This window comes from Nicotiana tabacum, chromosome 6 (genome assembly GCF_000715075.1).
Source record: "Nicotiana tabacum cultivar K326 chromosome 6, ASM71507v2, whole genome shotgun sequence".
Taxonomy (NCBI): Eukaryota; Viridiplantae; Streptophyta; class Magnoliopsida; order Solanales; family Solanaceae; genus Nicotiana; species Nicotiana tabacum.
Genome location: NC_134085.1, coordinates 2,493,946 through 2,638,124, shown reverse-complemented (window position 1 = coordinate 2,638,124; position 144,179 = coordinate 2,493,946). Strand labels below are relative to the sequence as shown.

Genomic DNA, 144,179 nt, shown 5'->3' with positions numbered 1-144,179 from the left:
GTCACTAGGTGTTCTGTTTACTGGTTGTTGCTGGCTATTACTGTTGCTGACCGCTCCTTCATCTTCTTGTATTTCCGTTATCCAGGTACATATTCTACAACTCTCAAATTTAAAGGAAAGGAAGTAAAGAGTTATTGGAATGGATTTCTGAAAATAACTATTTCTTTGTGTTTAATTTGATGTATAAGCAGTAGTTCATTTGATATTTCATAGTATGTATTAGAATGATTTTGAAATGCATAAACCGGAGTGATTGAATCTATTTCTACAAACATGGAATATAAATTGTAATTAATCTTAGTTGGTGATTACTAGTTATGGAATATACTGTATTTAATTCTTTTGTTCAGTAGTCGTGAAACAGCTTCAAATAGTTTATGTCACAAAACAGGTTCAAATAGCTTATGAAAATCAGCACGTTGGTTTAATAGGTCTAATTCTGAAATCGCGAGTTCACTTGAGTAAATAACATCATTTTAAATAGCAATGTAAATAATGTTAGTAACTAATGTTAGTTCTCGAATGTTAGTGATTAATGTTAGCTTGATGTCAGTTTTAAGCATTGATGCATTTTTCAACAAACCGTAAAAAGAGCTAAAAAATGGCTTTGTATTCCACATAGATTAACTCCAATAATCCAATTCATATAATAAAGCTAAAGTTGAACTGGATCGAAATGGTAGCTGGTTTGTTAATATTAACAACGGCAGGCGGCGGATCTTAAGTTAGGTAGCGGGTTCAAACTAGAAGGTGTTTCCTTTTGTTTGGACCCGGACTTGAATTTGAAGCCTAAACTTTTAATGCTAATTGATTAGGATTTTTCTTTATTCTTAGAGACCATTAAATAGAAAATCATAGTCGCTTTAGGATATCCTTGAATAAAAAATGAGATGAGCCTCGCCGAATAAAAAATACAAAATTGTGGGGCCCTCAATAAATATTTGTTTTAAAACACTTAGACTTAGGGACGGGCCGTTTAGCAAAATTTCATGGCCTTCCCCAAAAGATAACAACGCGCAAGTCACTTCCGGCGCGCTTTAAATAATTTACTCTCTTAAACTCGGGTGCACATTTATGTGACCCAAATCCAAATCTCAACGAAGTCGAAATGTGTCGTTAATCACGGGTACATTGATTGTGACGTGGTTCGAGATGCATTTCCATGACGTTGCAAATTCTTTTAAAAAATAATGAATGAGACGAGCCTCGACAAACAAGAATACACAAACTGCGGGGCCCTCAACGGACAATTATTTCAAATGCTTAGATTTCGAGACAGGTCGCATAGCGAACTTTACGGCTTTTCTCAAAATAACAACGCGTTAGTATCTTTAGGCGCGTATTTAATAATGTTATCTTCCTAAACTCGGGTGCACATTTATGTGACCCAAATCCAAATCTCAACGAAGTTGGAACATATCGAAAATTGCGGGTACATTTATGTGGCGCAATTCGAGATGCATTCTCACGACGTTGCAATTCTTTGAATAAATAATAACAAAAGCGGTAAACAGTTAAATTTGCACATAGGTTCATAATTGTATAAAATCAGATAATCAAGCCGAATATGACAGTTGAGCGACCGTGCTAGAACCACGAAACTCGGGAATGCCTAACACCTTCTCCCGGGTTAACAGAATTCCTTATCCGGATTTCTGGTGCGCAGACTGTTAAACAGAGTCATTATTTTCCTCGATTCGGGATTCAACCGGTGACTTGGGACACCACAAATCTCCCAAGTGGCGACTCTGAATCTTTAAATAAAATCCCGTTTCGATTGTCCTTTAATTGGAAAAACTCCCTTCGGCGCCCCTTTGCGGCGGCGCGGGTGAAAAAGGAGGTGTGACACATGTAACTGGAGATAAATATTGTACGAATCAGCAAATAGTTGATATCGGATACAAACCTGAGCTCGGTGCTTTGTAAATTCCGAAGGCGGGGGAACTAATAACAAAGATTTAAAAAGAAGACATCGGTTGAGAAAAACAACATTCAATGAGCAGCTGTTACAAAGAATCCCTGTATTAATAGCCAACCATTATGTAGTCATCAATGACAGTTTTATTCTCATTCAATAGGAACTTGATTTTGGATCTTGTCTCCCTAAATAGAGTTATAAATAGGAGGGACATGAAAAATCATATGTACACAAAGGCTACAATTTACTCTCATAATATACTCACTTTCTTTTGTTCTTAACATTGTTCATATTATTGCTTCCGGAGAGGCTCATCTTACAACCAGACTTGTATTTCTTTTAAGTTATTTTCATATTCTTGATTTATTTCATATTTTTGGATAAGGTTAATTCACGTATTTATAAATCACGTTACAAATTCAGTTGTAGTGTTTTACGGATAAACATTTAATAGTACTAATTTTTTCGTAAAGGGTAAATGCACGCTCACACCTAAATTTACAAGATAGAGTGGTTTAACTAAAAATCATAATGAAAGATAATCTACAAACAGTGAGAAAACTATTAAAATATTTGTATGGAAGTTCCGTCGTAGAACTTTATATATAACACTACTAAATGAGTCTAGTGGGATCTTGATTGATATCTTGCGTGCATCTTTCTACTACTAAATTAAATAATATTTGACATTTAAAAGTAATTAAAAAACATTTTGAGAAAATTCACGAGCCACATTTTATATATCGATATAAACATCATGAGCTGCCCCGTAATAAAACTAGTTGTTGTTGATACCTTCTTTTATCCATGTCCCCACAAGATTATTTCTACGTAGACAAGTGAAGCCCAGGGTAAACAGAAGCGGAGTCAGAATTTGAAGTTTATGAGTCCGAAATTTTAGTCCTTTTAAGCAGTGGCGAAGCCAGAATTTTTTTTAAAGGTGTTCAAATTTGAAAGAAGTAAAAAAACCCCGAGAGAGGGTGTTCAATACATATTATATACCTTTAAAACCTAATATTTTATCTGTATATGTAGTGTAATTTTCTGATAAAGGGTGATCAAATCATAAAGTAACTTCACCCATGCTTTTAAAATTCTAAATTACGTAATAATTTGTATATATTTATTGAATTTCATAAAATAAATATATGATTTGGAGTTTGGACCAAATGACGCATAACAATTTCATAACTTCACAGAGCGAATGGTTGTATGCGACTGTGAGTCAAAAGATTTTCTTTCTGTACCAAATCTTACAAAAATAATATTTTTTAAAAATACAGCTGGATTAGTACGTAGAATATTTAAAGCATAATATGATATGCTTGACAATATGCAAAGGCTGTACTTTGTGGATTATCCAAAAGTACATTCTTTTTATAGCTGGAATATTAAATTACTCTGGATAAAGAATTCCCTTTTTCTTCTCTCTCTTGCTTTTCTCTATATCCTTTTTCTTATTTATATTATCATTACAGATCACCTGATCCAAGAGCCAGCTCTTAATTAAGGGGTCAAATTAGATAAAATCCGACAGGTTTTTCTATAATTAAAATTTTTAATTATGTATTATCATCGTCAATATGACAAGAGGGGTTGCTCTGATGGTAAGCAACCCCACTTCCAACCGAGAGGTTGTGAGTTCGAGTCTCCCCAAGAGCAAGGTGGGAAGTTCTTGGAGGGAAGGATGTCGGGGTCTATTTGGAAACAGTCTCTCTACCCTAGGGTAGGGGTAAGGTCTGCGTACACACTACCCTCCCCAAACTCCACTAAGTGGGATTATATTGGGTTGTTGTTGTTGTTGTATCATCAATATGATGATGCATTGTGTGATTTCACGTGTTTAATTTTCTATCATGAGTATTTTATTACTGGGAAAGAGAAGGAAGAAAAATTACAATAAGAAAGCAACTAGAAAGTTGTTGAATTGAGTGCAAATCCAATATACATATCATGTATAACAAAGTAGGGAAATTCTTTTTCAGTTTTGATGCATATGTACTAATCTATTTAAGACGTTTTTCACTAAAATATATCCATCTCTGGCAATTAATAAACTTTCTTGACATGTGACAGAAAGTTTAGATACTTTTATGCAATGCTTTAATACACCAAACTAAACAGCGAATACGAAATAATCTCAGCATAACTAATTTTAATATCATTAATACACTATATTTCAATACTATTCTTATGCACCCCATCAACTGATTCCTAAGTGCTTAATACATACTGAAAGTGCAAGAGGGGGAGGGGTGAATTGTAATTTTTTTTCCAAGGTAGTCGACTAATTTGTGTTCTAGCCGATTGGACTTTTCAGGAACGGAATGTAAAAGATAAATTACAGAAATTAAATGACATGGTATGCTTTTATACTGGTTCTGATTCAGAGTGAATCCTACGTCCAGTCCCCTTGGGTTGCAAGGGTGATCTCTTTCAAGTATGAAGTAGCTTAGTACAGATGAGTTGATGTTGTTATACACCATCAGCTTTTGTCACTTTGTTCTTCTCTCTATAATTGATACAATGTCTCACCAGTGTTTTTTTCTTTCTCTTATCTTCTTTGTTACTCTAGAAATCTATAACAGACTATAGTGTTTTGTTTGAAGTAGAACAAAGAGAATGAAGTTGGTTTGATCAAAGTATATCTTTCCAAGGCTAGTGCAGTAAGTATTTATACTTCTCGAGGCCTCCAAGTCTTGTATGTCTTTTTGAGAGATTGTAAACCCAAGGGAGTTGCATTCAGAAGGAATCGTAAATTAATTCTTTTCAAGATTGATTCTTCTGTTGACTTGCCTTGACTCGCGGACTTGAATTATTTCTTCCTTAAAAGAGAGAATATTCATGTTGCCAAATTTCTTGATTGATGCTTCGCTTGACGTCTTTATGTGGGAGAATCATTAGCGGATGATTTCGTCACCTCAATCTCCTTTGATTGAGATCCTTCCTATAATATCTCTTTTAATTGATTTTGCCATCTTCTTTGATTGATTTTTCCGCTTCCCATTCCCTTTTTTGTTTGATTCGTTTTTGCCTCTATATTATTGCTCAGAATATGTTCCTGCACATAAGGAGTAATTGGATATTTTGCATCATTGAAATTAACTGATATCTAGAAATCTCCCCCTTTTTTTATAATGACAAAATAACAATGTAAATACTACCATGTTGATCAGTTGCCTTGAGTGTGTTGCAGTCAACCCTCCTTTAATCTGTATTTCTTGGTAGATGTGTCTAGTCGACTACCCCTCAGTTGGACATTCTGTTGTGCCTCAGTTGTAGTCGACTCCCCCTCAACTGTATACCGTACTATGTACGTGTAAGTTGAAAACAATGCACAAAACACAGAACATAGAAGCAGGGAATACATAGAAACACAGGCGTTAAGCTTGCTTACTATTTCTTCCCCTTTGTTATCAACAAAAACAAAACAAAAGCAGGGAAAATAATGAGTATTTGTCCTAATATTACAACCCATGACTGAATCATCAGTCGCAAAAACAAAGCAAAAAAGAAATTGTCTTAAATAATCAAACATCAACGACGCAGAAAGTAGGTAAGGGTATTGCAAACTGCCTCCTTAAGGTGATCAAAGCTAGCATTCACTGTGACAGAGACCCCATCAATTCTGTCATGCATCTCTTTAAAGGCCCTTACTACTTTTTCTGCAGCCTTGAGAATCTGCACTCAAATCTTGGACACGCCAGGCCCTGTCTCCTTTTCCATTTCATGGATATCTTTAATCTTGCTTTGTATAAAGGTTAAAGAGTTCTTGATGACAGACACATTAATGGAGACAAGCTTTTCTAAGAGGTCAGAATCATTTTTACTAGGGTGAGACACCAGAGCTTCTGCCTTGGAATCGGATGGGACATTCTTGGTTTCACCTTCTTATTTCTTGACCCATGATCACTTTACAGAAATATAACCCATGCTAGCAAATCCCCAAGATTTGTAAGACTTGGTGACAGTGATGTAGGGATGGTCAATAAGGGATATGTTGTTGGCTTCTAGCAGATGGGTGATAACCATATCATACAACACTTTTTATCATGAAATTGATGATCCAAGAAGATAACTTTACCTTGTGTTTAGTCAAAAGACAGTAAACTTGGAAGATATCATGCTGGGAGAAGGTAGAGAAGGATTTTGTTCTTGAAAGATGAGTGGCTGCTGCAATATGTGATAAGACACGAGTTTCGAAATAGACATCATTGGGTCCTAGTTGACTAGGAAGAGAGTCAGAGAGTGATTCAGCTATACACCTTTTAACTTGATCAAAAGATATTTCAAAGTCCTTAGGCCAAACATTCTTAAAGAGCATAGAAAAACCAGAACAAATCCCGATAGCAATACAATCTCGAGCCAATTTAACAATGAGGTTAAATTATTAGTTCGAGGTTAAAAACAATTCCCTTAAAGAATGGAATTGTTAGTCTAAAACTCCTTAAATTATTATTAAGACTAAATTAAGTTATAAAAGCGCAAATTAACTCCCAATAACAATTAACGCATAATTAAGTAATAATTAAGTATAAAATTATATATTTGGACATTAAATGCTAAAAATGCAAAAGATGCCTATTTTTGTAATTTTTAATTTTTTTTTGTAAAACAAACTTAATTACTAACAATTGTAGAATTAAATCCTACATGCAAAATGCGACTTATTTTTTGTATTTTTATTAATTTTAACAAATAAACATGCACAGACAAATATGCAAATAATTACACAAAATACCACAAAAATTCAAAAAATTGCACACCAAGGAAAAATCATTTTATTTTGAATTTTTTGGGAGTAATTCTCATATAGGGCAAAAATCACGTGCTTACAACAACTACATTGAAAAATAGTATCAAACATAGCACAATCCAAAATAATACGTTTGCCAAGAACTAAGGTTTCTAACTTATCAGGTTTGCTAGAGCGAAGATTAGCATAGAACATTATAACAAGGGGTTCCTATACCTTAGAGGAGGTAAGGAGAGAAAAATTTCCAACCTTGGAAGTCGAAGAGTTCCTTCACTTTGCAGTTGAGACTGTCCATGACATTTAAATCAACAACTCTGCCATGAGCGACAAGCTTATCTTTGAAGGCAATGAAAGCATCTCTGTTTGGAGTGTCCCAAAAATTTTGATCAGACTCAAGAGAACTGGAGAGATCAGTTTTGGGCTTTTTGGAAGTAAAGGTTTCAAGGGGGTCTACCATGGGTCATTTTCCTAAGGCCTTTTCATTGAGACTGCGAGCATCATCTGAGAGATCTTGAGTGGAGGAAAAATCCTCAGAGTGGTCTGATCCTAAATTGACTGATTCAGGAGGTTGAGAAGGGGGTTTTGCCCTAGAGCAAGTGCTTTTGCGGGTGGAAGCAGAAGGGTTTTTGGAGTGCTTTGCCATGGTAGTGTTTGGAACAAGGGAGTGGAGATACAAACACTGTGAGAAGTGGCTAAAGAAACTTTGAACTTAAAAGATGATAAACGGCGGTTGAGTACAAATGAAAATGCTTCAGAGATTTGACGCAATGATTTACCGGTCTCTAAAAAAGTGTGAAAAGATGTGAAAAAGGAAAAGTAACAGACACAGAATTAATGAACCTTACACACTTAAGAAAATGTTTAGACTAAGATACAGTAATAACTAAAAATATCACAAAGGCCCTAAAATTATGAGTTTATGAAAATAATGCCAAGAGAGTCTCGTTGTGCACAAAATCTATCTCTAGCAAGGGTTTTATAAATATGTCTGCTAATTGATTGGTGAAACTTACAAATAATAATTCTATGTTGCCTTTAATAACATGATCTCTAATAAAATGGTGCTTAATATCTATATGCTTAGTTCTAGAATGATGCACAGGATTCTTTGATCCACAAATAACACTAGAATTATCACAGAATATTTGAACAAGCTTAAAAAATAATTCATAGTCACACAATTGATGAGACATCCATAGTAATTGAGCACAACATTGTTTAATTGCAATGTACTCTACTTCAGTTGTGGAAAGAGCAACCGATCCTTGTTTCTTATTGTTCTAGGAGATTAGTATTTTTTCCAGTAATTGACAAGTCCCACTTGTGCATTTTCAGGCTTCCTTGTCACCTGCAAGATCAACATCTGAAAAACCCTCAAGTTTAAAATTGTTAGAGCGAGGATACCAAAGTCCGTAAGAGGTGGTTCCAATAAGATAGCGAATAATTCGCTTTACTGTTGTTAAGTGAGACTCTTAGGAGCTGACTGAAACTGGCATATTTACAAACACTGAACGTGATATCTGGTCGACTAGCCATTAGATATAATAGAGATTCAATCATTCTACGATACTTGGTTTTGTCTACTGATTTTCCCTGTTCATCCCTATCTAAACTTGTAGAAGGACTCATAGGAGTTCTAATTGATTTGACATTGCTCATTCCAAATTTTTGAATCAATTCCTTCGTATACTTGGTTTGGCAGATGAATATTCCACTTTTCGGTTGATGGATTTGTAGTCCAAGAAAATATTTCAGCTCTCCCATCGTACTCATTTTGAACTCACTTTGCATAAGATTCGAGAAATCCTTGCACAAAAGAAGATTAGTACTACCAAATATGATATCATCTACATAAATTTGAATAATGAGATTACCTTCAGTAGATCTCTTGATAAATAAAGTAGTATACACCATACCTCTGATGAACCCATGATTAGTTAAAAAGGAACTCAATCTTTCATACCAAGCTCGAGGAGCTTGTTTGAGTCCATAGAAAGCTTTAGCTAGCCTATACACATGATAAGGAGATTGTGAGTTTTCAAAGCCAAGAGGGTGTTTTACATATACCTCCTCATCAATAAAATCGTTTAGAAAAGCACTTTTGACATCCATTTAAAATAGTGTAAAACCTTTGAAAGATGCATAGGCAAGCAATATACGAATTGATTCCAATCGTGCTACTAGTGCAAAGGTTTCATCATAGTCAACTCTTTCCTGTTGTGAGTAGCCTTGAGCTACTAGTTTGGCTTTGTTTCTTACTACCTTACCTCCTTCATTTAGCTTGTTTTGGAATACCCACTTTGTTCCGGCTACAGTAGCATTTGTTGGCTTAGGTAATTCCCAAATTTGATTTTTGTCAAATTGATCAAGTTCATCCTACATGGCTTATATCCAGCTGGAGTCTTTTAGGACTTCATCAACTTTCTTTGGTTATACTAGAGATATGAGTGCAATATTTGCTTTCTTTTTGAGAGACCCTATGGTTTTCATCCCTTCGTTTGGATCCTTTATGATGAAATTTTGAGGATATTTAGGTTCGTTTCTCGATTCATTTGGTCGGGTTCCAACTGCAAAAGTAGTCGAATCCTTTTGTGGTTCAGCAGGATTGATCACAGGTTCATTAGCTGACTCCGTGACTATGACAGGAGTATCATTCGACTTTTGTGGCTTATTTGTCTATGATATTTCTTGGCTGGTATCTTCATCACCTACAATGATTTCTTTCTCGGCCATAGAGTTATTTTCATCGAATATAACATGCACTTATTCTTCTACAGATAATGTATGTTTGTTATGAACTCTAAATGATCTACTATTAATTGAATAACTAAGAAAAATATCTTCATTACTCCTTGGATCAAATTTTCCAAGGTTATCCTTACCATTATTGTGAATGAAGCACTTACTTCTGAATGGGTGAAAGTGGGCAATATTTGGCCTCTTACCTTTCCATAATTCATATGGCGCCTTCTTTAAAATAGGTCTTATGAGGCACCTGTTGAGAATATGACATATTGTACTAACTACTTCAGCCCAGAAGTGATTTGGCAATGAATGTTCTAATATCATTGTTCTTGCCATATCTTGTAGAGTTCTATTCTTGCACTCAGCTACTCCATTCTTTTTGGGTGATCTTGGGACTGAGAAGTTATGGGTATACCCTTGATCATTATAGAATTTTTCAAAGGATCTGCTTTCAAACTCTCCTCCATGGTCGCTTTGGATGGTTGTGATAAGATACTTCTTTTCTCTTTTAATTCTTTTGCAGAAAATCTCAAAAAAATTCAAAGCTTCATCTTTATGAGATAAGAAAATTACCCAAGTAAAATGTGAGTAGTCATCAACAATAACAAAAGCATAATGTTTACCTCCAACGCTGGCAGTTCTAGTGGATCTAAACAAATCTATATGAAGCAATTGTAAGGGCTTGGTAGTGGACACAATGTCCTTGGTTTTGAAAGAGTTTCTAGTTTGTTAACCAATATGACATGCATCACATACATGATTCTAGAAAAGTTGAGTTTTGGAAGACCAATAACTAAATCATGCTTGGACAGTTTTTTTAATTAGATGCATGCTTGCATGACCAAGTTTTTTATGCCAAGGCCATGAATCATAAGAAATGGATGTTGGACAAATATGACTATCCAGATTTTCAATGCCATCAAGAATATAAACATTTCCATACCTTTTTTCCTGGAAGAATGATTTTACCTATTTCATCTTCAATGGTGCATCATGTTTTCTTGAATTTTACTTCATATTCCGAATCACATAGCTGACTTATGCTTAAAAGATTGCAGTTGAGTCCATCTACAAGATATACCTCTGTAATATCACAATTATTTTCAAATGGAATTGTACCGGTACCAACTATCTTTCCTTTTGAATTATCACAAATTTGATATTTCCTCTATTTATTTTTGTGACTTCTTTGAACAGATTTTTGTCACCCGTCATATGACTGGAACACGCACTATCTAAATACTATTTTACTTTGCAGCTCTTTATGCGGTGTTCCTGCAAAATAGAATTGTCACCTTTTTTTAGGTGCACAGGCTTGCTTGGGTCCTTGCTTGTTAGTTTTATTGAAATCAGGATTGTTTTTAGGTTTCTAAATCCATCCTGAAATATTAGATTTACAAAATCGACAAAAAGAATATTTATATCCAACTTTGTTACAGTAATGACACATAGGGGTTAATTTAGTTTTTGATCTACCACTTGTGTTAGTACTTGTGGACTTAGTTCTAACCAGTCCTTTTTCAGTTGACTTGTAAGTCGCCTACTTAGACTTGACTGAACTTTGACTGGTAGATTTGCACATGCCATTAAGTTTCATGTGCAATTCCTGAACTTCATCTTGAAGTATGACTCTTTCAATTTCATAGACTTCAAGCTTAAGTTCTCAGTCTTTCTTTTCCCTATTGAGTCTTCTTAGTTCATTCAATATCTTTTGAGACTCTTTCAGGGCAAGGTCAAGAATATCCTGCAATTAATGAATTGCCTCGCTTGTTATAGGATCTTACCTCGCTTGTTTCACCTCGTGCCATAAAATAGTTTTCAGTATCTTTCTTGCATTCATCGTCTGATGTATCTTCATCAGTCCAGCAACCAAAGTATTTGTTCATGTCATTTTTTAGGATGATCATGAATCATAGATTTACCATTTCTTCGTGTTCTGAACGATCCTCATCATTCTAACTTTCGAAGGATTTTTTTTCTGAACCCTCTTGAGACTTTTCTTTGAAAATCTGGGCATTCAACTTGAACATGCCCATACCTTCCATACTCATAACACTTCCCGTCATACTTGTCTTGTTTATTGTATCGCCCGGTTCGCCTAGATGGCATCCCTCCCCTTCTTGTGTTTTTATACCTTCTCATTAACCCATCCATGTTTCTTGATACCATGGCAATTTTTTCTTCAAGAGTTTCTGGATCATCATCAATATCATTCTCAAGTCCTTCAGTTGTAGATTTGAAGGCAATTGTTTTCTTTTTTTTCTTCCTAACTTGTTTTCTTAAGATGGATTTTCTCGAATTCTATAAGATCTCCTCTTAGTTCATCATATGAAAATTTGTTTAGATCTTGAGATTCGAGTGCAACTACTTTTGTCTGCCAAGTGGTAACTAAGCTCCTTAGGATTTTTCGAACTTGATCACCACTTGAATAGGATTTACCAAAAGGTTTCAAATCGCTTATGATTTTGCTGAATCTTGCGAACATTTCCTCAATGGATTCTCCTTCTTTCATCTGGAAAAATCCATAATCATGAACCAACATGTTTATCCGAGTTTCTTTCACTTTGTTGGTTTCTTCATAGGTGACTTCCAGTATGTCCCATATTTCTTTAGTTGTATCATAGCTTGAAATCTTCTCATACTTTTCTCCACTTATAGCATTACACAACAGGTTCCTTGCCTTAGCATTAACCTGAACAACCGATATTTGTTCGTCCGTGTATTCATCTATATCTTCAGAATCAACGGGTGGTTGAGCTGCTACTAGTAGTGGATAGTTTTCCTTTTTGATAGCGCCATACTTTCACATCATAAAATTTTGCATAAATTTCCATTCACTCTTTCCAGTGAGAAAAGTGTTGTCCATTGAATTATGGTGGTCTGACTTGTGACGTTCCTTCTTGAAAGAGTGCTCCAATAGTTATTTTATTTGCCATAATCTTTTCTAACAAGTTGTTAAGCAAAAAGTGTAAGACCTGCTCTGATACCAATTAAAAGTGCAAGAGAGGGGTGAATTGTAATTTTTCTCTTCTTTTTCGAGGTAGTCAACTAATTTGCGTTCTAGTCGACTAGACTTTTCAGGAACAGAATGTAAAAGATAAATTGCAGAAAGTAGATGATACAGTATGTTTTTATACTTGTTCGAATTAAGAGTGAATCCTAAGTCTAGTCCCCTTGGGTTGCAAGGGTGATCTCTTTCAAGTATGAAGTAGCTTAGTACAGATGAATTGATGTTGTTATACACCAACAGCTTTTGTCACTTTGTTCTTCTCTCTATAATTGATACAATGTTTCACCAGTATTCTTTTCTCTCTCTCATGTCTTCTTTGTTACATAAGAAATCTATAGCAAACTATATTGTTTTGTTTGAAGTAGAACAAAAAGAATGAAGTTGGTTTGATCAAAGTATATCTTTCCAAGGTTGGTGCAGTAGGTATTTATACTTCTCAAGGCCTTCAAGTCTTATGCATCTTTTTGAGAGATTGCGAACCCAAGGGAGTTGTATTCAGAGATTGATTCTTCTGTTGACTTGTCTTGACTCGCTGATTTGAATTATTTCTTCCTTAAATGAGAGAATATTCCCGTTGTCAAATCCCTTGATTGATGCTTCGATTGATGTCTTTATGTGGGAGAATCTTTAGCGAATGATTTCGTACGGTCAATCTCCTTTGATTGAGATCCTTCCTATAATATCTCTTTTAATTGATTTTGCCATCTTCCTTGATTGATTTTTTCTCTTCTCTTTCCTTTTTTTCGTTTGATCGTTTTTGCCTCCATATTATTGCTCAGAATCTGTTCCCGGACATAAGGAGTAATTGGTTATTTTGTATCATTTGAAGTTAACTGAGATCTAACATATACATATCTGCATTTATACCATTCAAATTATAATAATCATCCCCCAAAATATTGCTATTGTATTTGTTCCATTTTATCTGACTATATTCCTACTGAGAAAATCAAATGGTCTTTGAATTGTTTACGGGGTTTTTTCTTCTTTGCTGAAGTTGTTTACTTTTTATCATATAATTAATACTTACATTTTTTCTAAATTTAGAAATTTTTTCTGGTTTTCATATATATATATATATATATATATATATATATATATATATATATATATATATATATATATATATATATTATGGTCACATTGGTTTAATTTATGGAAACATGTAGATTTATATTTGAGGATGAATTGGCTTTTGTAAAATGAATGGAAACAAAGCCAATGACTTCGACGATTATTCTTTAGGTGGATAACAAGCAATTGATAGAAACGCTTCACTTTAACGAAGAAAGAATAGTTTATCTCAGCTTATAATTAAGCCAGTCATGTGGCATTTCGTGTTAATTTTTTGCTTAAATCAATTTCTGTAGTCGTGTCACTTTTATGACATTGGTAGCCAAGATTTTCACATTGAACGCTCAAAAAACAAAAAACAAAAACAAAATTAAATACGCGAAGAAGTCCAGGGGATTCAACATTTTATATATAAATGAAAAAAATTACCTTATATACGCAGTATAATTTTTTAACGAAGATGTTCGAACCCTCTTTTTGTTCCCTTATTAGCTCCGCCACTGCTTGGTAGGAAGATTTTTAATTCATATGTTTGTGAAAAAAAATTACTATCAGTATATTTTAATCCACGTTATGCATGTGTGTTGTATATGTATTTCACGTGATTATGAAGAAATTATCTTATGAAAATTATTATTCAAAATGATCGGATATAATTTGAACTTGTAACTTTAAAAAAGAATATTCAATTAAATATTATATTGAGGGAAAAAAGATTAAACAGTATTGTGATATACTTTTATCACAATTCTTTGAAGAACAATTGAATGTCACAAACACAATGCATAAAATAAACTAAATTTTATCTTTAAAGTTCTGAAAAGACACTAAGAAATAACAACAATATATTTAAAAAAACGATGTATAACAGTATAGAACAATAAATTTACCATAATTGCAAGCATTCAGTAGCTCAAATCCAATGATCTCAGTGCTGCAGGGCAAACCAAAATACGATATTTTCACGGTAAATCTTACAAATATATTTAATACTATTCATCTTTTATAATATTTGCAAGCTTGTCATATGTATAAAATAGTTGGTCTCCTTATAATATTTTATGTTTTGCATGCTATCAGTTTCCTCTAGCAAAAGTGACCTTCAACTGGACAGACCTAAGTTGGCAACTGTCAAATGGTTTACCGTCAAAGGATGTGGTGCAGCGGATGGACTGTTTTTTCCTTAACCAGAGGTGTTTAGTTCAAGCTTAGGGTATGGAAAAATTCTTGGTAGATAGCGTTTCCCCGGAATGGGGCCCTACGCGGTGCGAATACGGATATAATCGAGCTCCAATGCAGGTACCGGACACCGAATGAGAAACAAAAACAATTATCAAATAGCTTTTCATAAGGTAAGATTTTAATAAAATAGTATCAACATGTACTGTGAAATTACAAAAAACAAAGCTAGATTGGATTACGTCAAATTCCTAAACGTTCTAGCAAATCATGCAAATTAAAGGCAGTATTCCCATCCTGATCATAAATAATAAGTGATACAGAAAGTTACAATTTAATCTGGATTTGCTCCTTTGTGCCTCAAACATCTTTTGTTCATTTCCTTCCAAATAGTTCATACTATGCATGAATAAAGACTCAAACTTTACACGACATCCTCTAATGTCCAACAAACATGTTAACAAGTCATGTACAATACATCGAATGGCATATGTAGTTAATATACATGAATGTAGCATGTAAAGTTACATGAATATGCATAAATGATTCACTTTAATAAAATAAAGCTTTCACCTTTATGCCCAAAATTTATTAATCTTATTCCATATCTCAAATGAACTAGAAACTCATCGATTTCTCACAAACCTGCACACGCACGACCCAATGTAACATGGGTAATCAAGTGAATCCGAAGGGATGGATCTAAATCCATGCCCCTCACAGCCCAACTCAACGTGCATAATATAATCTGCACTGACAACTCACGTGTCATAGTATAATTTGCATAGGCAACTCATATGCCATAACCATCTCAATCCGCACGGATAATTTATGTACCATAATCATATCAACCGCACGGACAACTCACGTGCCAAAACTTTAGTCCATATTGGAGAACCATATGTTGGGATGTGTGTATAACAATAACAACAACAACAACAACAACGACCCAGTATAATCCCACAAGTGGGGTCTGGGGAGGGTAATATGTACGCAGACCTTACCCCTACCCCGAAGGGTAGAGAGGCTATTTCCAGGAGACCCTCGGCTCAAAAAAGCAATAGAAGATGATATATTAGTACCATAAAAATGCGTAATAAAAATAACAACAATATATAAGAGATATGAAATATGAAATACAGAATACGAAATACGAAATACGAAATAGATGGCTGGTATAGTACAACTAGAAGGTAAAGCCCTGCATCAATAGACGACCAATGACATTCCTAGTCTAACTCCTAACTAGATAGTCTCCCTCTATTGTGCTGTAGAAATATTCACACTCTCCCCTAACCTACAACCTTAATGCTCGACCTCCATAATTCCCTATCAAGGGTCATGTCCTCAGTAATCCTAAGTCGCGCCATGTCCTGTCTGATCACCTCTCCCCAATACTTCTTAGGTCTTCCTCTACCTCTCCGCGTGCCCACTACAGCCAGTCGCTCACACCTCCTCACCGGTGCATCAGTGCTTCTCCTCTGAATGTGCCCGAACCATCTGAGTCTTACTTCCCGCATCTTGTCCTCCATGGGGGCCACACCCACCTTCTCTCGAGATAAATAACTATGATGCATATGAACAAAAGAGATAAACATGTAGGGATGTATGCATGTACGTAATGTATGACTATGGCTACAACATGTTACCAACATATAAATAGCACATCATATCCAAATAAGGTAACAAAAACCTAGATATGATCTCTAACATGAATGAGAAAGCTCAACTAATCATATAAATAAGTATAGCATATCACAAGCAGAACATGTACCTAACAAGATATAAAGAAGCCTAAAGTCTACCGCGAAATGGTATAACCTCGACCTCGCGTATACACTCGTCATCTTGCATATACGTTATCCCCAAATACGTAGCATGTACCACATAATTCTATTCTTGAAAATAATTTCCTCAAGTTAAGATTAAGCAAGATACTTATCTTTATCTAAGGCTAGCCCTATTTTCAAAATCCGCTTTTTCTAGCTCTAAATTTGTTAAGAGCCCAATCTAACCAAAAAATTAAACAGGGAAGTCAAATAAAATTTTAAAAGTCAGTTTCACATAATAAAGTCTCGATCTTTAATAAAATTTCAAAAGTTAATAAAAATCATTCCTGACCACTTGGTCTAAATCCGAACCCCAGTATATAGATTCCGTCAACCTATTCAACCCTGAGTCCAAATGGGGGTTCAAAATAATAAAATACACTTTCTTAGGTTTCAAGTCAAAAACCCTATTTTTCTAATTTGTTCTTTGTTTTCAAGAGAAAATTCAAGGTAGATTCATAATATATTTATAGATATATGTTAAAATCACTTAGCCAATATTGTTTTTGAAGATCTAGCTCAAAATCCTTCAAATGCGAGCTTTGATTACACTGTCATCCTTCATTAAAACAGTCATAACTCCTTGTCCAGATGAAGAATAGTTTGAACCGCTAGAAACTAGACTCAAAGGGATATAACTTTTATTGTATCTTGTTCTCCAGATTCTTTATAGATTAGGAGAAATACCCTTATACGATCATATTTATTTTATATTAACATTCCTTATCCTCTAACTCTTTTCAAACCACTCCAAGCTATTTGACTGTACAGTTAAGCATCCTTTTTTATAAAGATAACAAGTTATATATATGAGAAAAATAATTACAAGGATTGTGTACCACCACAACCAGAACCCAAAAAAAAAAAAAAAAACATCTAGTCTATCGTTTACATTTCTTCTAGCAGATCAAGCAATGAACGTACATCCACCCTATAGCTCTTCTTACACAAAAAATGAAACAATAAAAAAATAATTTAGCTAATTTTTGGGTAAGACCTTTGCTTGTTTTCAAAAATTCTAGAATTTATTTCCTTTCCATATAGCCCACTATATGCAAGCAGGGATGCCTTTCCATCAATTCTTCTGTTGGATATTTGCCCTTCCATTGTTCCAGCTACTGAGAAGGTTAGCAGGATTGTTTGGTGTTGTCCAGGAAATACCAACTAGGCTTAAAAAGAAATGCCATAGTTGAGTAGTGATTGGGCAGTGTATGAAGAGGTGAAACACTGATTCCCCATCCTTTCCACATAGACAGTATTTAGCATGCAACTGCATTCCTCTCCTTATAAGATTATCCTAAGTTAAGACTACTTCCCTTGGTACTAACCATACAACAACAACAACAACCCAGTATAATCCTACTTAGTGGGGTCTGGGGAGGGTAGTGTATACGCAGACCTTACCCCTACCCTAGGGTAGAGAGACTGTTTCCAAATAGACCCCCGGCATCCTTCCCTCCAAGAACTTCCCACCTTGCTCTTGGAGAGACTCGAACTCATAACCTCTCGGTTGGAAGTGGGGGTTGCTTACCACCAGAGCAACCCTATGAAGCATAAATGTCTAGACACCTTTCTAACCAGCATATTTCTCTTGTATCACCTTTCTGCATAAAGCATTTTCCTCCATATTATACTTCCACAACTATTTTGCTAGTAGGATATGAGCCTTTAAGTTTCAAATGTCTAGACCATCTACCTGTTTAGAGCATAAGAGAGAATCCCATTTGACTAGATGTATATTCTTGTTCTCTCTGCTTCCTTGCCAGATAAAGTTCTTTCTTAAGGCATCCATCCTTTTTCTTACCTTTGTCAGTATTGGAAATAATGACATTCAATAGGGGTAATGCATCTAACACATTATTCAGTACAGTCATCCTTTCACCTAGTGATAAAGTATTGTCTCTTCCACCTTGGCAGTTTTTTCTCACACCTCTCAATCACCTCTTGCTAGATTTCTTGTGACTTATTTTTTGAGCCCAAAGGAAGAACTAGATATGTAGTAGGTAGGGTCTTTACTCCACATTCTAGAATATTTGCAAGGTTCTGGATATTGGGAACTTCATTAACTTGATACAAATTGCTCTTTCCCCACTTAACATAAGTCCCGCAATAGCTTCAAATGTTGTTTAGATTAATCTGAGGTGTAACATCTCTTCTAGTTTAGATCCCACAAAAATGAGAGAGTCATCTGCATACAGGAGATGAGAAATTTCCAAGTTGCAATTTTCTCTATCTGTCACCTTAAATCCCCTGATCCAACCATTCAAACTTGCAGTGTTGATCATCTTTTTTAGCTATTCTATTGGTGTTAGAATAGTTATGTGAATATATGTAATTAGTCCTAGTCTATTATGTAATAGGAGTAGGTTATGTGTTATGTATACGTATAAATGGTTCTCATTGTAACATAGAATATAAAGTAATAATACTTTCTCCCGTGCTTTCTCACATGGTGTCAGAGCACCGGTGAGAAAAGATTGGTGTGCGTCATTCCAGTGACATCCAGGAAGAAAGAACTCAGTCAACGTGTAATTTTTCGATGACGTAAGTGACTATTTGGGTCAAAGTCACTAATTATCAGTGTTGTGCGAAATCCAACACCACCAAAAGGTTATCAAGAGATAGGCGACCAAACCCCAGAAAGATTCACCTGAAAAAGCTCACTCATGTGCCCCCACGCCCCTACCGGAGATATGCCACCGGCGGCACGTCTGTCCCATACGCCGGCATGTGAGGGTTGTTCCGGCCAGAATTTGAAAAAGTTTCTTTTGGACAGTGTCATCGCCTTGTAATTCCAAGCCTACCCATCCAATTTAAACCAAATTTCGACCACTTTTATATTTTTTTCGGCGTGAACAGTGATTTTTAGAAAATTTCTGACTTCTCTAGCATTAATAGTAATTTCCAAAAGAGTTTCCAATTTTTCGGGCGTGAACATTATAATCATTCATATTAGAAGTTGTTGACTCAAAATTCGTTGAATCTAATGCATTGAATCCAATCCAGATGGTTTCTTTACCGAATTATACTGAGTTTCTTCAGTACAATAGATATCTTCAGGGATAGCCTCCATTATTTAAACAGATAGTAGCGTGACTTGTGTCTCCCAATCTTCAACCTCTGAGTCTTGGGTCATTGATTCAGGTGCATCTGATCATATTTCTGGTAACAAATCTCTTTCACTAGTATTTCATATTCTCAATCTCTTCCAACAGTCACAATGGCAAATGGGTCTCAAACCATGGCAACTGCAATAGGTCAAGCAAGTCCACTTTCTTCCTTACTTTTAGATTCAGTTCTTTATGTTTCCGGTAGTCCTTTTAATCTCATAGTCGTTAATCGCTTAGCAAAATCACTTAAATCTACTATTTTATTTCTTGATGACCTTATTTTTATACAGGAACACAATACAGGGCGAATCATTGGTACCAGACGTGAATCAGATGGACTTTATTACCTTATCCTTGCTAAATCACATGGACTCATATCTTGTCTTCCTTCAACTTGTCCCGTTACTGATTCACCAGATTTATTACATAAATTGTTGGGACATTCCAATTTGTCAAAACTTCAGAAAATAGTACCTGGCTTATCTCACTTGTCCACTTTAGAGTGTGACTCATGTCAGCTTGGTAAGTATACTCGCTCCCATTTTCCCCGGCGTCTTGATAATCGAGCAGAGTCACATTTTACTTTAGTCCATTCAGATATTGGGGTCCTAGTCGGGTCAGTTCTACCTTGGGATTTCGCTACTTTGTCAGTTTCATTGATGATTATTCCAGTTGCACCTGGATATTTTTGATGAAAAATCGATCTGAATTGTTTCCAGACCTTCCACACTGAAATTCAAAATCAATTTGGGGTTTCTATCCACACATCTTTTTGTGATAATTCCCTAGAGTATTTGTCTTCCCCATTTCAGCAGTTTATGAACTCCCATGGATTATTCATCAAATATCTTGTCCGTACGCATCCCAACAAAATAGGTTAGCTAAAAGAAAGAATAGACATCTTATTGAAACTGCTTGTACCCTACTCATACAATCTCATGTTCCACTGCGTTTTGGGGGGATGTAGTTCTTACATCTTGCTATCTTATTAATCGTATGCCATCTTCAGCTATCCACTATCAAGTTCCATTCTCTATCCTGTTTCCCCACTTACCTTTGTTCTCTCTTCCATTCTGTGTCTTTGGGAGTACGTGTTTTGTTCATAACCTTATTCCAGGAAAAGATAAGTTAGCTCACCGTGCTCTTAAGTGCATATTTTTGGGTTACTCGAGAATGCAAAAAGGATATCGATGCATTTCTCCTGACCTCCAGCGGTATCTTATGTCTGCTGATGTTACCTTCTTTGAAACTCAATCATACTTCACAAGTCCAGGTAATCACTTAGATATTTCTGAGGTGCTACCAGTTCCGTCTTTTGGAGATTCAATCACTATCTCACATTCATCTTCCTCCATGGATCCAGTTGTAGCTCCACCACCTATAGCTCTAGTTCCACCAACTATAGCTCCAGTGCCACCACCTAGTCCAGTTCAACCTTCTACAGCTCCACCACTCCTAACTTATCATCATCGTCCGCGCCCAGCATCAGGCCCAACTGATTCACGTCCTGCACCTGACCCTGCTAATACTGCAGACTTGTCTCCTCTTAGTCAACCGATTGCATTACGAAAAGGTATACGGTCCACACTTAATCATAATCCCCATTATATAGTTTAAGTTGCCATCGTCTATCATCATCCCATTGTGAATTTATATCATCTTTGTCCTCTGTTTCCATCGCTAAGTCTATAGGTGAAGCATTGTCTCATCTAGGGTGGCGACATGCTATAATTGATGAGATGTCTGCTTTACATACGAGTGGTACTTAGGAGCTTGTTCCTCTTCCTTCCGGTAAATCGAGTGTTGGTTTCCATTGGGTTTATGTAGTCAAAGTTGGTCCAGATGGTCAGGTTGATCGACTTAAGGCTCGTCTTGTTCCCTAAGGGTATGCTCAGATATTTGGACTTGATTATAGTGATAATTTCTCTTCTGTGTCTAAAATAGCATCAGTCCGCCTTTTTCTATCCATGGTTGATGTTCGCCATTGGCCTCTCTATCAATTGGACATTAAGACTTTTTTTCTTCATGGTGACCTTGAGGATGAGGTTTATATGGAGCAACCACCTGTTTTGTTGCTCAGGGGGAGTTTAGCGGCCTTGTATGTTAGTCGTCGGTCCCTCTATGGTCTAAAACAGTCTCCTCAAGCCTGGTTTGGTAAGTTCAGCATAGTTATTCAGGAGTTTGGCATGACTCATAGTGAAGCTGATCACTCTGTGTTTTATCGGCATTCTACTTCAAATCTCTGTATTTATCTAGTCGTTTATGCTGACGATATTATTATTACCGACAATAATCAGGATGGTATTAGTAAGTTGAAGCAACATCTCTTTGAGCACTTTCAGACTAAGGAACTGGACAGATTAAAGTATTTTCTAGGTAATGAGGTCGCTCAGTCTAGCTCAGGTATTGTGATCTTACAACGGAAGTATGCCTTAGATAAAGAATGACAGGTTGTAGACCTGTTGACACTCCGATGGATCCAAATTCTAAACTTCTTCCAGGATAGGGGGAGCCTCTTAGCGATCTTACAAGATATAGGTGGTTGGTTGGTAAATTAAATTATCTCATAGTGACTAGACATGACATTTCCTTTCTTGTGAGTATTGTGAGGTAGTTTATGAATTCTCCCTGTGATAGCCATTGGGATGCAGTTGTCCGCATTCTTCGGTATATAAAATTAGCTCCAAGCAAAGGTTTATTGTTTGAGGATCGAGGCCATGAGCAGATCGTTCGATACTCAGATACTGATTGGGCAGGATCACCTTCTGATAGATGTTCTATGTCCAGATATTGTGTCTTAGTAGGAGGAAATTTGGTGTCTTGGAAGAGCAATGTGGTTGCTTGGTCTAGTGTAGAAGCAGAACATCGAGCAATGGCTATAGCGACATGTGAGCTAATTTGGATCAAACTAGGGTTGTTCATTTGGATCGAATATCCAAAATTCGAACCGATCCATTCAATATCGGATTTCGAATTATGTTTATTAAAATTTCAGATTTCGGATCGAATTCGGATTGGTATATTTTAATCAAATCCGATCCAAAATTCAAAATTATTAGGGCATGTATAAATACTACACTTTAATTTGAGATAATCAGCACTTCCTTTATATCTTCCTCCAAGTTATTACCTTTACAATTGCTAGATTTAGCTATATTAACACCATAGTACTCTCATAATTACATAAACATGAATTTTTCTTAAAGTATTGCCTCTTTTACAAAGAAAATATACATATTAGTTTGCAACTTTGAGCCATAATAATACGATCCGAAATCTGATCCGATCCAAACTTTAAAATCTGATACGATCTGATATATTTCGGATCGGATTTGAATTGCATTTTGTAGAATCCAAAATCCAAATCCAAAATGTGTTAAATCTGATTTGATCTGATCCGTGCACAGCCCAAGATCAAACAGTTGCTCAAGGAGTAGAAATTTGGTGATATTAGTCAGATGTGACTTGTGTGTGATAATCAAGCTGCTCTTCATATTGCGTCAAATCCAGTATTCCATGAGAAACTAAACACATTGAGATTGATTGTCACTTTGTTAGAGAAAAGATACTCTCGGGAGATATTGCTATAAATTTTGTGAAGTCGAATGATCAGCTTGCAGATATTTTTACCAAGTCCCTCACTGGTCCTCGTATTAACTACATATGTAATAAGTTCGGTACATACGATTTATATGCACCAGCTTGAGGGGGAATGTTAGAATAATTATGTGAATATATGTAATTAGTCCTAGTCCCTTATATAATAAGAGTAGGTTATGTGTTATGTATACATATAAATAGGGCTCATTGTAACATAGAATATCAATTAATAATATTTTCTCCCATACATTCTCACATGGTATCAGAACAACTAGTGAGAAGGGATCCTTGTCTTAACCCCCTTTCTGAAGAGAAGAAACCTTGAGGAGATCTATTTATTAGGATTGAGAATTTAATAGTGCTTATATAGGTGCGGATCTAATTTATCCACTTAGAATCGAAGCCCATATCATCCATTGGTCTAAGTAGAAACTTTCAATTAACATGGTCATAAGCCTTCTCTATATACAGCTAGCATAGAACACCTAGCAGCCTGCTTCTGATTCTGTAATTGATCACCTCATTTGCTATTAGTAAGGAATCCATGATCTGTTGACCCTTTATGAAAGCCATTTGGTGACCTCCAATGAGTTTGCTAATAACAGTCTTCAACCTTTCAACTAAAACTTTGGCTATGATTTTGTAAACACTCCCATCAAGCTAATTAGCCTAAAATATTTTAGTGCCTTAGCTTCATTCTTCTTTGGTATGAGAGACACATAGGACTCACTTAGGCTATTTTCAAAGTACTCATTGGTATGAAATGTTTTCAGTGATAGTCTGCCCTTGTACCTTCAACTTGTCTATATAATTATACCTCATGTGAAGATTTTTCATTTTGTAGAAAAATTTTGTAATTTTATTTTCATATTCCATCCATAATATTCTAGACCTTTGTCTTCAAGATGTTTCTTGATGTTTGGCTAGGTCTTGAATTTCTATCATGAGATAAGCTTTTCTAGTAACTCTCCTTCAGAGAGTCTTCTACTTTCTTAAATTTGATCAACCAATATGATTTTATTCAGAACTATCTTCTTTCTCTTTTTTGGAATGCCATAGTTTTCTCTATTCCACTCTTATAGTTTAGATTTGGGAAGCTTCACTTTGTTGGCTAGAAAAAATTAAGTCTACCTACAATCACAATGAAATTTCACTCGGTGTGTACTTTTCTTGTAAATTCTTCAACATCCAACCATTAATTTTCAAACTTGAAGTGTGAGTTTTTTAGGCCTCGTCCCCACATTTCAATAAGATTGGTATATGATCAGAGATCACTTTTGGAAGAAGATACTATTTGATATTACTAAATTCCTCATCTCACTCCATAGAGAAAAGGAATTTGTCTATTCTTAATGCACATGTAGAGTTGTCACCTTGGTACCATGAGCATATACCCTAGTTAAAATTTCATATCACTAGAGATCTTGTCTTTCCACTCTATGAGCATATACCCTAGTTAAAATTTCATATCACAACACTAAAATTGCGGGTAATAAAGAATCTTCCACCTCCACTCGACCCTTCAGCTTCTAGTTTGAGATGGTCAATCCACCTGCTGCTACCCAATTGTTTGGCTATGGCATTACAATCCCCCTCAATGGTTCTTGCAAACAATAGATATTTGCCCTCCACTTTTTGAAAGCTAATTTAATTAACTCCCCCCCCCCCCTCCCCTACATTTAAGCCCCTTACATTCCAGAAAATTATATGTATCTTCATCAAATTTTTGTGTTGAGTAATCTCCCTCTATTTTTAGGAATTCCATCCTTGAAACTCATTACAAACTTCAAGTTCTTCCTCTCGTGAACTCTTTTTAATTTTGGTGAGGTACTAGTATTCTTGTTTTTCGTTCCCATTGAAGCTCTCATCTCCTTCTTCTTACTGTATATCTTCAAAAAAGAGGTCATAGCTTCCCATTTGCAGCCTTTAAAACTCACACATATTCTCTTGCTCATCTTCCTTATGTTTCTTTTGATCCATGCAGGGATATCAAGGTCACAGTTTTATAGAAGTATCTCGATAGGTTCTATCACATCAATTTGTTGATGATGAGCAATTGCATGTTACTATCATCATTATCTTTTTCAGAGAAATATTAAGAACAGTCTGTATTTCTTCTTCATCTGCATTAGCTTGTAAGCAGTTAACTAGAGATAAATGAGATATTATATTATCCCTCGCCGACCTTTCCTGTTGCTCTGTCCCTAAGGTTGACGGAGCACTTTTAGATGGGATTAAAATATTCTTGAGAGAGAGAGAAGCATTTTTTCCTAAGCTAAAAGTTGAACCTCCATTTTCTGCTACTCTTCTTTGACTGTTTGTGCAATTAGTTTTTTGATTTGTGATAGCAGACTCTCGAGATTACCTCATATGGCCTTTAAATTAAGAGCCGCGTCACTATTTTGTTTAAAAGGACTTGGTTTGGGATTAAGAAAGCCTTTACTCTTACACACAACATGTCTCTTTTGGGTCCATACACAGATGGCCCAACAACTTCTCATGCCCCCGCGTGCATCTCACGTACGTCACTTATATGAACACTCACACCCATATCACCCTCAAAAAACCCTCCCTGTTTTAAGTTTAATTTTAAACTGGACTCAGCTCTGGCCCAAACTCCATCGAAAAATCCTGCCCTATTTTTTCTATCTACTCGATCTGTAAGGACCCTTTTGGTCGGCGAAATACTATTAATGAAGCTCTCAATATACCTTGAATTTTCATTCCACACTATATTTATTACGACTTCTGGTAGAATAATTACAACTCCCATGTGACGTTGTACCGAAATTATGCATGTAAATCTACCAAATTTGTTGTGTTTTTAAGGAACCATAAATGTTTGAGATATGGTCCATACTCCTCCAGGTCTTAAAGAACCCTCCCTGAACATTGATGATTCTTTAAGAAATTGGCAGACCCGCAGAGACAGTTTCCTACTTAGCATCAGCTTCCGAATGACATACTTGCTACTTTCCACCTATTTGAACCAGGTCTCGGCACCTTCGCTATAAGCTCGATTACAAAATGATTTTCCCCCTAATCGAAAACAAATTCAATGTTCTGAGCAGTTCAATATTGACCGGAAAAAGGTGAAAACTGAAAAGATGAACTAAAAGAAGTGTCACCCTCCATTGACCGACGGTGGATTTACCCAAAAGCCCATAATGGACATTTGGAGTTTGCCTCGTGAATCGTACCTGAGAGATAAGAGAGTCGGTACACTTAAGCATCCTTATGACCTTCCAAGCTATGTTACAACCATTTTCTCATATACGAATAATATCATTCTAATTCATAGTCATAATCGGCATGCAAACGATGTATCCAACACCCATTAGCGCACATAACGACTTAAAAGCTTGTGAAATTTCAACAATTAAGGCCAACTGACATGGCCATAGCTTTCTTTATATCTAGCCCTCATGCATAAGAGTTGGGCATGTCCAACTTTAATAATGCATAGGGAGTAAGGTCTTATGTCCCCTACCACTTGATATAGTTTATTTTGTTTGTTAATAAAACCACTCGGAATCTAAGTTTGAAACTGGGTGGTTCCGTAAATTTTAGATAAAAAAAATATGTGAAAAAATTTATTTGTTAGGTCAATTCTTTTTTGTAATACTCTTGCATAGATCAACCTGCTCTTATATCCTAAACTAACAGATATTTATACTAGGTAAGGATTATTTTATGCTAAGAACATAACATTAGATCTTTTTATCAAAAACTTTATTTATTAATATGAAAACTTGAGTATTCCAATTCAAAGTCTTAAGATATTAGTCAAAGTTCTACTTTTATAAATTTGGAAAAATTGAAATAAAAAAATTTAAAACTTTGAAAGGGAATTTACTGCATTCTAGTTTTTTTTCCACCCTGTGTCCGATGTTCGGTACCCGCACTAGAACCCGACTATATCTGAATTTGTGCTGCATAAGGCCCCATTCGGAGGGAGGGGGGCGCTCCCCACCAAGGATTTTTCCATACTGCATTCTAGTTATAGTCAAAGTTCTACATAATTTAGAAATTCCATAAATGCAATCCAAAAATATGTACCAAATTTATGCACTAAATAGTATACATCCTTAGATCCCGAGAACTTTACTCCGAGGAAATCTGAATAATAGATTAATGGACTGAAATGAGTAATTTTAAATTTTATTATGATATATAATGATTCTTAAGTCTTCGAGAATTCCAATTCTTTTTCTCCTTTGTTTTTGGGAACAATGGATTGATCTTTCATCCATTATCACAGCTTTAAGTGATGACTAGGGCTGTCAAATTTGGCCCAAGCCCAAATGACCCGCCCAACCCGTTCAAGGTTGGGTTGGTTATTGACTCGCTCATTTATTGAACTTAGCCCATTTTGATCCAACCCATCTCAATCCAATTAAAGTTGGGCTAATTTTTAGCCCAAATTGATCCATGAGTAAGTTTGTCAAAATATCTAAGAAATAATTTTATTTTTTGTTTAATATTTTAAATATGACCATAACAACAACAACAACAACAACAACAACAATATAGACCCAGTATTATCCCACAAGTGGGATCTGGGGAGGGTAATATGTACGCAGACCTTACCCCTACCCCGAAGGGTAGAGAGACTGTTTCCGGGAGACCCTCAGCTCAAAAAGGTAATAGGAGCCGATATATTAGTACCATAAAAATGCATAATAAATAACAGCAATATAAGGGATATGAAATACAAAATACGAAATACGAAATAGATGGCTGGTATAGTAAAACTATCAGGTAAAGCCTGCATCAAAAGACGACCAATGATAAATATGACCATAACAAAAGCAAAAAATCCTCATTTTGTAATTATACAATTTATAAGAAAATAACATATATTAATTAAAGTTTAATAAGAGTTAGGCGGGTTGAGTTATGACCCGATTTTAACCCATTTTGACCCAACTCATCTTAGCCTAAGTAACTTTTGGACGGATCATTTGACCCGCCCAATTATTGACTCAACCCATTTTGACCCGTCCAAAATTGACCCAACCCGCCCATTTGACACCCCTAGTGATGACTATGTTAGCACCAAAGAAAACTGAACCGAACGATACTGGATGGGATCCTAACCTCACATACATAGTTCAAAAGCACTCATAGAGAAGCTATAATTACTTTACGCCATTAAAATAAGAAAAGGATTTATTTTTTTAAAAATATTACTCGAGTACACAGTTCAATAAGGAAGGATTTTAAAGTCAAAACTTTAATTTAATTTCAAAATCCTAAATATTAAGAAAATAGTACAAAAATAACATTTTATTCAATGTAAAATATATTTTAAAGGATAAAAAACCATCAACATTTTGTGTTGGAGTGCCATGCTTTAAAAATAGTATTGATGATTGTACCAAGTTGACTACCTTATTTTTTAGATTAGTAATTCCACTTATCTGTCTCCCGAAAACAGCTTCTCTACCCTCGGGGTAGGGGTAAGGTCTGCGTACATCCTACCCTCCCCAGACCTCACTAGTTGAAAAAAATTAGTAATTCCACTTATCTGTCTCCCGAAAACAGCTTCTCTACCCTCGGGGTAGGGGTAAGGTCTGCGTACATCCTACCCTCCCCAGACCTCACTAATTGAATTTTACTGGGTATGTTGTTGTTGTAGTAATTCCACTTATCTTACAAAAATTCCTTACACTATTGAAATGCATCTCAAATCATGTTTGAAAATGCATCTCATTCTTGTCTTTAGAACTATCATCTTTATCCAGGACCTGAAAGGAATGAAAAATCATCATTTGCTTTCACTTTGGTGAAACATCACCTATCAGCTGAAAGATAAAACTAAAACATAGACGGTGTTATAAAATCCAGATATGACATCAAGTCATTAGGAAAGAAAGATATCAAACTGTACAAATTCCAGTACATGGTAAACAAAACACTCCAATCGAGTTGTTTTGAGTGTTCAGAAAATATTATTTAAGAAACAGGCATAACGCCCATTGTCGCCGTTGAAAAAAGAAAAGCAAGTACCATTGTATATAACTAAGCTAAAATGAAAGCTATTCAAGGCTTTAGAACAATCGGTTTTAGTCTTCACAAGAGCAAGAGCCAGAACTGATGCATTATTGTGGGGGCAGACACAAATAAGAAGATGATCTAGCCAGAAGCAGTTTTCTTTTGCTGGAAGACGACAGCATAAACTGGGACTATAACACCAATGGCGACTGCAGACCAAACACCAAGGGTCATCTTCAGCTTCTGATTAGACATCCTGTCTAAGTTGTACATGTGCTTCGCGTGAAGATAGAATGGCTCATCATGGCCATGTCCACCCATTCTTCTTACAGTAGTTGAGTGGATTCCTCTGTTCACTGTTGAATCAAAAAGTTTCTAAATTTCAGCAAGGTGCGATGTATAAAAGCATGAACCTCTTTGGAACTTGAATGAAAGGTAGTTATAATATAGAAAGTCAGATGCAAACACAATGAGCATTCAAACTTCAACGCTAAACAAAAGGGAGTTGCAAGGGACCAAAACAAATGAAACTACTATTAATACAAGTCTAATGACAGAGTATGGAAAGTTCACATAATGCACGGAATGCAGCAATACACAAAGGCATTTGATGCAGAATATTACATAAAATCACCTTATCAATACGCAAAGGCATTTGACGTAGAATATCACATACAATCATCTTTCTTTTAGCCAAAACCCAACATACTATCATCGTAAAAGAGGTGCGGTAAAAGACACATAAATAGGGAAATGAACTAATTTGCATGAAATCTGAAAGTGATTATTTTGGAGCCTCAACTTATAGACTGTCTGGCCAAGCTTCTTTTCGGCCAAAAGTGCTTTTTTCCAAAGTTAAATGTTTGGCCAAGCTTTTAAAAGGAAAAAAAGTGCTTTAGAGTAGGAGTAGAAGCATTTTTTGAGAAGCGGAAAAAATTAGCTTCTTTCCAAAGAAGCTTTTGTGAAAAATACACCTAGAAGCACTTTTTAAAAGCCTAGCCAAATACTAATTGTCGCTCAAAAGTGTTTTTCAAATTAATTAGCCAAATACAAATTGTTCCTCACCAAAAGTACTATTTAAAGTACTATTTTGATTAGCACTTCTGAGAAAAGCACTTTTCAAAATAAGTTCATTTTAGAAGCTTGATCAAACATGCTATATAGCTCTTTACTTATAGATGTTTATCGATGACATAAGACGGTTAGAATGGCAGTTTTTCAAGCAATTGTTCAGTGGCAACTTAGAAAAACTTCAGCAAATGAGATTCCATCTTATGCTAAAAAAATTGAAATATTCCATTTGATATGAAGTTGCTTAAATAATTTTGAGAAATTTCTTTGTTTCGGCCACCAGATTCCAATGTGATTACAAGTTAATAATGTCCAATGTAACATAACAAAAAAGTCAAAGTTCTAGCATGGGAAAAAGTTATTGTAGGAAAAGTTTACTCAATTCTATCAGCAAATAATCACGTCCAGTCAAAATTACCCCAAGTACAGCTGCTACCAAAGCATGAAAAATCACATTGACTAATACACATATTAGCGTATGTAAACGTTGCCAAACGTTAATGAATGTGTATATGCCCCATCAAGTCATTTAAACGTGTTTCCAAACAAGGCTTTTATATGCTTCAAGGTACGTGATAGAGTGCTATGAAGAATTCCAGAGGATATATTCAAAAGAAAGGCCCATATAATCTATTTTTTCATTTCTCCCCATCATTTTCCTCATACTCTATCCATCTCCGTCATGGATCTTGTTGCACCAGGTTTCCCATGACAGTTGGAAGAGAAACAAGAGGTCTGAGACACAACTTTTCTCACAACCAGGGCACAAATTTAAAGATTTATACTGCAACAACTAATCCACCAATGATGATATTTTCGGATTTAGCTCCTCTCCAATAACCTATCCCTCCATTTCCTCCAGTTTAGTCTCAAAGTCAACACAAGCGTTCCCTTAACAAACTAGTGGTTCAAATTTGCTTGGTAAATCCAAATACTTTAACTGTATCTCTCTTCCTCTCTCTCTGCTCTGTAGCCAGAAAAGAACCCCTTCCACTTCCTCCCAAATCTTTCAAGCAAGAGAAGATGAACAGTGTTGGATCATGAACGCAATTTTGTCAAGAAAGTTTCGAGTCGTCTTCGCTTCTTTTGAGAAGAAGGCTATTCAAGCATAAGGTCATCGTCTCTTTTCTTTCTTGTGTTTAATTGGCTTCTTCAATGGAGGCTTATGGATAGAATTGAAAGGACGGTGAGGATTGTTCCTAGAATCATAGGGGAAATGAATCTCCATTTCGAACTAAACAACCAGCGCGCTTGTTCCTATTTCATTTTCTTCTTCCAAGTCCTTGCCCTGAGTTACTTACAGAATCTCAAATCTTGAGGCGCTTGTTCCTATTTCATTTTCTTCTTCCAAGTCCTTGCCCAGAATCTCAAATCTTGAGGCCGGGCCTCAGATGGATTATTCAAAGATTCAAGAAAAGACCCTATAATATCTTAATGATCAAAAAAATGACCCTATAATGCCGTTCACCCTTTAATAGGCTAAAATGAAAGTAGATACATGTTGAAATTTCACGCGGTACTATCATCTTTACAGATGGAATTGCTCACAGCCTCACAGTACAATCCACAGTTCACCATAAGGATATCCTCCTACAATTTTCTATAAGACTGATTATGTTCTCTTGGAAATAAAAACCTGCTTTTCTCTATTTTAGACTTGAAAAAAAAGAGAGGAAAACGGCAAAATTTGGTTGCCGAAGAAATGAAGACTAATGCAACTTCCACCAACAAGGCTCCATAGTTAAATCTCAATCGAAGTGAAGGAGCCTCAACTTGAATTAAGAACCCAAATAAGCTTTATTTTGCACCCCATTACAGACCTGCCCGCCATGGAAGCAATTTCAGAAGCTCATTTCACCGACACTGCAAAAATCTTTATCGACCTCTTTCTCAAAGGAAGCTCTTTCTCAAAGGAAGCCGCTACTTTTGGTTTGACTTGGTGTTAGATTTGTTTACATGCAATTCTTTTGACACATTTCGGAGGAAAGGAAGGGATACTTTCAGGCAGTGGAAAAGAGAGAGAACTTTGAACTAGGTCAAAACATTGGGCCAAAGAAAATAAATCCGAACCATTAATTTGTTAAGGGGACACGTGTAATGAATCTAAGACCTGACTAGAGGAAACGGAGAGATTAGCTGCTGGAAAAGAGTCGAACTCAATATTTACGAAACCAAAAAGACAAAAGACATGACAGCCCCTTTCATCATCATATTTATTTTTATGAATGGTTAAGAGATCAACTCCTTTCACCTTCATATTATGTGCAGAACAAACTGTACACATCATATATTTATGATCGTGCGAAGGTTAATCACTAAATCGGGGATTTCAAGTCAAAAAATTTGTACATGTGTGCTGAATTAAAAGAGAAAGCTATTTACAAAACCTTATAGTATTGCCAAATACATCACTTTATGTTTAATAATCCGAACCACCTCATCTAAAAGTTTAACATATAAGAGATAAGATACTGTCTTTAATTAGTCATTACTTTATTAATTTCTTCTAGGTGACAGTGACGGAACACAGCTCTAGTACCATGTTGAATCGTGTGAATCACATCATTGACAAGTTTAAGCTATCAGAGAGGTGACGCTTTTAATTAGTTATACTAGGCCAACAGCACTTTTTAAAAATGACATTTTACGGTTTACTGCAAGTACCAGAAGTATGTAACTTGCTATGTGAAAATGTACTAAGGCCACCAATCCTCAGAAATAGGAAAAAGGGAAAAAGAAAAAGGTGTCATTAAACCATGGCACTTCCATTATAGTAATAAACTAAGCTTAGCTTCAGACCAGTGTTGTGAAAAGCGCTCGCTTCAGCGCTTTAAGCGTGACGCGAAGCGAGGCAGCCACTGTTTCGCTTCTGTAGGGTGAAGCGTAATAGGTAGGTTGAAGCATCCGCTTTTGCCAAAAAGGCGAGAAGCGATGGAAGCGCTCGCTTCTGTTTTTTAAGTCACTGACAAATAAAAAAACTCAAAATCGGCGATAAGCAGAGCAAGCAGCGACTAGGGTTTCAATTTTCAAGCCCAGGTATATTTTCTTCTTCTTTTCAGTGCTTAAAATAGCAGCGAAATGCTGCCAAATTTTTTTCCCCCCTTCAGTTCTTCTTATTTTTCTCATTCTCTTCTTCTTCTTTCTTATTTTCGTTTCAGACCTTAAAATTGCAGCGAAATGCTGCCAAATTTTGTTTCTTCAGTTCTCCATCTTTTGTCCTTAGTCTCATTGCCAATTGTATTGGCATTTACATTTGTTGTATGTGGTTGCATGTGTAACATGTGTTGTCTATGCAGTAATTATTTTAGTATTTTTTTTAATTCTGCTTCACTTCAAAAAGGCGAGCGCTTCGCTTCTCGCTTCATGCTTTAAGCGAAAAGAGGCTTATCACTTTTCCTCGCTTCACGGAAAAGCAAGGAAAACAAATTTGTATAAAGTGAACTAAATTTGACCAACAGCTCCCTTAATCCAATTTGTATAAATTCATTATAACAACATTATGCTGGAGTAAACATATACATATTGGTCAAAACAAATTATTTTCTTTCGCTTGCGAGAAGGGGCAGCCGAGTGCACTAAGCTCCAGCTATACGCAGATTCAGGAAAGGATCGGACCACATTGGTTCTTATGTAATATATATGCAGCATTAACTTGCACTTTTGCAAAAGACTGCTTCCATGGCTTGAACCCGCGACCTCCTGGTCACACTGAACCAACTTTTACTGTTGGCCAAGAAATGTAGTTGGCCAAGATACCTAATAAGCCTAACCAGTTGAGTTAAACCTCATTGGCCTGAGATTTTCTTTTGATCCCTGGTTCGCAAACACATGTCAATAGAAATGATAGGTGCGATGCATAAAAAGAATTCATTTTCCTCTTTTGGGTGGGTTCGGGTGGGGGGTTCACAATACAATCAAACAGATCTAGAAGAAAATAAAACCATGAAAATAACCGATTCGATTCAAGGGGCTACAATAAAACCGATAGATTTACAGAAAACACCCATCAAAGTACATCCAATAAAAATCAAAATAGATTAAAAAGAACACAAATTGATAATAAAATGGAAAAAATGAAGGAAAAAAACACAAATTGAGAATAAATGGAAAAAATTGAAGAAAAAAACCATGAATGAGTAAGCAGAGGTAGGAACTGACCGGCGTTGGAAAGGAGGGATTGGGAGGAGTTGATAAGCTTGGATGCACTCGACCTCAAAGCCATCGCCGCTCTGTGTGTGTGTGTGTGTGTGTGTGTGTGTGAGAGAGAGAGAGAGAGAGAGAGAGAAGAGTTCTATGGGTTTTTTTTACGGGGTGGTCAAAATCTGAGCTTTTGCATGTTCAAATTTATATAGTGAAAAAAAAAAAATCGATTTTATTGGGAAGTTTTATCTTTTTCCTTTTCCTTTTTCTTCTTTTTTGGTTCTTATTTGATTTATTAATTAAATGTATAAAACAACAACAACCCAGTATAATCCCACAAGTGGGGTTTGGGAAGGGTAATATATACGCAGACCTTACCCCTACCCCGAGGGGCAGAGAGGCTGTTTCCAGGAGACCCTCGGCTCAAGAGAGCAACAAGAGACAATATATTAGTATTATCAATAGACTCATAATAAATAACATAAAATATATAACATAAAATAACAAAATAACAACAATATAAGAAATACGAAAAGGATGGAAAAAGGATGTAAGGTATACTAATATCCAACAGATACAACCCTGCATCAGTAGCTGATCAGTAGCATCCTAAGAGTAACTCCTAAATGGCTAGTCTCACTCTAGTGCGCTGTAGTAATATTCACAAAATTCCCCCTAACCTACAACGTTAATGCTCGACCTCCACAATTCCATGTCAAGGGTCATGTCCTCAGTAATTGTGTGTGTATATATATATATATATATATATATATATATATATATATATATATATATATATATATATATATATATATATATATATATATACACACACACACACACACACACACACATATAAATAAAAGAAAAGAAAATATTAAAGGTTTTATATCTTGTTGGAAAACATATATATTTATGTACTGACACAATAACAAATAAAAAACTAGATATAATTCTTTTGAAAGAATCGTCATTTAGTAGTAGTTATAAGTTTATTCCATGTGACACTAGAGTTAAATAAGTTTTTTTTTTTGCCGCTATTTTCCATATTTTTTTATATTTTTTATTATTTTAACTTATAATTTTTTTTATGTAGTCTCTAGATACATTAAAATTTTAAAAATATTGAAGATTCCATATCTGAATTCACCAAATCGTATCATATAAATTAAGACGAATGGAGTATACATTATATATTTTTTCTTTAAAAAAAATTACTGTCTATGTTCAGAGTACACTTTCCCTATTGTGATTCACATTATTTATTTTGGTGATATAATAATAACATATCAATCAAAACATACATAATACTAGAATCATATTTACCAACAACAACAATAACAACGACCCAGTATAATTTCATAATTGGGGTCTGGAGAGGGTAATATGTACGCAGACCTTACCCCTACCCCGAAGGGTAGAGAGACTGTTTCCAGGAGACCCTCGGCTCAAAAAAAAAAGCAACAGGAGACGATATATTAGTACCATAAAAATGCATAATACAATAACAGCAATATAAGAGATATGAAATACAGAATACGAAATACGAAATAGATGGCTGGTATAGTAAAAACTAGCAGGTAAAGCCCTGCATCAATAGACGACCAATGGCATTCTTAGTCTAACTCCTAACTGGCTAGTCTCACTCTATTGTGCTGTAGAAATATTCACAACTTTCCCCTAACCTACAACCTTAATGCTCGACCTCCATAATTCCCTGTCAAGGGTCATGTCCTCAGTAATCCTAAGTTGCGTCATGTCCTGTCTGATCACCTCTCCCCGATACTTCTTAGGTCGCTCTCTACCTCTCCGCGTGCCCACTACAGTCAGTCGCTCACACCTCCTCACCGGTGCATCAGTGCTCCTCCTCTGAATATGCCTGAACCATCTGAGTCTTACTTCCCGCATCTTGTCCTCCATGGGGGTCACGCCCACCTTCTCTCGAATATCTTCATTCCTAATCTTATCCATCCTTGTATGCCCGCACATCCACCTCAACATCCTCATCTCGAATTGAATCATATTTACCAAAAAACCAAAAAAGATATGAACAATATCTAAAGCCACAAGTTTCAAAATCAAATGTTACAAGAAACCACGTAAGATAACCTTCGGTAACAACAGCACTTGTGTTTACAATCTTTCTAAGGAAGATGATATGGTAAAATAGTGACATTAATATATAAAATAAAATAAAGGAGAGGACTAATCCTGGAATTCTATACTTTTGGAGTTTTGGTGATGGTGTCATTGGAACTTGTCTTCCAACTTGGGCCTTTGAGATCCTTTGGGCTACTATGTTTGGGCTTTATGTGTATAGATTAGGGGAATTTTTTCGTTCTTATACAATATTTGAAATGTTATTATTAAAAATGTTTACGTTTAATTATTTATCCGATTTAAACAAGTTTTAGCTATAAAATATATATATTTGTTTAAACTAGAATCCTTTATGCGGTAGTCTTCCTTATTTAGACGCTGGATTTTGGGATCGTGTATATTTCAATCAGAGATTTTACTAACGTAATCATCGCACCTTAATAAGCCAATGTATTTGTAGAATCCTGCTATTACGGTGATTTTCTCTGATTATCATCGCATCATAATCAAGTTTTATTCTCTGGTTTTCTCTGTTTCCTTTGGTTTTCCATAAACGAATGTTTTGAAAAAAAAATAATTGCAAATAATTAGCTACAATTGTATTAAATTTCGTGACATAATGTCAAAATTAGCGATTATGCGTCAGCTAAATGGTCACTGGGATAGCGTTGGGAGATACAAAGATTTTGATGTTAATAAAATTGTAGTCAAAAGATTCAAATTATAGTCAATTGAAATCCGCAATTACAGAGCATCTAATGATCGATACCTACGCAAAAATCATCGAAATCAAATACACTATCAATGAACGTTGTTCTCCAATTGAAATTCGGGACGATATGGGAGTTCGAGTGTATATGGAGACGAAAAAGGAAAATAAAAACTTAGGAGTATATCCGTTATGTATAACAGCGCGTGATTTCGATTTGGAATGCATTATCTCTAATTCGAGCACAATTGGAGGTTTGTTTTTTAAGTGCTGATATTTTGTCAATTTCATGTGTTCTACAATTTTACTATAACTTATCTACAATAATACTACAGAACAAATGTAGTTCAATTGTTATGTCTCTTCAAGTATTCTGTCAAATACTAAACACTTGAATATACAAAGGTCTGAATTACTATACTTTTAATTGAGTGCAGGTTCATCTGATTATCGTATGTCTAACGTGGTACAATTGTGAAGTTGGTTGATAGGCCAACATCTCCGAAAATTGTAGAATATAAAGTATCATCATAACAGAACATATACCAAATGTTATTGAAGCAGGCCAAGTTTACCAATACAAGCAAACTATTGTCAGTGCAATGAAACACTATTCTATCATGAATAAGTTTTAATTTAGGGTAAAAAGGTCTAGTGCAAGAAGACAGGAATATTTTATTTGTCAAATTCATATTTTGTATAAGTTGTAGTTTTTTTTGTATACAAATTGTTTAATATAAGATTTTGTGCTTAAAACAACCTCGGATTTTGTAGCTACAATTTTCATAACATTTTTTGAATTGTTTTTATTCTGTAGTTACAGCCTCGTATGTGTTGGGGTTAATTGTACGTGTCACTTCAAGTCCACCAGCATAAACAAATCAGCATTGTTCAAGGTCCAAAAATTCAACAACACGCATGCTCTTTGATGGACAACACATACATACAACCGCAAACCTACTGCTATGGTAGTTGGCAGCATGGTGATGCCAAAATATACGGATCCTAAAATAATATACACACCAAAAGACATACAAACTGATGTGTTGTCGAATCATGGTGTGAACTTAACATACATGCAAGCTCGGAGAGCAAAGGAAAAGGCTTTGGAATTTTTGAGAGGTCATCATGCTGATTCCTACAGTTGTTTGCCGAGTTATTTGTATATTTTGGAGAAGACTTATCCGAAGTCGGTAGTAAAATTGCAGAAGACTAAAGATGACTGCTTCTTGTACGCATTTGTCGCAATTAGTACGTCCATCAAGGGTTGGGAGCATTGTAGGCCAGTTGTAGTAGTTGATGGCACCTTCTTGAAACCGGCATATAGGAAAGTCAAAGATGAACAGATCGACATGCATGTTAAATCACACTTATACGATATTGGCTATCACAGATGGTCTCGGGTACATGCTACGGTGAACAAAACGTAGACGATGACATCAAACATTGTAGAGTCATTAAATCTGGTAACCAAACATGCAAGAGAGCTACCGGTAGTATAACTATTAGAGTACACGAGGACTCTTCTTGAACGTTGAACTAATGAAAAGTTATTGAATGCAAAGGGTACGTTCACATACCTTGGTAAAAAAATATAACAAAGAGTTGGAGGATAACAGGAAATTATCGTAGAAGATAAGAGTAAGATATAGCCAATAACATCATATCATTAATTCCATCAAACTAAATACATGTTGTTAATTGTAGAAAAGTTATTGTATAATTGTATTTATTTTGTCTTGTATCTGTTGCTGACAACTTGTTGTGTGTTTGTAATGAAATTGTAGGTGATGTCTTCAACATATCACATCCATATTGTGATAAATGGTGTGAAGCGCTTCATTATTTGCCTTCAAAACAAGAGATGTAGTTGTGGACAATTTCAGCTTGATGAACTTCATTATGCACATGCTTTGGCAGTTTTGAGGCACAAGACAAATCTTATGAAAATTATTGTTCTCCTTATTACACGAGGGATAGCCTTTTGCAGAATTATGAAATACCAATAGACTCGCTGCCTGACAAAAGCAAATGGAATGTACCACAACATATAGTTGAAGAAGTTGTAATGTCACCTACCGAGAAAAGATAGTCGGGGAGACCTCAAAAATAAAAATACAAACCATATGATGAAGTAAATGTAAAAAAAAGTACAAGGTTTCATGTGGCAATTGCGGACTAGAAGGGCGTAACAAAAGATCTTGTAGGAATGCTCCCAAAAGAAAATAAAAATTGATACAGCTTAAAGACTTTTTTTTCATGCGTATTGTTGATGATAATCTGTCCTTTTAGACATATGAAGTTGTATTTGTTCTATTCTGGAGAATTAAGCTGTGTTATAATTGTGTTTCTAATTTGAATAAAGATTGTCTCCTATAATGAATGTTTGATAAACAGATTTCAACTCCTGTTGCAATTGGTTTGTAGTTGTTTTGTTCAAATATTATATTTGTTTATTACTTTTCAGCCTTTCCTAACAACGTTGCTTAAATTGAATAGATTATGTATTTTTTGTATAGTAGTTGTAGACATAATTATAGTTAAGTTGTAAAGAAATTATATAGTAACAATATCGAGATCAAGTGCTAATAACTTTCAACCAAAAAAGCCACAGATATTTTCTATTCTAAGGAGTAGATTTCTCGACAAAATAACAAAACAAAAGGTAAAACAACTATAGCACAAATCTGCTATAAATAAAGTACAGCTGACTTGTTCTTAATAATAATTTGTCTACAACTTTAGTACAATCCAGCTACAACTAAACACTTTAATTACAAACTTTCTACTGAAAAGGGCAACTCGTTCTTCTTTTTTCGGACATGTATTCTCTCTTTCACAGCTGGTGCACATTTTCTTCTTGCTAGTCTTTCAGTCACCTCACTTTCACTAATTGCACCAAGATCTTGCTTTTTTATAGCATAATCCCAAAGTAGTGTTCCATAGCGTTTACAGTGTTGATCAATATCAGAAATGTCTTTCTTTGAAATCAATAGTTTTCCAATGCTGACATATTCTGCAAATGTCGCCACATATACACCACAATCACTGCAAAAAATAATAGGGGAAAAGACTTAGCATTCAATTTAAAATACAATTGGTTAAATGGATAGAAGGAAAAGCAGCACATATAGTGACTCCTCTTTTTATTGGGGTATCTCGCCGACCAACCATTGAATGTCAAGAGGGTCAGTAATATCTTTTTCAATGTATGCCTCTGTGTTCTTGTATTTGATGTCTGGACGCTTGCCATAGAAGTCGGTGCATGACAAGTAGAGAGGGATCACAACAGCAAACTTGTCGACAACAGATTCAACAAGTTTGTGATTGTGTGAAGAGACAATAGAATCATAAACATATAGAACCCTATCGGTAATGTCAAACACAACCAACAGCCAATGAAATTTCTTCACAATATTTATGGGCATAATCACAAAATTAACTTTGTCCCATGCAACATTTGCAAGTAATCGGTACCCCAATATGTATTCTGATATGACGTCCTGAGGTTTGACAACAACAAGCTTCTTATTGGCATGAGCATTAATGTACCTCTCATAAATTTGTTCAATTCTAGTATTGAACATACAATCAGTGGTTGTAAATCGTGTTTTGTTTTGAAGACCATACTTTCCTCTCTTCCTCAAATAGTATAAAATAACATCAATGCGTTGAAAAAAAAATAGATTTCATTATTTCTCAATGCCTCATATAATTTAACTACAATTTTCAAACAAAAAATCTACAGATTTCTAAAATAACAGAACATTACAACTAATCACTAGATTCTGCCAGGGTATGTGTGTACCATGTTGTCGAGGACATGCCCGGAATGTGCCAAAGTATAAACCACTCCTTTTTATCAACTTTTTCCACTTCAAGATCAAACCACGACTTGAGTTGGTTATCATTTAAAGAATAAGGCGTCTTCCTCCTATTTAAACACATAGCAAGCACAATTGTTATGTAGTTTCAATTGGAAATCCATAAATTATATGCCCTCGATAATATAAAAAAAGTATAGAATCTAACCTCTTTCAAACATTGTCAATACCTAAATAAAATCACTTATTTATTTTTTCCAACAAGTCAGGATCAACACTCTTGCCAATAACCCACTAAATGTATGCTTAATGATGAAAATTGGAGGAAGTCCAGCAGAAGTGCTTCCCCCAGAACTGTAATAAAGGAGAAAGAGAGATCTGGCATGCTTTCTAGGCTTCCTTGTTCTTCCTTGATGCACAGGGATTGTTTCATCTTCATTAACCTCGTCGTACTTAATAATTTGTAAGAAGTTATCTGGCAACTCAAAATCATCAAGTGTTACTTTTCTTTTTCCAGACCTGGAGTCATTGTCCGAATCACCTACATTGATGTAGTCGACTGGTTCACCTACAAAATTTAACACAAAAGAACAACATTGTAAGTTTGTTGCGTCAGTTCTTTTGGGAAAACTGAAACTTATATGAAACCTGTTGTTTTTTTCCTACAATTATATTGTAACATATAATACCACTGAAATCTTCACATCAATCGTCTCCTTATTATATAATGTTTGCTTGTTGAATGGGAGATTGCAAATACATAGTCTCCTTCTCCTCATTTAAATGTTCTCCTTCTGTGCCAACTTTTGCATCATGTTTTGGAGAGTCCACATGTAGCAACACCTTTGGAAGGGTGCTACTTAGGAAACAAATCCAATTTACTACTGATAAAATAGGTTAAAAAGATATTAGTTAAAAATATTAAGAATAATTTAGTAGCGGAAATAGCCCCATGCGAAAAGGTTCAAAGTGCAATATTTCTTTTTTTTGAAAATACACTTCATAATTTTATTTTAAATTAAATACAATGTCAAAATATCAACATAAGTGATATAACCCTTCTTGAACAATCAACAAATTAAAGCAACTTCCTAACAAATTTATATTTTCATTCAACATCACTGCAAGTTTGTATTGTACATAAATTTCAAACTATCGGGTATAAAAAATGAAACTAGTTTTCTCCTTTGTATATATTTACAGACAAAGTGTAAATTCATCATATTACAAGACTTGAGTTTTTAACACACCCTAAAACAGCAAAACAAGTTACCAAATTTAAGTTACAAGATTTTGGTCTTAAAATCCAACAAGCCTCCAAATAACATACATAAATATGATATAAATATATCATGTACATGTCCCAAAACTATGCAAAACCAAGGTGCGTATGCAAATGTGATCTCCATAAGTGCTCCCAAAAGACTACTTCATAATGGTCATCTTCAGATTTCATCCTGTACATTACCTACGATAGAAAACAACTATCGCTAAGCATAAAGCTTAGTGGCGTATAAACTTTGGGCTTGGAGTCATTAAATTCTTCAATTCCCCTTCTTTATCATAGTTAGCTCAATTTAACATAATTTAAAATAATTAACAAATATATCAAATATATCAAATATCAAACTTTAAAGTGTTTCCAAATATTAATAACAATATTCAAGAGTCGAGAAAGCATATACTATCAATCCAAGAGAGTTTACCAAATATTCATTTTTCGCCCAATATGTGCGTCATGCCATCACACTAAGCATAATCAAATATCATGATGGACCGAATCCCCAAATCAAGTAGGGTCAAAACCCAATAGTCAAGAGAATCAAGAACCATATTAAAAATGGCTTCTCAGTTCGTACTTAACACGGATAAGTTCCATAATTTAAGACGAACTACAAATCCAAAGTCAAGATAGCAAAAGATCAAAATCAAGAGGCATGCCAACAGGAGTGACAAAGTCACTGCCACAAGAAGGATATAGTCCCAACAAGAATGCAAAATGATTAAATAATCCGTACAAATGGGCGATTTAGTAAATATTTAACAATACTTGATATAATACGAATATAACAATATAAATTGAAGACAAGAAAAATAAATTTTAGGTTATTTCAAAATATTTCAGCAAGCAAAAAGAGTACAAAGTTTATACACAAACCTTGGTGTTTTACCACAAAACAGTTCAATCACAACTTGGGGACATTCGAATAGTCTACGCCGTAAACAAACCAAAACCATCCACTTCCTCAAACACTTTCCCTTTGATTTTTCAAGGGTTTATATACCTTAAATACATAATCAAATATCTAAATAAGTTCAGTGATTTAACATGTCAAACTAAACATGATATTGGTGAAAATTACCCAAAAATGTTTGAAACAGAAATTCTGGATAGTATCATTGTTTCGTGTTGTGGCTCAGTTTTGAAGATCTAAACGGACAAACTAGATTGTATAGTCTTCATAAAAGTTATAGATCTATGTCTTAGAGTTTCATAACATCTTGAAGTACCCTCATATCTATTTTGTTCAGAAAGTTGTGCTAAAAGTACTAACAGTAGTACATGGAGTATTTCCAAAACTGAAAATCTGGGCAGCACCTGCCCTGTACTTTTTGATTCTTTTCAGGTAAATACCAGCAAAACTAGATTTTGGTACCTTTATAAGAGTTATATATATATATGAAACACCTTTCCAAAAAGTCCCGGATCACTTAAATCGGAGCTTTGTACAAAAACATATGTAGAAATCACTGATAGCTATCTAGTGTAAAAACGAGTTTAGAAACTTACCACAAAAGAGAGGAGCAACTTAATCTTCACCAAAAAATAAATTTTGTTGGTTGATTTAGTAGAAATTTATGGTGGTTTCATAAAGTTTTCAGAGGCTAAGAAGGAGAGAGGGTAGGTGATTTTGTTTCTTTGTCTTGCAAGAATGAAACAAGAAAGAAGGATATAGAAAGGCAAGTCTTCCAAAGTAATATTTAAACTTTGGATAAGTATGAAAAATGTGGCTGCCCAAATTACTAATATCTTTAGATAAATACAAAAGGTTGGCAGCCCAAAAACTTAATTATATAATGTATTTAATAACAATTCATCAAAATAATATTAAGTGTTACACATAGCAACACCATGGAGCTTCTTTGTCAATATTAACACAACCTAAAGTAAGAAATTTTCATATATTGTCAATTTCACGTTTAGGAAGTTATAAAAATATCTCCTCGTTATAAAAATGCTCAATCAAGAATGCAAATATTATTAAAATTTTGAGGTGTTACAACTCTCTCCTCCTTAAATAAATTTCGGCCCGAAATTTCCCTTGTACTAGTCCCGAAACAAATGTGGATATTGAACTCGCATATCCTCTTCTCGCTCCCAGGTAGCTTCCTTGCCTGAATGATTTTTCCAAAGAACCTTCACTAAGGGGATTCTCTTATTTCTAAGCTCTTTTATCTCATGCGCTAAGATTCGGATTGGTTCTTCTTCATATGTCAAATCAGGATTAACCTCAATAGACTCAATAGGAAGAACATGAGATGGATCTGGGAGGTATCTTCGAAGCATAGAAACATGAAAAACATTGTCGATCTTGCCTAATTCAGGTGGCAAAGCTAGCTTATATGCAACTGGACCAATTCTCTCAAGTATTTCATAAGGTCCAATGAATCGAGGACTAAGTTTACCTTTTTGGGCAAATCTCATAATCTTCTTCCATAGAGACACTTTTAAAAATACCTTATCGCCCACCTGATGCTCAATTTCACGCCTTTTAAGATCAGCATAAGACTTTTATCTATCTGAAGAAATTTTCAAACGATCCTTGATAATTTTCACCTTATCTTCAGTTTGTTGCACAATCTCCGGACCCACCAATTTTCTTTCACCAACCTCGTTCCAACAAATAGGTGTTCTACATTTTCTCCCATATAAAGATTCATAAGGAGGCACGCCTATACTTAATTGATAGTTATTATTGTAAGCAATTCTATCAGGGCTAAGCGTTTGTCCCAACTACCCTCAAACTCGATAATGCAGGCTCGAAGCATATCCTCCAAGATTTGTATTACCCTCTCAGATTGGCCATCTGTTTGTGGATGGAAAACGGTACTAAAATTCAACCTGGAACCCAAGGCTTCTTGCAAGCTAGACCAAAATCTGGATGCAAACCTTGGATCTCTGTCAGACACAATAGAAATAGGGATTCCATGCATCCTCACAATCTCATTAATGTATAATTCTGCCAAACGTTCCAATGAGTAGTCCATTCCGATTGCCAAGAAATGAGCACTCTTAATTAGTCTATTTATAATGACCCAAATTATATCATGATTTCTTTGAGTGCGTGGAAGTCCAGAAACAAAGTCCATCGTTATCCTTTCCCATTTCCATTCAAGTATTGACAAGGGTTGCAGTAAACCAGCTGAGACTTGATGTTCACCTTTTATTTGTTGACATACCAAGCATTTATAAATAAACTCTGCAATGTCTTTCTTCATACCACTCCACCAGTAGTGCTCCTTGATGGTCTGATACATTTTAGTACCTCCAAGATACATTGCATAAGGTGAACTATGTGCTTCAATTAAGATTTGCTTCCTCAATTCATCATCATTAGGAACACACAACCTATTTTTATAGAATAAGGTACCATCTTTCTTTAATGAAAAATCTTATTCTTTTCCATTTTGGACTTCTTCAATCCATTTCACAAGCTTCTCATATAACTTTTGCGCTTCTTGGACCTGCTCAAGTAATGCTGGCTTGACTTGCAAATTAGCAATGATAGAACCATTAGAATTAAATGAAAGGCAAACATTCATGGCTCTTAATTCAAGAAGCAAAGGCAAAGGACTTAGAATTAAACTTGCAAGGGAATTGCGACTCAATGCATCTGCAACCACATTGGCGGCTTTACCAGGATGATAATTAATCGTGCAATCATAATCTTTGATGAGTTCAAGCCATCTAAGATGTCTCAAGTTTAACTCTTTTTGTGTACCTTCAAACTCTTGTGATCAGTAAATATGTGACACTTCTCTCCGTACAAGTAATGCCTCTAAATATTTAAGGCAAAAACAATGGCAGCAAGTTCAAGATCATGACTGGGATAATTCAACTCATGCGATTTCAACTTTCGAGAGGCATAAGCAATTACTTTACCTTCTTGCATCAAAACACAACCCAAGCCATGGTGAGATGTATCACTGTATATCACATAATCTTTCCCTTCAGCTGGCAAAGAAAGTATTGGAGCTTGTGTCAACAAGGATTTGAGATTTTCAAAGCTCTCTTGACACTTGTCATCCCATAAAAACTTGGTATCTTTTCCCAAAAGTTTGGTCAAAGGAGAAGCTATAATAGAGAAGCCCTTCACAAACCTTCTATAGTATCCTGCTAAACCTAAGAAACTTCTTATCTCAGTTGAAGTTTTAGAGAGTTTCCAATCAACGATAGTTTGAATCTTACTAGGATCAACCTTCACACCTTCAGTTGATACAATATGCCCCAAAAAAGTCACTTCACTCAGCCAAAATCACATTTGGAAAGCTTCGTGTAGAGTTGCCTCTCTTTCAGAATTTGCATGACAATTCGGATATGCTTATCATGATCTTCTCTATCCTTGGAATAGATTAAAATGTCATCAATAAATACCACCACAAATTGATCAAGATAAGGTTTGAACATACGGGTCATTAGATCCATAAATGCAATAAGAGCATTTGTCAAACCAAATAGCATTACCAAAAATTCATAATAGCCATACCTGGTCCTAAAAGCAGTTTTAGGAACATCTTGCTCCCTCACGTGCAATTGGTAATATCCAGACCTCAAGTCAATTTTTGAGAATAAGTTGGCACCCTTCAATTGGTCAAACAAGTCATCGATTCTAAGTAGTGGGTATTTATTCTTTATTGTTACCTTGTTCAGTTGTCGGTAATCAATGCAAAGCCTAAGAGTGTCATCTTTCTTTTTCACAAATAAAATAGGAGCTCCCCAAGGCGAAATACTGGGACGGATAAAACCTTTCTCAAGAAGTTCTTGCAATTGAGCCTTCAACTCTTTTAATTCAGCTGGATCCATCCTATACAAAGCGATAGAAATAGTAGTAGTTCCAGGGACAAGATCTATATGAAATTCAATCTCTCTTTCTGGAGGCAACCCAGGAAGATCATCAGGAAATACATCAGGAAAGTCGCACACGGTTGGTATGTCCTTAAGACTTGGACTCCCTAACCGTGTATCGACTATATGAGCAAGATAGGCATCACAACCTTGACAAATCATCTTCCTTGCCAAGACCGCAAAAATAATATTAGATGTCAATGATCTTTCTCCTTGAATTACTATGTATGAATATGTATGAGTTCTAAAAGTCACTTGCTTCAACCTACAATCAACTAATGCATGGTGCCTATGGAGCCAATCCATACCAACAATAACATCATAGTATTGGAAGGGCATTTCAAGCAAATTCGCAGGGAAGACCAGATTTTGAATCATGAAGGGGTAATCTTGGTAAATCCTATTAACAACAGCCTGATGACCTATTGCTCATGGATTACTGTCCACTTCATTTTTACTAATACGAGGATGATTTAGGTCAGGCAAGGGTTCCTAATATGAAGGTGAGGTGGAGCATCATAATAGGCGTGACTTTCATCAACGGATTCACTAGCTCTATTCGAAGAGGAGGCCATATTAAAATTCCTTTAAAAGATAAGATCACACTGTATTAGGGACATGTACATGATGCATATGCACAAGTAATACAACAAATTACATTACACAAGTATGCAAAAATTTATAATCTCTAATGTATTTTCAAGAAAGAATATAACAACAATTACTAGGTACGATCACAACAACAAAAAATCCTTGAAACACAAACCTAGGCTCTGATACCAAAACTTGTAGCAACCCCTTTGGAAGGGTGCTACTTAGGAAACAAATCTAGTTTACTACTTATAAAATAGTTTAAAAAGATATTAGTTAAAAATATTCAGAATAATTTAGTAGCGGAAATAGGCCTATACGAAAAGGTTCAAAATGCAATATTTTTTTTTTTAAAATACACTTCATCATTTTATTTTAAATTAAATACAATGTCAAAATATCAACATAAGTGATAAAACCCTTCTTGAACAATCAACAGATTAAAGCAACTTCCTAACAAATTTATACTTTCATTCAACATCACTGCAAGTTTGTATTGTACATAAATTTCAAACTATCGGGTATAAAAAAGGAAACTAGTTTTCTCCTTTGTACATATTTACAAGACAAAGTGTAAATTCATCATATTAAAATACTTAAGTTATTAACACACCCTAAAACAGTGAAACAAGTTACCAAATTTAAGTTTCAAGATATTGTCTTAAAATCGAACAAGCCTCCAAATAACATACATAAATATGACATATATATATCATGTACATGTCCCAAAACTATGCAAAACTAAGGTGCATATGCAAATGTGATCTACGTAAGTGCTCCCAAAAGACTACTTCATAATGGTTGTCTTCAGATTTCATCCTGTACATTACCTACGATAGAAAACAATTATCGCTAAGCATAAAGCTTAGTGGCGTATAAACTTTGGGCTTGGAGTCATTAAATTCTCCAATTCCTCTTTTCTGTCATAGTTAGCTTAATTTAGCATAATTTAAAATAAGTTAACAAATATATCAAACATATCAAATATCAAACTTTAAAGTATTTCCAAATATTAATAACAATATTCAAGAGTCGAGAAAGCGTATATTATCAATCCAAGAGAGTTTACCAAATATCTATTTTTCGCCCAATATGTACGTCATGCCATCACACTAAGCATAATCAACTATCACGATGGACCGAAGCCCCAAATCAAGTAGGGTCAAAACCCAATAGTCTAGAGAATCAAGAACCATATTAAAAATGGCTTCCCAGTTCGTACTTAAAACGGACAAGTTTCAAAATTTAAGACGAACTACAAATCCAAAGTCAAGATGGCAAAAGATCCAAATCAAGAGGCATGGCAAGAAGAGTGACAAAGTTACTTCCACAAGAAGGACATAGTCCCAACAAGAATGCAAAATGATCAAACAATCCGTACAAATGGGCGATTTAGCAAATATGTGACAATACTTGATATAATACGAATATAACAATATAAATTGAAGACAAGAAAAATAAATTTTAGGTTATTTCAAAATATTTCAGCAAGCAAAAAGAGTACCAAATTTATACACAATCCTTGATGTTTTACCACAAAACAGTTCAATCACAACTTGGGGACATTCGAATAGTCTATGCCGTAAACAAACCAAATCCGTCCACTTCCTCAAACACTTTTCCTTTGAGTTTTCAAGGGTTTATATACCTTAAATACATAATAAAATATCTAAATAAGTTCAGTGATTTAACATGTCAAACTAAACATGATATTGGTGAAAATTACCCAAAAATGTTTGAAACAGAAAATCTGGACAGTATCATTGTTTCGTGTTGTGGCTCAGTTTTGAAGATCTAAACGGACAAACTAGATTGTATAGTCTTCATAAAAGTTATAGATCTATGTCTTAGAGTTTCATAACATCTTGAAGTACCCTCATATCTATTTTGTTCAGAAAGTTGTGCTAAAAGTACTAACAGTAGTACATGGAGTATTTCCAAAACTGAAAATCTGGGCAGCACCTGCCCTGTACCTTTTTATTCCTTTTCGGGTAAATACCAGCAAAACTAAATTTTGTTACCTTCAGAAGAGTCATAGATCTATGAAATACCTTTCCAAAAAGTCTTGGATCACTTAAATCGGAGCTTTGTATAAAAAATATATGTAGAAAACACTAATAGCTATCCAGTGTAAAACGAGTTTAGAAACTTACCACAAAAGAGATGAGGAACTTAATCTTCACCAAAAAAACGAAGTTGTTGGTTGATTTAGTAGAAATATATGGTGGTTTCATGAAGTTTTCAGAGTCTAAGAAGAAGAGAGGGTAGGTGATTTTGTTTCTTTGTCCTCCAAAAATGAAACAAGAGAGAAGGATATGAAAAAGCAAGTCTTCCAAAGTAATATCTAAACTTTGGATAAGTATGAAAATTGTGGCTGCCCAAATTACTATTATCTTTAGATAAATACAAAAGGTTGGCATCCCAAAAACTTAATTATATAATGTATTTAATAACAATTCATCAAAATAATATTAAGTGTTACGCATAGCAACACCATAGAGCTTCTTTGTCAATATTAACACAACCTAAAGTAAGAAATTTTCATATATTGTCAATTTCACGTTTAGGAAGTGCAAAGTAAAATATCTCCCGGTTATAAGAATGCTCAATCAAGAATACAAATATTATTAAAATTTTGAGGTGTTACACCACATGCATAATTTCCTTAATCTGTTACAATAAATGTGTACAACTTAATAACATCGTAGATAATTTATAGTAAACAGGAACAACACTGTAGATAAATTGCATTTTAATTATAGTAAATCTATTGAAATGATGTCATGTTGATGATATGCAATAGTTATTTGAAATATGTTGATAAAATGTACTAAATCATACCTGCAGTTTCTTCATCCAATGCCCATTGAAATTGGGAAGAAATCAACACCTCTAGAAACATTCTCCTCATTTTGAATGTCATTCGTGTGTCATGTATCTAAGAAAATATTTGAAAATATAATGTAGATTATTGTTGGTAATGTAGGCTATATGTAGCTATAATGTAAATATAATGTAGATTATAATTTTAACAATTGTGTTAAAATTGTTTAAATACTTGTTTTACTGCTGCTGCCCAGCACTGGTTTAGCACTACTGCCAAGATTGTGTTGATTGTTTTTTTCTTTGTAATGCTCATCATTTTGGTAGAACTGCCAGTAAATGCAAGCATAATTTGTTAAGCTATATACTTTATAAATGCTAATAGAAACATAAGCATGGTAAAAATTGTTGTCCAATATGAATATATTTCGAATAAAACCTTCGCATCAATATTAGTATCCTTTTGACTATTTATTGCTTGTAACACACACTTGATGGAATCATTGAGTAGCAGTCGAATGGTACCCCGTTCTTCAAAAACCTAAAGAACAAAAAATTGTTATAACGTAACACACACACACACACACACACACACACACACACACACACACACACACACACACACACACACACACACACACATATATATATATATATATATATATATATATATATATATATATATATATATATATATATATATATATTTTCTTAACTTTTTTTTAGTTTTTTCACAATATCTTTGTTGTCATCTATTCCCATTCCTGCTTATGTCCAGATGGAGATGGAGCATTTGTCGGATGCTCGACCGTTGTTTCAGCTTCTTCAAAGATGTATTCAACTTTGTCTGGTAAAGTCATTCTTGAAAGCTCTCCTGGGGCTTCAAGCATGCTGGTGAACTGAGTGGGAAAAAATGTGAGTAACCTGATCATAATATGTATAAAATATGTATATAATTGTATTAAATTGTCTGTCCAAAAGTGAATAATATTTACCTTGATCCATGATGGTTTGATCATTCTATCTTTCAATGCAGATATCCATATGTTATCCTTACCAGTTGTCCAATTAAGTATGCGGGAGATCGCATTACCAACCCTTGTAGCTACATCAATGTTGACTGTAGATCAACACTCATACAACCATATTTGCATAGAGAGTGCAAATCTCAAATGAGATAAAAATGCACATAAGGGTTGAACTTATGCCTAACAGATAGAAGCAATTGTGCATAAGCTTCGATACCCCATGCGAAATTCGCATATTGTCCCGAGTCCACCAAATAGAACCTAAAATGGTCTATCAAACCATTTTCTTTCTCTGAAGGACAGAGGAAGAATTCCATCACATAGAGAGTATACAACTTGATTGCATCCTCATCATTTACCCAACTAAAGCTGGTTACAATTTGTTTCAAGTATGACTTCTCAAATTTTTTCTTGTTCGAAAAATAGCTCCTCATTATTTTACTATCATACTTAGTTGTGTAACCAAAGTTAGTCACTTCTCTAAAAAATCTAAAGCCAGTGATAAGGGCAAACTCCCTCAACCCAAAGTTTAGCCTCTCACCCTTTATCTCTGCCGTAGAAAAACCAGAACCGTATGCGTTCAATTCATACTTCATGAGAAGGTGAATTGCCTAATTTTGGATACATATTTTTGACAGGGAAAGAAAATGCCCAAAATATGTCTTCTTAAAAAACTTTAACCCATTTTCAAACAATAACATCTTGATTTGGCCAGGAACAACAGGGTCGGATAATGTCTGGAACCTAGTGATGCCATAATCAACATCATGTGGTGCAAAAAATATTCGATTCTGCACCAAAAGAAACTGTAAGTTAATAAAACCTGCTTGAAGAAAAAAAAATACACTTCTACTACAATTTAGCTACAATCTAGAAGACATTAATACATTGCATACAAGTAAGTTACAAAATTAGTAAACATATATAAAAACTGACTACATTAACGCTACAAATACACTGATAAAATTATGTTTAAAGCAAGAAATTAGAAAGTAACAACTAGACATAAAGTATACAATTTCTTTACAGAAAATGAAACTAACATCTACAAAATAGAGCAAATAATAACCAATGATATTCCCTAATAAAATGATGTCGAATAATATACAAGAAATTTACAATTCCATGAGAAATGTAAAAAAGTTGACAACCAACAACAAATATACAAAATGTAGACAAATACACACACACACATACACACACACACACATATATATATATATATATATGTGTGTGTGTGTGTGTGTGTGTGTGTGTGTGTGTGTGTGGTCATGAGAATGAGAACAAGTTTTGTAACTTAAAAATAAAAAAAATTATAACTACTAAAATTTTACCTTCTCCAATGACTGTTGGGTATAGTTTTAGGTGATTTTTGAACCTTCTTCTTTGTTGAAGGTTTGACAGTAGGAGAAACTTTGATTTTTTTTTGCATGTTTCGGGGTAACTTCTTCTTCGATGAAATCATAATCACGAGCAATTTCATTGCCCTCCTAATTTTCTAATTTAGCAGATGTCGAAGCTTCACCAACATTTCCGTCATGCTTAAGTTTCTTCGAGCTTCTGCCCTAGCTTCACGAGGGGAAAGCTTGAACTTTGTCTCTGATTTTGCATGTGCCGATTTCACTAATTTTTTGAGTGAATCCAGTGAGAAAACATCCAAATCAAAAGTAGAAATATCACAAACATTAGCTTTTTTAGGGATATTCTTCAAAACTCCTTTCTTCTTCATTGTAAAAGAAGAAGAAATTTAAGCTGCTTAGAGCGAGAACTCAGAAAGATTCAGAGATTATAAAAGATTTTTGAAGAAAAATGGAAGAGAGCGTTAATGTAGGGAGAGAGTACAGAATTGTGGGGATATGAAAAGAGAAACGTGGGGGGGAGGGGAGTGAGATATGTAAGTTAGAGAGATTATAGGAGTTAATTGATTCTCATTAAATTCCTAAAATATAAATAATTGGTGAATTGTATATGCCTATGTAATTAAATTGAAACTTGAGTAGGGAGAGTAATAAAGTTTCAATTAGTGTATAGGAAAGTAAAATCCCATAATAATATGCATATTATTGATGTTCATAATTACTAGGTACTTGGATTATTTGAGACTCAATTTTTGGTTCTTTAATTTTAGGGATCCTTACACATAGTTGGTCATATTCATTGTTTACTTTTTCTAGTCATATATATAGATTATACGCAATTATACGTCTATAATACATAAATTGTGTATGTAATATATATTCACTGGCTATTTAATTTAAATGGTTAGGTGAGCGCCTATTTAGGTTAGTTCTTCTTAATTTTTTATCTTCTTATCAAAAACTTTATTACTTGCATGTTACAATGAAGGGATCAAGAGCAAGAATAAATTTTTTTATCCAACTTAATGTCACGACCCAAAAATCAACCCGGTCGTGATGACACCTATCGTGAAACTAGGCCAGCCGACACAACTCCCGAATCAACCATTATTCAATAACAATTATTTTTATACCATTTATTAATCAATAATCTCGATGTAAGTTTAAATGAAAGGTGCAGAATAAATACACAAGTCGGACATCGGGGTGTCACTAGTCATGAGCATCTACTATAACTGTCTAACAACATAAAGACCAATATGGCCGAGAAAAATTACAAGAATATATAAGGAAGAATAAGGAGGGAGAAAAGCAGGGTTGCGATCGCCAAATAGCTACCTTGCTAACTCCGATGAACCTGCCACCGAGCTCAGAAATACTTGAATCTGCACACAAGTGCGAGGAATAATGTGAGTACGCCAACTTAGTAAGTAATAAAAGTAAATGAAGATTGAGCAGTAAGAAATCACGTAGACCACGTCACAACACCACAATGATTACGGTATGTTCCCAAAACAGGATACCATTCAAATCATTTCGTTAAACTTCCAACTTCACTAAAATCCTTTGGAAAATATCTTTCTAACCTTTTCAATAAAGGTTTAATAAAATATATGTAGTGAAAGTGATAAAAATCATAATCGGCCCCTCGGGCAAAACATAATTTGTATACAGCCCCTTGGCAAAACATAAATTCATAACCATTTCATTACTTAAAAACTTCAATTTAAATGAAAGTTGTTTAAAGCATTTGTTCAACATTTTCAATAGAGGTCGTGTCTAAAGATGAGTGAAAGCAGTAATTAAATCAACATATTTAGAAGAAACTCACTTTAAGGAGGAGTGAAATCAGGAAATTCATAAATAGGCCCCTCAAGAAAAACATCACTCGTATACATGTATATATAGCCCCTCGGGCAAGCCTCTCAGTCACTCATGACTCAACTTTTATCAATCAACACTCACTCTCAATAGGTACTATATAATAACCGTTGTGGTGTGCAGCCCGATTCATATATCGCTATGACGTGCAACCCGATCCATATATATAGTCGACTACGCTCACAAGGAGTTTGCAAGCTCCGGAGGGGCTTCTACAGGCCAAGCGTTATATTGATGTGGCACGTAGCCCGATCCAACATATCGTTGCGGCGTGTATCCGATCCATATATCGCTGCGACGTGCAGCCGATTCATATATATATATATATATATATATATATATATATATATATATATATATATATATATTGTTGCGGCGTGCAGCCCGATCCATAAATATATAATCCTCACAGCCAGTCCCCCGGCCTTTCTCAGACATCAACCTCACAAGTCGCTCGAACTATCAGTAAAACAGGGTGTTCAGCTCAAATATCATTTATAGTGCCAAATTTTAGTAAATAAGGTTGAGTTAGGAAATTACAAAAATGCAGCATGACTGAGTACAATTATTAAGTCAAAACAGTGATGAAAAGTAGTAAAAGTCTCACAAGGGTCCAAAACAGTCGACACGGGGCCCAAACATAGCATTTAGCCCAAAACATGTTAATAACAAATAGTTTTCAATCAAATACGCAGTTAAATAGTCATACGGGACGGACTAAGTCACAATCCCCAATGGTGCACGATCCTACACTCGTCTTGTAGCATGTGAGTCACCTTAAAATAGCACAACGATGTGAAATATGGGGTTTCAAACCCCCAGGACAGTATTTACAATCATTACTTACCTCTATCCGGAACTCTAGCCTGCGATGCTTTTGCCTCTCGAATCAGTCTCCAATTGCTCCGAATCTAACCAAAATCGGTTCCACATCATTAATACATGCTAAAGGAACAAAGCCCAAGCGAAAATAATCGAATTAACTCAAAAATCCCAAAATTGATCAAACTCGACCACCTGACCCACGTCTCGGAATCCGACAAAAATCACATCAATAGAATCCTCATCCTCTCACGAGTCTATAAATATCAAGAAATCAAAATCGGACCTCAAATGAACCCTCAAATCCCCACTCAAAGGTCTCTAAATCATAAGGCCTAATTCCCCAAATTTTGGGTTTAAATCACACTAATTTCAGGTTTAATTACTTAGAAATCAACATAGAATCGAGTATTGAGTCTAAAAATCCTACCTCCAAGTGTTTACCCTTTGATTCCCTCTTTAATCTCTCTCAAAAGCTTCAAATCCGTCAAAAAATGGCTAAAAGTCGCGAAGGTGGCTTTTTAAACTTTCTGCCCAGGTGCCCCTTTACCTCAGTGCGTTCGCGTGAAACACCACGCGTTGGCGAAGCACTGACCAAACTCCCTCTACGCGATCGCGTCCATGACCCACGCATTCGCACAGAACCACCACGCTGCTCTCTCACGCGCCTCAGACCCCTACGCGATCACGCACCTCATCCACTCGATCGCACTGCACATATGCCCTACCTTCACGTGATCGCGACCACTCTAAGGCGATCACATAGAACAAAATTATGCTGACCCCAAATAGCCCTATGTGATCGCATTCATACCCACGCGACCGCATAGAAGGACACCAGAACTGAACACCAGCAACATTTCTGCAATCTTTCCAAGTCCGAAATGGTCTGTTTACCTCCTGAAACTCACCCGAGGCCCTCGGTACCTCAACCAAACATGCCAACATATCCCATATCATCATTCAAACTTGTTCCAACCTTCGGAACTCTCAAAACAACATCAAAACACCAAATCATCACCTAATTCAAGCCTAAGAATTCCAAAAACTTCCAAATTTCGCTTTCGATCAAAAAGTCTATCAAACCTCGTCCGAATGACCTGATATTTTGCACACACGTCACAAAATGACACAACAGACCTACTCAAACTTTTGGAATTTCATTCCGACCCCTATATCAAAATCTCACCTATCAACCGAAAACGCCAAAATTCTAATTTTGCCAATTCAAGCCTAAACCTTCTACTGACCTCCAAAATACATTCCAATCATGCTCCTAAGTCCAAAATCACCTAACGGAGCTAACCAAATCATAAAAATTCCAATCTGAGATCATATAATAACAAGTCAAACTTGATCAAACCTTTCAGATTTTAAGCTTCAAACTAAGAATTGTTCTTCCAAATTCATTCTGATTGCCCTGAAAACCAAAACCAACGATTTACATAAGTCATAATACATCACACGGGGCTATTCATGCCCGAGAACTAGTGAGCGAAGTGCATAAGCTCAAAATGACCGGTCAGGTCGTTACATCCTCCCCCACTTAAACATACCTTCGTCCTCGAACGTGCCCAGAGTTGTTCCGAAAACCATCAATCGCTGAGTAACCTTACCATGCACATAACCGAGGGTGATCCCACATCACCCTATCTCATATAGGTCCGATAACACAATTTAACTAAAATTTCACAATCCAACCTAGCCCATAAATCTTAGAACCACATTTCCACTTTTGAAACCATCTACAAGATCAGAATCTCACATCCATACTCTGAATAAGCCTGAACCAGCTGTAATAACCCATTCCTGGAACCCCGGGTGCAATTACATGACATACCACATAACTTAAGTACTTGTAGCGATAACTTCTAATCACAGCAGTTGCTCAAAACATCCGAATTTCGATAATAAGCCTTTTATCAAATAAAGCCTCATTCCAACACTTCTGTATACTATAAATGATAAATGAAACACGTAAAAAGTCATAACCATTCCTCAGATCAATCATCCGTGAAGCACTACTCCTTTGGCAAGGACCATAGCAAATTTCTGAGCCAAACATCGATATTATCCTTCCAACACGCTGAAACTGAATCCGTTTGTATTCACTATAGATCCCCAACGATCTCATCTAATCCAACACAACTACACTGGTGACATGACACATCAATACCATCTAAAACCACAACTCGTGCAATCCGCGCACCAATAAGCAACAACCCGAACATACTCAAATAATGAGAATGACTCAAATGAGAGAGCTATATCGCAAGCTCGACAATACCACCACAACACAATGTTGAGAACCCATCACACGTCGTAGAACCAGAATACACGAATCTAACTCAAAGGATCATACCTTTATATAACTTCACTGCAATGTGCGACCCTATCCAAACACTGGTTCGCATGAGATGCCTCAAATCACCATGCTCAAAATCATCAACCAAGCGCAATTTGATGCCTAGCACCCAAAAGTGAATCACCATAACCATGGAGAAGAAAATGACGCAATGTCATATCAGTCCGAAAGAACATACACAATGCGCAACAAATTATGCAACTCCCAATTACCCGTCTCGCTCAAATTCCACTATAAAGCTCAAATGGAATCGCACCATACACGCACATAACCCACAAATCACAACTCCTCATAACATAGAAGAGTAACTCATAGATTACTCCAGAACACAGATAATCTTAACAACAACCGAATGACACATCTCTCAATAATAACAGTTTGGAGTCAACAATTCTGACCCGATCCAGAACACACATCCATGTTGGGCCTACGAATGAACCACACATCAACTCTGGTCACCCACAATAGATAAATAACCCTCTGAAGGTTCACAATGACTGAATCATAGCATATATTATCATCTATCTAGCTTACCCACATCTTTACAGTCCACAACCCAAAATAACCTATTTACGAGAACTCCCAGTCTCCGAATTCCAGTTGCACAATACCAAAACGTCAGAACTAAATCCCTCTAATTCAACCCAGCTACGTAGGCCACAAAACCTAAGAGCATTGCCACGAAACACCTGTAGAAACCTAGTGCATCATAAGCACCCAAGAACCGATCATATATGTTACCATGCCGATTCAACCTACTACCAAGCTGTCCAAATTCTCTGAGTTCCTTCCGATTTACCTTCAAATTGATAAGTTTCCTTGCTAGTACACCACTGTCCTTAACTAAAACTTGCCCACGAACTTTAGCTTAAAATCACATCACCCTAAGGCTCATAAACCCTCGTATTCCTCTAAAGCACACCCAAAAGTACCACAACCGAGATACCTGACCTAAGAAGACCTTCTACGAATCTAAATTCATTACCTTCACCTTCCTGATACTGATGTGTAGAATCCATAATAATACAGAAATACCACGAGTCTTGACACCCTCCAATGCAAACCTCAGATCTAGCTAAATATACAACTTGAAAAAAAATCTCCAATTATTACATGCAACATCTTGAGCCCATTAGAACCATTCTCGAGAGTTATCCACTCTATTCAAACCACAATTAGACCGATCAAATGGATTGGATGACCTGTGCTCCAATAACACTCCAACACCACAAAATATAACCTCACCTTAATGCAACCAAGCAAATTCCTATCCTATGCACCGTACATCCCTTACCAATAACAACTTAAGTCATTCTATAAATTCTTATACGCCCATGAAGCATCACACAACCCTTATCCAAAATTTTCTTTATTTAGGTCATCCTCGATCTCCACCTCTATAAGCCATCACTGGTTCACCATTATGCCCCAAACTAGAACCAACACAGCACATAACCGTGCAATCAACGGATCAATAGCAGACTCCCCCACTCGGCTCAAAGTCGTAGATCAAAACACACAATAACCCATAATGCATATACTTTATTACTGTCATAATACCATAGTGAGATTAAACTCAATCCTTCATAAGCTCGTGCAGCACAGACCATCTAGTACTTCAAATCTTTTAAAAATCTCGCGTTCACCCTCGTAACAGTCAAGCCCACTCTCTTAAGCAACCCAAATTCAAATTGTAACACATATCTTTCACTGGTAACAGAGATCTTCCAAAAACGATATAAGAATCACGCAAACTTCAGAACAATCTTAATCCACCTGCTTCGCCTCAAACTACAATCTCTTTATACCCTTCCATCGGCATAAACATTATACAGTCGTTTAATCTTCCTAAGTCTGGACTCGTATCACAACGTGAAATTTACCTCACTTCCCAACTAAGCAACATGAAAAGGTCATTCAACCCGCTTTCAACTTAGGCTATACATCAAATCACGATGGAAATCAAGCACCGGATGGTTCTTGTTACTCCCAAGCAGACCTTCCTCGTCTTATTCAATTCATATGAATACAACTCGCAATCACATCATACTCATCACATAGCTAGTCATCACTCCCACTAATAGGGACATTATCGGACATACAAATCCAAAATTACGTGCTCACACAATCAACACCTCAGTGCTCAATCTATAGGCAAGACCTGGCCTCAAGTCCTCCAGACTGGCCCAACATCAACACACAAAGATCACACCTTGTCCCTCGATCAGGAAATCACAAGCCATTGATGCATATTTGATACTGAGCGCTCATGCGCGCATACGAACACATGGAAGGAATCCAAAGAGTTACGTTTCAAGCTGAATCAAGGACTCACGATAAGAATTCAAGAATGTGAAGTTTTTCCTAAAGGTTATGCAGCCTCCCGAGGATAAGTACAAACGTCTCCGTACCGATCCGCGAGACTCTACTAAACCTGCTCATAACTCGTGAGACCTATGTAACCTAGGCTCTGATACCAACTTGTCACGACCCAAAAATCAACCCGGTCATGGTGGCGCCTATCGTGAAACTAAGCCAGCCGACACAACTCCCGAATCAACCATTATTCAATAAGAGTTATTTTTATACCATTTATTAACCAATAATCTCGATGTAAGTTTAAATGAAAGGATAAATACACAAGCCCGACATCGTGGTGTCACTAGTCATGAGCATCTACTACAACTATCTAACAACATAAAGACCAATATGGCCGGGAAAAATCACAAGAATACATAGGGAAGAATAAGGAGGGAGAAAAGCAGGGTTGCGATCGCCAAGCAGCTACCTTGCTAACTCCGATGAACCTGCCACCGAGCTAAGAAATACCTGAATCTGCACACAAGGTGCAGGGAGTAATGTGAGTACGAAAACTCAGTAAGTAATAAAAGTAAATGAAGATTGAGCAGTAAGAAATCACGTAAACCACGTCATAGCACCACAATGATTACAGTATGTTCCCAAAATAGGATACCATTCAAATCATTTCGTTAAAATTCCAACTTCAGTAAAATGCTTTGGAAAAATATCTTTCTAACCTTTTCAATAGAGGTTTAATGAAATATATGTAGTGAAAGTGATGAAAATAATAATCGGCCCCTCGGGCAAAACATAATTCGTATACAGCCCCTCGGCAAAACAATAATTCATAACCATTTCATAACTTAAAAACTTCAATTTAAATGAAAGTTGTTTAAAGCATTTGTTCAACATTTTCAATAGAGGCTCGGTCTAAAGATGAGTGAAAGCAGTAATTAAATCAACATATTCAATAGAAACTCACTTTAAGGAGGAGTGAAACCAGGAAGTTCATAAACAGGCCTCTCAGGCAAAGCATCACTCGTATACATGTATATATAGCCCCTCGGAAAAGCCTCTCAATCACTCATGACTCAACTTTTATCAATCAGCGCTCACGCTCAATAGGTACCATATAATAACCGTTGCGGTGTGCAACCCGATCCATACATATAGTCGACTGAGATTACTGGGGGTGTACATACTCTATATCGCTGCGGCGCGCATCCCGATCCAACATATACATACTCTATATATATACATATACATATATATATATATGTACATATACATATATATATATATATATATATGTATATATACATATATATATACATATACATATACATATACATATATATATATATATTGTTGCGGCGTGCAGCCCGATCCATAAATATATAATCCTCGCAACCAGGTCCTCGGCCTCTCTCAGTCATTAATCTCACAATCAGACCCTCGATCTATCTCAGTCATCAATCTCACAATCAGGCCTTCGGCCTCTCTCAGCCATCAACCTCACAAGTCACTCGAACTATCATTAAAACAGGGCGTTTAACTCAAATATCATTTATAGTGCCAAAATTTAGTAAATAAGACTGAGTTAGGAAATTACAAAAATGCAGCATGACTGAGTACAATTATTAAGTCAAAACAATGAGGAAAAGTAGTAAAAGTCCCATAAGGGTCCAAAACAGTCGGCACGAGCCCCAAACATAGCATTTAGCCCAAAACATGATAATAACAAACAATTTTCAATCAAATACACAGTTAAACAGTCATACTGGACGGACTAAGTCACAATCTCCAACAGTGCACGACCCCACTCTCGTCATCTAGCGTGTGCGTCACCTCAAAATAGCGCAACGATGTGAAATCCGGGGTTTCAAACCCTTAGGACACCATTTACAATCATTACTTACCTCTATCCGGTCCAAACTCTAGCCGGCGATGCCTTTACCTCTCGAATCAGTCTCCAATTGCTCCGAATCTAACCAAAATTGGTTCCACATCATTAATACATGCTAAAGGAACAAAGCCCAAGCGAAAATAATCGAATTAACTCAAAAATCCCGAAATTGGCCACACCCGACCCCCGGGCCTACGTCTCAAAATCTGATAAAAATCACTTCAATAGAATCTTCATCCTCCCACGAGTCTATACATATCAAGAACATCAAAATCGGACCTCAAATGGCCCCTCAAATCCCCACTCAAAGGTCTCCAAATCATAAGCCCTAATTCCCCAAGTTTTGGGTTTAAATCACACTAATTTCAGGTTTAATTACTTAGAAATCAACATAGAATCGAGTATTGAGTCCAAAAATCCTACCTCCAAGTGTTTACCCTTTGATTCCCCCTTTAATCTCTCTCAAAAGCTTCAAATCCATCCAAAAATGGTGGAAAAATGGCTAAAAGTCACGAAGGTGGCTTTTTAAACTTTCTGCCCAAGTGCCCCTTTACCTCAGTGCGTTCGCGTGAAACACCACGCGTTCGTGAAGCACTGACCAAACTCCCTCTATGCGATTGCATCCATGCCCCACGCGTTCGCACAGAACCACCACACAACCTCTCACGCGCCTCATACCCCTACACGATCGCGGACCTCACCCACTCGATCGCACTGCACACATGCCCTACCTTCACGAGATCACGACCACTCTAAGGGAATCGCATAGAACAAAATTAATCTGCCCCCAAATAGCCCTATGTGATCGCATTCATAGCCACACGACCGCATAGAAGGACACCAGAGTTGAACACCAGCAGCATTTCTGCAATCTTTCCAAGTCCGAAATGGTCCGTTTACCTCCCGAAACTCACCCGAGGCCCTCGAGATCTCAACCAAACATGCCAACATATCCCATATCATCATTCAAACTTGTTCCAACCTTCGGAACGCTCAAAACAACATCAAAACATCAAATCATCACCTAATTGTAGCCTAAGAATTCCAAAAACTTCCAAATTTCGCTTTCGATCAAAAAGTCTATCAAACCTCGTCCGAATGACCTGAAATTTTGCGCACACGTTACAAATGACACAACAGACCTACTCAAACTTTCGGAATTCCATTCCAACCCCTATATCAAAATCTCACCTATCAACCGGAAAACGCCAAAATTCCAATTTCGCCAATTCAAGCCTAAACCTTCCACGGACCTCCAAAATACATTTCGATCACGCTTTTAAGTCCCAAATCACCTAACGGAGCTAACCAAATCATAAAAATTCCAATCCGAGATCATATACTAACAAGTCAAAACTTGGTCAAACCTTTCAAATTTTAAGCTTCAAACTGAGAATTGTTCTTCCAAATTCATTCTGATTGCCCTGAAAACCAAAACCAATGATTTACATAAGTCATAATATATCACGCGGGGTTAGTCATGCCCGAGAACTGGTGAGCGAAGTGCAAAAGCTCAAAAAGACCTGTCGAGTCGTTATATTAAAGAAAATAAAGTGCCAAAATTTTACATAAATGATCAAAAAAAGGGAAAGAAACTTGGCTCTAGTTTTTCATATTAAAATGATATTTCACTCGCTCGTTTAAAATGCAAATGTCATCTATGAAAACCCATTAAAACGTTCTGTTTTATCCGAGAGTTTTAAGTCGCGTTTAGAACCAGCGGGCTATAGTGAGATTTCTACGACCAACTTATCTCATTCCCCATTTGCGACTTATAAATCGTATTTACGACCGTTTGGTTTCTGTTATCCTAAAAATCACTGTATTTTTACAAGACTGTTCGCTGCCTTCCAAGATCTAACTTGGTAGTTGGTAACAATCAAAATCCTCAATTACACCAATTCATATGTCGAGCAGAGAAACCTCAACTGCAGGTAACTGCGATCGGCTGTACAATGCCCTGACCGGCTGCCACCGGCGGTTCGCGGCGGGCAGGGAAAGGGAATTAGCATGCCGCCACATAAACCGGTCATTGGCAGAATGTATGGTGGCAATTATATGTCCAGCCGAATCGGACGCCGTTCGCAGCCTCTGCTCCAGCGGCGGCACCGCCCTCAAACGCCAACAGTGTCGGGAGGCCCAGCTCTCTCTTTCCGTTTGCCTTGCCTCCCATCAGGACCCTTCCTGAATTGAGAAGAGGAATCACAAGGCTTTTTCAATTATTTTTTTTTTTTTTTTTTGTGGTGTTTCATTGTATTTTCCATTTTTTTTTTTTTTGTATATCTTAGACATAAATAGTCTTACATAAATATCTGATGATGTTAAATTAAATGGAAAAAAAGAGAGATTACATTGCTAGAGCAAAAAAGAATTAAAAATCCACGTTTTAATAATGCAAAAAATAATGGAGTAATAAATAAGTTCTGTGAGTGATTAAATTTGAGCTATTTTTTCTTTCAGAAAAATCATTATGTCTATTTGCACAATATATAAATAATTAAACCAGATATATAATCTTTCGATTGCAATATCTGAGTTTTTGAGTTTTTTCTCCTCCGTATGTCTTTTCTTTGCACTAATGCGATTATTTACTTGTTATTCTGCAAATGATTTTTTGGAGACGATATGTGTTAATGTATTTTGAAAACCTATAACTTTTAAAGTTTTTAAACTATAACTTGTAAAATTATACATTTGTCTGTAAGCTAATTACTCTGCAAACAACTCTTATGTTATCATTTATCATATGATAATACATTTGCTGCAATTTTTTCCAAAATAACACGTGAACCAAAACTTATGAAAAAAATATGTAAACATTATTTATGTCACGACTCAAAACCCACTATAGATCGTGATGGCAACTAACGTCGTTGTTAGATAAGCCAATAGTGAACTACCAACTTATTTATTTATTTTTTAAATTTTGAAATCACGAATTTAATAAATAAAAATATATTGCGTGTTTAGAATCATGGATACATGCAACATATGTCAGCAATATGTAGTAGACAAGATAAGTTAAACGAATATGATGAAGACTTCGTGGGCTGTGACACGTAGCATGACATGCAGCTCACTGTAAAGTCCCCTCTGCAACTGCGCCTACGCACTAAGATGACCACCAAATGAACCTGTCAGATATTGCACATTTAGTGCAGAAGTGTAGCATGAGTACTTAAGTCAACGCATACCCAGGAAGTACTAACCTAACCCTGAAGAAATAGTGACGGAGAGTCGACATCGACACTTACTAGTGGTCCAATAAATAAAATGCAGGAATCATAAGTAGGCATAAAATACAATAGGATCAATAGAATAAGGAACAACAGATAACGAAATCAGTTAACAAATATTATCAGTTTAACTGCCCCCAAGTGCCACATACTATCTCAACAAATAGGAACCATCAATTAGATATTTGATCTCAGGTTATAAAGAGAATATTACGTAATTCCTAAGTCTAATTAAGAGGGTAATCTCATGGTTATTCGGAATCCTAGCGATTTTACGCACGAATTATGTCGAGGTCATTTGGCCCAATTCATATAGTTGTGTACATACATTGCCGAGGTCGTACGGTCTGATCCGTAGATACATCTCATATTGCTATTTCATAGCATTATCGAGGCGTTCTTATCGAATTATGGGCTACATATTTGTATTATAAAAACGGGAACGTAAAGTAATTATGACTTTACCAATTTTCAAATATCCTGCCAACAACTCAAGGCAATGAGGTTTGATCAAACATGATCTCTAATCACATTTCATTTATAAGTCTTAGGTAATTGAACTAACAAGTTGAATTCAGATAATACAAATGTTGCATGATAAAGTCCTAAATCTATCTGAACATAACATGATAATAGCTACGTACGCACTTTCGTCACCTCGTGCGTACATGGCCCCCACAACAAGTAGCATGTAATAATTTCATACCTACGGGGTAGTTTCCCCCTCACAAGGTTAGACAAGAGACTTACCTTGCTCCGAAGTTCCTTAACCGGTTCCAACACCCTTCTAACACCTCAACTGAAGCGCATCGATCGAAAACTAGTCAAACAACGTCCAAATCAATCAAAATATACTCAAACGCTTATAATTTAACAATTCATAACAAGTCCTCAATGTCACGCCCCGAACCTGGAAGGCGAGACCGACACTCGGTGCTTCACTTAACCTAGTCAACTTGCGACTGAGGGATTCTGGACATACAATGTCATACTTTGGCCATGGGGCCACATTGCAAGATAATTTGCGAAGCAAAATATAAAACTGAACGGAAACTAGCTCTGACTAAACATCAATATAAAGTAGGCCCGACAAGGCGCTCATAACTACTACAACTAACAAATAAACAAAATATACATACAAGGCCTACAAGCCCAACATACTGCATAACTAACATGATATGTCTACAAGCCTCTACTAATGGATGTACTGTGATCGGAACAGGGCCCTGACCTACCCATAACATATATACGTATATACACAAGATGTACATAAAACTCTAGACCCGGTAACTCCAAAGGACGTGGAGCTTACCGATCAAGCTGAACTCGGGCAACACCTACTGAGGAGGTTTACCCATTTATCTGTCTGAACCTGCACACTGAAATGCAACATCCCCAGAAAAAAGGGACGTCGGTACAAAATAATGTACCGAGTATGTAAGGCAATAAAATAACTGAAAGCTAAAAATGAACTGATAACATAATAACTGAAAGTAACTGGGAGTCAAAAATAATCTGGAGATATACTTACCTGCTGATACTGACTCAACTCTCTCAATATAATAAGTAAAATAAATGTCCGCCCCGATAAGGTTCGAAATGTGTAAGTACTCTGCCGTAGTAGACTCGCACATAGACGCTCGGCCATACTAGGCTCTGTGTCTCGGCCATTCTAGGCTCGCTCATAGGCGCTCGGCCACAGTAGGCTCGGTATATAACTTACCATTTGATCAAAGGTTGCCCAATAGGGGCCTGCCCATCGATTATAGCTCGATGGTGGTGAAATACTATAATATTGTATATATATATAGACTCTCTGCTCTCTTGGTTGACAGAAGACAAAACTAAACTGAATATGAAGTCCCGATAAGGGAGCATATTGTAACTAATGAGACTAGGATAATGTACATAAGTTCAGGATTACAAACTTCTCTTTATGTCTCGTTATCAAACACATGTAGTTATAGGACCATGCCAAAATGAAGGAAATATTTAGCCTTAACATACCTTATCACAATCTTTCAAATCACCAAGTTGAACTTGCTTTTTCACACCTTAATCTACAATAAAGATAATAATACTATCATTAAATTACGAATGTACAACTATCGCACAACGAACGACGAGCTTATTTTGTATAAAAACGGACAACATCTCCCCTATAATCCCTACTTCCTCCAAATTCAAGATAAAACCAACAACAAAAGAACACAACAATATCAACATATATACATTATTTTCCAACCTTATATATACCACAAAATACTACAAAATATCCCAACACCCCAATCTCTTCATACACAAAACGACCACCGTAGTAGTGTCAAACAACCTGAAAATATTATGACGAACGACCAGCCCTCCACCCTGCATTTATGTGGTATTTCTCCACATCTTTCCTCCTCCAAAACTCCAGAAAACAGTAGTAAAACACGCAACCTAAAAGAACAACAAAATAGTCCACAAAACAGTCCGCTACAAGGGAATAACTCGAACTCACGACTTCTGATCACCATCCCGTGAGTTCTTACAACTATAGAATGACTTACCATGAATTTACAGCAGAAAAAATGGATGAAAGAGAGCAGTAAAATTATCTTATTTGTTGGATAACTTAGCTCCTATTTTGGTTCTTCACACTCTAGGTTTTACCTCCAATTAGAACTTGAAGGGGAGAGAAAATCAATTAGAGTTTGTGGGTAATTTTTGGGAGGAAGCTTGCCGGGGTTTAGGTCTGGTTATTTGTGATGTATAATGTTGGTTATATTGCAGGAGATAAGCCCTTAAATGGGCTATTTAGCTGACCCGAAATAGCCTCTTTTGGGCTCTCATTTAACCAAGTAGGTGACACACCTACTTGTCACTTAGCAGCCCGCGCAGTCTTGCAAAAATGCATATATCTCTATACTCCAATGCCGTATTGACAAATGACGTTAGAAAATAGACTCATAGAGCTTCAATTTGATGGGTGGAACACCCCATAAATCTAAGTATGTTGGGAGAAAACCGCAGTTACATTTGACCCAAACTTTCAGTAAAACTTATGAATGCAACTCGTGATGACTTTCATCGACTTTTGTTCCACAACTCGCTTGACTTCAAAAGATAATACACGACTATCATACGACTAACATAACTCATAATATAACCTTCTTATCATGCTGAGAACCCTAGTCTCACCCCAAAAGTATATGTTATAACATTCCAAACTTGTTGACTTGCGACGAAATATTATTTTCTTCAATTCCTTAGCTTCTAAACCTTCCAACCCTCTTTGTACTTGTTGTTCGTGATCCTCAATATATGTAACATCCGAGGTACCATGATAAATTACTTTATATACTTCCAAAGATGATCTCATTTTCGGTCTTACATTAGTTTACTTACGACACACTTTTACATAAGAAAATATGGAGTGTAACACTCAACTCCGCTCGAAAGTCAACAAAGTCAACCTTCGAGCCCACGTGTCGGGATTCCAAAAATTCTTGAAGACAATCATTACTCATAATACCACAAACTCAAATATATAATTTATTCCTAATTCCATGTCCACTTTTGTGGTCAAAATTCAAATATACAAAATCTAGGTTTTCTTCAAAATCTCATAATTTTCACCAATTTTCATATTTGTAATCCATGTATAATTCATGTGTTTAACTCTTAATGTGTATAAATCACTTGCCTAGTGATGGATGATGAATAAACTCCTTCAATAATCGCCCCAAGCTCGGCTTGAGATAAAATGAGCTAAAACTCCTTTTTTGCAATCTTATACATTGCCCAGACGACCTTCATCGCGAACGCGGAAATTCCCTCACTTTCGCGAAGCACAACCAACTTCTGCTCCCAAACTCCTCTACGCGAATACGAGAAAGGATACACGAACGCAAAGCTTTACCAGCCTACCCATCGCGAACGCGTTTGCCCTTCCGCGAACACGATGACCAAATCAGCCATTATACCAGCTTTTTCATCGCTAACGCGAACATTGAATCGCGAATGCAGAGCCTTGCCCCCCAAACATTCGCAAACGCGAAGCACAAAATCCCAGCAACCAATTCTTTCTTCGCGAACGCGATAACCGCTACACGTTCGCGATAAACAACACCAGAACCAACAACAGCATCAACAAAACATGGAGAAATGATCCGAAACCACCGCGGAACTCACCCGAGGCCCCGTCCGATCACACCAACATGTCCCAATACCTTATCCATAGGCTCGAAACACCACAAATAATATCAAAATCATGAATCGACGATCAAAATCCTTCTTTCAACTTTCAAACATTGCAACTTCTACGAACGCGTCCGAATCATACTTAAACATTCCGAAATGATGCCAAAGTTTACATACAAGTCACAAATCAAGATATGAACTTATTCCAAGGCCCGGAACCCCAAACGAATATCGATAATACCAAAGTCCACTTCAAAACAAACTTAGGAAATTCTAAAACTTTCAAAATGCCAACTTTCCATAATAAGCGCCGAAATGCTCCTGGACCACCCGATACTCAACTAGAACATATGCCCAAGTCCGAAATCATCGTACGAACCTATTGGAACCTTCAAATATGGATTCCGAGGTAGCTTACTCCAAAGTCAAAAGCTTCGTCAACTCTTCCAACTTAAAGCTTCCGAATTGAGAATTTTCCTTTTGAATCTACTCCGAACTTCCCGAAATTCAATTCCAACTATGCGTACAAGTCATAAAACATGAAGTGAAGCTACTCAAGGCCTCAGAACGTTGAACGACGGTCTAGAGCTCAAAACATCGGTCGAGTCGTTACAATTTAAAATAGAGTATGGCTCTCGAGGTCATAATTTACAAATTTGAAACATTTTCAAAAATTATTTTGACAACTTTACAAGTTTAAAATTTGAACCAATGTTGAAATCCAATTTTACACGTTGATTTAATATTTTAATACCTTAATGTTGTTTTCTCGAAATATAATATGCAATACAAAATAGAAGGAATTTTTCTAAGTAATGAAAAATTGGGGAAAATTCCCTGGCGCTATTTTCCAGTTTCCCACATTCAAAGTGCCCTTATAAGTTTCCCTCCGTTGCTTCCTTCTCCATTACACTATTCTCCATTCCCCAATGCCTTCTTCATCCACAGTTATCCACACAATCGACGACGACGACGACGTGCTCTCTCTCTCTCTCTCTGTGTGTGTGTGTGTGTGTTTCCTTTGTTTTCAACTACTAACCCTCATGCTATTTTCCTACAGGAATTTGATTGGGACTTAGCTGTGAAAGAAATCGATGGGGCTTTAGAAGCAACAGCAATTTCCAACAGACCATTTTCTTCTAATTTTGCTTCTACTTCTCATTCAAATCACCAAGTTAAGGAAACCCATAAGTACCCTTTTGCTCCTTCTTCTTCAAGACAATCCACACTTGATAAATTTTTCCAAAATTCCACCAAACAGGACAATCGAAACGGGCTCGGACAAAAGAACGAAGATGATTTTGAATCTTGTGGGCCCAGTGAATCATCTCAGGGCCCTAATGATGTGAAGATTGATCCGGAGGCTGCAAAAACTTGGATTTTCCCAGGTTCTTTTTTTTTTCACTGTTTTTTTTTGGTTATAGTTCATCAATATCTTGTTTTAATTTATATTTTTACATATTTATGTTCTCTAGAAGTCAAAAAGTGCCAGCATTTTTGAGTGTTTTACTTTATGTTTCGCGGATTCTTCATTTGACTTGATGTACATGTCCCAAATGAGATACTGTAATATTTATCATTCCAATTAAAATAAACTTAGGTAAAAGCTGAATGTGTTTGTTCTCATCGTAGACGTAGGTTTGGCAGTTAGTTGTTGATTGGGCTTTTTAAGAATTAGTAAATACTCTCTATGTTCCAATTTATGTAAAGAAAGAAGATTTTTGAAACTTGTGGTCTAAATTAAACCATAAATATCTGTGCGGCTAAAAATCATCTCATTAAGGATAAAATGAGAAGTGTATTGTTAGATTGTCTCTAAATATAGAATCGTGTCATTCTTTTAGGACAAACTAAAAAGGAAATACCATCACATACATTGGGACTGCGGGAGTACCATTTGTTGTGACCCAAGGGGACGACTGAGTGGTTTAGGTGTACGAGTAACAACTTGGAGATCCCATGTTTGAATCTTAACTATAATACTCAGTAGTATCTTTTCATCCATGTTGAGCAGGTTGACCTGCCAACTGTGCATGTGGGCTGTAGTAGGCTGCCAAGTGAATTAGTCGAGGCCCATATATGTTGGTCGAGCCCTACGATTATCAAAAGAAAGGAAAAAAGAGAAAAACCATGTATTATATTTGATCTTGGTTAATCTATTGTTATCCTTATACCAAAACTAGCAATGTGGGAGAAGGTGAAAATTATTGTATGTTGCTTTTGAGAAATAATTATAATTTTGTTAGTGATGTGCAACTGCATTTTTCTTCTTCTTTCCTTTTAAGACCTTTTTGTTAAATTTTAAGCATGCTATCTCTGTTCTCTAACATGATATTTAAGCAAATTGCCAATATTGACGAGTTATGCTGCTTGAATGAAACTTTTGCATGGATAGTCATAAGCTCTATGATGTAACTGTCACTATCTTTTAGATAAAGCATTGTAGTAGTTTCTTGGAATGAAGACTCATGTTCAGTTAACTTTATTTTTCCTGCAGTCAATTTCGATCGTCGTGATTATCAATTTTCTATCATCCAGACTGCTCTTTTTAGCAATACCTTAGTGGCATTACCCACAGGTCTTGGGAAGACATTTATTGCTGCTGTTGTAATGTATAATTATTTCAGATGGTTTCCAGAAGGTAATGCAGTGCTACATCTATCGTATTTCTTATTCTTTTAAACTTGTCACACACTATTTCCGGTAACTACTCTCGTCATGTCTCCACATTGAAGAGCTAGTTTTTGAGAAGCAAGATTAATCTCAGCTGAATCTGCTGAAATTTTGAGCTATAAAAAAGTGACAAGTAGGTGCTTTGAACATAAGAATTTACTCCCCCCATCCCAATAAACTCAACCTAAATTAACCTCTACATTTATGTAGAGTAAAATGTTGAATAAACTGGGAAGTTTAAATAATGGTTTAAATCGTGAAATGGTTAGTAGCGTGTCATTGGTACTTTGCTTTTCTCTTATACTCATTGGGCAGTTCAGATGGACTTCAACCTTCTATCCCAACCAATCTCAAAAGGGGCGAGATGGAGATTCATTTTCTGCCCCCAGTGAGATGGGATGTAGTGAGCCCCTAGTCTGTTGCTGGTAGATCTAATGGGATACTGGACATGAAAGATCCCAAGCCGGAGAAATGCATGGCTCCCTGGCGGTTCATGGGATGGATGTTCGCATTCCTCCGCATGATCTAACACTACCTCGTTCATCCAGATGCCAAATGAAGTTGAACAAGTGTGATATGAGTAGTTCTATAGCAGACTTAGGTCTCCATGCTCTCTCTTCACTCTGTCCTCTTTCTCTTGATGACATCTTTTACAATTTCAACTCTCTTGCACCCTGTATAACAAAGAACAAAAAGATTTGTTTTGAAATAAGTGTTAAGAACTTAGTCATGATATATATACATCACAATGAACTTCGAGCATTTTGATTCATAGACTTCAATTGTTAAGCTCTTACCATTGCCAATGATCATTTTGATTTAAATGGACCTCTGTCAGCAGCTAATTCTACTTGTTATATTTTGCTTTGACTTTTCATTGTACTGTTCATAGTTCTTGTATTTTGAGTGCACATCTTGTGCTAACAACTGTGAAATATTATGCAGCAACATTATTAGGCTAGATACTTCATTTTATGCATTTTCAAGTTTGTGAACAAAGGAAATTTTGTTTTGAGTTTTAAGATGCCTGAATCCCGATGAGCCCTTCACTTACTAATGATGGTCCTGTTTTTTTTTTATATATATATATATATATATATATATATCGGCTGAGAAGATATTTTAATCCAAACCTTTGGATTAACTGTTCTGGATGGTGTCCCAATGGCAGGGAAAATTGTTTTTGCAGCTCCTTCACGCCCACTTGTTTTGCAGCAGGTGGAAGCATTGCATAAGTTTGTAGATATTCCACAAGTAAGCTAGAAGTTTGTTCTGTTTTCTATTATTTCTATGTTGTTTTTCTAATCCTGTGTCCTAAAAGAGCAAATGTACTGTTATTTATATTTTAAGACATTTGTTGCTAAATTGATTACAGGAGTGCACAATTGATCTGACAGGTCAAACAAATCCGTCGAGAAGAGCGAGCTTATGGAAAGAGAGACGAGTTTTCTTTGTTACTCCACAAGTGCTGGAGAAGGATATACATTCTGGTGACGTTCTTCACTCTGGTGCTGATACAATTTTAAAAGTGTTATATAGTTTTCGCGTATTCAAGGTTTACCCCTTCCACATGATTTGTGCTTTCATGAGAGGAAATAGAACTTAACTGCGGTGACTTATTTGAATTTCTGGATGTGAATGTACATGCTAGAGGAAAGTGTCACTTATATTGTATAATTGGATCACTTTCGGGTCAACAACCGTAATCACTCTTAACAGAGGTGTTGAAAGCACGTCTAAAACTGAATTTATATAATTTGTATTTTTTGACATACTTTTGGAGGTATTTTCACTTAATAACTCTACACTTTCTGTAGATAATAGCTATTTAACTAACACCGTGATTACGCCTTTCTTGTTTTGAAGAAAAATCAGATGTAATTATTTACCAGAAGCTTGAGGACACTATTATATTAAGCATTCTAGGTTCGAACAAGAATGAATATAGGTTAATGCTTGGCCCAAACAGAATTATTCTGCTTAGATACTATCTAAATATGCAAAAAGAAAACGTAGAAGAGGCATCAGACATTGAAGTTGTTAAGCTGTAATAAGTTTAAGTATGTTTACTTGACAATGACCACTTTGAGCATATCTCGTTCAGGTTTGATAACACACAAAAATTTGTTATTTGCTTCACGGCTTTTAACAGTTTAATAACTGCTTGAATGACCCTGGCAAGAGGGGCATGAATGACCCTAGCAACAATGATCATAACGGTATGTCTTAGGGAATGTGGGATGGATATTGTTTGTGTTTTGGAGAAAAAATGGAAAACGTGACAAATGGTGTTGTGAGGAGTATTTGGGGTGGAAAGTGGGTGAAACATGATGCTATCCCATCTAGGGTGTTCGCAGGGGGATACTTTTATTATGGGATGAGAAAAAAAATGAAGTTATGGAAACTAAGAAGGGTGAGTTATGTATATCAGTGAGATTTCAAAATTATTGGAATGTGGTGAAGTGGGATTTCAGGGGAGTGTGCTCCTAGGGAGGGCTTGAAGGCGGTATTTTGGGAAGAGATGACTAATATATGGGAGAGTGGGACATTCCATGGTTGGTGGGAGGGGATCTCAATACTATCTGATAGTCGGGGGAGGGAAGGGGACCATAGCCGGGAGAGGGAGGGGAGCAGGGGGTTTACGAGGGCTATGGAGGAGTTTTTGGAGTTTATCGATAACCAGTTTCTTGTTTACCTTCCTTTAACAGTTGCTAGATTCTCTCAGTCTAGATCGGAAGACTCTTTTTCTAGATCAAGACTTGACAGATTCTTGGTGTCCAATTTTTGGGATGAGATGAATCTAGGGCTGGGTATATATCGGGTATAACCGATAGCCCGAATCGATAAAATGCTATTGGGTTATCGATATCGGGTTATTAGGTAAATAATTTGATAACAGTTTAATATTATTTGACTATTGGGTTATTGGTTCGAGTCTCAGTTTGCCCAATTTTGTTAAGGTTTAATCGATAACCGAATAAGCTTTAACAAAAATATAATTTTACCCACTGTATATAAAGCCACCTTATTACTTCATTCTCTCATTCTCTTAATTCTCTCGGCAGTTACTCTTAATCTTCTCACCTTAATCCTTAGAATAAGTTTTAAACTTTTCTGAATTTCTCATCTTAATTCTTCAGTTAAAATTTTTAGTTGTAAACTTTAAATAATTAATTGTTTAGATTTTTAGTTTTGCTATTTGTTTCTTTTGTTGCAGTGATTCTTTAGTATTTACAAGATTAGCATTTTATTATTTTTCTGTGAGTTATGCCTGCCCGCAGTGAGATAGTTAGTAAGATTAGATTGTTGAATGTCTTATTCCTTACTCCTACTAACTTATAACTTTGAAAATTGAGATCATTCATTGGGATTTTCATATGCAAGAAGTTGAAATTTAATCCCTCTTTTCTTAAGAGCAAAAATTCAGTTTCTTTCTCTTAACATTATGATCACGATTTCTGTAATAAAAACATGAAATTTTTGGATATATTTTATTCTTATCGGGTAAACCAATAACCGAACCAGTAAGGATCGTTAAACGATACCCGATAATCGATATCTTATCGGTTCGGTTATCGGTTTAGTATATTTATAAACCGATAACCTATATGCCGAACCGATAACATTCACAACAGAACCGAACCGAACCAACCGATGCCCACCCCTAAATGAATCTGAATGTAATTCTGGTTCCTTTCCCTAGATTGACATTAGACCATTCACCTATTATGCTAGATGGGAGGGGGGGGGAGGAAGGAGGGCGAGAGATCCTTTTAGATTTGAAAATATATGGTTGAAGGCGTCGGACATAGGGAAAGAGTGGCAGGGTGGTGGAGTAGTTATGTAGTGATAGGGAACTCGTCTTTCCGACTTGCAAGGAAACTAAAGATGCTTAAGAGATTTGGCAGGGTAGAGGTGAAGATAAAAAAGGTCATTCACGAGGTCAGGGAGTTAGAGATGGTAGAAAGGAAGACAAGGTTGGTGAATAGGGAAAAGGTGAGGGAGGAGTTAAAAAGAGCTAGCTTCTTTGGCTATAGCTCATAAGATTAGTTGGAGGCAAAAATCGAGGGTGTTATGTTTGGAGGAGGGGACTTGAATACAAATGTTTCCACAAGGTTGCGGTGGCTAATGGGAGGAGAAACTCATAGACTCAGTAGAGATAAATAGGGTGGTGCATGAGGGTCTGGAGGTAGGTGAGCTATCGTGGTTTCTAATGAACAATTATTTATGGAGGAGGCAGATTGGAGGGCTATTCTAAGGGGTTTTGAGTTTAAACATATAGGGGAATAGAAAAGTGGATGGTTAAAGAAGACTATTAGAGAATACTAGGTGAAGAAGACAGTTGAAAGTTGTGTAGGGGATAAAGCTCTAGGACCAGACAGTTTCACCTTAGTATTTTTCTAGTAGTGTTAGAAACTATTGCAGCTTTCTAGAGTACGGGGGAGTTCGAAAAAAGTTTCAATGCCTCTTTCGTTGTCATCATTCCGAAAAGATAGGAAGCATCGAGTATAAAGGTTTATAGACCTATTGTTCTAGTAGGGAGCATTTATAAGATAGGTATTGGATGAGACAATATCTACTTCGCAAAATGCTTTTATGGAAGGTAAACAAATTCTAGATGCAACATTGGTGGCTAATGAACTGGTTGATTCGAGAAGAAAGAAAGGGGAACCGAGGATTTTGTGTAAATTGGATTTTGAGAAAGCCTATGATCATGTTAATTGGGAGTTCCTTGATTTCATTATGTTGAGGATGGGATTTGGGGCAACATGGAAATAAATCAAGTTTTGCATTTCAACTGCCAAGTTCTCTGTCCTCATGAATGGTAATCCATGCGGGTTCTTTGGTTGCATGAGAAGAATGAGACAGAACGACCTACTTCGTATATATTTTTCATTTTAATGATGGAAGCATTGAGTAGAATGATGGATAAAGCTGTAGTAGGGGGTTACTTAAGTGGTTTTTCTGCAGCGACGAGTGGTCAAAGTATTGTAAGGATATCTCATCTATTATTTGCAGATGATACTTTAGTGTTTTGTGATGTTGATAGAGCCTAGTTGTCTTATATGAGACAAGTGCTGATACAGTTCCCATTGGTGTCGAGCCTAAAGATCAACCTTAGAGAATGCGAGATTATTTCAGTGGGGTGCAGAGAATATGGAGGTCCTAGCACATGTCAGGAATTGTATGACCGGGGTTCTTCAACTACTTGCTTGGGCTTACCGCTAGGTGCATCTAACAAAAACCTAGCGGTTTGGAACCCGGTAATAGAGAGGGTAGACAAAAGGCTCGCAGGTTGGCAAAAGAGGTACTTATCCAAAAGGAAAAATGAATTGTTAACTAAGAGTACACTATTGGGTATTCTTACTTATTTCATGTCCGTGTTACAGGCTCCGATTGGCGTTACTAGGAAGTTAGAAAACTTCAGAGAGATTTTCTATGGCATGGCTCAAGTGGGGAGAGGAACTCACTTGGTTAATTGAGAGATTGTTACCACACCGCAGTGTTGTAAATAGCGCTCGCCTCAGCGCTAATAGCATGAGGCGAGGCGAGCTGCCATCACTATTTTACAGTGTGGCGTAGCGTTTTCAACACTATCAGTACACTATTGTTACCATGCCTCTGCCTTTGTAGCGTGTGGCGACCTGTAGCGTCGCTTTTTGCAAAAAAGTAAAGAAGAAGGCAGTAGCAGCGGTCTGTTAAAACAAAAAATTAGGGCTCGCGATTTCTTTACTCTTTCTCCTTCAAGTCGACAACAAACCTATAACAGACCAGCTCTTTTCTTTCTTCTTTCTTCATCAGGTATGCTTCTCTTCATCTCTTTTCTTCTTTCTTCTTCTCATTTCTTCTTTCTTCGAGTTTCAGTTCTGTGACTCTGTCCAATTTTTTTTTCCTTCTTTCTTCTCTGTTCTCTCTTCTTTCTTTTAGTTTTGGGCTCTGTTTTTAATCGCTGTTACTCTGTTTTTTCTTCCTTTTGCTTGTTAGTATGAATCTACTATAGCTATATATTGAGTTTTTAATTTTTGAAAATTGATATATTTATTAATATATTGTTGCTATTTGAGTTTTTAGTTATATATAGAATATTTTATTTTTTTGTATAAATTGTCGCTTCACAGCAAAAAGGCAAGCGCTTCGCTGCTCGCCTCTCGCCTCAGTGAAGCGGACCCTCGTTGCTATTTATCGCCGCACGCTATCCAAAACACTGCTACACCGAAGTGTTGTGTAGACTTGGGATAAAAAATCTAAGAGTTTTCAACAAGGCGTTAGTGACAAAGTGACTACGGAGATTTGGGGTAGAGGTGGAGGCTTTTTGGAAGGGGTAATTGCAGAGAAGTATGAGGTGTTGGAAGGGGGGTGGAGGACTTAAAATGTCACTTCCTTTTGGGTGCAGGTTATGAAGAAATATTATAAAAGGGTGGAAATTTTTTAATTGAAATATATCATTCAGGGTGGGTGATGGGAAGAAGATAAGTTTTTGAGATCACAGGTGGTGCGAGAGCAACACATTGAGAGTCACGTATCTGAACATACAATATTTCAAGCCAAAAGAAGATGCCAGTCTTACGATTGTGGAGCTTATAAGGGGGAGAAATGCAATGGGACTTGAGATTTAGGAGGAACTTGCAAGACTGGGAGGTAGAGGAATATCAAACTTGCTCGTATTGTTTCACAATAAAAAAATGTCACAGGATAGACATGATGCATGGAGATTGGAGGCGGGAAAAATAACGTTTTTTCCATTAAGTCCTATTATGAGTAGCTTCTGATGAGAGAGGAGCCATCCTTTCCACATAATTCGGTATAGATTCCATAAGTAACGAGAATGGTAGGTTTCTTCACTTGGCTAGCTATGAGACGAGTGATTTTGACGGCGGAGAATTTGAGGACGAGGAAGATTACTTATGTTAGCTAATGCTTCATGTTTAAAGAATCAGGAGAGAATGTGAATTACCTCCTTTTACATTGTTGTATAACATCTTACTTGTGGTGGAAAATTTTGAGATGGTATGGCATGGAGTGGGTGATGCCGGGCAGCATAATAGAAACAATTTTAGCTGGGTTTTAGAAGACGGAAGAGAAGACACATGACATGGGTTGTTGCTCCCCTAGCACTTATGTGGATCGTATGGAAAGAGAGGAATAGGAGAGCCTTTGATGGAGTAGAGAAAGATCTTGTACTTTTGAGGAATAGCCTTTCTTCACTTATTGCTTTTTGGTGCACCCACGAGGTTCATTTATGTATAGATGGTTGAATGACATCTATAGAAAACCATATCTTTTTGTAGGGTTTTCTATCTTTTCTGTTTACGTTGTGTATAGGGCATCTTCTTGCCCTTTGTTTTTAATCAAATTATTACTTTATCCCCCTCCCCCCCCAAAAAAAAACTATTTGGCTTGCATCTGATTATGGATTTTCCTATTCATCAGTATGGTCATTGGCTGTTCCTTCCTGATATTTTTAGTTCCATGATTATTGTGCATAGCATGTATTGTCATTGGTGTCCATCATGGAGGTGATTTCATTCTTTAGGGGTGTGAGAAAGCACCGGGAGAAAATATGATATTATTAAAAAATATGATATTATTCATATATGTTAACTATGATATATATAATACATGTCCTACTCCTAATACATATGAGATTAGGGTTATTTACTACTATTTAACTACCAAATTAACACTTCCCTTCAAGCTGGTGCATATAAATTATATGTACCGAGCTTGTTACATATATAACTAATACGAGGACCAGTGAGAGACTTGGTGAAAATATCAACAAGTTGATCATTCGACTTCACAAATTTTGTAGCAATATCTCCTAAGAGTATCTTTTCTCTGACGAAGTGACAATCAATCTCAATGTGTTTAGTCCTCTCATGGATCACCAGATTTGATGCAATATGAAGGGCAGCTTGATTATCGCTCACAAGTTCCAGCTAGCCGATTTCACCAAATTTCAACTTCTTGAGCAATTGTTTGTTCCAAATTAGCTCACATGTTGCCATAGCCATTGCTCGATGTTCTGCTTCTGCACTAGATCGATCAACTACATTCTGTTTCTTGCTCTTCCAAGACACCAAATTGCCTCCTACTAAAACACAATATCCAGACTAGAACGTCTGTCAGAAGGTGATCCTGCCCAATCAACATCTGAGTATCCAACGATCTGCTCATGGCCTCGATCCTCAAACAATAACCCTTTGCTTGGAGCTGATTTTATATACCGAAGAATGCGGGCAACTGCATCCCAATGACTATCACAGGGAGAATCCATAAACTGACTTACAACGCTCACAAGAAAGGAAATGTCAGGTCTAGTCACTGTGAGATAATTTAATTTACCAACCAACCGCCTATATCTTGCAGGATTGCTTAGCGGCTCCCTTGTCCTGGCAGAAGTTTAGAATTCGGATCCATCGGAGTGTCAATCGGTCTACAACCTGTCATTCCTGTCTCCTCAAGAATGTCTAAGGCATACTTCCGTTGTGATATCACAATATCTGAGCTAGACTAAGCGACCTCAATACCCAGAAAATACTTTAGTTTGCCCAGATCCTTTGTCTGAAAGTGTTGAAAGAGATGTTGGTTCAATTTAGTAATACCATCCCGATCATTGTCGGTAATAACAATATCGTCAACATAGACCACCAGATAAATACAAAGACTCGAAGCAGAACGCCGGTAAAACATAGAGTGATCAGCTTCACTTCGTGTCATGCCAAACTCCTGGATAACTGTGCTAAACTTACCAAACCAGGCTCGAGGAGATTGCTTTAAACCATAAAGTGACCGGCGCAAGTGACATACAAGGCCACGAGACTCCCCCTGAGTAACAAACCCAGGTGGTTGCTCCATATAAACTTTATTCTCAAGGTCACCATGTAAAAAAGCTTTCTTAATGTCCAGCTGATAGAGAGGCCAATGGCGAACATCAGCCATGGATAGAAAAGGGCGAACTGATGCTATCTTAGCCACGAGAGAGAATGTATCACTGTAATCGAGCCCAAATATCTGATTATATCCCTTGGCAACAAGACGGGCCTTAAGACTATCAACCTTGCCATCCGGACCAACCTTGATTGCATACACCCAACGACAACCAACAGTAGATTTGCATGAAGGAAGAGGAACGAGCTCCCAAGTACCACTCGTATGTAAAGAAGACATTTCGTCAATCATAGCCTGTCAACATCCTGGATGAGACAATGCTTCACCTATAAACTTAGGGATGGAAACAGAGGACAAAGAACGATATAAAAGCATAATAGGGTGATGACATATGATGATAACTTAAACCGACATAATGGGGATTAGGATTAAGTGTGGTTCGTATACCTTTCCGAAGTGCAATCGGTGTACTAGGAAGAGACAAGTCCGCAGTAGGAGCAGGGTCAGGTATAGGACGTGAATCAACTGAGCCTGATGCTGGGCGCGGACGACGATGATAAGTCAAGAGTGGTGTTTCTGTGGCTGGGGATCTAGGAGGAGCCATACTAGACTCCCCAACGGTTGGAATGAGTAAGACATCTGTGGCGGAAGGTGAAAGAGGAGCTATAGTAAACACCTCAAAGGTCGGTATATGTAAGACCTCAGATATATCGAAGTGGTCAGAAGAGGTAAAGAAAGGTTTAGACTCAAAAATGTGACGTAAGTTGACATAAGGTACCTACGAAGGTCAGGTGAGTAACAATGATATCCCTTCTAAACACGAGAATAACCAAGGACGATACACTTGAGAGCACAAAGAGCTACTTATCTTTCCCAGGGGCTAAGTTATGAACGAAACAAGTGCTCCCAAAAACACGAGGGGGAAGAGAGTATAAGGGTGACTGGGAAACAATACTGAATACAGAATCTAATTCTGGATGGGAGATGAAGGCATCCGATGAACCAAATAACAAGCTTTGAGAACTGCATCGCCCCAAAAACGCAACGGAACATGAGATTCAGTGAGAAGTGTGTGAGCAGTCTCAATGAGGTGCCTATTCTTTCTCTCTGCAACCCTATTTTGCTGAGGGGTTTAAGGACAAGAGGCCTGATGAATAATTCCTTGAGAAGTCATAAATTGCTGAAATTGAGAGGATAAATATTCTAAGGCATTATCACTACGAAAAGTGCGAGTAGAAACACCAAATTGATTTTTGATTTCAGCACAAAAATTCCGGAATATAGAAAATAACCCATAACGATCTTTCATTAAGAAAAGCCAAGTACATCTTGAATAATCATCAATGAAACTAACAAAATAACGAAATCCCAAGGTTGAACTGACACTACTAGGACCCCATATATCAGAATGAACGAAAGAAAAAACAGACTCCGCATGACTCTCAATACTACGAGGAAAGGAGGCTCGGGTATGTTTCCCGAGCTGACACGACTCACAATCTAATCTAGATAAACTAGACAAACTAGGCACCATCTTCTGAAACTTGGATAAACTTAGATGTCCTAAACGTTTGTGAATTAGGTCTGGAGGATTTGTAACTAGACATGCCTTGGAGGAATTGAGTGAGTTAAGGTAGTAAAGGCCTTCTGATTCAAGCCCTGTTCCAATCGTCTGTCCCGTACTGCGGTCCTGCATAATAATAGAATCATCAATAAAATATATACCACAATGGAGGGCACGAGCCAAACGACTAACAAATGCAAGACTAAAAGGACAACCATGGACATAAAGAACGAAATCTAGAGTGACAGAGGGTAGGGGATTAGCTTGTCCAACTCTATTTGCTTTAGTTTGAGACCCATTGGCTAAAGTACTAGTGGGAAGAGACTGTGAATACACAATATTTGACAAAAGGGATTTATTACATAGATATGATCAGAAGTGCCCGAGTCCACGACCCATGGTCCAAGAGTACTAGATTGGGAAATACAAGCAAAAGAATTACCAGCAACAGAAGTGTCAGTCTGAGCAATAGAGGCTGCTGGTGGAGATGTCTGCTTACTTGCTCGATACTGAAGGAACTCATTATATTCCCCTTCAGATAAAGAAAATCCTTGGTTACCTATAGTCTCGGTCTGAGCAACATAAGTATTTTTGGGTGGACGATCATGTAAAGAATAGCACACGTCACAAGTGTGTCCAAGTTTATGACAATAAGAGCACTTGGGTCTAGATCTTCCAAAACGACCTCTTCCTCGTCTATACTCCATAGTTTGAGATGCCCGATTGTTCACTATCTGGGATGCAAGAACAGACGAGTCAAGTGTCTGTGATGAGATCACTGGGTGACTTGGTGCTGCAGCAAGGCGAAGTAATCGAGAATAATTCATCAACTGTGGGGACAGTCGGACTAGCCAAAATCTGATCGCGTACTGAGTCAAGATCATTAGGAAGTCCAGCAAGAGTAAGAACTAGAAACATCTTTTGTCGCTGCTCTTGTTGCTTTTCAACACTAGCAGAAACTGACATCAACTTCTCAAATTCCTCCATTACTGTTTGTACTTGTCCCAAGTAAGTAGACATATCTAATTCATGTTTCTTTAACTTTGTCATCCGAGATATCACATCATAGAAACGAGATATGTCATTAGTGTATAAAGTGCGAGCCTTTTCCCAAACCAAATAACATGTTTGGAATGGACGAAACAAGGGCATCAACTTGGAATCAATAGATCGCCACAGAATACTGCATAATTGAGCATCGATCTTCTCCCAAAGTGCTTTGGCCTTTTCATCTCCTTCGCTAGACTTCTTGATTAAATGATCTTGAATACCTTGACCTTTACACCCCAACTCGACAGACGAAGCCCAAACTAAGTAGTTTGAACTTCCCATTAAAGGTTCTGAGGTAATCATAACACCGGAACTGCCAGAGCTCGGGTTTTTAGACCCGAAAGCATCAACTCCCAAAGACGTCGTTGGATTGAAGAGAGGTCTATGAAATTATCACCAAATAACAGAAAGAATCAATTGAAAACTCGCTGAAACAGACGAAGGAGACACTGTTTTTGCCGGAAAATTACTATAGCTGCCGGGAAAAATCAGTGTAATCACCGGAAAAAACTCAAAGTGGTCAGAATAAAACGAAAACAATATGGGTGAGGTCGGAATTGGTAGACGACCCAACTGTTATGAAGAAACTTTTTCAAAAAATGGCCGGAAGTGGCTGTAAGCGCCGGCACGTGAGCTCACGCGTGAGCTTCTGGTGGCGCGTGGGGGTGCGTGAGGAGGCTGCTGCCGGAGATTTTTACTGGGGTTTGGTCGCCGGACAGTGGTGACTCTAGTGGTAGTGTTGGATTTTGCACAACACTGACAGAGACAACGCAGACGCAAACAACCTTGAAAAAGTCGTCGGAAAAAGACTTCCGGTGACTGATTTCTCTTCCCGGAATCGCTGGAATTTATGCACATTGTAAATCTCTCACGAGTGATCTGATACCACGTGAAAAGGAGAAACTATGATATTATTCACATATATTGACAATGATACAATGAGCCCTATATATATAATACATTTCCTACTCCTAATACATATGGGATTAGGGTTATTTACTACTATTTAACTACCAAACTAACAAGGGGCTACCAAATGAGTCAACTTCATTCTTTAGAGGTTGGGATATCTATAGTCTAGTTAATGCTTATGGTGCCTTTTCCTAGTTCACAAGTCACTGCATGCTTTATTGGCAAACTTGATTGCTATTCCATCTTGAGTTTAAATAGAGCTTATCTTGTGTTGTTTCGGAATATAGAATATGGTGTACACAAGGGATTGTTTTTCAATGGTCGGAGTTTAATATATGATTGTAATAGCCAATAGCTCACGCCCCAGATAGATCTAACACAGCAAATAAATGCTGTTGGTGTAGCTTTTGGTTTTAGTTCTTTTATAGTGCCTGAATGGGAGTTATGTTCAAAAGTTTTTGCTAGCACATCAACCATATGAGTTTGAATGTATTAATTTGAAGAAGTATTTAATGACTAGAGGTTGCATGCACATTTGAATGTATTTCCTTTTGATTATGAGAATTGTAAACCTCATAACTTTGAAATTTCCGTTCTTAGACCATATTGAACGTTTATGAAATTATATCTGTAAAATCACAGGAATATGCTTCATGAGACATCTAGTTTGCTTGGTAATCGACGAGGCTCATCGCGCAAGTGGAAATTACTCTTATTGTGTAGTAGCTCGCCAGGTTTGTCATTCAGTTTGTTTTTATGTTCTAGCTTTCTGATATGATTCTTAATGTATCTGTCAACATGAGACTATTTTGTAACTTTATGAGTTGCTTTGCCACGTGAATTTAACCTGGTACCTGTTTATAGTTGTTCTCTCCTTTCTGTTGATAATCAGTATATCTAAAAAAATCTATATAACTGTGAAATATGTTCAACATTCTCTCTGTGTGGACTATTTACTATTTAGAGATGCATGCGATACCTATTCTTCGGGAGGTGAGACAAAGAGAAAGGTGATCACCGGCTCCCCTTTTTGATGTTTCACCCTTTCACCGCATGTAAGCTTCTAAAATCTGGACAGTTTATCAACAATTTGGAATTCTGCACCTCCACAAGTAATTATTACAATGATGTGGAGCAGCATGAATCCTTTTTTAATAGAAAGAGGAAATCAGAAAATCTGAAGTCATCGATGTAACTTTTTAGCAACTACAGTAGTTTTATTCATGAATTACACCACCAAGATGGTACCGTCTTAGTAAAAAAAGTATCATGGATTTGATTCCTCAAGTGTGGATGAAATAGAGGAGATGCAGTATGATTCTATGTCGGTTGCGAGAGACATTTTACACCAAGATTTTCGATAGGGTAATCACCCATGTACTCGGAATATAGAAAATCAAGAAGACAAATCTATAGATATTCAAGAGTATGGGACCAAAAAGTTCATCACGCTCCCAAAATGTAAAATAAAATTTTGAAAACATCTATACATCAAACTTGTGAACTACTGTGACAGTTGCTCTATTTGGTCGAATCTGTCATTGTGATAACTGAAAGAAAGGAATTGCGGAAATAATTTAGTTGCTTTTTTGCTTTATGTAGAAGTTGAAACCCATTGTTGGTCTAGTGCCAGCTTTACATACCTAATTCAGCATTCTACCTCAGATTCTTGTTCTGCCTTTTTCTTGCTAAAGTCAAATCCTTGGCCCACTCCTTGGTCCATTTCTAACTGGGCAGGCTTCTCTTAGTTCCAAGTGCAAATGCTTATTTTATTTTTTCAAGCTCCATTTTGATGTACATTTTTAATCCGGTGTCCAAATATAAGGGAAACATTTAGAGGTAGTATTAGATTATCATGCCATTTCCTGTTAAACTTTCTATAAAATATGTCGAATTTCCATATCAATTCCTCAATTTATCTCCATTTGGTTGGTGAAAATTCAACTTTTTTGATTTATTTGTAGTTGATGGCATGTAATGTCCAAGTCAGGATATTAGCATTAACTGCAACACCTGGGTGTAAGTTACTAATTATCTGCTGGACTTTGTTGGAATTTAAATTGGTTTCATGTCTTATGTCACCCTTCTTACTGGGATCTTCCATATGTTAGCTAAACGGCAGGCAGTTCAGAACGTGATCGATAACTTGCAAATATCAACACTTGAATATCGAAATGAAACTGACCCAGATGTGCTCCCATATGTGCATGCTCGAAAGATTGAACAGATAACGGTCTAAATATATCTCCCTTGGGCTCTTTGCTGAACCTTTTTTTCCGTTGTTTATGTTCAAAAATTTTCAAATCATGCTTTCAGGTTCCCATGGGCAAAGATGCTGATGAAGTTGGTGAACTCCTCTTGAAAGTCATATGCCCATTAGTGAATCGGCTTAATGCATATGGGCTACTACTGAATAGAGACTACCGGACAGTATGGCTACTATTACTTGAAAATTCTTTAGATGTTTTCTTTTGACTATGATGTAGTTGTTTGCTACATTTTTGGGGATGTGCTGTTCTGACTAGTCAGTCAGCGAAGTTCAGGTATAGGATAGTTGTTCAATGAAGTCTGTCATTATCCTCTTTCCACGCTTTCTTCCTATTTTTGTTCTGGTTATGTTTTTCTTACGTATTTGCATTTCTCAGTGGATTATAGTGATACAATCTATTGTTGAAGAGATGCTAATGCCTCCATGTGGCTCCTATCCTGCAAGACTTGAAAAAATTGTTTGATGCTAAGGCCCGTATAGTGTACTTTGGCATAGTTAGTAGCTGCAAAAGTAAAATGTCTATTTTATTTTGTTAAAGAGTTGAAAATAAAATTTTAAGTTCTAAATTTGATTTAATGTCATTAGTTAGTGTTAGATATGTAGTCTTGTCCCACATTGAAATAGGAGTAGTATGTCTTTGTATAGTATAGCTATAAATAAGGACCTCTTGTATTGTATTGAGCACACAATATATCAATATATATCATATTTTCGCCCGTTCCTTCTCACATGGTATGAGCTATCGTGAAAGATTTATCGCTGTGCATAAATTCCAGCGATTCCGGGAAGTGAAATCAGTCATCATAACCTTTTTTCCGGCGACTTTCAAAGTTGTTTTGTGTCTACTTTATCTCGGTCAGTGTTGTGCAAAAAATCTAACACTACCACAAGAGTAGTCACTGTCCGACGACCAAACCTCAGTGAAAATCTCCGGCGGTACTGTAGCTGTCCGAAGAAAATTTTCCGGCGATGTTCCGACGTCGCGTGGGCCACCTTCCCCCCATTTTTTGGCGATGACTCTTCAAGACAGATTGTTCCCCTTGCAATTCCTAGCCTACCCATCCAGGTTACACCAAATTTCGACCACTTTTATATTTTTTCGGCGTGAATAGTGATTTCAAAAGTGGACTTCCGGCCATTTTTTGAAAAGGTTCCTGCAGAACAGTTGGGTCGTCTGTTAATTCCGATCCTACCCCTACTGTTTTTATTTTATTCCGATCACTTTGAATTTTTTCCGGTAGCTACAGTAACTTTTCGAACTTTCCTAGAGTTACAGTATTTCTGGAGTGAACAGTGATTTCCGCCGCAGAACAATGTTCTGTTTTCCTGCTGTAAACAGTGTTTTCTCAGCAATTTCTTCAGTTTTCCCAAGAGTTACTAATTTTCACTATTTCAAGTTAACCCTACTACTATTAATTGTAGCGACATGGGAACCGATGCTTCAAATAGTCGGATGGTTTCTTTAGTGGATTATTTTGAGTTTCTTCAGTACAAAGCAGGTAAGCGGACATCTTCTGAGATAGCTTCCGTTGTTCAGACAAGTAATAGCTTGACTTGTGTCTCTCAATCTTCATCCTCTGAGTCTTGGGTCATTGATTCAGGTGCATCAGATCATATTTCTGGTAACAAATCTCTTTTCACTACTATTTCGTATTCTCAATCTCTTCCAAGAGTCACAATGGCCAATGGGTCTCAAACCATGGCAACTGCAATAGGTCAAACAAGCTCAATTCGTTCTTTACCTTTAGATTCAGTTCTTTATGTCCCTAATAGTCCTTTTAATCTCATAGCTGTTAGTCGCCTAGCTAAATCACTTAAATGTGCCGTTTTATTTCTTGATGACCATGTTTTTATACAGGAACGCAGTACAGGGTGGATCATTGGTACCGGGCGTGAATCAAATGGACTTTATTACCTTGTCCTTGCTAAATCACATGGACTCACATCTTGTCTTCCTTCAACAACTTGTCCTCTTACTGATTCACCAAATTTATTACATAAACGGTTGGGACATCCTAGTTTGTCAAAACTTCAGAAAATGGTACCTGGTTTATCTCACTTGTCAGCTCTAGAGTGTGAGTCTTGTTAGCTCGGTAAGCATACTCGCTCTCATTTTCCTCGACGTATTGATAATCGAGCAGAGTCACCTTTTACTTTAGTCCATTCAGATGTTTGGGGTCCTAGTCGGGTCAGTTCTACCTTAGGATTCCGCTACTTTGTTAGTTTCATTGATGACTATTCTAGGTGCACCTGGATATTTTTGATAAAAAATCGATCTGAGTTGTTTTCTATTTTTTAGACCTTTCACGCTGAAATTCAAACTCAATTTGGGGTTTCTATTCGCACATTTCGTAGTGATAATGCCCGAGAGTATTTGTCTTTCCCATTTCAGCAGTTTATGAAATCTCATGGGATTATTCATCAAACATCTTGTCCGTACACATCTCAACAAAATGGGGTAGCTGAAAGAAAGAATAGACATCTTATTGAAACTGCTCGTACCCTACTCATACAATCTCATGCTCCGTTGCGTTTTTGGGGGGATGCAGTTCTTACATCTTGTTATCTTATTAATCGTATGCTATCTTCAGCTATCCAGAACCAAGTTCCATTCTCTGTTATGTTTCCCCACTTACCTTTGTTCTCTCTTCCACCCTGTGTCTTTGGAAGCACTTGTTTTGTCCATAACCTTACTCCAGGAACAGATAAGTTAGCTCCCCGTGTTCTTAAGTGCGTATTTCTTGGTTTCTCGAGAACGTAAAAGGGGTATCGATATTATTCTCCTCACCTCCAGCGGTACCTTATGTCTGCTGATGTTACCTTCTTTGAAACCCAATCATACTTCACAGGTCCAGGTAATCACTTAGATATTTCTGAGGTACTACCAATCTCTTCTTTTGGAGATTTAGTCACTATCTCCCATCCATCTTCCTCTACATCTCCAGCTCCACCACCTATAGCTCCCGTTCCACCATCTATAGCTCCAGTTCCACCACCTATAGGTCCAATTCCTCCACATAATCCAGTTCAACCTTCTGCAGCTCCGCCACTCTTGACTTATCATCGCCGTCCACATCCAGCATTAGGCCCAGGTGATTCACGTCCTGCATCAGATTTTGCACCTACTGCGGACTTGTCTCCTCTTAGTCAACCAATTGCACTCCGCAAAGGTGTACGGTCCACACTTAATCCTAATCCCCACTATGCTGGTCTAAATTATCATCGTCTGTCGTCACCTCATTTTGTTTTTATATCTTCTTTGTCCACTGTTTCTATTCCTAAGTCTACAGGTGAGGCACTATCTCATCCTGAATGGCGACGGCTATGATTGACGAGATGTCTGCTTTACATGCGAGTGGTACTTGGGAGCTTGTTCCTCTTCCTGCAGGTAAGTCTATTGTTGGTTGTCGTTGGGGTTATGCAGTCAAAGTCGGCCCGGATGACCAGGTTGATCGGCTTAAGGCTCGTCTTGTTGCAAAAGGATATACTCAGATTTTTGGGCTTGATTATAGTGATACTTTCTCTCCCGTGGCTAAAGTAGCATCTGTTCGTCTTTTTTTGTCCATGGTTGTTGTACGTCATTGGCCTCTTTATCAGTTAGACATTAAGAATGCTTTTTTCCACGGTGATCTTGACGAGGAAGTTTATATGAAACAACCACCTGGTTTTGTTGCTCAGGGGGAGTTTAGTGGTTGTATATGCAGATTGCGCAGGTCACTCTATGGTTTGAAATAATCCCCTCGAGCCTGGTTTGGTAAGTTCAGCACAATTATTCAGGAGTTCGGCATGACTCGTAGTGAGGCTGATCACTCTGTGTTTTATCAGCATTCTGCTCCGAATCTGTGTATTTATCTGGTGGTTTATGTTGATGATATTGTTATTACTGGCAACGATCAGGATGGTATTACTAATTGAAGCAACATCTCTTTCAGCACTTCCAAACTAAGGATCTGGGCAGACTGAAGTATTTTCTAGGTATTGAGGTCGCTCAGTCTAGCTCAGGTATCGTTATTTCATAGCGGAAGTATGCCTTAGACATTCTTGAGGAGACTGGAATGATGGGTTGCAGATCTATTGACTCTCCTATGGATCCGAATGCCAAGCTTCTGCGTGGACAGGGGAAGCCTCTTAGAGACCCTACGAGATATAGGTGGTTGGAAAATTGAATTACCTCACAGTTACTAGACCTGACATTTCTTTTCCGGTGAGTGTTGTAAGTCAGTTTATGAATTCTCCCTGTGATAGTCACTGGGATGCAGTTGTTCGTATTCTTCGGTATATAAAGTCAGCTCCAGGCAAAGGATTACTATTCGAGGATCGAGACCACGAGCAGATTGTTGGGTACACAGATGCTGATTAGGCAGGATCACCTTCTGATAGACGATCTACATCTGGATAGTGTTCTAGTGGGAGGTAATTTGGTCTCATGGAAGAGCGAGAAACAAAATGTAGTTGCTCGATCTAGCGCCGAAGCGGAATATCGGGCCATGACTATGGCAACGTGTGAGTTAGTTTGGGTCAAGCAGTTGGTCAAGGAGTTAAAGTTCGGAGAAATCAGCAGGATGGAACTAGTGTATGATAACCAAGCTGCTCTTCATATTGCGTCAAATCCGGTGTTCCATGAGAGGACTAAACACATTGAGATCGACTGTCACTTTGTCAGAGAAAAAATACTTTCAGGAGATATTGTTACAAAGTTTGTAAAGTCGAATGATCAACTAGCAGATATTTTCACTAAGTCTCTTACTGGCTCTCGTATTATTTACATGTGTAACAAGCTCGGTACATATGATGTGTATGCACCGGCTTGAGGGGGAGTGTTAGATATGTAGTCTTGTCCCACATTGGAATAGGAGTAGTATGTCCTTGTATAGTATAACTATAAATAAGGACCTCTTGTATTGTATTAAACACACAATATATCAATACATATCATATTTTCTCCCGTGCCTTCTCACAGTTAGTAGTGTATAATTGCCACAAAAATTTAATTGTAAATTTCTGTCTTAAAAATCTTGATATCTTTTCACTAAATTCAAATGTTAGGGGCGTGTAAGCTCTAGTACCAGATTGTATTAGTATAATTCTAGAGGTTTCTACTCTAAACAGATAAGGACCACTTTCCATCTGTGAAATAATAGATCATTAGTAACATATAAGACAAGGGGTCCTATATACTCTTTAAGCAAAATCACGTTTACACAAAGACGTTGAGAATACATTGGAGGAGCAGGGGTTAGTATATGGATAGTAAAATTGAACTATTGGTTTGCTGGTTTATTACGTTTTCCAATTTCTGAAGATTATACAGTCTTTTATTCTTCTAGGGGCTTGACAAATCATGGTAACCATGTTCATATATACATATGGGATGAGCTCTTCTTCCATTTCAGCTATTTCATGTTACTGTTGCCACTACTACTTAAATTGGAATGCACAATCACTAGGTTCTATATATACACACTTGTTCTTTGTTTTTTAATCTTTTATGTAAGTCTATATATATATACTTGATTCTTAAGGTTTGTTTGTCTTGTCCAATTTACAGTTAAGCCCACACCAAGTACTTGAATCACGGTCAAGATTTCGTGAAGCTCCACCTCAAAATTTACCTCAAGTGAAGTTTCAAGATATTGACGGATTACATGGAGTTCTTGTAACACTTTACCATTTACTGAAACTGCTCTCGAGCCATGGAATAAAATCTACATGTGAGATGCTTGAAGAAAAACTGCAAACCAATAAGTGGGTTTTTTACAATAGCATCCTCCAAATAACATACCGCCCCAATGTATTTCTTATATAATGTGACGTTATTCCATTGACCAGCTGCATCCAAGATATTATCATATACGTGTCATGCAGTTATTTTCACCAGTTTTGTACAACTTCTACCTCTTCTTTCTGAAAATTTCTTGTCCGTTTTCTTAATATGTACGTGTCATTTACAGGTTATTTGGACGACATATGAGCAGAAATGAAATTCTTTTGAAAGCAAAGCATTTAATGCAGCAAGTTGTATCTCATGGTGCTCCTAGTCCTAAGTTATCAAAAATGCTGGAAATACTCACCAATCATTTCAGTATGTTACACATCGCAGTGTTCTGTTTCTTTAAGTATTTGTTCATTTTAATTGTTCAATGAGCACCCTGTTTGTCCATACATGCACGCAAAATGGCTTTAAAGCTTGTTTTAATGGGTTTCCGGTTCATATTTTATAAATGAAATTTGATTTTCATCAATAGGTTCGGGAGTTTGGGTATGACATTTGATTTTTTTAAATCTGCAAATTGATTTAGGAAGCTTGTTGGAAGTTGTATATTTTTCCATGTCATAGTAACCACAATAGAAAGAGGCAAATCTAGTGACAGACACATAATCAACTATTATCCTTCAAGTTTTTGGAGAATTATGAGCTAGTTTCATTGTTTCTAATTAAGCTTTTGTTACTTCTTTGGCATATTTTTCAAACTTAACTTTGTTGTTTAGTCCTAGGGACTTCTAGGTGGGCTAGTAGTAGTACATTCTTCCTCCATTTCCCTCTTTCACAAAGCCAACATTTTAACTTGTTTCTTTTGTTACAGTCTTAGCTGTTCGTAAAATTGTTGAACCATGTCAATAAAAGATAAACCCCAAACATGTTTGGGACTGAGGTGTGGTTGTCTTATGTCATCAAAAGATAAATGTTGTCTGCTGATAACTTTGTTCCCTGAGCGGGAGCCTTAAGGTCGCCAAAACAACCATAGAAGAAATTTAGGCCATAGATATATGATTTTGTAATAATTCTTTAATGAACATTGATTTTCACGTTAAAAGACGAACCATGAATGTCTTATGCACATGTTTTGGTGGAGTATCAGCTTCGGGGGTATATTTGCCCACTAGAAAATGACAAACCAAAGTCAAGTTGACTGACAGAAGTGAATATGAAGCATTATTGTTTGCTATTGTGGATTTGAAGTTCATTTGTAGCTTATGGTGCAAACTAGAGTACAGTCAAATATTGGCTAGCGATTTATATTTGGAATGCAGCGAATAGGTATCTCACTCAACCTTTTCTGAGTGGGCTCTAAATTAGCAAGAGGAAATGTCATTTCAAGTGCAGATTGTCAATTGACAGAGATTGGCTTTAGTCTATGCTATGGAAAGTGTGGGGTCCTTGTAATATCAGATACTAAGTAACTAATAGTTTTATAATGTTATTACCAATTCGCGGACCTTATTTTTCATAGTCCTTCTTCATATAGTCAACTATAGTTCTAGGGCTTCTACCTCCTTAAATTTGATAGAAGATGTAGTTTTTTATGATGCTGGAATTTATCATAATCAAGCCGATGGTAGTTAATTATTTAGGATTTTCTTTTATCTTTTTCATAATTTCTCGTTTGGACTCTGGACTTGCTCATAGTAAATATAGCACTCCTGTTTTCGTATTTTCTTTGATATTTGTCCATCTGTTGCAGATAACAATGATCCTAAAAGTTCAAGGGTTATTGTTTTCTCAAATTTTAGACAAAGTGTCAGGTGAAGCCTACATCAGATCCATTCTCACACTTCAATTACTTGATTGCAGCAGTTGGATTCTTTTTACTTTTGAATTCTGAAGGCCTGATTTTGGTTGCAGTGACATATTGCTTGCTTTGAGGAGTTTACCAGATTTTGTTAAAGCTACTGAGTTCATTGGCCAAAGCTCAGGTAACCCTGCCCTATACATTTCAGTGGATCAACTTCCTACTGCATTGGTACTTCATCTTTTTCTTCGTTAGACAACGGATATTTCCTCTTCGAAAAATGCTGTCAGACTGTTCATGTCAATAACGTTAAGAGGTGGACTGGTAATTTCTCCTTATGTGTTTGTTATTATTACCATGTCTGCTGGAATTCAAGGTTTTACATAGCAGTGGCTGCTATTTTTGATGGTATAAGTTGGTCTTCTATCATAATTACAATTTTCTAAACATCTGCTCTAAAGTACCACATATTTATTGCTATTTTCCTGTGTGCTACAAGTTACTACATGATAGAACTGCATCTTTTGGTAGTGGTGTGAGCTTTGGTGCAAGGCCCACAACCAATATGCTTGAGCTACAGAATTTAAGAATGAGTCCTCTAAGCTTGATGATACAGCTATGCAGTATAACTAATTCTCTTTCCCTCCCCTTCAAAACAGAAGAGTAACAGAATGACGTTATATGCTGCCGGAATGCATGATGTAGCCAAAATAAGCTATGATAAGTGTGAGCGAAATTTAGTTTCTGTGCTTTAATCTTTATGACAAAGTTTGTAGCCTCAGTGTTGTAAAAGGCTCACTTGAGATGCGTTTAGTGCCGAAGTTAGGTGACGCTCAGATAGGGCCCTTCGGTACATGAACCGAGGTACTAAGGCAAATGCCTAATAGCCCATGGATCGTCTTTAAGAGGGCAACACTAGATGATAAGTATCTGGCGATGTAATTATATTAATTGTTAACAAAACTTTATGAGCGAATTTTTTAGTGATTAGGTATATAAGAAATTAGAAATTTAGTATCAGAAAACAAGTCGGACATCTCATTTGTTGTTTGTTCAACTTTAGGTATATAAGAAATTAGAAATTTAGTATCAGAAAACAAGTCGGACATCTCATTTGTTGTTTGTTCAACTAAATGCTCCCAGGCACAGTCCCCTAGGACACTCTCTCTCCTACTTTCTAGGATTGTAGAGAAACTTTTCGGCGTCCTGATCTTGCCGGAACATCCTCTTCTTTCTTAAAATCCAAATATATCCTACTGTTTCATTGAGTAAACTAGATTTTATTTTATCCAAATCAGCATTAGTATGAAGGAAAACATTATATACTTTGCGGTGGAGTTCAAATCATACGAGATAGAGAGACGTACAACAAGTGCTGAAGAATGGTTTGAATGGATAGAACATGGAAGGAACCTAATCAGAAGGACTACATTTAACAGAAAAATAATGTTTTGGTTATGTGAAACATGAAAGAAGCGTCAAAGGTGAAAGGGAATTATGTGAAAAGGTGAAAAGGCAAAGATCAAACATCAGAGACATACTGTGCAAGAAATTTCAACAGGTATGGTCGTTATATTGACATCATTAGGGTAATAGGTAGGGGAAGATCGGTCATTATTGTTCCAGAGGTAGCATTCAATGCAGGGTATTGAATGGCTAGATATAGATATTGCAATGAAGATAGATATGTTCATTAATGGGGGGTGAGGAGAAATGTCTTTAATGCTTATAAGGAGGTTGAAGAAGGACTCCAATATTCCAACATTGTCAGGAGCCATAAATGGGTAGGTAGAGAAATAAATGATGCAAGAGTTAATGAAGATGGAGGCATCATTCATATATCTGGAAATTATAAGCACAGTGAGCTGCTGGGTAGGTATTTGGTAGGGTTCTTTCCAGAAGGTAGCCCAGAAATGGCAACTTTATCGGAGGTTCGAAAATGTGCCTCTAATTCTTGGAAGCAAATAAAGGAAATCAACATATACGAGATGGACAAGCACATATTCCTCTTTGAATTCCCATCAAAAGCAACAACCGACCAAGTTCTGAAAATAGAATGGTTCTGGAAGAAACTCAAAGTGAAGCTTCAATGGTGGTGTCCAACGTTGGGAACAATTCCAACTTTTGCAAAAATAACGCACGCATGGATAAGGATAGTGGGGCTTCCCCTCCATCTTTGGTCTCAAACAATGTTCAAAGAAATCGGAGATGTCTGTGGCGGTTGAGTTGAAACAGAGGAGTAAACGGAATTAAAAAACCACTTGAAATGGGCAAGAATAAAGGTCAAATGAGATGGTTCTTCAATCCCTAAAATGATGAAGGTGGAATTTGAAGGAATGGTCTTCGAAATGCAGATTTGGTGTGAATCGCCGACGAGAACCACCACTGGTGAAAATGGAGAAGATAAAGGCTTGAACCAGCGGGTAATAGAGTGCAACAAAAGTACAGAGGGAGGGGCTCGAGGTTATAAAGTAATGACATGACACGAGGTTACTTCGTCTAAACCTAGTACCTCACGTGACATGTCATGTGACTTTTTAAACTCTTATAACAAGGCCAAATAGACTGCTGCTTTAAAGAAAATGGGCCCTGATTTATTGGCCCAAACAATTTCTGAAGAAAAGGTTTTTAATAAGCCCACAGCAAGGTCCAGAACTGACCCCTTTAATGAAGAATTAAAAGCCATCCAGTTCGAGCCTCTTAAGGAAGACCACATTCTAGTGCTGGCGAAGGATTTAAGAGACAAAATCAACAATGAAATAACATAAGAAGGAGAGCAAGAAAAGGGAAAGGAAGAAGAGGAAGAAGGAAGAAATCAGATGGTGCTGATCGAGGATAATGAAACAGTAACCGAGGCAGGAATGAAGGAACATCAGTAGAAACAGAGAAGTGCAGCAACATGCAAATACAAGAAGCAGTTACAGATAGGTGTGATGCATGGGCAATAGAAGAAGCAGTGCCTCTAAACCAACAGTCTCTAGAGCTTGAAGAAGACCTAGAGTTTGAAGCATTTATTTGAGTGCACCAGAACATCATAAAACTCAGTAAAGAATTTGGGTTGGACTTCAATGGTTGCGAAAGAGAAGCTTTGGAATTGTTCATGAAAATTGACAGCAAAAGACAAGTAAATAAAGGGAAAGAAGTATCACCAGTGAACTAGACACCAAAGAAAAAGGGAATCAAAGAATTAAAAGGCCTAGGACTAGGAAGTAATTTCAAGAGCAATGTGACAAGAAGTAGGGGGAATCATTATCAGTCAGATTTAATGTTAGTAAACATATTATCATGGAATGTGAGGGGGCTGAATAGGGTAAGGAAAAGGAGAGTTATTAAAAGCTAGTTACTAGAGTGGAAAGCAGATATAGTTTGTCTTCAAGAATCTAAAATTGAAGGGGATATTAGGGAGATTGTTAGAGAACTTTGGGGTCACAGGTGGGTGAAATATACTCAATTGGAGGCTAGTGGGACTAGAGGGGGAATTATAGTTGTTGAGTTATGTCCCACATCGGTGGGTCATGGGTATCTTGGTCACATTATATGGTCTTGGACAGTCTTCACCTCACAAGCTAGCTTTTGGGGTTGAGTTAGGCCCAAGGTCCATTCTTATCATGGTATCAGAGCTTCAGTGAGAAAATTATCGTTGTGCGTCATTCCAGTGACATCCGGGAAGAAAGATCTCATCGCCGTGCAATTTTCCGGCAGCTTCGTTTTGTTCCCATGGTTCATCACTGCTATAGTGGTACTGTACATATACTAGTACCACCATGGGATTCGAAACCCTTGTACGACCAAACCCTAGAAATTCCAGTCCTATCGGAACAAAAAGTCGGTCACCGTGCATCTTTTCGGTTGACGACTCAAAATTGATTTGTGTTATCTCCTTATCGATAAGTGTCGTACAAAAACCAACACTACCATTTTGTTCGACAGAAAGTTCCTCACGCTCCTCCACGCGCCGTCAGAATTAGGGTTCCGACGAGCTACTTTTCCGGCACATGTGAGCCATTCCGGCCACTTTTTGACAAAACTTCTTTAGGACAACTTACTCGTCCAGTGATTCAGAGCCATGCCCATCCCAATTTATTGTTATAGATGTTGGGCCCCCATTTATATTGTCCACGCTCTAGTTGCAGGCCTAGGTGGGAGGGGGGGGAGATGTTGAGTTGTGTCCTACATCGGTGGGTTATGGGTATCTTGGTCTCCTTATATGGTCTTGGACAGTCCTCACCTCACCTCACATACTCTTACATGTAAATTTTTAGGCAAATCTCAGGATTATATATGGCATATATCAGCTGTATATGCTCCTAATGATAGAAGGAAAAGGGAAGAAGTGTGGTGGGATTTGGCAGGGGCAAGGGGCCTCTTTTTTGGTCCATGGGTGGTGTGTGGGGATTTTAACACTGTGAGATATCCTTTGGAAAAAAAGAATTGCACCAGAATTTCAAGAGGAATGATGGATTTCTCAAATTTCATTGAAGATATGGCGTTGGTAGATATTCAGTTAGCAAGGGGGAATACACTTGGAAGAAAGGGGACAAACATGTTATTGCAGCTAGACTGGATAGATTTTTGATTTCCACTGAATGGAATGAAGATTTTAGAAGCATCAAACAACATGTGATGCAAAGGGAGAAATCAGATCACTTTCCATTGATGCTCAAATGTGGAAGCTGGGAACCAGTCAAATCATATTTCAAGTTTGAAAACTGGTGGTTATAAACTGAGAGATTTAAAGAAAGAATTGAAGAATGGTGGAATTCTTTTAACTGTGAAGGGAGGCCAGACTTTATACTGGTCTCCAAACTCCAAGCTCTAAAGAACAAGCTCAAAGAATGAAGTAGAACCTTGCAAGGCAACCTAGCTTTGCAGAAGGCAAGTGTCCTCAGCCAACTTGCAGAACTGGAAGGAATTCATAATCATAGGAGCCTGACTAAAGAAGAGATCCTCTCAAAGAACTTATTATCCTTGGAGTTTGAGGAGATTGCTAGTAATGAAGAAGTAGCATGGAGGCAAAGGTCCAGGGCTCTATGGTTAATAGAGGGAGACAGGAACACCAAGTTCTTTCACAGAATAGCTAATGCTCATAGAAGATACAATAACATAGATCAACTGTTGGTAGAAGGGGAAACTTTACAGTCTCCAGAAGACATCAAAAGGGAGGTTATCAGATACTATAAGAAGTTGTACACAGAAGAAGAATGGAGACCAATAGGACCCAATAACATCAACCAAATGATCACAGAGGAGGACAATTTAATGTTGCAAAGCCCATTTGGAGAACAGGAAATATGGGACAATGTTAAGGCATGCGCATGGGACAAAGCACCAGGACCAGATGGATTTTCAATGGCTTGCTTCAACAATTGTTGGGATGTGGTAAAAAAGGAAGTTGTAGCAGCAATCCAAAACTTTTATGAGCAAGGAGTATTTGAAAAAAGTATGAATGCTACCTTTGTAGGATTGATTCCTAAGAAGGCAGGGGCAAAAGAGTTAAAAGATTTCAGACCAATAAGTTTGATCAATAGCATTTACAAGATTATCTCCAAGCTATTAACTGAAAGACATAAGAAGGTGGTCAAAAGCTGGTGGATCATCAACAAATGGCATTCATTAGGGGAAGACAGATCATTGATGATGTTCTAATAGCTAATGAGTGCATAGACACAAGTACTTCAAGCAAAGAACCTGAGATCCTATGTAAGCTGGATATAGAGAAGGCATATGATCATTTGAACTGGAAGTACCTTCTAGAAATTCTAAGAAGGATGGGATTTGGAAGGAGGTGGACTAGCTGGATAACAAACTGCATAACTACTGTGAGCTTCTCAGTCCTTATTAATGGAGCTCCAGTTGGATTTTTCCCACAAAGGGGGCTAAAGCAAGGGGACCTTCTCTCCCCTTTTCTATTTATCTTAGCCATGGAGGGACTGAATGAAATACTGAAGAAAGCATAGACAAACAACTGGATAAGGAGATTTAAAATGACCAATAGAACAGACAACAATAAAAGGATTTCCCATTTACAATATGCAGATGATACTTTGGTTTTCTGTGAAGCAGAAAGAGAGCAAATGAAAGTCCTAAGAGTGGTATTCATCCTGTTTGAAGCCACTTCTGGATTGCACATTAACTGGTAAAAAAGCCTTATTTATCCGGTTAATAAGGTAATGGATATACAAGAGTCTGACAAATGTTTTGGGGGGGAAGGTGGGGGTTCTGCCTACAGTATATCTGGGGATGCCTTTGGGAGCCAAGAGTAAATCAAAAGGAATATGGAATAATGTATTGGAGAAATGTGAAAAGAAATTGACAAACTGGAAGAACCAATATCTGTCAATGGGAGAGAGATTGATCTTGATTAATTCTGTTCTAGATGCCATGCCTACATATATGATGTCTTTATTCCCAATGTCAGCTAGTGTAGTGAACAGAATTGATGCCCTTAGAAGAAACTTTCTATGGGAAGGTAATTGTGAGAAAAAGAAGTTCCACCTGGTTAAGTGGGGTGATCTAATTACAAACTAAAAATCAGGGGGTTTGGGGATCAAAAATCTGAAAATCCAGAATCAGAGCCTGATGATGAAGTGGTTGTGGAAGTTTGCAGCAGATGAACAAACATTGTGGACATAAGTGATTAGGGAAAAATATGGAAAGGAAGGAAGCTGGACAACCAAAACAGTAAGGAGGCGATATGGAGTCAGTCTGTGGAGATCAATTAGGAACCTATGCCCAAAATTAATCAATAAGGCAAAGTTCAAATTTGGAAATGGTAGGAAGATCTCACTATGGGAGGACAATTGGCTAGGACAAGGACCTCTAAAGGGGCTCTTCCCTGAAATTTTCAATTTATGTCAACAACAGAATGCAACTATAGAAGAGGTATGGTCAAACCAAGGTTGGAACCTCACATTCAGAAGACTGTTAAATGATTGGGAGATTGACCGAGTTGTGGAATTCTACAGTTCTTTGCAGCAGTTCAGTGGCATCTGCTCAAACCAAGATCAAGACATGATCAATTGGCAAGGCAATAGTCAAGGGAAGTTCTCGGTTAAAAATGCTTACAAGGAGTTTAACCAGACCAATAATCAGGTGGAATGCTGGCCATAGAAGATGATCTGGAAAGTTAAAATCCAATACAAGGTGACATGCTTCACATGGTTACTGGCAAGAGAAACAGTGCTAACTCATGACAATCTAACTAGAAGAGGATTCCAATTATGTTCCAAATGTTATCTATGTGAAGAGGAGGCAGAGACAATTCACTATCTTTTTTTGCATTGCAAGTTCACCACTAAGATATGGAGAATCTTCATCAGTCTGAGGGGAATTCAATGGGCAATGCCAGGAAGAGTCCTTGATATTCTGGCAAGCTGGAGTAAAATGGGCACACTTTCTAGAGAAGGGGAGAGATGGAGGATTGTCCTAGCATGCATATGGTGGACAGTTTGGGAAGAGAGGAACCAAAGATGTTTTGAAGATAAGTTTAGCAACATTCAGAAGATTAAGATGAAATATTTTGCTCTTTTTTATTTTTGGTGTAAAGGTCAGCTTTTGGAGGATCATGAATCCATTTTAGATGTATTAGAGTCCTTATAAGAAGAAGATGAAGGAGGACTAGGAGTGCCTACTTTTTGCTAGGGCACCCTTTTTTGTAATTATGGGTGGCTTCACAATTTTAGTGAAGTCTTATATCAATATACAACTATGTTACCTTTTTCAAAAAAAAAGAAGAAGAAAACAAGTCGGAAAATTGCATTTTTGCATCTAATAGCCTGTTTGGCCAAGCTTCTTTTTGGCCAAAAGTGCTTTTTTTGGGCCAAAAAGCACTTTTGGCCAAAAATTGAGGTGTTTGGCCAAGCTTTTGGAAGGAAAAAAAGTGCTTTTGAGGAGAAGCATAAGCAGTTTTGGAGAAGCAGAAAAAAGTATCTTCTCTCCCAAAGCACTTTTTTGAGAAAAATACACTTAGAAGCAGTTTTTTAAAGCTTGGCCAAACACTAATTGCTGCTCAGAAGTGCTTTTCAAACTAATTAGCCAAACACAAACTGCTTTTCACCAAAAGTACTTTTGAGAAAAGCACTTTTGAAAAAAAGCACTTCTCAAAATAAGCTGATTTTTGCAGCTCGGCCAAACGGGCTATAAATCATATGGTTGACAGTATTTTACCTCATATATTTCTCTTAATTATAGTTTTTTCGATTCTTTTGTTCAAGTAAATTGTTTTGTCTTTATAATGATTTTTTTGTGTGCATAACATACGCACACACGTATTCCTCATTAGGGCCTTGGTCGCAAGCCCATGCTTTAATTGCACTTTACGCTTAAAGCTCCATCAAAGCCTTTGCGCTTTTTTGTGCTTTTTGCCTTTGACAACTCTTGTTTCCTGTTTTTGGTGCTCATATCTCGCTTACCATGTGAAACACTTATTATCTTCAGTCCTCAGACTGGTTTCACATTGGTAGTCTCATCACTAAACTGGAGGAAGAATATCTTCATATTTTTATGTTATAGTTATTTATTTCTTTCATTTTTAGTTCTAAGGATCTGCAGTTCTCATAGCATTATTTCATGAACTTCCTTTGCAGGCAAAGCATCAAAAGGCCAATCGCAAAAGAATCAACAGGCTGTTTTGGAGGTAATTCTTTTGCTCTCCTCTTATTGTCACTAGACAATCGACCTTGCTTGAGTTGACTTTTTCATGTAGAAATTTCGGACTGGTGAATACAATGTCATTGTTGCAACATCAATTGGTGAAGAAGGTCTGGATATCATGGAAGTAGATCTTGTCATATGCTTTGATGCTAACATATCACCTTTGAGAATGATTCAACGCATGGGCAGAACTGGAAGGAAACATGAAGGACGAGTTGATATCCTTTTCATCTTGTTAGGATTTTCCTTTTCTTCTTCTTTTGAAATTCTTTAAGACCAAACTTTTTTCTCTGTACTTGCATATTCAGTTCCTGGAACCCAGTTTTTGTCTTTATTTCAATAGATTTCCTTAATGAAGTTCTACTAGTTTTAGCTCACGAAGGAAGAGAGTTAAAAGGTTACTTACAAAAGCAAACAAGCGGCAAGGCCATTATCAAAGACATGAGAAATGGGCGAATTCGCTTTTCATTTTATTCCAGTCCAAGGATGGTACATCATATCAACAGATTTTCTCATCAGCTTCAAGGAAACTATACCTTCTTAAGTCTTTATATTTGTCTATTGTAGATTCCACATATTTTTAAACCAAAAGTCCAGTTCCTCAAGCTATCAATTCCACAGTTTGTTCCTCGTGGAAAGAACATAAAAGATGTTAGCCCCATTCAAGTGTCTGCATTGCTGAACAAATTAAGTGATGAAGAAGCAAACTTGCTTGCGAAATATTTCAAGTTTTCTGGTCAGGAGACTCGGGACGCATGGAGGCCATCACTTATTGCCTTCCGTCATTCTCAGGCATTTCCTTCCAAAGTGCACAGAGTGGCGCATTCATTTAGAACAGTGATGCTAATAGATGCCATGCAACATTTGCAAGAAATATCTTTTCCTCGAGATATCAAAGCTTCTATCAATGAGGTTCTTATGCTGATATTTGCTTAACTTTATTATTTGTAGAATAACTGAAAATTGAATCACTTCTCTTTGATGGCTCAGGATGAAACTTTTGAAAATTTATCTATGAAAGTTGAAGCCACCAAACCATGTGAAGAAAATCTGAAAGGTAATATACACATACTCTATAGCTTCATCACCAAAACTATCAGCATTTTGAACATTTTACTGATTGATGTTTGATAATCTATTACTTCACTGGCTCTACATTACCACTGAGTCTGACCGAAATTATATGTTTCTTTTCATTAAATGGAATTCATATTCAACGATTCAATTTAGTACAAATAATGCCGTGATATGTTAATTTGCCCTTCCATATGACGTCTTTTCAACAATTTTCCACCAGTTTTACATGGTGCAGCAGATTATCTCCAGCCAATTTCAATATAATAGCACCTTGTTGTCTTAGTATCCATTATAATTTAATGGATACGTGGAAAAGATGGAGGTTGCACTTTTGTTATTTATGCCAATAAAATAAAGACAGATTTCTTCTAGCGAAAGCTGCTGCCTCCAACAACCCCCCACCCCCCCCCACCCCCCCCAAAAAAAAAAAAAAAATTATTCTGAATTATGGTGCCAGTATGGAGAAGAATTGTGGTCCAGTCTGCACTATCTGTTCGATCACAATTTTACATATTCCATTTAAACCTGGGGTTAATTTCAGTGTACGAAACATTGAAGTTATTCAACCTATTGTTTGCGTTTTATCTACGAATTAACATTAACTTCCAAAAGCATTTTAAGTCTGTTTGCGTATCTGTTTCTTTTGCAAAGGTGGTTGTGATTATCCTCTTCAATCCACTTATAAATAAAAGTGTCCTCTTCAACCTACTTATAAAAAAGGATATCTTCAATCCTCTCATAGACTAGCTCGGGGAATCTTAGTAGCTTAGTTGGTTGGCTACCTGAACTTTCACCTTATTGGTGAGAGTTCGATTTCCCACCTTGTAATCCCTCCCTATTTTTTCCCCCTACAATGTAACCAAAAAAAAAAAAATTCTAGCTCTTCTTTTGTTCCTCGATTATTTAGAATCTGGTTCTGGTGCTATAATGATCTTTAACACATGAAATATTGCTATTAACTAGCTGGCTGTTCTTCATTGTCCATGCATAATCCATGTCTGTAATATGTTAAGGCGTTATCCAAACAGCTGAAGCTACCATTGGTATGTTTTCATGAACAAGCTCATGTTTCTCTTTGCTGGGTGAATTAGAGGCGAGAAGGCCAAATAACACTGAAAAACTATGCTAATTTTTCCTCGATCCTGCTTCTTATAATTTAAGAGCATTGTTTATTTTCTGATGTTTTCTACATCAAACAAAAGAAAATAGAAGAGAAACAAGAATAGTCCAGAAAAAGAATTCAGATGTATGTTGTACTTTAGTGTTACCATTCTCAAAAAAAAGATATATGTTGTTTTCATAGCTAATATTATTCAGATTCATACAGGCTGTTCTGCTGAAGATTACTGTAAAACAGAACAACAGAAGGAGTCTGTACCCCTGCAAAGTCCAAATAGTAAAAAGACGCTTTTACTGGACATATTTCAAGGGGAAAGCTCTCATGCACATGCCTTCCTATTTGGCTCGGAGTTTGTAAGTGTTGATGATCAGGGGAGGGTTATAGTCTCATCTGTTGCCCAACTTTTTTTAAAAGAAACTTTGGTTTCTAAGTTTACAAACACCAGATTATTTGAAAAGTTCAACCTGCGAAAAAAAGATTCCCTTCATGGTAAGGTTTCAGCGAATGAGCTGGAGGAAAAGACTGATGGAGTAAAAGACTTTTCTGCTACTCAGACAAGTGCAGAAAAAATTAATTTGGAAGCATCAAGAATCTGTGTGTCTAATGCACAGCAACAGAAGATATTTGATCTCTGCGAGAAGAATTTTCAAAGTCCAGATCACAAGGTAAAACCAGAAGGTAAGAGCATCAGTGAGAGTCTGGAAGTTCAAATTTGTGGGACGTCAATAGTAGATGATGAGCCAGACAAAGAGTTTGGAGATATGGAGCTTAGTCCACGTCTAACCAACTTTAGTGATATCGAGTTTGTCCCGGAATCTCCTATAACTGAATCTCCTATAACTGATGGTCTCTTTCTTTTCCTTACACAAAGTCTTTTATAGAACTACGCGCTTATATTTTTTTTACAGTATCTTTTTGTTACTATAAAAGTTTTATCTTTTCTTTTGCAGGGGTATTAAAGGATAAAGGTGCACAGTTCATGGTTAAAGACCTTGTTTCAACACCAAAAGAATCGTCAGAACAGAATGAAAAGACTGCAGGTGGCATTAGCACCTTTGGAAAAGATAATGCAATGTCAACTCCTATACAAAACATTCAGAGTAATGAACCGAGAAGTTGCAAGTACACTTGTCTAATTGCTGAAGATAATCAAACTCCTATGGCAAACTTATCAAGCAAAAGCTGTAGCAAAGACTGGCAACTTGGCTCTACAGACAAATCAGAGAGTGTTGGACAAAAACCGAAGTTTAGAAGATTGCGCAAACACGGTGATCTTCCTAGAAGAAAACCTCCAGACAAGCAAAAAACTGGTACTTCCCGAAAACGAACAGCTCCTTGTGGCACTGACAGTCATACTGGTTTCAAGCACGGAAGAGCTATAGGTAACTTGGATGTTTTACTTTTCTAGCAAAAAAAAAAAAGCATGCTTGCTGCTAATCATTCCTGGATTTCAATGCTAGTGGGTTTCAATTAGCTATTCATTTTCCTACAACCTTTTAAAGGATTTTGTATTCTATGTCATTTGGGAAGTATGTTTATGTTGATAAAAAAAAAAGGATATTGATGTATCTGCTATTGCCATCAGGTGAGAAACGGCAGCCAAACATTGTGACAGACTTCATTGAAGAGGAAGCTGAGTAAGTTCATTCTTAGAGAACTGGAAATCTCATGCTCCTATTAATTGGTGCTAGTTAGCTCACTTCATGAAATAAACACATAGATGGATTGCATAGTCAATATGCTGGCCTTGCTGGTGGTAGTACTCGACCATGGTATAATCTGGTACTATAAGTTGTATTGTCTTCATTTGATTTCACCAAGGAGCAATGGAACTTAATTGAATTTGTTCTTATTCTTTCGTATTCACTCTTCATAAGAACGGGGTACTTAGCTGTTTCGTTCTTTTTGAGTCTTGGGGGTGTGAAAAACTGATGTCTCAATTGAAATCTTGAGCTCTTTGCTCCTCTTCTTTGTTTATTGTGTCTCTACAGGGCATTCCTTTCTTTTATGTCTTATTCCTCCCTCAGTCTCATAATACTTTTCCCAGTTTTGTCTTTTTCCCTATCTGACTGTTGTTCACTCTGGAAGAGGGAGATGTAGAAGTTCCTCAAATATCATAGGGAAAAAGTAAGTTTCTAACAACAGATCTTAAGATAAGTAGCACATAAGGATATTGAGAAGTATATTACTCCCCCTGAAAAATTGCATGAAATTCTTAACCTGTGCAGGAGATATTGTTTAGGATGAAACTGAGATATTCTTCTATCCTCAAGAATGGTACCTACTGTTGAATAGCTACTATCCAAGTACTAAGGAAAGTATGGTTAGCAATTTCCTGTGGTATCATCTAGATTCTGCACCTGCACTCAGTGCATGGTTTATGGGCTATGGCTATCATGCCTTGTGTCAACAAGACTGCATAAATTATGGGTTAATGGGATACATATAGTGTCAACAAGTACTTATCTTCCATTCTTCTGACTTGCTAGAATACTATTACGGGCAATATGGCCCTCAAATACGTAATAGCATTTGTTAGTTTTGGTATCGGGATAGTATGTTTTATTCTTTCAAAGAGTACACATTTTTAGGAGAAAACAAATCAATAAAAAAGGAAATAATCTTCTGATTCCAGACAAAGGGGTATTTCTAATCTAATCTAATCCCTAAAAATCTGAAACTTTCCTAACTTAGCTTATCTTGATCTTATATGATCAATAATCAGATAATACAAATCGACATATCTGATTTGATTTGATCATATATAACCATAATCAGATATTACAAATCAACACTCCCCCTCAAGCTGACATGTAGATATCTGACATGCCTAACTTTCTTACAAGACTTTCAAATCTTGGTTTAAACAACCCCTTAGTAAAAATATCTGATGTCTGTTGATCAGTTGGCACAAATGGGAAGCATAGGCTTCCTTCTTCGAGTTTCTCCTTGATGAAATGCCTATCCACCTCAATATGTTTTGTTTTATCATGTTGAATGGATTGTGGGAAATGTTTATGGCAGCTTTATTGTCACAATCTTCTAAGTTCCTCCATTATTTTCTTAAGCCAAATCATCTCACAGATTCCATGAGCCATAGGTTTGTACTCTGCTTCACCGCCAATACCATGTTTATCAGGTAACCCAGTTCTTTTTTATTTTGACTCATTCCTTCATTATTGCAAAACAAATATTCTTCTACAAACTTCTCTCCCCGAAGATGAGTGCCAAGAAAAGGTTGGGATTCAAAAAAAAAGTAACATCCATAGTAACCACAATCTTCGTTGTATTCGTATCATAACACTTATACCCTTTTTGATTTGGAGCATAGCCTATAAAAACACATTTTCTTGAACGAGGTTCTAGTTTGCTCTTATTATGATCATGGTTGTGAACGAAAGCACTACAGCCAAACACTTTAATGGCAAATCAGTAGTTAGCCTAGATGTAGTAAATTTATCTTTGAATAGGCTAAAGGGAGTTCTAAAACTAAGAGCTTTAGATGGCATCCTATTTATCAAATAGGTGGTTGTCAAAAGAGCTTCTTCCCATAAATATTGTGGAACTCTAGTAGTAAACAATAGGGCTCTAGTTACTTCCAATAAGTGTTTATACTTCCAATAAGTGTTTATTCTTTCTCTCGACAACCACATTTTTTTGGGGCGTATCAGGGCATGAACTTTGATGAATTATTCCTTTATTTAACAAAAAAAGTTCCTAATTGCTCATTAAAAACTCCCTGCTATTATCACTCCTAAAAATATGGATTTTCTCTTGAAATTATGTTTCAATCATAGCATAAAAAATCTCGAATACATTTTTTACCTCTATTTTTTCTTTTAAATGATAAACCCAGCTTAGCTTAGTGTGATCATCAATAAAACTCACAAACCATCGTTTTCCATTATTTGTCAAAACCCTAGATGGTCTCAAACATCATTATGGATAAGATTAAATGGTTTTGAGGCATGATATTTATGAGAGGGAAAAATAGAGCGTCGATGTTTTGCCATTTTACGAAATTCACACTGAAACAAAAGCTTCAAATAATAAAAACTAGGATGACCAAGTCTATAATGCCAAAGCATAACCTTATTCTCAATAAAAATGGAGTTCAAACAAATAGATTTTTGTTAACTGAATTGTTTCCATCCTCCGAGAAATAGAGACCTCCAGACTTTTTAGCATTGCCAACATCCTCTCCGAGACCTTGTTATGAAATTCACAAGAAACCGAGTCAAATAAACAACAACAACAACAACAGCAAACCCAGTAGTATCCCAAGAGTTGGGTATGGGAAGGGTAAGAGGTACGCAGCCTTACCCCTACCCCTAGAAGGGCAGAGAGATTGTTTCCGATAGACCCTCAGCTAGAGAACGACTGAAAAAGAAAAGGTAATCGCAACAACTAGGAATAACAACAAGATGAGACAAGATCGAATCCAAGAATGCAGTCAAACTCTAGGTAGTAATAGCCATCTATGAATAAAAAATATCATACTAACACTAAAAGCTAGCGAACTGAGTAAGACAAAGAGAAACGCTCGACTACCTACGAACCTTCTACCCTAATCTTTGACCTCCACACCCTCTTGTCTAGGGCCATGTCCTCAGTCAGCTCCAGCTGCGCCATGTCCCGCCTAATAATCTCTCCCCAAGACTTCTTAGGCCTACTTCTACCCCTCCTACTACCCACCGAGGCTAACCGCTCGCACCTTCTAACTGGGGCTTATATATTTCTCCTCTTAGCATGCCCGAACCATCTCAACCTCGCCTCCCGTATCTTATCCTCCAGGGCCACTCCCACCTTTTCCCGAATAACTTCATTCCTAATCTTATCCAACCGGGTATGCCCACACATCCACCTCAACATCCTCATCTCAGCTACTTTTAGCTTTTAGGTATGAGAGTTTTTGACCGGCCAACACTCTGCTCCATATAACATAGTCGGTCTAACTACAACCTTATAGAACTTACCTTTAAGTCTCCGCGGCACATTCTTATCACACAAGTGCTGTAAACAAATGGGAAAAGGATTATTTTGGTGACTTAAAATATGAACAGCCTTAGAACGTGGTTTTCAGGGTGTAAGATATTAAAGCTGTAAAAGACAGACAGAAACTTGCAGTATGATGAAGTAAATGTGATGTTGCTCCAGAGGTAACGTCAGAAGATAACTTATGATTGGTGATAGGTTTTCACCATCATCGTCTTTGATGAACAGACAGCCTGAGACCTCTATTTCACGTTCATTATAGCAACCTGTCAGAAAACCTTTCCTTTTCCTTTGTGATTTATTTAGTTTTTATTTTATCATCCTAGACACATGCATTATAGAATTAGGGGTAGAGCTTCAAACTTGTTTTTTAGGGAATAGGGAGTGGAAACGGGGCGTCTTGATAAAGTTTCTTACACCAAATTTATGTTTGCGCATTCCTATATTCATCTCCTATACTTTTCCACAATTTTGTTTTGTGCTCTGAAAGTTTTCTAAATACTAATATGCCCTTTTACTTTACAGAAAGGAAAAGAAAGATTAGTGTTAAAACATAACTTTTCTACATGACTAAGATGCACCAGAACATGCAACAGGGCTAGTGTTACATCTTAGATTATGAAAAAGATTGCATAATTAATGGCGCAATTGACATGTCCAATGCCCATTGAGTTTGTTCTGCAGCCCATTGATGTTTAGAGTATCCTTACTGCAATTAATGGCCCAAAACAAAATAACCATCATAGATCGGTTACTAGTCAATTTTTATACTTATAATGAATTTCATCTGCCTCATGCACTTCTCCTGATATGCTTCTAAAATAATGGTTCTTACACAGGGTGTCTTCAGAAGTTTCAGTATCCGATGATGAGGAGGATAAGCAGGATTACAGTTCATATGATGATAGTTTCATAGATGACAAGATAAATCCAACAGCGGCAGATAGTCAAGCCGAGGCTGGTGAAGTTGATATGATAGCGATTTACAGGTTTTTATTAAGTTTATCTCTTTATTTTCTGTTTCATTTTACATGTTTTCTCCCTTTTCTGGGTGTTTTTAATATTGATTCCTTTGAAAATTTAAAGTGATAAAATATCCGCTCTTCATTTTTGGGAGTGAAACTGTCCTATTTTGAACTAAAATGGTGTTATCTGATCATTAGGTTTAAACAAACAAATCAGTGTAAGAATATTAGGGGGTGAATGCATGATGAGACTAAGCATCTCATATGACCGACTTTCAAAATAGCTTAACTACAAGTAAATGGAAATGGAACAAGCTCAGTTGAAAGGTCAGGTTATTCAATGTGTGCAGTTTCTACCTGCTTGGGACTGATGTTCCTGCGCTCTGTATTGGAACATAATTTCTTTTACTCAAGTTATAAATAATTTGCAGTTCTTACTTCAGAATTAAGAAGAGATTATAAGCACTGATGTTTTTGTGCTTAAGAACATATCAGCAACATGGACTTCAATGAAACAAAACACTTCAATATGTGAAGTTTTGAAGGATGTGGCGACGAACTTCTTGGCTGAAATTTATAATTTGATAGCTGGTGATAAAGTACTCAAACTTCAATCTGACATTCTCTATCATCAGCATTTCTGGGGGATTCTTGTAGTTCGCTAGGAATTTAATGATGCTCATAATGGTTTTGGTTCAGAAATCCGAAGTGCAACAACAACAACAACAACAACAACAAACCCAGTGTAATCCCACAAGTAGGATTTCGGTAGGGTAGTGTGTACGTAGATCTACTCCTACCTGATGAAGGTAGAGAGGCTGTTTCCGATAGACCCTCGGCTCAAGAAAAGGAAAAAATAGGAAGCAGTAGCAACAAACATTAACAACAGAATGATAAGATAACTGAAGCAAACAAAACAACATATAGTAATAGATATCTAAGAATATGATAATACAAGAATAGTACTAATACTACTGGTAAGGATAGGATAAACTCTCGACTACCGACCAACTTTTTTCCCTAATCTCAACTTCCACACCTTCCTATCAAGGATTATGTACTCGATAAGTGAAGCAGCGCCATGTCCTGCTTAATCACCTCTTCCTAGTACTACTTTGGCCTACCTCTACCTCTCCTCAGACTTGTCATGGTCAGCCTCTCACAACTTCTAACAGGGGCATCTATACTTCTCCTTTTCACGTGCTCGAACTATCACAACCTCGATTTTCGCATTTTGTCCTCCACGGGGGGCCACTCCCACCTTGTCCCGAATAACTTCATTTCTATTCTCATCTCCTGGTATGCCCACATATCCATTTCATCATCCTCGTTTCTGCTACTTTCTTCCTCTGGACATGAGAGCTCTTGATTGACCAACTCTTAGCCCCATATAATATAATCGGTCTAACCGCCACTTAGTAGAACTTGCCCTTAAGTCTTGGTGGCACATTCTTATCGCACAAAATACTAGATGCGAGCCTCAATTTCATCCATCCCGTTCCAGTATGATGTGTCATATCCTCGTCAATCTCCCCGTCCCCTTGAATTAAACCCAAGATACTTGAAACTACCTCTCTTGGGGATGATTTGTGTATCAAGATTCACGTCCGCATCCGCTTCATAAGTCCCATCACTGAACTTGGATTCCAAGTATTCTGTTTTGGTCCTGCTTAACTTGAAACCTTTAGACTCTAGGGTCTATCTCCAAAGCTCCAACCATGCGTTAACCCCACCTCACATCTCGTCAATCAGTACTATGTCATATGCGAATAACATGCACCATGGCACCTCCCCTCGAATATGTCGTATCAACACATCTATCGCCAAGGCAAATAAAAACGGGCTAAGAGCTGATCCTTGGTACAACCCCATCATAACTGGGAAGTGTTTCGAGTCCCCTCTCACAATCCTCACTGGGTCTTAGCACCCTCATACATGTCCTTAATCATCCTAGTATACATTACCGGCACACGGCTAACCTCCAGACATCTCCATAAAACCTCTTTCTGGACTTTATCCTAAGCTTTTTTCAAGGTTAATGAATACCATATACAAGTCATCTTTCCTCTCCCCATACTGCTACACCAATCTCCTCGCAAGATGAATGATTTTCGTAGTCGACCGCCCCAACATGAATCCAAACTGGTTCTCGGAAATAGACACACTTCTCGTCATCCTCACTTCCACCACCTTCTCCCAAACTTTCATACTTACTCAACAACTTGATACCCCTGTAGTTGTTGCAATTTTAGATATCACCCTTATTCTAGTATCCATTCTTCGGGCATCTTCTTCGTCCTGAAAATGACATTAAATAACTTGGTAAGCCATTCCAAGCCTGCTCGGCCGCATTCCTCTAAAATTTTATAGGGATTTTGTCTGACCCAATTGCTCTACCTCTGCTCATCTTACGCATCGTCCCCTCTATTTCCTAAATCTTAATACGCCTACAATGTCCAAAATCTCGCCGATTCTCGGAGTGCTCTGACTCACCAAGCACAATGTTCCTGTCTCTCTCCTCGTTCAATAGTTTATGGAAGCATGCATGTCATCTTCGTCTAATATGTGCCTCTTCCACAGATACTTTGCCTTCTTCGTCTTTGATGCACTTCACTTGGTCCAAGTCACAGGTCTTCCTCTCCCTCATCTTTGCTAACCTAAACAGTTTCTTGTCCTCGCCTTTGCCCCTAAGCTCCTCATACAGAAGTCCAAATGCTGCAATTTTAGCCGTCGTAATTGCTATCTTCGCCTCTTTCTTTGCTTTCTTTTACCACTTCCTATTCGTCCTCTTCTTCTCCTTATCTATGCTTTCCATTCAAATACGCCGCTTTCTTGGCTTCCGCTTTTCCTTGGACCTCCCCATTCTACCACCAGTCCCATTTGTGTCCACCAGAATATCCCTTCTTGATCCTAACACCGCTCTAGCCGCTTCCCTAATTACTAAATTTAATGACTAAACTGATTATTTCATTTGGCTGTTTTGGATGAGAGCGAATACGCAACACTAAGTAGAGAAAATGATGATTTAAATAGCTAGGCTAAAATCTAGGACTAGAAAAATCATTCAGATCTATGTTGCTCCGACTCTCCGAAAATGTCGTCGGGAGCGTGTTGGATCCTTCAAAAGTAGTGTATTTTTAGAGGATTTGACACAGGCGTGGCAGCATTTTGGAGAATCCGCGCAACATAGATTCAGATTTGCTTAATCATAATCCACCTTAATTGAAGGTAATGGCACCTGAAACATGTATCATGTTAGGAAGCAAAACTATGTTCACACGGATACAGGGGCATGAGCTCGATATCTGACTTTGTTTAGAGAAGATTTTGTGACTCAAGAAAGCTTGGATGCTGATTCTTTATGTTTTAAACTGTTAATTGCACTCCATGATATATTTGTGCATATACTTACTGAATCTTCAGCTATACATATATCATTTCTTGTCCTTCCCTCTTTCTTGAATGTTGTAAACTGAAGAAAGAGAAAAGATCAATCTATTTCAGATGGAGCAAATGCGTGTGATCATTCATGCGAAGTGCTTTAAATGTTGTGAAGAATTAACGAATATATTCTTCTAGCACTTTCTTGAATGTTACATTAAATTGCTTCATTATTGACAAAGTACCATTTTTATCAGGGAGATAGATTCCCTTTTAGTAATATTTTTATGAAGTCATAGATCATCTGATGATCACGGCTGCTTGCCTTGATGTCTGGACCTAAGCCAATCTTTAATCACAGGCGTTCATTGCTCACTCAGTCACCGATTCCAAACCTTTCAACCGATTATACTCCTGATTCTGTGGTTCCAACTAGCAGAACAGATGAAAGCAAGAGCTCATCTGGGACAGAAAATCATCACATACCTCAAACTGACCCAAAGTCAATAACGAGAAATTCCTTGAACTTTCAGCAAATTATTAACAGAATCGCACCAGAAGCAGTACCATGCTCAACCACTTGCTCTTTGAGAGAAAACAATAGCAAGTTAGAGAGCCGGAAAAGAAAGTTAAGCTATTATCAGGCAACTTCACTGCCCGTTGTCAATTTACACGACGAGTTCTCTCGTCATTCTAAAGCTGTTGGTGTAAACTCACATCTTTTGGAAGAAGCAGCAAAGAATGAAGTTGGTGATCCATTTGATGATGACCAGTTCTTTCAAAGTATCGATCTTGATGCAATGGAAGCAGAGGCTGCTAGAATTCTTAGAAATAAATCACAGTCCTTGGTTCAGAATGCAGTGACTTCAATACCTTTTACACGAAGTATCGATCTTGATGCAGTGGAAGAAGAGGCTACTAGAATGCTTAGAAATAAATCACAGTCCTTGGTTCAGAATACAGTGAATTCAATACCTATTACACAAATTCCTGATGGCGGAAGCTCTCCTTCATTTGATCTGGGAATTTAGTTTTTCTGTCTCGATTGTTAAGTTGGTGTTACGGCACGAATGATCAGTTATATAAAGGGAAAAGAAAGTATTTATTATCCGCATCATTTAATAGTTACAGGAAAGTCAGTCATGACGCAAATGAGGTGTATGTAAATGCAAGGAATATGGAAACATTTTGCTGTATATAATTTCAAAGATATTGTGTCCCTAGTCCAAGTTTTGTGGCTGTGTGAAGCATATGCGCATGGTTGAATACTTGCCTGTGATTTCTCAAGCAGATGTTTTGTTTCTCTTTTTTTGTCAAGATGAGCTTAATGTCTAAAGCACTTTGTAAAAAAATTAAACCACTAAATGGCATCAATTTGTTTAGAGTCAGATCAGCATGGAATTGGTATAATTGAGTGTAACAATTAGCTCTCCAATTCTCAAACGAGAGCTGATGATACATTGTATAATCCTAAGATGAGAGTTTTAATTTTTTTTATTCTTATTTGTCAAATTTATTATTACAAAATGTATATTTTTATAATATGTATTTTAAATATCTAATACGGCAATAAATAAAATCTAATATTTCTTGTATGCATATATATATATATATATATTTGTCACGCATTAAGGTATATTCACTTATCTTTAAAAAATAATCATTTATATTATTAACTTTAATTTAAAATAAAAATATTTAACTATGTAATTTCACTTGTGCCCTCCAACATGACACATAAAATTATATTGTAATTACGTTGTGGCAAACATATATGTTTATGTAACTTATGTATTGTATAATAATTACTAGGTTGGATAGTAGTTGCACTAACTAATTCATATACAAGGTGTCCTTCCAAACAGACTCTTATGATAATTTATTAGTTTCTATTTTTGTTTGTTTGTCGGTTTTAATTTAAAGAATCTTACAGAAATGTCCAAAAGAAGCTCAAACTTATCAACCTCTAGTCATAAATTTAGATTTACAAAGTTTAGCCAAGCGCATACAAAAATTGAAAATCCACGTAAATAAAGGATTCTTTCTCTCCAAGAATCACACGCAAGATCTCCTTCCATATTTTTAAACGTGGTCAACAACATTAGATGCAAGGCGAAAATGAAATTTAATGGATGAGGTAGCAAACAAGGTGATGAAACACAAAGAAAAAAATACAAAATTTCAAAACCTAAGAAAAAAGGGCTTTTTTCAATGGATATGATTGAAATTCATTGAAAATATGTAGATGAATCAATATACAATATTGGAGGAAGTTTGGAGGTAATTTGGATTGATTTGATATCAAAATTCTTAGTTAAAATCGAGTTAACTTTTTTCATGCAACATATATATCAAACATGTATCACGCATATATTTCACATACATATATGGAGATACATGTGATACACATTTGATACATATATGATATGTATGTGGTACACAAATGATTATAGTGTGATACACATCATCTTTTTTCATGTTCATATTCCACTTCCAATTTTCAATTCAAACCACCTCAAAACTCCACCAAATCATCCCAAAACTTAGATTCAGACTCTTCAAGATGTGCTCAATCTATTCCAACAACACCCAGTCAAAAGAAAGCAAAAATTTGATTTTTTTTAACTTCAAATAGTTTATTGGCTAATATTGGTAGTATTTTCTGAATTGACTAATTTTTGTACTAAATTACTTATGGGCTGACATAACTGGTAGTTTCTCTTTAATCTATTGGCTTCTAATTTTGTTCGAAAAATATATAAAATTACTACAAAAATCTATAAACCAACACACACCACACGCACATTTTAGTCTCGGTTTCTCTTCATTTTTGTTTAACCAAATCAAATCAAATATGTCGATTTATGTTTTTAAATTTAATACCAAATTACAGAAAATCAAGAAACAAGTCAGTGTATAGTTTAGAGTCTTTAGACATGGAATGTAAATATAAACGTTTAAAATATCATTAAAATCTCAAAAATATTAAAAGTTGAACTCTTAATTTTAATAGCGTAATGGGTGCAAGAGTATAATCTCATCCAATTTATAATGGCTTCCTGTCCAATTAGACTTGTAGGGCTTTTGAAAGCCGATACATGAACTTTGGATTTTTCTCATTTGAACACTCAAACTCATGATTCCCTTAATTTATAAATCCATTTGACCGTTGACCATGTTCATGTGGCGTCAATTGGTCCTAATCAGCCTGTTGCGTGAGGAACACGACGTTTAGGAGCGTGAGAGCCCTCTTCCCAACGCCCAACGGTCCAAAATGGTGTCTATTTTAGTGTGTTCTTATTCATTCATTGTAAAATACATTATCCCTCTATTATATAGAATTTGAAGCTCCATTCCTTCATTTTTCTAAAATCTGAAGCTTTATTTATTTATTTTTTCTTTTTTCAGACTGTGAAAATGATGTAAAGTCCTGTATTTTGTCATTGTGGAGTTGAAGCTAAGTTTTGCATCACTTGTAAGCCAACAAATCCAGAAAGAAGGTTTTATGGATGCTCAAATCATGGCCGAAAAAATTCTTGTAATCTTATTAGGTGGTTTGACCCATCTCTTCCAGATCACTATAAACAAGTGATTTTAGGTCTATTATCAAGAATTAGAGTGAGAGATCGACCATAGCGTAGGAAGAGGGTGAAGATCATTTTAACTAGTTGTTGTATTAGCACTAATAATTGTAATTTCCTTCTTCGTCTAGTTAGTACTAATCAGTGTCTTCATAACCCTATGTACAATGATAATGACAAAATGTATGATATATTTTTGTGGAATGAAAAGCAATTTTAACATAAACAAGCAGACATATATAAACAACCAAGTTCGAACAACTTTCTTGGTTGGCAAAATTAGCTATTGAAAATTATTTAGTAGCAGAAACAGTTTAAACATTGTGCCAAAATAAAAGTCATAGTTAAACATCCATAGTTAACCTACAAATTTAGTTCTGCAACTAACAATCTTAAGCTATCACAAAACAAACATTCAGCAGATCATTATGGTTGAGATTGGTTGATGTTTTGCTGAAATTGGCTCAAGTTTGGACATGGAGACTGGCTTGGCTGAGATGAGGAATGGACTTGAGGTTAGCTAAGGCTTGCTTGAGTTTGTCTTCTCCTCAACTGTTGTTGAAGTTGCCTTTGTGTTATATCATTTCTTCCTTGCCACCTTAGTCCAGGTGCACTGTATCCAAGATCAATATTGGTCTGCTTAACATCCACTATTTTTGTAGGAGCAGAAAGTACCCTGTCTCTTGATCCACATTGCATAGGAAGTCAAATTAACACCCAAACTACTAATATCTAAATAAAAATCCAAATCCAAATCCAAATCACAAACCCTTTCTATCATTGTTCCTGAATCATTAAAAAAATTCCAAATTCGGTAGTTCTTGGTCTTCCTTGAAGTCCGATAGCTCTTGGCCTTCCTCTAACAATAGATAAAATATTCTCAGAAGTCCTTGATCTCATACTTTTAGTATCCTCATATAAGATAAAGTACTGTCTAATAATTCAAAAATTATGGTCCTAATACAACTTAACTAAAGTAAAAAATGAATACTTACAGATGCACTTAAAGGTGTTCATTCGATTTTGACCCTTATCGATAATTACTTATCGATTATCGATTTATACATATGCTTATCGTTATCGTTTCAACAAGGTTTCGATTTTTTCGATTTCGATTTATCGATTTTTGGGGCTTATCAATTCGGTTATCGATTACACCAATAAGAAAATTTGCGGGATTCCACGGAAAGTATATTGCTATAAACACGCCTAACTAATATAGACAAAAATAAGCTAAAATAAGACGAACACCGTTTATAACATAAAAATTGTGTCAACAAGCACATGCAACGAAACTAAAGTAAGGGATCAAATGTATGCCACCAACACTCCAACTGTATCAAAAAATACATCATCACGACTAATTCTATTTTCCATTAATTTGAACTTTATTCCCTTGAGCTTTAAATATGATCATTTCTTAAATGTGGTAGATGAAATAATAGGGTTAGGGACTTAGGGAAAAGGAAAGGCTATTATAGAATAAGGGTAAATTTTTTTTTGTATATCTTATTGGTTTATCGATAAACCGATAACCGAAGAGGACAAAATCGAAATTGATAACTCGATAAGAAAAATTTCGAAATCGAAATCGATAACAAATAATCGATTTGATTTATTGATAAACCGATTCGAATGCACACCCCTAGATGCACTTGCAATGACTGATGGTTTAGTATTTCTGGTAGCAGCAGTTCCAGATCCATTTGCAACAGCTGATGGTTGAGTATTTCTAATCCAAGCAGTTCCAGAATCACTTGCAGCAACTGATAGTTGAGTTGTTCTTTGAGCAACCTGAGATGGTTGAGTAGCATTAGCATTTAATTGTACCTGCAGTTCTAGATCCTTGTCCTTTCTGAAATTTCCAAAAAAATAAAATGAGTTATAGAAACAACCAAAATACAAGTCACAATCAGAAAAAAAATGACTGCATTATCTGATCGTTTACCAGGATAGGACACCCCTTCTTGTTATGGCCTACTGTCTTACAATGAGAGCATGTCATTAGTGCCCCTTTACTTGATCTCTTACCAAACTTCTTTGTAAGTTCATCTTGAGCTCTTTTTCTATTTTTCTTAGGCCTATTGGGAATCTTAGTAATTACAGGAGGCTCGGCAGTGTGATTCTGAGTTAATGGCCACATCTCCATGTTGGTTACTGGCTGTATGTAACAACTGAAACCCTTCAAGTATGTTTCTTTCCTGTATCAGTGAACAACATAGTCAGCAAGCTCAAATCTCTTAAAAACATTGCACGTATTGCATAGGAGCATAGTATTCCTTTGAGCTGCCATGATCTGCATGTGCATGTATCATTGAAAAAGTCAACAATATATTTGTAAACCCCATGTTGTATCTCATACCCAGTGTCCCCATTCCATTTAAATTCATGCTTAATTGAATATTGAGATTGTTCCTCTATGTACCCCATTGCCATAGGAGATACATCAGAAATCCACCTTGTTGCAAATTCTCTCATGGTAGTCATCCTCTCCATCACCTTCACTCTAATCTCTTCTAACATGGTTATGATAGACTTGTACCTAGCAGACATGATCCAACTGTTAAAAGTCTCACACATATTGTTGTCCACAGAATCACATTTACTCCAATCTTTGAAGAATGCTCTACACCAACATTGTTTGGAGTATCTCAGTAAATCCTTAATGATCTTACTATCACCCAATTTTTCCAACTCATCTATCTTAGCCTTCAAATATGCTTCAAATAAAGCTCTTGTGTAGGCCCAGAACTTCTTCCTTCTTTCTTCACTTTTGTTTCAAGTTGCCCCATATGTGTCTTGCACACATTCTGTGCTCAGCATTTGGCATCAACTCAACCACAGATTGAAAAGTCCCTTAAGCAACAAGAAAAAGAGTTAAAATATCATAAACATATATAAAGTAATTATAGGAAGAATATGGGTGAAATATATACCTTCTGCATATCAGAAATGATGGTCAGCCCTTCACCTTGGGATTTTGTGAGCTGCAAATCATGCATCGGGCACCTAAAAAATCATGACCATATGTTTTTTGTCTCCTTTTCAACCACTGCCCAGGCAACATGGTGCATTTGGTTGTTACCATCTTTACCAATACATGATAGTAGCTCACCTTTACACACCCTTCAAAAATACTCCATCAAAACCAATAACATTTCTACATCCTTCCAACCAACCTACTTTGCAAGCATGTAGACAAATGCATATCCCCATAAACACCTCTTTACCAGGTATCCTTTGAAGTCTTCACAACAACAATGCTGCCAGGGTTTGTAGACCTCAGCATGTTAGCATAATCATATATTCTAGCAAAATCCTGCTTGTAATCACCTAAATACTTACACATGACCTGATGTCTAGCCTTGGCACATATGGAATTTCCCATATACACACCATACTTTATCCAAATCAAATCTTGCAACTTCCTAAGCTTTATTTCAGGTTGGTTGATAATCTTGTCCTTGAAATGTTTAGCTACCCATGCTGTATTAGCCATCTTGTTTCTGGTTGCTCTGAAACACTTATGAACATGATAGTAGCTGCTGACAATAAAATTCCCTGTGTGTCCCTCCAAGCTTCCCAAAATATGCCATCTACATCTTGTTGAGTTCACACATTTTTCCCTAACCCTATGTTGCTCATTAGGCTTCAACTTAATTTGAACTTTTCTTTGTTCAAAATAATCTTGCAAAGCAGTTCTGAACTGTTTAACACTTTCAAAAACCATTTCCAACTGGAAATAAATTTTCTTGCAAGCAGGATCAAAGTATACCCTGCTGATGTATCTTCTTGGTTGAGGGTTATGCACCCCATCTTCTTTAACTACTTCATCATCTGTATCCTCACTACCTGAATCTGAACTGTCCAAATATTACTCATCCCCTCCCAACTTCCCAGCATATTTGGAACCCCTATTTTTATACCTGTCTTTAAAATCAGGATCTATACCTACAGGTCCACTAGGTATCTCATCAGTATTAACTTTACTAGATCTTAATTTACTACTCTTTTCATTCACTTTAGCCTGTCTAGCAGCAACAACTTCAGGTTCTAGGTCACTTGTCTCTCCAATAATATCCTCATCGACATCATATAATGACTTATCTGTATCATCATCATCATCATCATCAGAAATAGCCTCATAATCACCATCCTCACTCTCAATACTTCCCTCATCACCCTCATCGCCCTTAGCATCACCCTCAAAATCAGTTGCTAAATAAAACTTCTAGAACTCACCTTCATCTTCACTAGACTCTTCTATATTCTTTTCTATAACAGCAACCCTCTCTTTACCCTTCCCATGAGTGTCATTACCCCTATTTATATCATTGTTAGGTGAGTGTATTACCCTGACATTAACATCACATGTTTGCCCGTGTGGCATTTTATTAAAGCCACATGGATGAACATTGGTGGGATCCACATTTATACCACCACTACTTAAAATTTCATCTAGATCCAATTCAACACATGGTGTATTAATTGTGTGACATATATACACATCAATAAAATCCCCATCCTTAAGGTCTTTACCAAAGTTAACGCATCAGCATCATATTTCAGAAATCTAAATTCTCCTTTTTGGTTTATTTTACATGCATATTTATCTATTGTTAAGTACACCATATCCTTAGTCCACTCATTAAAATGAATTATATGCAATTCATCAATGTCAGCCCGAAGAACAACTGGCCAAATTTGCCCATTTACATAGCTCATAAATGTGTCAGCCACTAACCACCCTAGATGATCAAACTGTAATTTCACATAGACAGTCATTGAAACCTATATAAAAAAAAGGGCCAAGTAAGATACACTTTAACCCTAAAATCCATAAACTTTATCAAAGTGGGAGACAAGAATATTTTGATATGCAAAAAACCCCTAATTTTTTAACCCTAAATGCCAGATCAGTCATGAAAAAGACAAAATCCCTAAAGTAAAGTGAATATTCGATTGTTTTCCCCAAAACCATAATATAAAATCCCAAATAACAACAGACAATTTGTGTATGCAGACAAAAGTAGCTTTGACTATCACACACTGCTCACATTATTTCATAAGAAATTAGATGACAAAAGAGAAAAGAGATAAACTAACCTTCAAATCCTATAATGTGACTGGAATCGAAAGCACAGACCAAACGAAACTCGATCAGAACGATATTAATAGATAATAAATGAAAACACTATAATGGGTAAGTGATTATGATCGATTTTGGAAGGGGTGACTGATTTTTCAGGCCATTACTAACCTAGGGTTAAGAGGGCAGGGTTGGTTAGAGAGAGGAAAAAGACGAAATGAGCGTCTTTTTGGTCGATCTATTGATTAAAAGAGGGGGGACCCTAATCAGTTGAGGTTTGTTTTCGCGCCCTTGGCGTGTAATAATTCCATTGGTCATTTGCTGACTGGATGGACATGTTTGTGTATGTGTAATATACGCGTGTAGGCTCAAAGGTCAAATGTGTTTATTAGTTAAGGGAATCATGAGTTGGAGTGTTCAAATGAGAAAATTCAAAGTCCGTATATCAACTTTCAAAAGCCCTATAAGTTTAAGTGGTCAGGAAGTCATTACGCCAATTTAAATCCTACATACCTCTCCGTTTCAACCTATGCTTTTATTGTACTCAATTGGTATACTTTCAGCTTTTGTGCTATGAAATCTGGTTTGCTCTATGATAATGCATCTGCATTCCTGATCTGCAATTTGCATAAAATTGCACGTAGGCGAAAGGCAATGAAGAGTTCAGCTGCTTTATCTCACAAAATATCTTAGGGGATGTTTGGTACAATGGATAAGCAAAAATAATTTTGGAATAAAAATTTAATACCACATTATCCCTTGTTTAGTTACTAATCCTGTAATAAGTTATTCCACGATTAAATATAGTACCAGGATAACTGATACCCGTCAGAGGATAGAATAGTAATCCCAGGATAAGTTATCTCAGTTCACAGAAGTAATACAACATACCAAACAGTCAATAAAAAAAATATTACCAAGATAACTAATCTCAATATAATTAATCTCAGCATAAGTTGTTTTCAAACCAAACGACCCCTAAGGGTGTTTAATTGTTGGTTCTTTGTTGTTCCTTGTTTATAGCTTGTTTGGCCAAGCTTCTAAAATTAGTTTATTTTGAAAAGTATTTTTCAATAAAGTACTTTTGGTGAAAAACAGTTTGTGTTCAGCTAATTAATTTGAAAAGTATTTTTCAGCAGCAATTAGCGTTTAGCCAAACTTTTAAAAAAATACTTCTAAGTGTATTTTTTCAAAAGTGGTTTTCAAAAAATACTTCTAAGTGTATTTTTTCAAAAGTGGTTTTCAAAAAAATACTTTGATGTAAAGCTATTTTTTTCTGCTTCTCCAAAACTGCTTCTGCTTCTACTTAAAAGTACTTTTTTTTTCTTCTAAACGCTTGTCAAATATCTCAACTTCATTTAAAAAAAAGTACTTATTTTTGGGAAAAATATTTTTGAAGTTGGAAAAGCTTGGCCAAGCAGGCTATTAAGAGGTAGATTATTCCACAGCAAAATAACCAAAAAAAAAAAGAACGTAAAAGCGACTGAGATTACTAGGAAAAAACTTTTACTATTTAACATTTCCTAAGAAACCCTCTAATTGTTCCTTTACTGGGTTCAGCACTTCTCAAAATTTTCCTTCAGTCCACCAAAATGAATAGAATAGGCAGGTTCAGTCCAGAAGCAATGAGGACCTCGTGACATCGGTGTTACAAAACTTACAATTAAAATATTACGAGATAATAGGGAAAATGTTGGACAAAGTTGAAAAATATCTATCTTCCGAGTAGAATAGTTTCAAAATGCTACAAATAATTAGGAAACCTGACTTAATGGCATTACTTAAATTTCAAATCCATAATTACTTTGCTGCATATAGAGAGCCATGTTAGCCTGGATATGCACTCAAATCTCAAACCTGCAAAGGAAAAGAAGCAACTCCACTGCCTTCCCACAAAACAAAGCTTTAAACAGCATCCTAGCAACATCCACATACAACCTACTCCTACACTACTGCAGGTTAAAAACTTGAGTAGTCAAACACATATTTTTACAAGGAGAAAATAAACACATTCCGTTCAGCAACATCTGGATTTTGCAAGTAGGAGCAGTGTGCGCTAGTGAGACATGAACGACATGTTTCGTCTGAAATCCAAGGATTTTAGTGCCGATTCTGAGAACTTGCCATCAGGTACCCACAAACCTCCATTTTGAGGCAGCAAAAGTGGTGCTTGATTACCCTTTGGTATTTCTTCTCCAGCTTCTGGTGTATCTTCTTTCTTTTTCTTTACGAATTCGAAAAAATCAGCAACTTGGCGAGCATACCTTCAAATAGGATGACGGTTAAATAAAACATAAAGACCATTGTAGCTCACATACGAAGCAAAAGAAAGACAAGGATGGGGTAAACAATAGTACAGAAACACAGCACAGGAAAACACAAACTTACGACAGCACTCCAAAAAGATGTGTTAAAGTCAGCTATTAGAAGAACTTACGAGCTTAAAAAAGTATTATTTAATGGTTCGGTGCAGTATTGCTTTAACAAGTTTTTAGGTGTCTATAATACACTCCGACACATCAAGGACTAAAGACATCAGAAAGCAACAATTATCTGTACGAATTTGTTAGATGTAGAATATCAGATTCCAGAATACTATGAAGGAGAACTCCTCAGAGGACAGAAATCCTTTTTCTGGGGATAAGTTTTGCAGGATCGAAGATATACTCTCTTTCGTCCTCTTTTTTAGTGATCGAATGTTAAAGGATGCAAGACCCTATTGAGTGTAAGAAAGGTAATACACCCTCCCTCCCCCCCCCCCCAAAAAAAAGGATTCCTCTAGCCCTACTTCTCAGGGAAAGAGAAACCAGCCCTCTTGCACTGTCTGCATTCCTCACAACTGTCCTGCCTATTTTTAATCCACGTCAAGTCCCCTGTTGCGCAATAACCCTACAAGTTGCTGCTGTTGTCAATCATTGATATACCCATCATCCACCCTACAGAAACATCTTAAGAGTACTTGACATGTATGGCTTATTAAAAGATTAAACAGGGATTAAACTGTTTCTGATATTTGCTGGATCCAACAACCAACATTAAATCCGCAGCTCGGTGATCTAGGTAACACTTGAACACATTATGTTAATATTGAACAGCAACTAAGGTGTGAAGAACGATAAAATGGTCAGCACTAACATGAGTTACATAAACAGCAGTTGGCAACTGCTAAAAAAGAAACTGTTTGCCTCAATAGACATGCTAAATTAAACTGCAGGGAAAGACGGTGTCCTTTTTTCTATATTTTCATAACAAAAAAAGATGATATCCTCTTAGTGAGTATACTGTTAAGTGAAAGAGATATTTTATAAACATTTACAGAAAATAAAGGAAAGTTCACATACTCCCTCTTTGCATCAACATCTCTGTTAAAGTCAATGTTAGGCTCGCAGTCAAGAACCAAAGCAGGAACCTGCATCAAAACAGACAGTTAAACACAATGCTGTATGTCACAAAAATGTACAGGAACTGCTTTATCAGAAAGAAAAAGAAACGGATGTCCATGAACTGAAGTTACATTCATGGGGAAGTACCTTTTGAATACTTGGGTGCATGTGATTGCCCTCTAGATAAAAAACACGGTCCCTTATTTCTGGGGGAACAGATTTATCAAAGTTTAGGGGTAGCTGACTAACAGACAATACCCCATGATTTCCGCTTTCAAATGGGAAAAGCCAGCTTTCATGCTTTTCATGCAAGTCTCGTAGATATTCCAAGGAAACTCCACCTTCCTCTTCTCTCTTACGCAACATCATTCTCTTGTGACATGTATCAGGGCTTGCTCTAAGGTAAATAAATCCATCAGGAATCAGTCCAGGCAAAGTTGAAACAACTGGGTCAAACCATGAGTCATAAATGCTGATCTCCATCTCATTCATCCAGTTTGCTTCATGAACAGCTCTTACAAAGACCTTTATCAAAAAATTAGGCATCATACAGTAGCCCTTGTAATAATCAGGGATAGTACATTGCATACAACAAAGAAAAAAAAAACAACAACAACAACAACAATGCCTCAATTTCACATTAGTTCGGATCGGTTAAGTATAGTAGGTGTGTATGGTGCGAAAATCAACTCCCAGTGCAAGTTCTTAAGCATAGCACGTAAATCAGATATTTGTCAAATACTGTCTCTCTCTATGATTTTATACAGCATTTCCGTTTGGGTCAAAAATATTGTCACCTCGACTACTTCAAATATCTTTTTAGGCATTTAATTACAATATAGTGATTGATGGTACCTTAAATTTTTTTTCCCAATAAGGATGATTTAATATAGTGATTGATGGTACCTTAATTTTTTCCCGATGAGGATGATTTACAGTACCTTGATGTAGTTTATAAATATGTAAATTTCCTACCACAAAAAAAGAACCTAAGGGATTGATGTTCAAATCCACCCTGAATATTAGATGGTTCGATCATCGTGCTCCAAACACCAGCAAGTCTTGTTAAATAGATGGAGTATTTGTGTGTACTGTCCACTGTCATTAAAGATTAATCAGAATATGTATATTTATATGGCAAGTCTATACTTCCATGTCAGTCTTGATGAAGTGCCTACCCATTAAAAGATGTGGAACTGTGCAACTGTAATGGCCTAAAACATACATTGTCCTAGGGGTTAAGCTACAGCCAGACAATCAAAGATCAAGCAAGAAGATGCCAATCAATGAGCATCTTTACAAGCTTAGTAAGGTTAGAAAATTACCATCCTGTCACTGAACACACTTCTCTCCATCAACCTGAGGGGCCTGATACCACCAGATGATTCTCTCTCCTGCATAACTCTTGTAACAAAAACATAGTTCTGAAATGTGTAAGCATATCGTTGTGGCTCCGCATAGAATGCATCTAATATGTTAAAGTGATCTGGTCCAATATCCTGCCACTTGTCAATAGGCTCAGGAACTATTTCAACAAGATCTTGTAATTCAAGTGTCTCATTAGCTATTCTCTGCAGAAAGGTTGTTTTTCCAACACTAATGTTTCCCTCAACACAGAAAGTAAGTCGTTTCTTTTGTGCTGACTTCACATCAGAATCTGGGTTCTTCTCCTTCAACTCTTCATCCACGCTCTTTTTGATAAATGTGGTGATACTCTCAGCATGGTTTCTGTGAATGATTCCGACTGAGCTTTGCAAGAACTCAACCATCTTCTCATTGGATTTTCCAAAGAACTGCAGAGAAGCCAAAAGAAGGCCTTATTATAACAAAGCACATCAAATTTACAATCAAACAAGCTGCACAGTTTCCTTCACATCACCCGCACATTAAATATTAGTACATACTTTCTTTTAAGCTAAGTACTTCAGCCTGTAATTCCAATACAGCCCAATAATAACTGCAAAACAGAGACCATATTGGCTATCCAAATTGGTCAAGTGAAAGAAAATAATTGGATTGGACATTCAGAAACACGCAGTCCTAGCAAATCACAACATCACAAAACAGGGCTGTCTATGCCATGCAGAACAACTGATAGAAAATAATTCGCAAAGGAAACGATCTCCGCCCACAAGTGAGGGAAGCCACTCTTCCCCTTTATAGAAATTATTTTTTTTAGAAAATATAATTCCAATAACTGAACACCAAAAAATGACTTCATGATAGACAAAATTTCCGGATAAATTTCCTCTGAAGAACCATTAACAACATTCTCCTCAACAACCCCATTTTCTAAATCCTTCTCCTCTTCACCGGAAGTCACCGGAACACCCTTGTCCGAAGCCGAAGCAGCCAGGATGCCGAACCAGGCGGCACTAGTCCTACTCTGCTTCAGCACAACCCAAGCCCTCACCGGCGCAGTAGTATCAAGAGAACACCTACACATGCGGCAACTATTAACCCTAGGAACAACCGACTTAGAATCAGTAGAAATATTCCGAAAACCTCCGGAAAATGGATTAGTGAAATGGTGGAGGGCGGCTGAAGAAGAAGAAGAAGCCATTGTTTTAGGGCTGAGTTTTGGGTTAGCAGAAAGTGGGTTTTTGTAAAACCCTATGGTTATGGGGTAAGAAAGAACGTTAAGGGATAGGATTGGAGGGGGTAATTGTAATGATGGGTTTCTGCTTAACAATTTCTGCATCCTTTTGGCGCATTTCACAGTCACCGCTTCAACTACTGTTGTTAGTATTCACACAACAGAGTGATAAAGATAAACCCCAAACAGTAAAACAATAAACCCTAATAATCCTTTGCTTCTACTGTTTATATCTATCTATTTATCTGTGTGCGCATAGATAGCAGTGAAGATAGAGACAGGTATATAGAGAGAGAGAGACAAAGCGGGAACAAAAGAGAAGGGTTTTTTCTTTTTGGGTTTGGGTTTTGGGGGAAGTAAGAGGAAACGGCAAAACACCAAAACAAGCGGATTATATTGAGAGAGCCATCTATAAATATTATTATGGCAAAATACATAGTTTATCCATTGACCTTGCACCCAAATCCTTGTTATACATTTCTCGACCATGGGCAACTTTTTACACATCCAATCTTTTAGAAGTGTGTCTAATACACATTATTTTTTTCTTGACCAATTTTCCAAAACATGTGTAATTTCACGCTCCAATCAAATAGTGACACGTGTCATTAACTTATTAAAAAAAAGTTTAAATTATAATTAGATCCCATCTTCTTCATTAAATCCATCACCATGGTTGCCTTCTCTTCGATCGACCACCATCAAATCTTACCTTCCATCTCCGACTACTATTCTTCAATCAAAAATCAGCTATGTGAAGTTCTCGACTACCAGCGCAGCATCATCTCTAACCTCATATCTCCATTAAAATTATTTTTCTTTCACTCTAAAAGAATCCCATAATAATAATCTGGATTAACTTCTTTAAGTAAGAAGGCCTACACATTTACTGTCGAACTTATTATCTTTCCGCTAAAATCTTTAAATTTCATTTTATTCTTCATAAAAATCAAGGATGGCAAGAACCACCATAGAGGGCAGAGGAGGACTGCTGTTGGTGGCCAAGGCGGTGGCTAAACTAAAAAAGAGTTGCAAAGAGCAGTGAAGTCTCTAATTAAAGACAACATCGACCATAGATTCACCTTCTCATCAATCAATCTCCATTAATTTGCAGAAACCTAAAATATCTCTCTTCCAAAAACCACTATCTCTCTACCTTTAAAATTTCATAGACCATCAAGCTTCATTATTGGACTCTTCACAAGAAACAAAGAAAGGCCGTTCTGGGGATATGGGGGATTGTTGAAGACAAACATGGGAGAACCTTTTGTTTCGTTGAAGAATGAACAAAACAAAGTAAAAGAAAAAGGAATAAAAGAAAAAAAGAAAAAGGAAAATCAATTTGACCCGTTAGATAAAGTTTGTTAGATCTGAATCGTTCAAATAAAACATCAGATATATATTTTTGTTTATTCACACGCCTTATTTTGTTGGTAAAACACGCGCTGGCCACGTAGGCAAAGTAGTGTGTATTAGGCACACTTTGAAAAGGTTCAGTGCGTAAGGTAATTTTCGTCTGTAAAAAGTGTGTAACAGGGATTTCGTCCATAATTCAGGGGGTAACTTATGTATTTTGCCTCCTACTATTTGCTATATTATGGATTATAGGTACTTTTTTTATGGTTATAAGATGTATTTAATATATTTAAGCTATTGTATTCATAAATACAGTAGCAAAAATAGGCGTGAATCAGGAAAGTCCAACTAATTAGTTGTTATATTTGAGTGTATTCAACTGTATTCATAGAGTGAAATATGAGATTACAACTGGACAGATTATTGTATTATTTAAAATAAATAAGGTATCAACATTTGCTATAGGAGGTAAAAATTCCTATTAATAATACCATATTTGGCCAAGCTTTCAAAATTATAGCCCGTTTGGATTGGCTTATTTTAGGTGCTTTTAAGTCAAAATTGCTTTTAAGCCATTTTCTAATGTTTGAATAAAGTAAAAAAAATGATTTTAATCACTTATTTTTAAGCTAAAATGACAAAAATAAGCTAAAAGTCAAAAGTTAAAATTCTTAACTTATGGCTTTCGGCTTAAAAGTCACTTAACAAACCCATCCAAACGGGCTCTTAGTTTATTTTGAAAAGTACTATTCTCAAATTAGTAAAAAGCAGCTTGTATTTGATTAATTAGTTTTTTTGGTAAATTTCCATAACCCGCGGGGTAACTTGCTCACTATGCAATAGCTCGCAACTCATACAGGAGATGTAAATCGCATTAGGCAAGCTCGATTATGGCTATTCAAAACCGAACCATAACAATTAACTGAACTGTAAAATTGCTTTATTGGCTTATTGATATTGGGTTATCGGGGTAATGGCTGGTGAACAGATTAAAATTTTATGATTAATAATTTAACGATTTGGGGGTGGATTACTCAATTTCTTTATTGGATAAACTGTTAACCCGTTAAGAATTTTTATCTTTATATATACTCCTATATATACTACTTGAAACCCTAAATCCGTAATTTCTCAATTCAATACTAGCAGCAATCGTCTCACTCAGCAGTCAGCTCTTCAAAGTTCAAACATGGATTTGGCCAGACGTGGATTGCATGTCACATGGATTTTTCTTTGAGATAAGAAAGAGATTTGTTTGTGTACTAGTTAACTAACTTGTTTTCCTCGTAATAATATTTTTTTCTTCTTTTAGTTAAGTTGACGATTTTTTTATCCATACCACATATTTATGGTTTGTTTTGATGGTTGTTACATAGCGTTTCATAATGTATCATATCGTATTGTATTGTACTGTACTGTATTGTTTGATGAATACAATATTTGGATGGATTGTGTCGTTTTGCCGTCGTTTTATGGTATCATGTACCAGTAATATGATGAATAAACTTGCAATATTATAAAGAAAAATTGATACGATATATAAAAAGGTATGGTAAATAATTAAATAAAATTATTTAATAATAATGAAGGATGAGATTGTGAGAAAAACACAAGGAAACGATGCGACCACACCAAATCGGTCGTTACATAAAGTGACATATTTCATCGTTACGTTATGATAGATTTAACGATACGATACAATAAAAACACAAGGAAACGACGTGACCACACTAAATCGATCGTTACATAAAGTGGCACATTTTATCGTTATGTAATGATAGATTTAACGATACGATACAATAAAATTTAAGTAACAATTAAAATAAATATTGTATTTAAAGCAATAATACGATACGATACAATAGGTAACAGCCATCCAAACAAGTTGTTACTCATCTTGTATTAGATACTGCATGTCATTTGGATTAAGAAATATAATATAAATAAATCTAGACCTAAATTTTTCCTTATCTCTAGTTCTCTACTTCTTTATTATTGTTTAATTGATTTAGCCAATAATCGTTAATCCGAGACGTCCTATTGGTTGGCTAACGGTTTACTACATTTATAAACCGATACCGATAAGCCGAACCATTAAGCATGAATATTTGCTTGATCCGCCCGATAAGCACCCGTAAGCCTGACACAACGAGATCTAAGGAGGCTACTCGTGAGGGGAATCGATCCCAGGTCTCCCATATGGAAAATCACTCACCCAACCAACTCAGTCGAGTGTTGTTGAACAGTAATTAATGTTTGGACAAAATTTTAAAAAGCGTTTTAGGTGCGTTTTTCTTAAAACTACTTTTTTGCGGAAAAACTATTTTTTCTGCTTCTACTTAAAAACATTATTTTTCTTCTAAAATTTTGATCAAATACCTTAATTTTAGAATAAAAATATTACTTTTAACCGGAAAAAAAGCTCGGCAATATGGGCTATAAGATAGGGAAGTTTGTATTTTTAGTCACTCAACCATCCATAAATTCTAGTGTTGATTACTTGTGATGTTTCTGGCTAAGAAAATTCAACTTTCAATCAATTGAATGTGCACTTTTGATCTTGCTACTTGTGAATTTTCATTTGACAATCCATCTTTCACTTTAAATTTGTGCCATGACTCCATATTTAATGATAATATAGTTGTAAAAATAGTTTTAATGTAACATATTTTCTATATAGAGGAACCAAAACATATATTTTTATGAATTGAATGCTAAATATGCTTATTCAGATACTACATGAGTTAAAATTAAATTTTACCAATAACAAAGGCGCCACAAATGTTAATATCCCTATTAAAATATATTTGGTGTTTCAAGAATTGATTAAATTTCTCGTGTAGTTTTAAATATGACATTTTTATTTTTTCAAGGTATCTTTTATTTGTTGTCCTTTTTAATAGAGGTTTTGCCTTTATTTGAAAGAAGACATGATTAGTTCATAATGGATAGTATAGCAAATTATCAGAAGAAAAACAGTTCAAAAAATTTAGTCATTTATACTTTTTTAAAAGTCAATCAGATTAAAGTTCTCTTATAATTTTTTTTGCTATTAATAATGCATCTGATTTTTAAAGTAGTACAGATTCTTGTGTATCTTGAAATTAGAACTATTATACCTTATTACAAAATATTCACTTAGTATTGACAATATTTGAAATGTAAAAAGATAAGTACTTAATTAGTACTAATCAAAAAGAATAATAAGGATATAGATTTTACGGTAAGATAAATAATCCTCAAAACTAAGAAATTATATTTAAAAAGTGAACATTAATGGGACCATGCCAATATTAAATTATGGGCTTATTAGTAAAAAAATAGTAAAGAGATTCTTTCTGGAATGTAGAGATTGTCCTTATTTGGTGGGAAAAAACTATAGGTGTTTATCGGGCAGGCTGAGACGGGCTGAACGGGAAAAACTCCAGCCCGTTTGGTTAGCGGGCGGGCTGTTTAGCGGGCTGGGGGCGGGTTTGGAAATTTCTGGTTTTTTAGGGCCTGTTCGGGTTCGGTCCCTAGCGGGTTCGGACGGACCGGGCTACTTTTTAAATTTTATTTTTCTTATTCAATATTATTGATACTTAAATATTTGCAAACTTTTAAGGCTTAGAATTAAACTTTGAAGTTTAAAGTTTTAAGTTTTAAGTTTTAAATTTGAAATTTGTATTTTAAAATTATAAAATTGAAATTAGAAAGTAAGTGGCTACAAATAAGGCCAATAGGCAAATTATTTATAAAATTGAACGAAAAAAGAGTAAAACTAAATTTTCATGCATAATAAATTAATAATACTTCAAAATTTAAATTAATCTAACAAACTAAAACATTAAGCATAAATACGTCTAATAATTTTAAAATAACACAAATTGTCTCAAATCAACTTAAATACGAATTTGTGGAGTACGTTCAAGACAACTCTTGATATGCCTCCTTAAAGAGCCCGTGCCACACTTTGGACGAAGATTTAAGACTAGACCACTGTTCTTGCACTTTACTTTCTGAGCTTCTTCATTTTCTTCTACCACCTCAAAGTGTAAACATATGAGCGCACTCTAGAAGTACGGGGCATGATTTAACTTGAAGTCTTGAATTGAGAATTTAAGAACAATAATATCAAGAGAGAATTAGAGTAGTAACTAAAAGAGAGTGAATTGTGAGAAAAAAATAAAGAAGAAGCAGGACTATTTATAGGTTTTAAAAGGTTAAAAATGTAATTTTTTTAATTATTAGGGGTGGGAGGGCTATTTTTTTAATGGGGGAGGCCGAAATGGCCATTTCTGCAAAATTTGGCCGTTCCCCAACGGTCATTTCTCAATTTGACCGTCGGCAATGGTCCAAATATTTTTTTTTAAAAAAATTCAGCAACGGTAAACGGGCTCATAACGGGTTGCAGCCCGTTAACAACCCGTTAACGGGTCACAGACTTAGCAGGTTTGGTGCACCGTTAACCAGAACATGAACATCCACAACCCGCCCCTCCTGCCAACCCATCTCAATCCGCCCAATTATGAATAGTAGCAGCTGAATCGGGCTGAAAATGGGTCAGCCCGGCCCGATTAACAGGCTTAGTTCAAAAAACTACATATAATGAAAAGTAATTGTCTTGTCTTTTGTCAGTGTGCTTATTTTTGCAGGTTTTAAGAATTGTGAGGAGTCAAAGGAAAGACATGAACACATTACATAATTCAAAAAATATTGGTCAAAATGGATGACACCTAATTAATTGATAAAATTCTATGTCTTTTTTGTCTTTCTGAATTCTTAATCCTCTTATAATGGAGTTGTAAGCACATGTTTACTAAGAGCATGAATGTGGGGTCACTTCAAACAAACCCTAATCTTTTAGAGAAATTTTCACAAACCACTATTGTTTAGTGGTTATTAGCTAGTTGTAGCTATCATTTACTATATTACTTTCTATAGTTATGTTTTTAGTTTTTTTAGAGTGTATTCGATGTATTTAAGCTACTGTATTCATTAATACAGTAGCAAAACTCGACGTGAAACAGGTGATTCCAGCTAGACAATTATTGTATTCGACTGTATTCACGATATGTATTTGTGAATACAGTAACGTAAATAGCGCAAATCGTGGTTTATTCAGTTGTTTTTAAATGGAAAGTGAATCAATTAACACAATAGACTCCTAATATAACTCGACTAACTCAATTACATCACCCATAATCTGTATTTGACGCGAAATGTGCTGAATATTTTTCCCAACTACAATAAAACAGAGCAATCGCTGAGTTTCTAATCCTTCCCTTTTCTGTTGATATCGTTCGTGGGTGTTTCTGTTTTCAACCAATAAAATTCGAGATTTATTTATAGTGCAAAAACATATGAATACATACTGCAGATACATTTGAATGCATATATACATAAATTATATTACTTAAAAAAAATATGAATACATTCATGGAATACAACGAGACAGTGAATACAATGATATACATGGAATACAACGAGATACATTGAAATACAATGAAAAAAAAAGATAGTGAATACAATAAAATACATGAAAATACAGCGAGATACATTGAAATACAATGAAAAAAAAGGTGACAGACTCTTCAAGTTGCTCATCCCCAAACTCCGTCGTCTTTTGATAATAGGCTAGATTCATGTAATTTGGCGACTGTTTATGCCCTAGCTTGACTATATTTCACTGTTATAGGATAGTTAAATGATGATAAATTGGCTCTAATTGCGAATTTCATGTTTTGCAGGAGCGAGTTGCATGTATGAGGACTTAGAACTGTAATTGGAGCTAGATTGAAGCAAGGGAAGCCCTTCAGAGCTGAGTACGTGGAAAGAAGAGAGAAATAAAGGCTGAAATGATGACCCAGACTAGCGCGTCCACTAGCGCGACCGCGCTAGCCTAGGAGTTCAAGGCAGGATGGTAGGCCATATGCGCGGTCATTAGCGCGACCGCGCTAGCCCAGTTTCAGAAAAATAAAGTTCAAGGGTAAACTTGGAAGTTTGGGGGCAATTCCACAAAACCTAAAAGAGGTCCAGCTCGCCCAAAGGAAGATTATCAAGGTTTGGATAGTTGAGTTCAAGAGAGGAAAGCAAGAGGCAATGAGGAGACTTCAACATAGAGTTTTTCCTTTCTCCCTTTTTGTATTTTACCATTTGTGATGAATTTGGCTTTTGTTAAGATGAACACTAGTATGAGTAGCTAAATATTTAGTCTAAGGTTTTGATGGAACCTATTGAAGGATGAACTTCTTGTTATGTTAATATAGTTTGTTTAGTTTAATCTCTATTTGTGTCAACTATGTTCTTGTTGTAGTTAAGTGATATGATCCTCAATTAGCTGTGCCTATTTAGTATGTATTACTCGGGAGAGAGTGCATATTTAGGTAATTGTTGAATAACACCACTCCCAAAGTATATGAGGGATCAATAACCGAGGGTTTAAAGGCGAAATTAGGAATAACGAAGCTTTGGGTGCGACTAAAGTGAGCTGTATTAAAAGCCAGCTAGCGTAACTCGGGAGAGTGCGTCTAGTAAATTGTCGTGATTACTCGGGAGAGATTTACGATAATAAGAGTGCTCATGATCGATAGAGACGGTTAGGCAAATCTATATGAAACATAACCGGAAGGGATTCCATCAATAGGGAAATCACAACCTTAGATCCTTCTCTTAATTGTTTACAACTTAATCATAGTTAGTCTTTATTTACTTAATTGCAGTCTGTCATAGTTAGTAAAAATATCCTCAATTGTGATTCAAAACGTTTGGGAAGTTGATTACATAGAATTTAGTGAGTCTGACAAGAGTAATTGATAGGTTAATTCCTGGTGGGTTCGACTCTGGGCGAAATACTCAGATTACATTTGCGACGTCCGTTTGTCCTTTTTATAAGGTATAGTTGGGCGTGATCAAATTTTGGCGCCGTTTCCGGGGAACTAACGGTGTTATCAATTAAAATTGAAAGAAGTACAAAAATCTTAGTGTAGTCAGTTTTCTCTATATCCAATCTATACATTGAAATTTTACTGTTTGTTGACTTGGTTGTACAAATGCATGCCTAGAAACTCATCGAGAACTGGTGAAGTATTTGAAGCATTATCAGATCCCGTGAAAGTTTTCAAGACCTTGAATCGGGCCAACCAGAAAAACAAACAACAACAACAAACAACTGAACAATTTGAACCAGACATGGGGGATCACGTAGTAGACCTAGCTGCGCCATTAGCACCGGTGGCACCTCTTGTGCCAGAGGCTGCGCTATATGACTAGGCACAACCCACAGCAGAGAACTTGGCCACAACGATTTTAGTCCCGCAGATACAGGCTAAATCGTTTCAAATCTCGAACAACATGCTGCACTTGTTGCAAAACAAGGGACTATTCTCGGGGTCACAAATCGAAGATCCTCAACAACACTTGAAGAATTTCCTATCAATTTGCAAAACTCAAAGGCAGCCCAACGTAACTCAGGAAGCAATAAAGTTGTTGTTGTTTCCATTCTCAGTGACGGGAGCTGCCCAAACCTGGCTAAACTCACTTCCCATTAATTCCATAACGACTTGGGAGGAGTTGGTCAAGCAATTTGTGAACAAGTTTCATCCACCCAACAAGACTGCTTAACAAATTGATGAAATTCTGAGTTTCAGACAGAGACCAATAGAGACACTACAAGAAACATGGGAACGATTCAAAGGGATGTTGGTTATATGTCCGCACCACGGTATTCCATATCAGATGTTGGGGTAGCGGTTTTACATGGGTTTGGCAAATGGCATGAAGGGTAATGTTGATGCTTCAGCTGGTGGAGCATTTTTGAGCAAAACATGGAGAGAAAGCTAGAGTCTGCTTGACAAGATGGCACAGAATTCGGGATGGACAACCAGGAATGCACCTATCACTCCAGTAGTTCACTCAATGCCCTTAGATCCATCCAACACTCTTGCTAAAAACATGGCCACGTTAATGACACAGATGAGTATACTCACCAAAAAGGTGGAAGAGTCAGAGCAGAAGCAGCAGATACACATTGTAGATACTACCAATGGGGGCTTATGCACATCTTGCATTAGTCAACCAATTGGTAACCAGTGGAATGCAGAAATTGATTATCATCACTACCATGAGGACATGAATTATGTGTCTAATTATGGAGGCCAGAGACAGGGTGGTCAAACTTGGGGCCAACAAAATCTTTCGTACAGGACAGTCCAGCCACAACTCAACAATGGAAACATGGGAGGTATGAGACCTCACAATAATATGGCGCCTTATCAAAGGCCACAAGGATATAATAATCAAAATCAGCAGCAGGGGTATCATTCTCCTCAGCAATAGCATGGTGGAAGACATAAAGATGGGTTTGCTAGACTCGAGGCAATAATGTAACAGGTTATTGGGTCAAATGCAAAAATCAGTGAAAGAGTAGATGCACATGAGTCAGCTATCAAGAATATTGAAGTGCAGATGGGCCAGATTTCAATGTCTTTGAATACTCGTCCTCATAGGACACCACCTGCAGACACTCAGATAAATCCAAAAGATCAAGGCCCGAAGCAGCTGATGGCAGTGAGTCTACGTAATGACAGAGACTTAGACTTAGAGCAAGAGAGGGCTCGAGAAAGCAGATAGGCTGAGACACTTGTACCAGTGCCCATTAAGCTAGATGAGTTAACGAGACTGACATAGGTGACAGTACAACTTGCCCAGTAAGAACATAACACCCAGATTGAGGCTGAAAAAGAAGTTGAGACAGCTAGGAACCGATAGTTGAGGTGGTAGCTGACAAAGAAAATACCCACATTAGTGGGAAGAAGAGACCCCCTGCACCATTCCCTCAGAGGCTGGCTAAGTACCAAAAAGAGGAGCAATACAAGAAATTCTTGGAGATGCTGAAACAAATCCAGGTAAACATTCCATTAATTGATGCTTTGAAGGAGATGCCTGGTTATGCAAAAATGATGAAGGACTTGATGTCCCAAAAATTTGATTTCCAAGACTTGGCAACAGTGACTCTTACTCAGACCTGCAGTGCGATGGTGACTAGACCAATTGCTGAGAAGTTATCTGACCCAGGGAGTTTCACAATTCCCTGCACCATTGGTAACTTTGCTTTCGCCAAAGCACTTTGTGATTTGGGGGCTAGCATAAATCTCATGCCCCTGGCGATCTATAAGAGGTTGGGGATTAGAAGAGCTAGACCCACTTCTATGTTGTTGCAGCTGGCTGACAAGACCGTGAAAAGACCCTCTGGTATCTTGGATGATGTGTTGATCCAGGTAGGGAAATTTGTGTTCCCTGCAGATTTTGTGATTCTAGATTGCAAGGTAGATGAAGAAATTCCCATAATTTTGGGAAGGCCGTTCTTGGCCACTGGGATAACTCTCATTTATTGTGAGACTAGGGAGCTCAAGATGAGGTTGAACGATGAGGAGATAACATTCAATGTGCAAAAATCTATGAGGCGACCAAGTGATTTCGCCAATTGTTCTCTTATTGATGCCGTAGATGTAATCGTAGAAGCTTATGATGAGACGCTAACTATTGAGGACCCCCTTGCTGCATGTTTGGTAACTTTGGATGAGGTGAAGGGGGAAGAACTCGCAGAATGGGTGTTGACTTTAAAGGGTAGAGGGTTTTGGGATAGAACTCTTGAATTCGAGCCCCTGCATTTAGAAAATAGAGGAACTCCTCTAGTCAAGCCATCCATAGAAGAACAACCAAAGCTGGAATTAAAGCCACTGCCTGCCCATCTCAGGTATGAATTCCTAGGGCCTAACTCCACATTACCTATTATTATCTCATCTAGTTTGTTAGATGTACAGGCACAACAACTTTTGCAGGTGCTCAAGGAGTGTAAGTCTGCCATTGGATGGACCGTGGCAGACATAAAGGGGATCCACCCAGCCTATTGTATGCATAAAATTCTGCTGGAAGAGGAATACAAACCTTCCAGGGAACACCAAAGAAGGCTGAACCCCAACATAAAGGAAGTGGTGAAGAAAGAAGTGATAAATTGGTTGGATGAGGGAATTATTTTCCCAATCTCTGATAGCAACTGGGTTAGCCTGGTGCAATGTGTGCCTAAGAAGGGTGGCATGACGGTGGTAAAAAATGATAACAATGAGCTGATCTCTACAAGAATCGTCACAGGCTGGAGAATTTGCATGGACTACAGAAAATTGAATATGGCCACCCGGAAAGACCACTTCCCACTTCCCTTCATTGATCAGATGCTAGACAAATTGGTAGGGAGGTCTCACTTCTGTTTTCTGGATGGGTACTCTGGGTACAATCAAATTTCCATTGCACTAGAGGACAGAGAGAAGACCTTCTTCACTTGCCCTTATGACATTTATGCTTTTCGGAATATGCCTTTTGGCCTATGCAATGCTCCCGCCATATTCTAAAGGTGCATGATGGCCATATTCACTGACATGGTCTAAGACATAATGGAGGTGTTCATGGATGATTTCTCAGTAGTGGGGAACTTGTTCGACGAGTGCCTTATAAATCTGACCCGAGTGTTGAAACGATGTATTGAGCCTAACCTGGTTCTTAATTGGGAGAAGTGCCATTTCATGGTACAAGAGGGCATAGTCTTGGGACACTGGGTATCAAGTAAAGGAATCGAGGTAGATCGTGCTAAAGTTGACGTGATAGCAAAACTGCCACCTCCCACCTCAGTCAAGGCAATCAGGAGATTCCTCGGGCATGCCGGTTTATACCGGAGATTCATAAGAGACTTCTCAAAAATTGCCAACCCTCTTTGTAAGTTGTTAGAAAAATATCACCCCTTCTTGTTTCCTGATGATTGCAGGGTGGCATTCGAGGAGTTAAAAAAGAAGCTAGTCACAACACCCATCATTATTGCCCCCGACTGGGAGCAACCATTCGAACTTATGTGTGACGCCAGTGACTATGCAGTGGGGGCAGTGCTGGGACAGTAGAAAGACAAGCTAATGCACCCGATTTACTATGTTAGTAGAATGCTGAGTGGAGCCCAACTGAACTACACTGTGACTGAAAATGAGATGCTGGCTGTGATGTTTGCATTTGACAAGTTCATATCATACCTGATTGGCTCTAAGGTAATTGTATATACTGATCATGCATCTCTCAGGTACTTTATTGAGAAGAAGGAGTCTAAACCGCACCTGATTCGTTGGGTGCTGTTACTGCAAGAGTTTGACCTCGAAATTCGTGACCTTAAGGGCACAAAAAACCAAGTCGCTGATCATCTATCACGACTTGAGGGAGCTGAAAACTCAGTTGAGGTTGAGGATATTCTGGAAACCTTTCCAGAAGAGTAGCTGCTCGCTACAAGCCTTGAGGAAATGCCATGGTATGCAGATTTTGCAAATTACATGGCAAGCGGTATAGTGCCTTATGACCTTTCCTCTGTACAAAAGAAAACGTTTTATCGTGACTGCCGCATGTATTATTGGGATGAACCTTATCTGCTTCAAATATGTGTTGACAATATGATCCGGAGGTGTGTCTCCGAGATAGACCAATCTTCTGTTTTGTAGGCATGTCACGCATCGGCGTATGGAGGGCATTTTGGAGGAGTCTGGACGGTTGCGAAAGTGCTAGAGGCCGAGTTCTACTAGCCAACAGTGTTTAAGGATGCAAATCAATAAGTGAAGGGCTGTAATGAATGTCAGCGAACCAGGAACATTTTCCGTCGCCATGAGATGCCCATGAACCCAATTCAAGAGGTTGAAGTATTCGATGTTTGGGGGATTGATTTCATGGGCCCCTTCGTCAGCTCCTTTGGCAATAAGTACATACTGGTGGCTATAAATTACGTGTCCAAATGGGTAGAAGCTGCATCACTTCCCATCAATGATGTAAGAGTGGTGGTGGGGTTTTTGAAAAAGAACATATTCACCCATTTTGGGACCCCGAGAGTTATTATCAGTGACGGAGGCACTCACTTCTGTAATCGAGCTTTCGAGAAGTTGCTGGCAAAGTATGACGTGCACTACAAAGTGACAATACCATATCATCCTCAGATCAGTGGGCAAGTCGAAGTGTCTAATAGAGAGATAAAGAGTGTATTGACCAAGACTGTAAATGCCACAAGAACTGATTGGGCAAAAAAGCTAGATGATGCACTCTGGGCCTATAGAACTGCTTTTAAAACACCGATTGGTATGTCACCATATAAGTTGGTATTTGGGAAGGCCTGCCATTTGCTAGTGGAACTTGAACATAGAGCTTGGTGGACACTGAAATAGCTGAATCTAGACATTGAGGCTGCGGGCACAACGAGAATCACAGAATTGCATGAGCTTGACGAGTTCCGATATCTGGCTTTTGAGAGCACACGATTGTACAAGGAAAGAATGAAGAGGTTACATGACCAGAACATTGTTGAGCGACATTTCAACCCTGGGGACATGGTATTGCTTTCTAACTCAAGATTAAGGCTATTCCCGGGTAAGCTCAAGTCACTATGGTCTAGCCCATTTCGAGTGGTCGAAGTATTCCCTTCAGGAGCTGTAAAGATTGCCTCAGAGAAAGACTCTCATATATTTAGAGTCAATGGGCAGAGATTGAAACTATATGTAGGCATGAGTGAACCAAAGGAAGTGTTAGAGATCCACCTGACTGAACCTTAGAGGTCGAGCGAGCTTTAAATGTGCTTGTCTGCGTCGTGCCGCGACATTAAATCAGGTGCTACATGGGAGGCAACCCAATAATAGTAGTAGTTGTTAATTTTGAGTATGGGGAAGTACTAACCAATGCATGTGAGTTTGGGCAGGTGACAAGTCCATGGGAAGCGGAAAGAACAGGTGAAAAATATGAAAAAAATATGCCCAGGTGTGCGCCCGCGCTACCCACCGCACTACAGGCCGCGCATATGGGCAAGTGTTTTGCCTCAGTTCCAAAACACTAGCGCGACCGCACTACAGACCACACATGTGCCCGTGCTAGAAGTGCGTCTGCGCTAGTGGCCGCGCATATGGGCAAGTGTTTTGCCTGGACTAGCACGGCCGTGCTTGTACCGCGCTAGTTGTGCACAACTGATGCGTTTGTTTTCTTTTCCCTTTAACTTACTATTAGTTTAGTCTAAATTTTTACTTTAGTCTAAAATTCCCCCTCCCCCCATCTAATTTCCCCCTCTTCAACTCTAACGCCCATATCAAAACCTAAACCCCCCTTTTTCTTCAAGAACTCCATCTTCTTCATCTCCCCTCTTCTTCAAATTCCCAACAAAACTTCCCCAAGTATCAAGCCACGCTCTCCCCCACTATTTTTCTATTTTCCCCACAGTATCTCACTATAGGTATGAGTTCTTTTTGTCAATTTTTCCTCTTTTTTTTTCAGATTTTGTTTTTTTAATTTATGTATTTCTCTAGTTTTTGTTTCTTTTCGTTTCTTAGTAGAATTTGTAGCTTATGTTATAGTGATTGTGGGTGGTATGATTGGTGGAATGTAGCTTGA

General features: G+C 36.8%; 4 protein-coding genes across 7 annotated transcripts; 2 read left to right on the top strand and 2 right to left on the bottom strand.

The window, feature by feature from the left end:
* Nucleotides 1-29,061: 29,061 nt before the first annotated feature.
* On the bottom strand, nt 29,062-34,620 carry LOC107787650 (uncharacterized). The gene is made up of 2 exons (XM_016609254.2): nt 34,448-34,620; nt 29,062-29,574 (listed from the first exon to the last, which is right to left on the bottom strand). Exons 1-2 carry the CDS (start codon nt 34,509-34,511, stop codon nt 29,360-29,362), a joined length of 279 nt encoding a protein of 92 aa, XP_016464740.1. The 5' UTR covers nt 34,512-34,620; the 3' UTR covers nt 29,062-29,359.
* Nucleotides 34,621-70,517: 35,897 nt separating this feature from the next.
* On the top strand, nt 70,518-115,966 carry LOC107817060 (DEAD-box ATP-dependent RNA helicase FANCM). Of its 3 annotated transcripts, XM_075254491.1 has the most exons (24): nt 70,518-70,659; nt 70,743-70,856; nt 70,944-71,070; nt 72,180-72,323; nt 73,527-73,609; nt 73,731-73,845; nt 85,416-85,507; nt 86,738-86,792; nt 86,885-87,006; nt 87,090-87,203; nt 92,591-92,787; nt 92,994-93,124; nt 94,506-94,566; nt 94,667-94,737; nt 103,139-103,188; nt 103,258-103,423; nt 103,570-103,694; nt 103,773-104,117; nt 104,196-104,262; nt 105,610-106,248; nt 106,353-106,784; nt 106,988-107,039; nt 111,237-111,386; nt 115,105-115,966. In XM_075254491.1, the coding sequence occupies exons 1-24, from the start codon at nt 70,612-70,614 to the stop codon at nt 115,772-115,774; spliced, it is 4,170 nt and encodes a 1,389-aa protein (XP_075110592.1). In that variant the 5' UTR covers nt 70,518-70,611; the 3' UTR covers nt 115,775-115,966. The 3 variants fall into 3 exon arrangements, with proteins under 3 accessions (XP_075110592.1, XP_075110591.1, XP_075110593.1); XM_075254490.1 differs by having other exon boundaries at nt 70,743-71,070; XM_075254492.1 differs by lacking the exons at nt 86,738-86,792; nt 86,885-87,006 and having other exon boundaries at nt 70,743-71,070.
* Nucleotides 115,967-125,167: 9,201 nt separating this feature from the next.
* LOC107824397 (uncharacterized) lies at nt 125,168-129,776 on the bottom strand. Of its 2 annotated transcripts, XM_075254489.1 has the most exons (5): nt 128,701-129,776; nt 128,122-128,589; nt 126,944-127,321; nt 126,755-126,822; nt 125,168-125,677 (listed from the first exon to the last, which is right to left on the bottom strand). In XM_075254489.1, exons 2-5 carry the CDS (start codon nt 128,563-128,565, stop codon nt 125,470-125,472), a joined length of 1,098 nt encoding a protein of 365 aa, XP_075110590.1. In that variant the 5' UTR covers nt 128,566-128,589; nt 128,701-129,776; the 3' UTR covers nt 125,168-125,469. The 2 variants fall into 2 exon arrangements, with proteins under 2 accessions (XP_075110590.1, XP_075110589.1); XM_075254488.1 differs by having other exon boundaries at nt 128,122-129,776.
* An 11,939-nt stretch (nt 129,777-141,715) lies between these two features.
* Nucleotides 141,716-143,353, top strand: LOC107824396 (uncharacterized). Its single transcript, XM_016651141.1, has 2 exons — nt 141,716-141,817; nt 142,970-143,353. Exons 1-2 carry the CDS (start codon nt 141,716-141,718, stop codon nt 143,351-143,353), a joined length of 486 nt encoding a protein of 161 aa, XP_016506627.1.
* The last annotated feature ends 826 nt before the right edge of the window (nt 143,354-144,179 follow it).

What these genes read in the sequence shown, in the direction of transcription:
- LOC107787650 (XM_016609254.2), bottom strand. Translation starts at nt 34,511, where the DNA reads ATGGCTTTGAGGTCGAGTGCATCCAAGCTTATCAACTCCTCCCAATCC. An exon ending in ATCCCTCCTTTCCAACGCCG is followed by an intron (nt 29,575 to 34,447) that starts GTCAGTTCCTAC and finishes TTGATTCAACAG; the next exon opens with TGAACAGAGGAATCCACTCA.
- LOC107817060 (XM_075254490.1), top strand. Translation starts at nt 70,612, where the DNA reads ATGCCTTCTTCATCCACAGTTATCCACACAATCGACGACGACGACGAC. An exon ending in AATACTCACCAATCATTTCA is followed by an intron (nt 93,125 to 94,505) that starts GTATGTTACACA and finishes CATCTGTTGCAG; the next exon opens with ATAACAATGATCCTAAAAGT. An exon ending in AATTTTAGACAAAGTGTCAG is followed by an intron (nt 94,567 to 94,666) that starts GTGAAGCCTACA and finishes TTTTGGTTGCAG; the next exon opens with TGACATATTGCTTGCTTTGA.
- LOC107824397 (XM_075254488.1), bottom strand. Translation starts at nt 128,565, where the DNA reads ATGGTTGAGTTCTTGCAAAGCTCAGTCGGAATCATTCACAGAAACCAT. An exon ending in GTGTGTTCAGTGACAGGATG is followed by an intron (nt 127,322 to 128,121) that starts GTAATTTTCTAA and finishes TTTTTGATAAAG; the next exon opens with GTCTTTGTAAGAGCTGTTCA. An exon ending in GATGTTGATGCAAAGAGGGA is followed by an intron (nt 125,678 to 126,754) that starts GTATGTGAACTT and finishes TCCTATTTGAAG; the next exon opens with GTATGCTCGCCAAGTTGCTG.
- LOC107824396 (XM_016651141.1), top strand. Translation starts at nt 141,716, where the DNA reads ATGCTGAGTGGAGCCCAACTGAACTACACTGTGACTGAAAATGAGATG. An exon ending in CATACCTGATTGGCTCTAAG is followed by an intron (nt 141,818 to 142,969) that starts GTAATTGTATAT and finishes ACACTGAAATAG; the next exon opens with CTGAATCTAGACATTGAGGC.